This window comes from Mesoplodon densirostris, chromosome 5 (assembly GCF_025265405.1).
Source record: "Mesoplodon densirostris isolate mMesDen1 chromosome 5, mMesDen1 primary haplotype, whole genome shotgun sequence".
Lineage (NCBI taxonomy): Eukaryota > Metazoa > Chordata > Mammalia > Artiodactyla > Ziphiidae > Mesoplodon > Mesoplodon densirostris.
Window position 1 is genome coordinate 109783427 of NC_082665.1, and position 144179 is coordinate 109927605.

Sequence of the window (144179 nt, forward strand, 5' to 3'; positions counted from 1 at the left end):
TATTTATCTCCTCAGGCAGTTTAGGAAGTAGCTCCCCTTTCACTGGTGTGTTCTTTTATTTCTTATAGAAAACAGGGCAAAGTAAGACCCTAGCAGCTGGTGGTAAGTTGCAATGTTTGATATGTAAACATAAATAAGTAGAAATAATAGCATTCCGAAAAATGTATTCATTAGTCATAAATTTAAAAACTGTTGCTTGTACTAAAACATCTTTATATTAAAAGACTATCTATGAAATATAAAGTCCGATTTTTTTTTTTTTTTTTTTTTTGCTGTAGAATTAGGTCCAGCATCTGGTTATAAATTCCTTGCATAAATAAAAAATTTTCTTTAATATATATGTCTTAAAAATATACATTTGGGGCTTCCCTGGTGGCACAGTGGTTGAGAGTCTGCCTGCCGATGCAGGGGACACAGGTTCGTGACCCGGTCAGGGAAGATCCCACATGCCGCAGAGCGACTGGGTCCGTGAGCCATGGCCGCTGAGCCTGTGCGCCCGGAGCCTGTGCTCTGCAACGGGAGAGGCCACAACAGTGGGAGGCCTGCGTACCGCAAAAAAAAAAAAAAATAAAAAAAAAAATATATATATATATATATATATGTATTTGATGTTTTAAATAGAAAAGAAATACAGGGATTAAATTTGCATTTGCCTTAATAAAGAAATATCTACTTTCTAGGTTAGAGTAACATTTAAATACCAAAAAATAGATCATGGATTCTGATAGATACAGTGGTCTGGTAAAGTAAAAGAAAATATAACTGTGTTACTTTGGCAGAATTATTTTATGCTCCTCTTAAAGTCTTGGGTTAAAGTCCACAAACATGGAACATCACAGTCCTCTTGGAGTTCTGCTGCAGAGGACAACTGTATAGCAGGTTAAAAAAGCCAGCCCAGGCCAACAAGAGTACTGTCTTCTTAGGAATGAAGTAGTTATAAGGTGCAAGATGTATGATTTATACTCCTATTTCATATCCAAGTGAAAGGTAAGCATCCTCTCTTCCTTCTAAAATTCACTAGGGATTCTTCAGTTCAAATATACAAACAATTAGAATCAATGATAGAAGTAAGATAAAAATAGCTAACCTTAAGTGAGTGCTTCTTATAAGCCAGAGCATTGTTCTATGCCCTCTTCAGGTATTAGCTTTTTGGTCTTCACAACAACTCAGTGAAAAAGGAGTTGTGATTATCTACTTTCCTAAATGCCCTCATTTGCAGAGCTGCTACATGAGGGAGTCTTTGTTCAGAGTGAGGCAGTGACTGCAAGAGCCTGGGATCTCCCACCACAGTGCTGCCACGCCTCCAGCCCTGGCCAGTGAATGGGTCCTCCACTCCTCAGCCACTAGCCCAAGCAGCAAGGGTGAAGTCGACTTTAGTAAGTATTTGTTCAGGATCTTCGTGGTTGCAGCCGCCTGGATGCCACCATCTTCCTTACCAGACAGAGCTTCCTATCTTTTTTTTTTTTTGCGGTTCGCGGGCCTCTCCCGTTGCAGAGCACAGGCTCTGGACGCGCAGGCTCAGCAGCCGTGGCTCACTGCCCAGCCGCTCCGTGGCATGTCGGATCTTCCTGGACCGGGGCACGAACCCGTGTCCCCTGCATCGGCAGGCGGACTCTCAACCACTGCGCCACCAGGGAAGCCCAAGCTTCCTATTTTGATGGGCGAGTCGTCAGTCACTCTTCATGATCTTCAGCTGTATTTCCTCTTTAAGGAGAGGCTCTTGCTCCTTCAGCACTAGGCTTACCTCACTTTTCATCTCTTGAATGTTTTGTTGATCATTCCCTGAGCTTGAGTTATCTTTACTCTGCCAATGTCTGCTCTTATTCAGACTTGAAAAACTCCAGTCAATTTTCATCTTACCAAAACGTTAGCACCCACAGACCAGGACTCATTCTTTATTCCATATCATCTTCACAGTATATAGCAGCCTAAATGCTGAAAGAATAAATAGTGGTGAGTAAATGTTGAAAGAGTGTGCGAATGACTCCCCTTTGAGAACTTTCTAGACTCAGCAGTTCCCTGACATCTGCTCTAGTACTGATTCTTTCATTCATTAACTCTGCAAATATTCCTTGAGTGACCACTACTTGAAGAGAACTTGAAGTCCTGTACATAAAATGGGAGTATTCATGCTTGAAGACTCACACTTTCTTCATTCATCCGTTTTTTTGTTCACTCAATTAATAAGCATTTACTGAGTACTTCCTACGCTAAGAACATGCACTGAGTGGAGGCATGGGTGTTAAGAACCATGGATTTATACTGGAAATTCCTGGTTTCCAACTTGACTTCATCACTTAGTGGCTGTGTACTTGGGCAACTTTCTTAACCATTCTGGGCCCCTGTTTCCTTATTTGCAAAATGAGGAAAATACCAGTATCAACATCCTCAGTTAGCTGTGAGGATTAAAAGAGATCACACACATTAAGTGCTCAGTAAATCTTAGCCATTAGCTATTATCATTTCCCTGGTAAGTGAAACGAAGAGGAATCAGACATAATCCTTCTCAAGGAACCGACAAATTCATGGGAATATAAATTTTTAGAATATGAGGTACAAATAAAAATGCTAGGGATGCTCAGATTAAGTAGAGATGATTTACAAACAGGGAAAATCAGAGACAACATCATTCCTGGAGAAGGCTGCATTTGGGCAGGTTTGGATATGCAGACGCGTAGGGGAAGGGCGTTCCAGGAGGTGGAAATAGCCCAACAAGTAAATGGAGGTATTAAAGAACAAGCCCATATTCTGGGCTCCTGAGTCACTGGGCAATTAATTTGATCAATTACAAGAGACATAAGGGGGTAGAGAAAGAGGCAATGGTAGTAAAAAGGATCTTGAGAACCAGTGAGTGAGTTTGGGTTCCATTCTATGTCAACTGGGTGTGTATCCATGGTTTTACGTGCATCATTCACTAGTTTCATTTTCTTTTTCGAATGTGGATGGGTATGCCAACTGTATTCAAAACTTTTTAGATTTTAAGTTATTTATGCCTTCCTGTTTGGGAAATTTGATCACCTCCCAATGTGCTTTAAGGTCCTGCATGTCACCTGAGTGACTCAGTAGCGCTGTGAAGTCAACCCCATGGGGAGATGAGGAAATTCACATGGAAAGGTAAGATAACCTGTCTGTGGCTAGTACTTGGATGGACTGGGATATGAATATCATGGCTGCTAATTCCAAGACTTTCTGTTTTCTGAGGTGGGGAAGTGCAAATATACTGCAAGATGGAAGCCAAGGCCATGTTGCCTGAGTGACAGAGAAGAGACATTTTGGTGACAGGGCCTTCCAGCTGGGGATTGTCTCTGCTGCCACTGGCTCCTTTCTTTAGCTGTGATTTGCAGCAGTAAATGCTATGCAGAATGAAATCAGCTATAGATATTTCCCTTCTCTCCCGGCTTGGCCTGGTGGGTATGTCCCCTCTGGCCTCATCCCAAGTTTCTTAAAGGGCCTCAAAAGAAATAGATATTGACTGAACTCTGGGGTTATTTATAATGGAAATCCAGTCCCTCATTCCTCCTGTCCTCCACAGAAGAGTTGGGCTGTTAATCTGAACCTTGGGGAATCAGAGGCCCAGTTTGCTTTGTTTAGCTTTCAGGACATTGGATTTTTTTTTTCTTTCTTTTGCAAAGACCTCAAAGTTCCACTGAAGATAAAAGTATCCTATGTCCCAACGTCTTGACCAATTTAAATAACTCACCCTCTTCTCCAAATCCTATCCTCATATTTCACAAAGTTGGACACTCTCCCTTATGTCTTTTCTTAAGCAGTTGCATAAAAGGGCAGTTTGGGTAAGAACCAACTTATGAGCCTACCCCAGAGGCAATTTACTTAAGTAGTACATATACATACACAAAATAATTTCAGTGCATTTATCTAACAATTTATCCAGGAGTTTGTGAGGTCCAAGGAGGAGGCTCTGTGACTAAGTGTTCTCTGTTCCCTAGACTTGAACACTTGTCCTTGCACATAATAAGTGCTCAGTCATTTGTTGATTAGTGAATCAGTTAGTAAGCATTCAAGTGTCTCTCCACATGAAGAAGTGCAGAAGGACAACTTGTGGTCAACCCCAGTGATTTTCTTTAGCTAGAATTTTCTTATGCTTTTTGGCCTGTTTCCCATCCCTTCTGACACACACACACACACGTACACACAAGTTCACTAGTTATGTTTTAACATTTTGCCTGTGTTCTATTTTGCCAGAGACCTTGATTGCGAGTCACTCAAGACATTTGAAAAGTTTTATTTTGACGGATGTAGTATAAAGTAATATCAAGTACACTGTGTATATGTCTAAAAAGTTGTCTCTTTTACTTAAGAGTTGCATGACCTTAGTCAAATTACTTAGATGCTTTGGGCTTCAGTTTCCTCATCTATAAGATGCAGATAATAATGGTACCTACCTTTTGATAATTAAATGAGGTTATAGAGAATAGAGTATTTAGCCCAGTCTCTGGCACCTAGCATGTGCTCAATAAATGTCTGTTAGGATGGCAACAGTGATTTTTTGTCTAGATAAACGTCTTTGCACAGTGATATATATGCATTTATAAGCAATAAGCCAACTTCCTCTTTTTTGGTAAGATGTCAGATAAAAATCCAATAAAAGATTTTAATTATTCATGTATTTATTAGCTATAGACTACCCATTTAATCAACATATTTGAGAAGGCTTACAGTAAAATAGTGTAAACAATATCATCATTAACATTTGGATTAGGAAAAGCATGAATCATTTATTGAAACAAAATAGTTATACAGTCCTTTATTGACTTCCTAATGCTTTTTCAAACATTATCTGTTCTAATCCTTAATTTTCACAACTCTTATTAGGGAGGCATTATTACTTAATCTATGTGATGGGGAGTAATGTGACTTGCTCTAGTCCTCACTGTTTAGTATCTGGTTTAGGGATTCAGAAATGTCCAAGAGTCCAAGATCACAGAACCACCCTCCCCAGTAGAAGAGCTAGGAGGCCTTAGTTTGAACTTAAACCCCTGATCAGGGCTGTGCTCAGAAGATGTGTTGTTGGATGAATGAACAGATCCCCAAGTATAACTCCTAAAGTCAAATGCCATAAAACTGGCATAAAACCCTACCCTGGTTTCACTCTCTTGGTGACAGATAGGACTCAGGTGAAACTGTTTACCTAGACACGCCCACTCATCTTTTCAAGAATCAGCCTAAGGAGCACAGGTAATGGCATTTAGTCATTTATTGAGTGGCTTGCATGGAGTCCTATTTACTTTGAGGAATGCTCACACTCTTTATTTCATGCCATGAGGTGGTAAAGCAGGAATTGTTTGTGACTCATATTTTGCAGAAGAGAAGACTGTGGTCTGGGGAAGTTGAGCAGCTTGCTTGAGCTCACCCAGGGTGGAGTGACTGAGCCCAGATTTGAAATCACCCACTGAGGGTCTGGGCCCTTTTCCTAGGGCTCTTTCCCTGTGTGTATCTCTCCCACCTCCCACAGTCTCAGCCACACAGGAATACTGCCTGCCTGAGCCCCAGCCATCGATAATGTTAACACTGGTAGAATCAAGATAATATGATGGCCTTACAATCTACAGGCAGATCTCCACGTCAGTACAGCTACTGTCAGGTGACATAGCAAGATAGCACCTCTGTCTGTAAAATTAAGTTCCCCAGGAGGGAAGGAAAACACTGGTCACTTGTATATACGCTACAACTTGGTAGAATTGGCCTCATGATGGGTGATAGAGTCAAACTTCTGCATTTTCAAGTCTCCGGAACTTTATCTAGTTGACCACTAGCTCAGCCCTTTTATAGTGCCCTGAAATTTGCCATGCTTGGCAATGATCTCAGAGGGACTTTTGATGGTTTTTGTGGTCATTGTTTTTATATCTGAGAAAAAATAAAGTTTTCCTGATTTGAATTATTCTGTACACATTGCCCAATAAAATAAAGTCAATATACAAAATACATACAAAATATGTAAAAAACTACTCACTCTGAATATTCCTTTAATAAATATTTATTGAATGCTGACTATATGCCACACTCACTTCTAAGCCCTAAAGATACAAGAGTGAATGAACATAACAGACAAAATCTCTGAACTCACAGAGCTTATAGTCTAGTGGGAAGGAACAGGCAAGAAAGACACGGAAAGGAAATATAACAGGGATGCTACATGCTGTGCAGAACACATTAGGGGATGGGAGATACAGGGCATGGATGTACTATTTAGTGGAGGTGAGATTTGAGCCAAGGCCTGAAGGAAGGAGTGTACCCTGTTGCCATCTAGGGCAAGAGTGTTCCCGAAGGAGGAAACATCATCTGAACGGGTCTTACGGCAGGAGGCTGCTTGGGTGTCCTGGGAACAGCAAGGACGCCAGGGTAGCTGGAACAAAGTCCCTAAGGGGAAAGGGGTAGGAATTGAGGTCTGACAGGCAGCAGGCGAGCCTGTTGGGTCTGGCAGGCCCTGAATGGGACCATGGCTCTGACTCTGAGTGAGACAAGAAGTCACTGGAGCATTCTGAGCAGAGGTGTCACACGATCTGACTTGGGTTTCAAATGGATGACCCTGGATGCTATGTGGAAAGTAGACTTGGGAGGTGGGTACGGTGAGAAGAGAGGTGGATGGATAGCCTATTCCAAGAGTTTAAGCCTAAAATGATTGTGGCTTGGACCACAATAGTCCATACTGTTGGCCCCAAATAAAGGAAATCTCTGGGCCAAATTTAAGGATAATTTATCTTTAAAGGCTTGAACTATGGGAGAGAGTTCAGGAAAATTTAAACAGAAATTAAAGTTATGTGACTGCTTCTACCTCTCTAGGGTAATACAAATAAGTATTATCTTTGGTTAGTAAATATATAGGCAACTTCCCCTTCCAACTTTGGAAAATAAAGTAACATTCCATATTACTTCTCATGGTTCTTCTATGACTTGAATCATTAAATGGGTTGTGAGCTAAATAATTTAGCCAGTTGTTAAGTGATAAAAGAAGCAAAAGAAAATAATTGTCAGGACTCTACAGAAGTTAATGGTACAGTATGTTGCAATCAGAAAAGTTGAAGTTCTCTCAGAAATGTAAATACTGTTATCTGAACATGTGATAGAGGCACAAGTCACCAGATGTGGAGGAGATCCCACTTTGTCCATGAAGAAACTGAGACTCAGGAGGGAGATAAACTGTCCAAGTTACACAAAAGTTAGTAAGTTTGGACCAGAACTTGATTCTCACTCCAGCATGATGCCTAATCCATAAAAAGTTTTCCTTATGAATATACTTTGTTGCTAATGCGTTAGAGGGGTTGAAGTATCATTCATGGCTCCTCCTATTAAGAACCCCAGTCTTCTCCGTTTCTTGCACACCTGACAAGAACCGGCTCCATCCGCATCATCCTGACCATATCATCTTGGTTCCTTCATCTCCTCTCTCCCTGTCTCACACTCCATCCTCACATAACCCCATGGGGATTAGCTGTCTTCTGCTCTGTTTTACTTGAGGAATCTGCCTGCCTGGCTTGTACACTCTCACTCCACAGAGAGGGAGAAGCTAAGCAGATAATACCTGGATGTCCTGATGGGTCGGGAGAACTCCCCAATTTTAATGCTTTTGTTCCTTCACAAAAAGGAGTCACATTTTCAAGCCCTGGAATTTCAGTATGTGGCTTTGCTCCCACTACTTTATATGTACTCATGCATTAATTTTCTCAGGAAGGAACACAGTGTGAATTTGAATGTCAAAAAATGCATAGGATTCTTTTTATTATGTCTATGGTAACACAAATTTGGAAAAAAAAAAAAACTTGAAAACAAGGATCAGTCAGCTCAGAAAAGCACTAGAAAGCAAGACCCAGCTCTAGGACTCAGTGGCTTTGTCACCTTCACTGAGGCCATTTTCCTTCAGGAACTCTACCATCTGACCTATGAAATGAAGGGAAGAGGAGATTGGAGTTTGCCGCCAGCATCTGCTGGGGCATCTCAAAGCCTCATTCCTAAGACTTTACCATGCACGTGCCAGACTTTTCTTTACATCCCCAGGCCGTTTATGCAGTCCCTTCCTCACCTTACAATCTCAACATCCTCCTTCATAATCTCAAATTCTGTGACTCACACTCAGATGAATACATATTTACTGAGAGCTTCTCTTGTGCTCACCGTTGTACTGGGCACTGCAAAGTAATGAAAAAGGAACATAAGGCATCATTTCTTCCCTTAAGGAAAATTAATTGAAAGAGAGGCCTTTTGGCATTAGTGAAAATTTTGCATTATAGATTTTTTTAAGGAATGAAGTTTTAGTGTCTCTATGCACCTTTCACAGTTCAAAATAATCCCAGAAGATCTGCTTAGGAAAGCACTTAGAAGAATGCTTTAATTAATCCACCAAAATGCTTCAAAATGAACAAATCAAGGGCTTTTTGTAAATGGGGGGATCAGAGAGTCAGAAAACAATTGATTCTCTTAACTATCTGAAACATTTTTGTCATAGTTTTACAATATTAATTTGTTCTATTACAGAAGAAAAAATAACAATCTAGATATTTTCTGAGGGATCATATTTTCAGAATGATTGGAATCTAAACTCTGAATGAAAAGTACAATGTCTTTGCCTGAAATGCTTTGTTGCTCCGTTCTACTTGTCAAAATTACAACCATCTTTGAAGGTTGAGTTCAAATATTGCCTCATTCATCACCATCACCATTAACATCATCATCATCATTCCCTCTTTTAAATCTGCATGGTTGACCATCTGCGCTGCCTTACAGGACTCATGACCTCTACCTTCCCTCATAGTGATTTGAGTACCTGACATCTTCTGTTCTGGGCTGGGCTCTCTGGAGCAGGGAGCATGTCTAATTGATCTGCTCACACTGTGCCTTGTAAGTAGCAGGATTCTGCGTGATGTTAGAGCAATGGTCTGGTTGCCATTCTGTAATGGATGACTGTATCAGTTGGGGTACAATTTCACCTGTTCTGCAAGAGACCAAAAATAGTAATGGCTGAAACAAGTTAGAAATTTCTTTCTTTTTTACATTAAAAAAAAAAACTACTCACAAGGAAATTAGGGCTAGTAAGTTAGTTCTAAAATTTGGAAGCCAGGCTCTTCCTATCTTTTTGCTCTGCCATCTCCAGAATATTGCCCTCATCTTCATGGTATAAAATGGGTTCTCTACCATGTCTATATTCCAGACCATTGAAAGGAGGAAAGCGGGAGATGGAGGTCCCCCACTTCCACTTAATGCACATCTGGGCAGTTGTACACATTGCTTCCACTCACATCCCATTGAGAACTACATCTTCTGGTCCATTTAGTCAATGGTGTGCTGGAGCCCAGTCCCAGGGCATGTGAAAGCCCACTGTGTGCATTTCCTCTCGACTCCACGTTCAGTGAGTCATATTGGCAGCTTGAAATCAGTCACAGGAGAATTAACACCACAGAAATTGACATATGCTATGAATCAAGGCTTTTGTTTCCTTCCATGAGAGCTGATTATTAAAATTTACTTGTAATCTGCTACACCTAGCTGCAAGAGAAGCTGGAAAATGTAGTCTTTTTTACAACTCCTTGCTCCCAGATATGGAATTGTTAGCTGGGCAGCAGGTGTCTAGCTAACAATTCTGTATATGGGAGGAAGGAGTTGTATTTCTATAGAAAAAGCTAAGGAAGAATATTTGTAAACAATTAGAAGTCTCTTTAAACATGACACCATCTGGGAATAGAGGAAAAGAAAATTGGAAAACCTGTTTTTAACTGAGAGACTAGATCTATCTATAAGTGTATGTACTAGCAGCCTTTCTGCTGCCAACTTCCAGCTGTGAAAGACCATGCTAGAGAGAAGTTAAGCTTCTTTGTGTGAGCTCAAGGTATAGGTCTCTGGGCAGAGGTTACATGAGCCAAATTCTGCTCATTTTTGACTATTTGTACTGTCCAAAAATGCAACACTGGTTTCCATCACTGCCAGTGTCCAGGCAGGAGCTGGATGATCATGCACAGGGTTTCCATAGAGGAGATTTCACTGTGACTGGAGGTTCCCCTCACCATCTCCAAGTCTCTGTTCATGCTTCAGATACTCTTCCTGACCCCTCAGATTCTTAGGGCTCCCAGTACTTTCCTTTGTTACACTTACCACAGTTGTAATTATTACTATACTAATTCAGTTGATGTCAGTCTCCTCAACCAGACTGCAAGAGAAGCAACTGAGTTGTTTTACTCGCCGTTGTGTCTGCTACATGGAGCAAAGTGCGTGGCCACTAAGGGCACTCATTAAATGCGTGCCAAATGGAGGCTGAATGCTGTGACATATCATGTGTGAAAGTGCCTTGTAAACTGCTCACAAGAATTATTCTTTAGAAATAAGATACTGAGATACAAAACAGAACAGAAAGCAGGTGAAGGAAGTGGCAGTAAATACTACCAGACATCTAGAAGGAACTGAATTTGATTGTAAGCTTCCTGGAACTAAGTACAAAAAGAGAACACACTGGGTTACTGAATTTTCTTTTTCTAATGAGATATGACTTGTGAAGTCATCGGTAGAGGCCAAGTTTCCCTAGTGATTTATTAAAATGAGACCATTGTTTCCTCCCAGTTAGTGTTTAAGCACGATCAAATTTCTCCTAACTTTAAGAAAAAAAGAAGAAAAGACAAAGAACAGAAAAGAAACGTGCCTTGTCAGCTGTCCGACCCATCCAGATTCCTTTGTATATGGTGTGTGCTGTCTCCACTTCCTCACCTCCCGGTCATGTTTCAGCTCACTGGAGTCTTGCTTCTGCTCTGACCATCCTACCTGAGCTGCCGTGCTGAAGGACCATAGTAAATGTGTCCTGGCTCTATCTTGGCTTCAATCTTTTTTTTTTTTAAGATAGATTTTATTCATTTAAAAAATTTTTTGTTTATTTATTTTTGGCTGTGTTGGGTTTTTGTTGCTGCATGCAGGCTTTCTCTAGTTGCGGTGAGCAGGGGCTACTCTTCGTTGCGGTGCACGGGCTTCTCTTGTTGCGGAGCATGGGCTCTAGGCACGCAGGTTTCAGTAGTTGTGGCACGTGGGCTCAGTAGTTGTGGCTCGTGGGCTTTAGAGCGCAGGCTCAGGAGTTGTGGCACATGGGCTTAGTTGCTCCACGGCATGTGGGATCTTCCTGGACCAGGGATCGAACCCGGGTTCCCTGCATTGGCAGAAGGATTCTTAACCCCTGCACCACCAGGGAAGCCCTCTGCTTCAATCTTTATTGCAGTAGACATTTCTTAATTATTTGAAACTCTTGCCTCTGCTAGATCATGTCCCTTGGTTCTGTGACACAAAACTGTACTGGTTTCCTTCCTGGATCCTCTTTCTCAGGCTCTTTAAAGGACTGCTTGAGCTCTGTTCTACCAGTAAGTGTTGGCATTCCTCGGGGTCTTGAAATTTTTTCTTTGATCCTTTCCTCTTCTCACTCTACATAGCCTCCTGAGGAAATGTTATGGATGCTAATGGCCTTAATTACTTTCTAGATCTTAATGACTCCTGAGTTTTGATCTTTAAAATGGATGACCCACCCAAGTTTCAAACCCACATATTTAACTACCCTGTGGATATCACCTTGAATTCAGCATGCCCCAAATACAGCCCATATTTTTCCTTCTCCTTAACCTTTTCTTCCTCACGTGTGCCCCATCTCAGTGAAGTGTCCTCCCTTCCACCCAGCTTCTCAAGATAGAAATCTTGTCATCCTCTTTAACTCATCTCTCTAACTCCTCATCCCCCCAACACTCAACCAGCAAGTCCTATTAACTCTCCTTCCTAAATATCTCTCAAATCAGTCCACTGATCCCCATCACCAATGTCACTACCTTAATGCAGGCCCCTGGATTTCTGTCACAGCTCTTAACCAGCTATGTGCTGGTCTTCCCCTGCTTCTAACTGATTTTCCACAAAGCAGACAAAGTGGTCTTTCTGAAGCAACACTCTGAACTTGTTCCTGCCCTGCTTACAACTTATCAATGGCTCTCTGTGGCCTTCAGAATAAAGACCTAACTCCGTAATGAGGCTTAAGCGGCCCTGCCTGTTCTGACTCCTGCTTACCTTCCATCCTTGTCTCCTTCTGACTTCTAAACCCCGCTCCTAAACTCCACACTCCTACCAGCTGAGCTGCCTCTGCTCTCCACAGTACCTGGCTCTCTCTTGCCTCAGCGTCCTGGCCCGTGTTGTGCTCCTTCCCTGCTCATCCCTCCACACTCTTCCTAAATTACTCCAATCATCCTCTGACTCTCACCTTAGAAGTAACCTCATTCATTCATTCATTTCATAAATATTTGCTGAGCAAACTACTATGGGCCAGGCACCACACAGGCACTTGTAATACCACAGCAAGCAAGACATATGTGACCTCTGCCCCATGGTCCCAGTCCAAGTGGCCTTCCTTGACTTTCCAAGTCTGTGTTAGGTCTCTCATGGAACCCTGTCCTCACTCTACATGGCACTGTCTCTGGTGTATTTTAAGGATTTTTAAACCAGGGTACAAACCAAGTCAACAGACTTTTCCTGTACAGGGACAGATTACAGATAAGAAATATTTTTGTCTTTGTAGGGCATATGGCCTCGGTCAGAGTTACTCAGCTCTGCAGTTGGAAAGGGAAAGTGGCCACAGACACTACACAAACTAGTGGCGTGGCTCTCTTCCAATAAGACTTTATTGACAGATACAGATGGTGAACCAGACTTGGCCCACTGGGCATAGTTTGCTGACCCCTGGTCTAAAAAGCTAAGCTAGTATATTCTTATCCACCTTTGTATCCACACTGCAGACACAGTACTTGACATACAGGCTCCTCTATGAAACTTTGTTGGAAGAATGAGTGAATGGAAGATGAACAAATAAGGATGGACCTTTTTCCTCTTTTTCCTCTGTGGCCATATCTCCTTGGTCACAATATTCTCCGTGTACATTTTATGGAGTCAGTGAACCCCCATGAGGGGATTTTCATCTGGCGTGCTCATCTACACATTTGTGTTGAGCAAATACCGTCTCAGAAGTTTTGGTTCCTTTGGTGGTAGTGGTCAAGTTTTAAATCTTTTGTCACTACTTCCCAACCATCCCCCACAGCACAGTGTTTTGTTTTTTCCTAGGTATGATAGTTAAATGTTGGATTCTCCAGATGCCCTTCATATCATCATTATAGACTTTAGTCATTTTATTTGTGTGTGTATAGATGTAGTCATTCCTTTGTTCCATACTTATTTAAACCTATCTTAAAACCTTTTTTGAGCAGGTAAAATATTAGAGAAAAAAAATAAACTCAGTTAAATCAATGAACAAAGCACTGATTAAGCAGAGGGCACGAGGTGAAGTTTCAGTGTGCAGTCAGTGGGGACAAAGATAACTCAGATAAGGTATTGTCTCTGAAGGGTTTATAATGCAGAAGGGAGATAAGAAGGTGGGCAAATAATTTCAATACAATGTAGAAAGTGCTATGTCCTTTGAGGAAGGGATCAGCAAAGTACTCTGGGACTTTGATAGGAAGTGAAACTTGTCTTTAGCCAAAGACATCAAAGAAGGCTCTGAGAAAGAAGCATTCAAGCTGGACATGGAAAGGTAGGTATTTGGGACACTGATAGGTCACTAAAGGGTCTTCAAGACAGAGGAAAGAATAGGCACACCCACAAGTTACTAGAAAGCAAGTTTTAATGAAGCTACGTCCAGGGACCGGCTGATAAAAGTGCAGCCAAATCCCTTCAAGGAGGTGCCAAGTCCATTCTGGTCTGGAATGCATTGATAATTGGGACATTATGCTCAGAGACTGCAAATTGACATTCTGTCGTCATCCCTCTTGGAATAGAAACCCTGATCCTTTCAAGTAATTAGCACCAATTTGGAGCTTGTGTGCAAAAATAAATCACAAGTGTCCAAAAACAGATACATTAAGTTCAATGGTTAGGAAGCAAACGTTCTTATTAGCTCCGCCTACATCAACAAAATCAGAAGCAATTAGCATTTAAAAATAGAAGAGACAAGGAGAGTTCACAGTTCCCACTGGAAAATTGTTATTTATAAAATTTGTCCACAATGATGACCTCCATGCACCCTTCCTGACCTCAGTCATGTTATTTCAATGGCTAAAGGATCAGTTTTCTTTTGTGAGGGTTAGGGAGGAGAACCATGATTCTGTGTGTATTGTCCTGGTTGAAACTGAGAGGTGTGCGGCCTCTAGCACTCAAACAGGTAGGGCTCCATCTCCTCTTCACTGGGCCTCACCTCATCCTCTGCACGGATGAGAAGAGGATCTGCTGTGTCTCGAAATGCTCAGCAGATCTGCCCCCAGAAGCCCACTTGCATGCAGTAGTGTTGACCTTCAGCCATGGGACACCTGCCTGCTAGAGAAAGCCTCAGTGGTCCACCCTGAGGAAGAGTGGCAGCTCCCAGGAACCCAGAAGTGCACACTTTGTGGTGGCCCTTGACGCACTCTCTAGGACATGGAATGTCTCAGTCAAGGAGGGAGTCTCACCATTGGCATTCGGTGTCAGACTGCAGAGGCAAACTGAGCACGGAGCACCTGAGGGACTGAGGTGTGATAAAGAGCACTGGCCGCTGGCTCGACAGGACTCTTAAGTCCAGGCTGTGTCACTAACTTGCTCTGTAAACTTGGTCAAACCATTAGCTCTTTCTGGGCCTCATTTTCCTCATCCTTAACATTAGGGGCTGAACTGTTTTTTTTTTTTTTTTTTTTTTTTTGCGGTACGCGGGCCTCTCACTGTTGTGGCCTCTCCCGTTGCGGAGCACAGGCTCCGGACGCGCAGGCTCAGCGGCCATGGCTCATGGGCCCAGCCGCTCCACAGCATATGGGATCCTCCCAGACCGGGGCACGAACCTGTGTCCCCTGCATCGGCAGGTGGACTCTCAACCACTGCGCCACCAGGGAGGCCCTGGGTTATTTTTTTGCTTTATTCCATATGGTTTTTTTTACCCTTTGAAAACTCAAGTCTTTTTCTGCCTCTTTTTATCCCCCTGCTTGGAAACATGTAGTGAATGGCAGGCTGGAAGGTAAGGTGTAGGACTCAAATATTTTTCTATTCCTCAAAAATGTGTGAAAATATACCCCATACTCCCTTCCCCCAAAAGATTGTGGCTATAGGAACACAGGACTGGCAAGGAAGACACAGAAGGTCCACTTGGTAGGGCCGGGGCAGAACCCAGCAGATCGCCGTCAGCCTGAGAAACAAACATCACATTTAAAGTTGATGGGGGGGACTGTCCTAGGGGCGCAGTGGTTAAGAATCCGCCTGCCAATGCAAGGGACATGGGTTTGAGCCCAGGTCCGGGAAGATCTCACATGCCGCGGAGCAACTAAGCCCGTGCGCCACAACTACTGTGCCTGCACTCTAGAGCCCGAGAGCCACAACTACTGAAGCCCCCGCACCTAGAGCCCATGCTCTGCAACAAGGGAAGCCACCGTGATGAGAAGCCCGCGCAACGCAATTAGAGAAAGCCCGCACACAGCAACGAAGACCCAAAGCAGCCATAAATAAATAAATAAATAAATAAATAAATAAATAAATAAATAAATAAAGTTGATGTGACTTTGGAATCATTATGGGCTGAAGGAGGGGAGATTGGCTCAAAGTGGCAAGTTAAAGACAACTGTGATTCAACTTATTGGCTCCCAATCCTCTTTCTACCATGTCTTTCTTCCTCTGGCTTTGGTATTTCTAACCCGTATTCAGAGCCTAGGGACTGATGACATGTGTCCACTTTAAATAAAAATATGTTTTTTGTAGGGGTGGGGAGTGGACTAAATCTTTGACCATTAGTTTTTGTTAGGGGGTCACTCATTTCTTCATACTTTCCCTCCTAATTTTTCATTTTTCTCCCTTGTAATTAATACCAGTTTCCCCAACCACCTTGCACACACACAAATGTTTTTCCTTTTTTGCAAAAATTAAGAGTTGAGCTAGCTCCTTCTTGTGTATCTTCCCATCTGCCAGTCAGCCTATATTCCAACGCCTCGTCCATACTTTCCTCGAGGTTTCTAATTTCCCTGTGTACAGATCCATCTCCTCTGGTAAGTCATAAGCTCTTTAGAACTGGGAACATCTTTGGATTTCTGTTTCCAAGACCAGGATTGCTGCTCAGTTGCTGATTGAATACATTCATGGAAGAAAGAGGCACGTCATCTGTATCCAGATTGTGGCCTTGAAGGCCCTCAGAGTGATGATAAGCTTAGCAGTAGCCTCCATTTCATCGGAAAAGGTCAGAGAATGGGCAGATCTGGCTTGGCTTCATTGGATTTCCTACCTTATGTCTCTATGGCTGTCAACTCCTCATAGAGCACTCCTGGGTGGCCAGAGTACACAGAGGGACCCTGCCCAGGCTTAGGAGATGGGGAACAAGAGCAAGAAGCCAACTCCTAAACTTTGGGTTGTCAGTCTCAGCATGAGGGCATCCCAGAGCCAACCCCCCACTGACTTTGGCCAGGGACCTAGGTCTGTTCACTGTGCATAAGCATTTGTCAACCTGGCCATTGCGAGGGGATCCTGGCAACAGACAGGCACCAAGGGTGGTACCTGAAACAGTGCTGGATCGAGTGACCTTTTTACTCAGAAGCTTGGAGGAGGAGAAGGAGGGGAAGATAATATAAAAAGCCATGTGACTTCTGTCCAATGGTACAGGCAAGAGAGAAAGGAGAGGCTTCTTAAATGGTAGTGAAAGATGAGATGGCACAGGGATGAGGGAGTGAGAGAAAGTCCTTGTGGACAGGAGATAGAGGAAGAGTCTGAACTGAGGCTGGAGGAATGAGAGACAGATAAGAAAGACTGAGAGCAAATACATATGGGAAGGAAGGAAATGAGGGAAGGAAGGAGGGAGGGAGAAAGGAAGGAAGGAGGGAAGGAGAGAGGGAACGAATGAAAGGACATTAAAATGCTAAAAAGAGACAGGCACAGACATCAGGAGAAAAAATCAGAACTAGGTTGGGAATGAAAGAAAACTGTGAGGAGAGAGAAGAGAGATGCAATGAAGGAGTGTGTGTACACACACAAGGCAGGAACAACTTAACGCCAACCTGACCTGCTCAGCTCAGAAAAATTTCGTTTGTGAGCCTGGCACAGGAAAGATCTGGACAGAGAGGGAAATGGGTTGACTCCTGCCCAGGGCCTGTCGGAGGAAACAGATCAATTAACCTGGGTGGGGATCTCCTGTGCCAGGCCTGGCACTGCCAGCTCTCAGTGCCCAGCTAGGCCAGGCCAAGGACTCTCATGTGATCCTTGAGCTATTAAAAGGCCATCAGCTGCAGGTCAGAATCAGCCTTTTACGCTGAGAAAAACCCTCTTCCCATGCGGACATCACTTCCGATGGCCCAGCATCCACCTCTCAGCCAGGCCTAGCCCTGGACCCAGTAAACCCGCACCCCTTGGCCTGGGGAAACTGACCATTGGGAATCTGAGCAGGTTTCGAGGACCCTCTGGGGGCCAGCATAGCCTGGAACATCCAATTGATAAAGTGATCTTAGGGCATATTTGTGGGTGGGGCAGGAGGTGTCTGGGGCAGAATGTTCCCTTAGATCTTGGATCACTGGGTGCACGTTATAGGGAGAAAGATTTCAGCACCAGGAAGGACTTTGAAATCTAAGCTAGACAAAGCTGGATTCATTAATTTGTACATTTGTTATTTTTCCAACAATTTTTGAGCATCTACAATGGGTGGGGCATTGTGCTAGAGGCTGAAGAGTCAAGTTAACACATCCACTGGCCTCAGGGAGAGAACAATGACGACTTTGCTTTCTCTACCCAATTTAACAGTAGGAAGGTGAGCGTGGAGTGTGTTGGGAGCACGAAGGTGACTGATCCTGTTTCCAGGACAAGCAAGTTTCCCAGGAAAAGCAAGTTTTCCAGGAACTGCACATTGGAGTACAGCCATAAAGGTTGAGTAGAATCCACGAGACAGAGAAAGTGGGGGAATCCTAGACCAAGAGAATCACAGGAAGAAGCTGGAAAGAGTGAAAGGGCAGGTGGCTTACCTGGGGGATGAACCGGAGGAAACGCCTTAGTAGACGAGCCGGCCTCTCTGGAGATAAAGGTGGGGTGGAGGTGGGTCCAGATAAGGATAGACACATATAAAGGCACAGAGACACCCCAAATTTTAGTCAGAAGGTAGCTTAGAGATGATGGAAGTCATCTTTGTCCTTGTTACACAAGTTTTTAATTTTAATGTGAGCGTTTGTGTGTGAAATATACTTCATTGAAGAGTATCCAGGGTTGGACACAGAAGAAGGAGGCATGATAGCAACTCAAACAATTTAAAACTGGGGACTTCCCTGGTGGTCCAGTGGTTAGGACTCTGTGCTTCCACTGCAGGGGGCACGGGTTTGGATCTCTGGTTGGGGAACTAGGATCCCGCAAGCCACATGGCGCAGCCAAAAATTAAAATAAAATAAAACGTTCAAATAATTTCAAACTGAATATGTGATTCCTCTTCTCTGAAGAGACCTGCTAGGCTGTCTTTACTGACTGCTTTACCTCGAGTGGTGGCCCCCAGCCTCCTGCCTTCTCAGGGTTTTTTCTCTGCCTTCTTTCCCGTCTCAAGTCTTCACCCAGCCCTCCAGACTGCCCGCCCCAGGCACAGAAAATTCTCTCTGTTGGGTCTCCTTTAGGTAACAGTAAGTAATTGGAGAACAAAAAAGCCTCCTGTTTGCCCAGATCCTCCTTCCTTAGAGGGCAGATGTTAGTTTGTATTTGAAAAGTTCTAAATGCCCCAAAAAGTAAAAATTACCCTTATGCAGTTCTTTTTAAAAATTACATAACGAACTTAAAGTTTCCTCCTTCAGTCTGTTAGCATTTATCAGTCAAGATATCTTCCCAAGTTAAAGCAAATATATCTCCCTCTACATATAGATATACATGTACACTCACACACGTATTTATAGAAAAGAAATTATGCCTTACATATTGATCTGTTTTTTAATTTAAAAATATGTTGCGAGAAAACTTCCAACCCCATCCTTCATATGCAGTCTAGTCCATAGACTAGATAGACCACAAGTTTTCAACTATTTTCCTGTTGATAGACATTGATGACGCTTTAACCTGTTTGCTGGTAAATAATGCTGCCGCAAACCTCCTTGCGTGTGAATCCTGACGTGCCCTCGTTATGATCTCTATAGGATTGATTCCTGGAGTTAGGTTGTTAAATCAAAGGCTATGCACATGTAAAATCTTACCAGGAATTACCTCATTCCCTTTGAAGAGTGTTGCACTAGTTTACACTCCTACAGACAGTGGGATGGGACGGCCTCTTTCACACTCGCCCTCCAGCACTGCAACTGCTTCGTCATTTGCCAGACGAGGAAATGGCTTAGAGAAATGAACAGTGCTAATAACACACCTAGGTATTGGCAATGCTGGCACCAAGATTTCAGATCTGCTGTCACTATAAAATGAGATAATGCGTGCAGAATGTTAGGAAGCATGCCTGGTACAATGTAAGTGTTCAATAAATGTTGGTCATCGCTATGATTAAAGCACACTGCCACAATAGGGACCCATCAGAAGCTTTAACAGCCGGCTCAGCCTGGAAGATGAATTGGAGAGGAGAGAGGACAGAGGCTCAGGTGGCTCCTCCCAGGCTGTTCTCCTAGCGCTCTGTGACTACCTCTTCATGACGTTCCATTTAATTAGTTGATTCATCTTTCCCCGTAATACTGTCCCTGAAGGACAAGCAAGTGAGAAGGTGTGTTCTCTGAGCTCAGAGACTGATGACCTATGAGCTAGGATGCTGTCATCCTCCTCAAATACCCCAAAGAAGTTTAAAGTGATAAACTTCTGAGTTTGAGATTCTCTTGCTCTGTTATATGTTTAAGGCCTGAAAGTTACCAAAGCGCTTTTACATCATAAATTATAGTGTGGCTTTTTTTGCTTGTGACTCTCCTCTCCTCAATCGGGATGCAAACTTTTTAAAGTAGGAATTATATCTTGAACTTATTTTCTCTTCCACCGTGAAAACTAGTGTGTTGAGGGGTACACAGGAGACACTCAGTACATACAATGTGGGGGACAATAACAAGCCTGGTTTTGGGTTTTGGAGGAGGGGTAGGAAACTGGTTAAGGAAACCAGTCCCTTTGCTTTAGAGTCGTGTCTCATAGATGTTGATTGACTAAATCAGCAAGTGGCTATTTATCTAAAAGTCAATTTCATCTTTGCAAAGTAATGAATATACCCTTGGAACTACCCTCAGAAGGATGCTAGCCTCTCTCCCGCACATTCACCAAGGCATGCCCCACATTCTTCAGCTGCAAGTTTTGCATCTAGGTGGGCCAGAGAGGAATGTCTGGGGAAATGGGATTGTAGAAGGTAACAGTCACTGGAAGAATTTGGCCCCAAAGCCAAGGACTCCTCATTCAATATGCATGATTTTCAGAATTCCTATTTTAATCAGCAAAACGGAAATGAAATTCCAATGTAGCTTTTAGTTAAAAAAAAAACAAATTACAAGTGGTATATGATATTCATGCATACCATTTCCTCTGAAATTCTTTTTAAGAATTGAAGAAAATAACCATATAACATACTGGAAAGAACACTAGCCTAGGCGTCCAGAGATTTAATTTCATGCCCTAAATTTATCACCTAGTAGCTGTGTGATCAAAAGCAGTCAGTTCCCCCATCTTACCTTATTTCACTCATATATAGAATGAGTGAGTTGAGGACAGGTAAGCTCCCCTTCAGCCTCAATAATAAACGAGTCCATAATTCCCTGCTTAGTGTTGAAGATCCATCCAACCATCCATCCTTTCCACAAATATTTGTTGAATTCCTACTTGTGTTATGTCTATATGATTTGAGCCCTTCTGATTTGCATTGATAGGTTGACAGCATCTCACCCTTCCAAGAACCAAGATTCAACATCTTGAGTAAATTCTGACCCCTCCTCCTCTCTCACCCTCTTCACCTTCCACCAGTTCCCGATGTTTGTTCTTTCTCTGGCCCATCCTATCTCTTCTTCCTGCCCTTCATCCTATCCCTTCATCCTATCACTCTTCTTCCTGACTACTAGCTCTCACCTGAGCTGTTGCAAAAACTTCCTAAGTGGTCTCCCAGTCTCAATAATCTTCCTTCTCAATCCACTTGCATGCTCTGCCCAGAGTTATCTCCAATCTTTGATTTTAATCAATATTTTTTGAATGTTTGCTGTGCATAGTCACTCTCCCTGGACCCTTCAGGAGTTCACAATCCAGAGAGGAAGGCAGACAAAATTAAAGAATAAGTACAATCCGATATGGAACTGCAAGAGTGGAGGATCTAACACTGCTCAGTGTTGGATTTCTTCCTCTCCTCTCACAGAACTTTCTTCCTTAGTTGTTCCCTCTTCCATGTACCTCACAGCACTTTTTCTCATGCCTCTAGCGTCTCACTTATCACATCCTTTTACCGTGCATTCTCCACTTGTCTCTCTCCTTGACTAGACTGTGAACTCCTTGATGATAGGGATCTAATCAACTTAAGCCAGCCTTCCAAGTCAGAAACCTTCAGTGGCTCCTTTTTGCCCTTGGGTGGAAGTCCAAACCTTCATACTGAGCATTCAAAACCCTTAAGAGTTTAGGTTTAACTGTGTTTCCAACTAACTCTGCTCATCAGCCCATATCCAATCCCACTTCTATCCCAAACCCTCTTCTATTCTTTCCAAGAACTTTTGCAGAGAATCAGATCCACTTGTTCAGAATTAATTTTCACCTGTTCCCAAATATTTCTTATAGTGAATGTCCTAACACATCTATGTCTATCTTCTGCAGAGATTTTCTGAACTTTCTGTCTACTTCCTATATGATGAGCTCTTGGGGGCAAGTGCCCACGTCCCTTGGGTTCTTGGATCCTTCATAGCACAGGGCCTACCTAGCACCTGGCACTTGGTCTGACTCTGTCCTGAGTAGTTGCCACCTGCCAGGCACTGCACAAGCTCTGTGACATTTTATCCTCACAGCAGACCTGGAAACTGGGCTCCAAAAGAGACTAAGTAACCTGCTCAAGGCACCAGCAGGTACGTGATACAATTTAGATTTAAACACAGGTGCCTCTTAACAACCAGGCTAAACTGCTTCCCTATGGGGAGCCCCAGTAAATGTGAAATGGTTTTGCAGCCACTTGGAGAAGAGGTTGAAGATATACTCAACAAGCATCTCCTAGTCAGCTAGGGAGATTTCTATTGGTTTTTTGAATGAATGAGTTGGCCCTTGAAGACTGAAGAGGAATCCGACAAAGAAAAAAGGTAAGAGTATTCTAGTAAGAGAATAAAAAGTGAGCTAAGTCCCTGATACAGTGAATAAAGGGTGTTTCGGGGGAGAAGAGGGGAGCTATTTAACTGATTCACTTCCCCAGCCAGATGGTAAGCAATTGAGGAAAGGAAACGTCTTGGTCTGGCTCAGGGCTGTATGTCTATTGCCCACGGCAGACTCTAATACAGCACACATGTCGAATAAATATTTTGTATGAATGAATCTACTCAACAAATACTGTCTAAGCAATTTTTTGTGTGTTTATGCAATTTTAAACTCACTCTCGGCCTAGAAGAATTTATTGCCTTTATCAAGTCTTTAAAAGCCCAAACCCAAACTTTCAGCCCCTGAAAGTGAAACCTTCAGTCCCTAGAAAGTTACTGACTAGCTGAGTAAAAAACATTAAACCAACAGAACAAGCTATGAAAAATCAAATAAGAAAAAAAAAATCTTTCAGTTCCAAGAAACTTAGGTATTTTCAGTAATGTGCCTCCTGCAAGCAAGTCTGAGGGCTTAGATGGTGTCAGTTTCATTTCCAGTAGAGAGCTTTGACCTTCTGTCTCCTAAGGAGAAAGGAAAAGGCTCCCACCTCCACCCTGCCCAGCAGCTGTGCCAGGGTCCTGGGTCTGAAGACCCAAAGGGCACTGAGGCAGAATCAAAGAGGTTCTTCTCACATTGTATTAGGTTGTTTCCCATCTCCTTGTTCTGTGTTAGAATAAGCTATAAGCATGTCTGTGTCAGTGAGCATATTCAGATCACAACATTTGTTGAGTCAGTGAGTCAGAAAATGTCTCAAAGCAGAGCTGGTAAGCGGGAAATTTAGCATGATGAAGTAGAAAATGCATTCAACTCGGGACAGGAGGACAGGCCTGTTCCTTCTCCACCACATATGATCTGGTGACCCTGGGCAGTCACCTCTTTACTCTGGGCCTCAGTTTCCCCTTTCATTTCTGACCTATTTAGTAGATCCTCATTATGGTAGGAGGGGAAAAAAATCCATGAAAACATCTCTCGATGTTTTTTAAAAGGAGACATTCATGGAAAGCTCCTTATGTACATGGGAATCTGGGAATTGGAGGGTTTTCCTTTTACTCTAACCTGGGGCTTCCCAACCTTGGCTCAGTTAATACTTGAGGCCAGACAATTGTTTGTTATAGAGGGCTGTACTTTCCATTGTAGGACATCTTGCAACATCTCTGATCTCTACCCACTGGATGCCAGTAGCAGCCACTTCCCTCTCCCCAGTTGTGACCACCCAAAATGTCTCCAGAAATTGCCAATTATTCCCTGGGGGCAAAATTACCCACAGTTGAGAACCATAGGCCCTGAGTTGCATTCCCAACTGGGAATGACAGATTCCTTAGAATAATGTAGCTGAGGATGGACTTGGGAGGGTGTGGAAACCAGGCACAGTGTCTCCCTTCACTTGTAAGGGCCTGGGGATGGGGCATCTCACAGAGCTCAGGAAAGTTAGAAGCGCATGGGGTCTGGAGGCAGGAAATTGGCATTTGAGTCCCTACATTATTGCTGACTGGCTTTTTGACGTTCATCATACTGCTAGCATTTCTGAGCCTGAGTCCCTATGAATCTGAAAGAATTGGTACCTCTCCTCCACGCATCTTCCTCCCATTCTCTCAGCCTCCACACACACCCCCAAAACATTGTTAAGAGGACCAAAAGTTATGTATATGAAAGACACTGTGAGCTAAAAAGTCAAACATGTGTTATTGCTCTAAAGGTTTGTTTTTCCTAAGAGAGCACAGAAAAGGAAATTTATTCCTGGATAATTTTTCTGTCAAGAGCAGTAATGGTACCATTGCAGGTACCACCACAGCAATAATGAGAACAAATAACAGAGAATACTTACGGAATTACTGCCACATTGTCAGCTCCAAGACTGGATTTCCATTGCGCCATGAATTCGTTAGCAGTTTTCACGTAAAAATGAAAAGTCTCCTCAAAGAATGTGTCGTGGTATTTATTAGGCAAAGGTGAGGATGAGCCTTTAGCTGTTCACGTACCTGGAAGTAACTTGGCCCTGGGCTGACTCTTTCTTCAACAAGGCTATCAACCTGGAAGATGCCTCAAGGACTCCTATCTTTGACAACAGAGAACTTCAGAACGAAGTGAGGCTTCTGAAGCCTGGTGGTTCCTCAGCGTGGGAGTCAAGGGGCTCCAGTCATGGTCCAACACCTCAGGCCAAAAGCCAAATGGGGGGGGGGGTCCAGGGTGACTCTCCAGGAAGCTCAGTTATCTCAGAAACAATCTAGAATTTCAGAAACCTCTCAGGTCGAAGGGACAGGTTCAAGTTAGAAGGAATGATGTAACACACACTTGCACATATTTTAGCGTATGGACCACTTTTTCATCCTTTGGGGGAAGTATAGAATAGTGGCTAAGGGTGCTCACTTCTGAGCCCCGAGTGTGTATCTTGGCTCTGTTCCTAGTTAGTTGTGTGTCCGTGGGCACCCAATGGGTGCTTTGTAAATGTTAGCTGTACTGTTTGATGTGCTACTTGATGCGCACAGCAACCTCTGAGGTCAGTGGTGTGTTCATCTTCACGCTGCAGATGTGGACACTGAAGTTCAGACAAGTGTACCCCCACAGAGCACCCCCCGCCTCTTTGCCTTCCTCTTCGTCTTAACTCACTCTTTCCTCCATCTCTGCTATCTAAATGCCATCTGTCCCTCGAGCCTGTTCACTTGCTAGCTCCTCTACAAGTTCTGCCTTCAGAGTTACTCTCAGTTTCCTCCAAGCTCCACAGCATTTTACTGGTATCTCTGTTACACCAAGACACTCACTTGGGCCATGGTAGGCAAGAGAAAGGACCAAGATAAAGCCATGACACATGGCAGACTGTGACAAAGACTAGAGAGAAAAGCTCAGATGAAGAGTTCAGGAGGGTCAAAGGAAAAAAGGTTTCCTCCCTGAAGCATGCCTTTCCTGCTTCTCCCACCTGCCAGTCATAATATGGCATGGTACCTTTTAAAGGTTTCATCACTTTCTGGTTCCAATGGAAGTTAACTCCATATATGCTCTCTCCCTTCTACTATGGAGCATCTTAGGGGGCAGAACAGATTCACTTCCACATCCCCCATAGCACATGGCTAAAGGTTGCAAGCACTTAAAAACACACAGCTCTGAACTGAAAAAAGCTTGCTGACAGTGGGTGATGGTGCTGGATGACGGAGGTTAACTGAACCGAAACCCAGCCATCGCGAAGGGTGATGTACGCACGACGTTTCGCTATGACTGAGGGAACAACAGGAGATCCATGAATCAGACCTAGAAACATAGCCCACTCACTGGCAAACTGAGAAGAAACTGGAAAATGGAAAAGGCATTTGGGTGGGGACTATCTTATCAGCTTGGGCCTGATCTACAGATTAATGTAGCAGTGGCCTATGGAAATATTTCTTCTGACTGTTTAAAAAATGTAACTTTCACAGTCATTGAAACAATGCTATTTATTATGATTGTTCATTGAGGAAGATATATAAAAATATCCAAAGGTACAGGATAAGAGAAACAACCTCATCATAGCAAGTGGGGTACTATTAAATTTCACTGTAGTTCTCTTGTTCTACCTGTTTGATTTTATGAAGTTGAGACCATACTGACTGTTTATTACAAAACATTTTAAATTTATTTTTAGAATAAATAGCACATACATAAGGTACACAAATTAAAAGTCACCAAACGGCGGGCAGGGAAAAGTCAGTCTCTCTCTTGCTTTTGCTTCTCACCACCCAACTTTCTCCCAAGTCTCCCCGATCTCCTTCAAGAGGAGCCCAATGCTTATCCCCTGTCCATTTTTTTGAGTGAGTTAATAGCCCTTAGTCCTTCGAGGTTCTCAGGAACCAAAAATTGTCTGTAAGAACAAAACATGTCCCTGATGTAATGTATCTGTGTTGATAAAAGATACAGTTATACCACCTGGATGCCAGTTACATAATCAGAATTATATCCTGCAAATCTTCCTAAAGAGCATTCTTTTTTTTTTTTTTTTTTTTTTTTTTTTTTTTTTTTTTTTGCGGTACGTGGGCCTCTCACCGTTGTGGCCTCTCCCGTTGCAGAGCACAGGCTCCGGACGCACAGGCTCAGCGGCCATGGCTCACGGGCCCAGCCGCTCCACGGCATGTGGGATCTTCCCACACCGGGACATGAACCCGTGTCCCCTGCATCAGCAGGCGGACTCTCAACCACTGCGCCACCAGGGAAGCCCCGCTAAAGAGCATTCTTAACTGACAAAGGCAGTTGCAAGTTCTCAACAGTGACACACTCCCTCAATAGATCTCTGTCCCAAAGATTTCCCTGAATCTTCACAAAGCTCAGAGCTTGAAATCAGAGTCTGTGTGTCTGGATTGCAGTGACTAAGACACATCAACCCCAGGCGCACGTCCTTAAAGGCAGGTCCCTCTTTCTCCCAAGCTCAGACCTGGCAAGGCCATCCTCATCTTGTTCTGCCCTCGGGAGACTGGGGGGCTGGGACGTGTAGGAAGAGTGGGTGGGGGAATCCCAGTTCCAATGAACAGTTTTTTTAAAACTCATTTCCTTAAATTCTAGCTCAAAATAGAGAAAGCCACTCTATACTTACCAAACTCTGTCTTCGTCAAACTCACCACCCTGCCCTACACTCAAAGAAGTGGAGGAGTGGCCCAGGGTTTTTTCCTGGAGATCTGGTGACACATGCTGCTCCAGGGGCTTACAGGGTCACAAATCCTCCCACTCTGAGTGTGTGCTGGCCACCACCTCACTGTGGATTTTCTCCCCTGTAGGCAGTTGCAAGAGTTTTTCAGGAATCGGCTACGATTTGCAAGTTGATTTGCCAGGGCAGTGAATTTCCTTCTTTTCTCTCCCTCCTCGCCTGCCTCCCAGGATCCATCTGATAAAGTTACAGCAGCATCTTGGATTCACAACAACCCCGCCAGCTCCTCACTGAACAACACGTCATCTGGCAACAGGAGGCGCTTGATTACATTTGGCTGGAGCGCCGGCATCAACTCCAGTTGTCCCTGAATTGGAATTGATGGGCCTCACGCGCTGCAGCCAACAGTTTGCCTTCACCCACTCCCCTCTCTCAAATGAACCTTCTTCTGGGAAAACAAGAAACCTACGTGCCATCCTGGGTGAGAGACGAATGGGAGCTGCATCCCAGCATTGAATCCCTGGAGTGACAGGGAAGGGCAGACTCGGAGGGGTTCCCGACAGCGAGCCATGCTTCAAGCATTTCTAGAGAGACCCCCTGAACCACAGGACACAAATGCTCTCTCTGGAGGACTGGACCCTCTGTGTTCCTTTCAGCTCACGGACATCGATTCTCCTTGTGTGCAGGGTAGGGCATCAAGCGACTGTCCCCTTTAGGCAAGCCTCCATGACCTCCCTCCCCCTATTCTGACTTATTTGCTCAGTGAGTCACTTGCGCAGGCAGAATAAATGCCCCCGAAGATGTCCACATCCTAATCCCCAGAACCCGTGAATATGTTATATTAAATGGCAAGGGCTAATTAAGGTTGTGGATGGAATTAAGCTTGCTCATCAGCCTACCTTAAAAAATAGGGATAGTATCCAGGATGAATCATGTGGCCACAATGTATTCACAAAGGTCCTTAAATAAGGAAGAGGGAGGCAGAGTCAGAAGCAGACTGGTGGCATCGTGAAAAAGACCTGACCTGCTGAGGTTACCTTTGAAGATGTAGGAAGGGGCCACGGACAACAGGAGGCAGTTGTGGGCAGAATGTGGGCAGTCTCTACAACCTGAAAAAGACAAGAAAATAGATTTTCCTCTAGAGCTTCCTTGATTTTAACCCAGTGAGCCCTATTCAGAGTTCTGACTTCGAGATCTGTAATATTTGTGCTGTTAACAGCAGCCATAGGAAACCAGGACTGTCACCATGGACTCTCCATGTACCCGGCCTGGTACTGGTGCTGAGGGAACATTCCCCAAGCATGTGATTTCTACCTTGTATCAGCCATCAGGGTCTAACCAGGGAAACTGAGGCCACTCTAAGTGTCTAAACACAGGAAATCAAATGCAGGTCATTGGCTATATAGACGATAGAAGAAGTTCAAAAGCCAGTCCAGCCATTAGCCATAACAGTGGTTGCTACTAGGATGCTAGTAGGCTGAGCTAGAGGAACAAAGAGAGGAGATCATATACCGGAGTCCAGAGGCCAGGATCACCTGGTAGAAGCTGGAGCATCGTGGGCCTGTCTAGCAGGAGCTGGAGCTATGGAGGGAACAGAGCCCTGCTGTAGAAGCTGCCTGAGACAGAAAGGGAAAGAGATATACACCCTGGTTTCTCCCTTTCTCCTACCCTCCAATCTCCCACCAACACCTCCCATTGGCTGTTACTAGCTGGAAGGCAGCTAACGTGGGAGCCTGGGGTACACAGGAGGAAGCCCTCCTGCAGGACAGAGCAGAGCTGGGAAACAGCAGTGAATGGATTAATGGATTTGTAGATGAATAGGCCCCAGACTGGTACATACCTCCTTTCTGCTTTGATCACCATGAATCTTGAAACATAATTTATTGTTTACAATCCAAATTCTTGACCATGACTTCTAAGACCTGACATAACCTAGCCCTCCTCTAATTTCTCTGCCCTCATCCTATAAAGTTCTCCCCTCATTCACAGCACCCCAACCCTGCTGGCCTTTGTTCTGTCCTCCATATGCCAGGCAAATCCCACCTTGGGACCTTGCACTTGTTTGTTGTAGCCTCTGCTGGACTTTCCTCCTCTTGTCTCTCCCCTACTGATCACTTTTTATCATTTGAGTTTCAGCTTATGTAACACCCTCCTCCATCTGAAATAGATACCCTCACCAAAAGTCACCAGCGTATTCCCGTTTTTTTTTTCTTCAGAGCAGCTATTATTATCTGAAATTATCTTGGTTATATGTGTATCTATTTATCATAACCTTTCCCAAGCTGTGTGCTCCTTGAGGGTAGGGATCTGTCTTGCTGCTTGCGATGTCCTTGTATCAGCATTGGCTAGATGTTCACCAAAATCTATCTCTTCTTCTTGGAAATAGAGTAAGGCTCATGTCATATTCCTTTGTGGTTAGGTGTGATGAAGTTCTAGCTAATGGAACAGGAGTGGAAACATTCAGTGCTGCTTCCCAGGCTTGGCCCATGAAAACCTCTCATACACACTCCTACATGTTTTCCCCTTTCTGCCAGATGTTGACAAGGCCCTACGGGATGGTGGAGGCACAAGATGAAAGGAACCTGGGCCGTTGAATGACTAAGTGAAGAAGGGTTGCCCCAGCAACCTGCATACCCATCCGGGACTATTATGTGAACAAGAAACAAATGTGTTTTGTGTTGAGTCATTACATTAGCTTGTCCTAACCAAAACAATTCCCACTGCCAAGAATTCCCAAAGCCTTGTCCATAATTGGCTCTCAGTAGCTATTGAATGATTGACTGTTAAATACTCAGTAGTTACATGTTCAGGGAAGGAATGTCTTCCTGGACTCTTCCTGGACTCTCGATGGCTTTCATGGAGCCTCAGCCTTTGTAGGTGTTTGATAGTCGTGTGTTACATTGAGTTTCTAGGCAGCATGAGGGAGACAGTGACCAGGCATGGTCTGCAAGCGTGAGTTTAAGCAGGTATTCTGCATCGCTGTAACTACCAATGTTTGTGAGGTTCTTTAGAGTTAACAGAGGGTTCACTCACTTGATCCTTATAACAACTCCAAAAGGAAATGGCTATTATGACCCCCATTTTACAGTTGATGAGTCTGAGTTCAGAGGTTAATTATCTCATTCAAATCTTACTTTTTCAAGGGATGAAGCTGGTGTTAATTCATTGTTCAAAAACATTTATGGAGTACGTACAATATGCTAGCCCCTGTCTAAAGCTTCTGTAGCTAGTAGGGGTCTCAGGAAACATGGAAACCCAAAGTTCTGAAGAAACCTCCCAGAAAATAAAAGGGAGGCCCCAGTTCAAGCCCAGGACTGAGAGCTTTGCCTGTGTCTTGCAGCTTATGTTGTTAACTATGATGCTGTGTGCCTTGGGGCAAGCTTCTGGGTGGTCTCCCAGACCTGCCTGGAGACAACAACATGGCTGGGACCTCTCAGCAACTCTCTCACTTGCCCAGGCTAATGGCCCTGGCATTCTAAGTCTGCCCTTTTGCATACATTCTTTCCTCCTTCCATGCCAAGATTGCAGTAGACGATTTAGAATGGGTTCCAGGCCATTTAGCTCAGTCAGAGATTTGGGTGAAAGTTTCCTCCCACCCATCCCAGACCTCAGATAACCCATCAGAGGGTGACACCCCACACAAAGGAGGGGGAAGAAACACTGTGGAGACTTTCAGGCACGGGATTGGAGCAAAAGTTTTGGCAGCTACTGCATTTCTCCACCCTCTTCTGGCTGTACAAAGTGTGTCAGTAGTGGGTCAGTTGGAAAGCTTAGGACAGAAAGCCCAAGAGGATGTAACTTGTCTAAACGGAGATGGCCAAGGCCCCTGGATGGTCACCCGCAGGTTGGATTATTTGCCGACGCAGAGGAGGAAAGTGCTGGCATCTGAGGGGCCTGTGGAAGAGGAAGAGGAAAGTTTAGATGGCCCGTCTCTGCCAGAGCTCAGCCTTTCCCAGCCGGACGACACTCCTCTCGTGCTTGGGTGCTTCTCTCTATAAATAAATCCTGGCTGCTCTTACAGTGCAGGATGTCCCACATACCGTACATCTGAGGCGGGGTGAAATACAAATATGCCTTTTCATAATAGCTTTACACCTGGAGCAGCAGAGGACCGGTTTATTGCCTTGGTAAACAGAAGTTTGAATTCAAGCAAAGTACAAACTTTGCCCAAGGCACTTCTGGCAGTGTACCTTGTGTTTGCGAAGTGAACTCGGTATATATGCACGATGTGAAGCAATGGAAGGCTGGCCTTTCTCTCTCATCTGATTTCCAAGGTTTAAAAGTTCAGGTGTGTGTTCGGGGGTGGGGTGGGGTGGGAGTGCAGAGAGGGAATTTGCTTTGGCTCTGGTTTTTTTTGAGCATTTTGAAATCATGCTACTTGGTGTGAAAAAAAATCTGTGAGCCAATTTATATTGTTTTCTAGGGACAGTGTACTTCTTGCTGCTCTCAGGGTGACAGTTAGGATTTGTGGGTGGGAGACAGGGTAAACCAGTTTGGGAAACACATAAAAGAATCAGGATTTGCCTTGAACTTAAATGAAACATTAAAAAGTAACAAATATTTATTCAGTGACTATTATGTGCCAGGCACAAAACCATGAACTTTTATAAACATTATTTTATCTTCACAACCACATGAAGTAGGAGTTGTTGATGAAAATAGCCATTTTACAGGTGAGGAAACTAAGGCTACTGTTGCTGAAGAGATTCAAGCCACAGCTTTCTAATTCCAAATTCAGAGTTTTCTGTACTATCCTCCAACCTCTTTAAGGGTCACAGACTCTGTCCTGTCCTGTCACTTTGTTTGCCCTCTCTGTATCCACTATTTTTCTTTCTCATTTTCTGCCTGCACTTGGGGAAACGACTCTTCTCCGTTCTTTGACACATTTCTGCTTAAGAGTTCCCCTACTATTTAGCCGTCACCTGGCCATCTGGGCTGCTTTCTCACCAACCAGCACCCCCATGCATTCAACTGCAAAGGAATCAAAACGTGGATTAGATTTCCCCTGAAAACACTCATAAGCTTAAAGGCAAAGGCAGGGACAGTGGAGCACATCTTAGGTTAGGTTGGCTCCACAAATGCCTCTGCATTCCCCCATTCCTAGCTTGAAAAAATCAGATAAGCTTCAGCAAAAGCATCTGAACTTTTTGTGTTCTTTTCCAGAACAAGTCTTTGAACTTGAAGAACTTTGCCCATCTCTGTCTGCCTGTTCACTCCTCAAACGTTCAGCTGGGGCTTGCCTGATGCAGAGCTCAAGCCAGTGAAATTTTAACTCTTTCATCCACAGATTAATTCCTAAGCCTCTAAAATGAGAGTGAACTCATTAGGCTTACTTTTTTTTTTTTTTTTTTTTTTTTTTTGTGGTACGCGGGCCTCTCACCGTTGTGGCCTCTCCTGTTGTGGAGCACAGGCTCCAGATGCGCAGGCTCAGCGGCCATGGCTCATGGGCCCAGCCGCTCCGCGGCATGCAGGATCTTCCCGGACCAGGGCACGAACCTGTGTCCCCTGCATCAGCAGGCGGACTCTCAACCACTGTGCCACCAGGGAAGCCCTAGGCTTACTTTTAAAAGAAGTCCCTATGAATGTGTCAACTTGTGCCTGTCTTCACAGATGAAGGATTCCTTGTGGGAACATATTGAACTGAGGCTAGAGTGAGGTGATGTCATTAAGGCATTGTCAACTCAGCAGAGTTGTGGCTGCTTGTGCTTTTCCCTTTTCAGAGGAAAGCCGAGTCCCCCTCCTCCAGCTCTGAAATTTTTCTCTCCTCCTATCTTTACCCCCTACCATTAATGCATCTTTAATTGCAGCTCCTTGAGGAATGCCTTTGGCTTAGTTATTACAAGCTTTTAAGAAATTATCGGAACATAAATACTCATTGCAAGGAAACAGATATGAGTTGCAAATCGATTAAACATAATCCTTGTGCTGGAGCCCTTGAGGGAAAATAGATGGGGATCTCTGGGCTGTGAGACAAATCTTGGTCAAGGATGCTTGCTTTGGGGACTCTGCTCTAAAATCCCGGGTAAGCAAAATGGTGGAATGTTAGCTCTTAAATGAACTTTAAAGAACATATAACCTAACTAAACTAACCCCTTTCCCTTACAGAGGAGGAAACCAGGCTCAGAGTGGAACAAGCAAGGCCAAGGCTAACACAGCCAGCCAGTGACAGGCCTCCCCGATTTCCTGGCCAGGGCTCATAGCTCTCCCCAGTGCTGTCTTTCATCCTGGGAGAAAGTGAAATTAAATAAAGAAAAAAACCTGGTCCTAAATCTTGGCCTGGACCCACTTAGCTTTTCATCACTGCTTTTCTTTCTTTCTTTTTTTAAAAAATTAATTAATTAATTAATTAATTTATTTATTTATTTTTGGCTGCACTGGGTCTTCGTTGCTGTGCGCGGGCTTTCTCTAGTTGCGGGGAGCAAGGGCTACTCTTCGTTGTGGTGCTCGGGCTTCTCATTGCGGTCGCTTCTCTTGTTGCAGAGCATGGGCTATAGGCGCACGAGCTTCAGTAGTTGTGGCACGTGGGCTCAGTAGTTGTGGCGCACGGGCTTAGTTGCTCCAAGGCATGTGGGATCTTCCCAGACCAGCGCTCAAACCCGTGTCCCCTGTATTGGCAGGCGGATTCTTAACCACTGTGCCACCAGGGAAGTCCCCATCACTGCTTTTCAATACAGGTCCACAGATTGAGTCCATGGAAAGATTTTTTTTTTTGCGGTATGCGGGCCTCTCACTGTTGTGGCCTCTCCCGCTGCGGAGCACAGGCTCCGGACGCGCAGGCCCAGCGGCCATGGCTCACGGGCCCAGCCGCTCCACGGCACATGGGATCCTCCCGGACCGGGGCACGAACCCGTATCCCCTGCATCGGCAGGCGGATTCTCAACCACCGCGCCACCAGGGAGGCCCCATGGAAAGATATTTACCCTGAGAAAGAAGAGAGATGAGAACCCTGGAATACTTCCACACAGTGATTGGAAATCTTCTTCAAGGTTAAGAGAACTTAGTGTTTTCTTACGTGGTTATGATTGTAGAACAGATAAGCAATGCTTTAAAATCTATATAGTATTCCTTTCCTATGTTCAATTTCATTCTTATTCATTAGCTTTAGTGATTTTCTAGCTAGTGATTCTACTTTGGTCAGGGTCCCTATCACTGTCAAATATAGTTAGTCAGCCCATGACTGGTTCCTAAATTGAAGAAGCTGACAGAATGTTAGACTATTAGGGCTAGAAGGAAGCTTAGAGATTCTCTGGACCATATTCCTCTGTTTACAGATGAGTATAATGGAACTGAGGTAAGGCAAGTAGGTTACTCAGTACATTCATGGACCACACCATTGATTCTCCCCACCATGTGGAAGGAGGGTCCTTCCACCTGAAAATTACAAAGCAGCTCCCTTTGTAATACTCAGGTGTCTTTTATGAATAATTAATGGCTGTGCCCAACTCCAGGGGGCTGAATGCCTATTGCTACCTGGGTGTGACTAATCCACAAGCACTTCCATAAGGTATGGATCTTGAGCTGTCCTTGCCATCTTTTGCTTCATGGAAAGATCAATGGAGAGAAAACAAGGACATTTTCCAAGATTTCATGATGAATCAGCAAAGGCTCTGAGGCAACATCCTGTTACTGGATGAGGAATCAGAAGACATAAATTCCAATCCTTACATTATCTCTAACCATGTGAGAGAACTAGGGCAACTCACTTCCCTTTCTGAGTCTCAGTTTTCCCCCATCATGGGAGGGTTTTTCTGGGTGACCTCTAAGAACCTTTCAGCTCTGATGGCCTGTGGGTCTAGAAGACAAGGCTCAGAGCTATGTCATGCCTAAAACGTGATCGTTTGAAGCCAGAAATTGACTGCTACCATGACGTACCTCAAGGCTCCTCAACCTGTAAGGGATAAACGGGTTCTGCATCCAACACAGAGTAATAGTGTCTTTCAGCGATTTGCATGCAAAAAATATATAAGTTCAGTTTTATTTTTTTCCATTGCTTTTTTTCTCAAGCTCTTAATGCCTGTTTTCACTTGTCTGCTTGCAAGGGCAAGCATATAACACAACAAATAAATGAATAGCAGACAAATAACACATAAAAACTCAGAAATACAATATCTTTATCATTTTTCCTTTTGAAGTATAGTAAGGAATATAATATTTATTGAATATTTCCCAGAGTTTATATACAGCATCTTATTTAAGATCTTTAAACAGTCAGTGTTATCATGCCTTTTTTTGCAGAAGAAAGCACTAAGACTCAGAGATAAAATCATTTGCCTAAATATCATATATTACCACATATATGTGGAACCTAGAAAAATGGTACAGATGAACTGGTTTGCAGGGCAGAAATAGAGACACAGATGTATAGAACAAACGTATGGACACCAAGGGGGGAAGGTGGTGGGGGTGGTGGTGGGATGAATTGGGAGATTGGGATTGACATGTATACACTAATATGTATAAAATAGATAACTAATAAGAACCTGCTGTATAAAAAAATAAATAAAATTAAATTTTAAAAAAGTTAAAGATTTTGAAAAAAATAAAATAATTTGCCAATTTACACACAAGCAGTAAAGCCCAGATTTGAAGCCAGTTTTTCTGACTCCAAAGCCTACATGAATTTCCACAATCAAAGATTTGCATGCAGAAAACACAGACATACTGTTTTTGAGCAAAACTGACTTTCTGTAAGAGAGGGAAATTAAATATATCAGCATTTTAGTGAGTTCCACAAAGAACAACACCTTGGTTTCCCTGGGTTCCGACACTGGAACATCTTTGAAAACAGACAGATAATGTGAGGCTTTAGTCTGACTTTCCCCAAGAATTTTAAAGAGAGGGGATATCTATGTCTAGAAATATTTCAATCAAAATATTTATTAATATATCCATAGGATTAAAGGTGAGGTGACTCTTTCTTTATTTAGAATTCATGTTACTTTAAAAATGCACCATGCACCAGGCTTTTGTCCTGACCCCCTCCCTAGGCATTCAATCCTGTAGTCCTCCCTGGGATATAGGACAAGATTAGAGTGGGCTGGAATGAACTGTTTCTGATTCAGAGACTCCCCTAAGATGGGAGTCTATATAGTGCCTTCTCAAAGTGGCCCATACATCAGTCTCTAAATCTGTGGAGCAAATGGGACCAGATCATAAGTTCTTTCATCCAACATTCTTTGACAGCCCTGGATGCTTCCAGCACAGGGCAAGACTAGCACTACCAAAACAAATACAATTTAGTCTTGATGTGACCTTGGACACCTAAACTATGTCAGGCCTAGACCCCAGGAACAACTGTGGGAGGCTGCATTGTCCTGTGCCTGCCTCCATGCTCTAGAGATAAAAGTCAAGTGATATGGCAAAGGGCACTGCATTTTCTGTTCTGGCTTTCACCAAAATGAAATATCTGTGCCCACTTTGTCTCCCAGTAATTGCCAGAAAAATCAGAGAATATCAAAGTTTGAAATAACTCTGGAGAGATGGCTATCACTTCATCTCAAATCTCTCCTTTTAGAGATGAGGTTACTGAGGTTCAGAGGGTGGAGGGTTGTCTAAGGTCAACCATAGAGTGGGGGGCAAAGCTGGACCTAAAACCCAGGTCTCCTGGCTCTACGCTCAATGCTCCTTTCACTGCTGTCATCTAATTGCCTTGGTTACGGGCAAGACATTAGCTTAGAAGGAAAAGAAGTCACTCTTTGTTTAATGAAAAATTATAACTGAATGGATAGATAGATCTGTACTTCCTCAAACTGCAGTGGCTCATGGTTATGTTGGACTGATTCTGTGACCTAGTAACAAAAACACCTTATGCTGCCCCATTATGAACATCCTGAACACACCAGAACTTTTCATGTTCTGCAACTTATACTCCCTGGGTCTGGAATATGCTTCCCCTTTCTCCTTGTGGCAAACACTCTTTCAGACCCAATTCCATCACTTCCTCTATGGAACTGTGGAGGATTTGTTCTGGGGCACCTTAGGTAAGCTGGAACTATGTTCCCAGACTACCCTTACATAGTAGCGTTGGCTACAAGAGACATTTTTCACAATATTTGGAATATAGAAGTGAAGCTACTATGTTATAATATTTAGAAGGTTGTTGCAGGGCACCACGTGTCTCAGTGTCTCATTCATATTGTGCCTGATCTGCTGGTTTACCTGTTGGGGTAGAGCAGTAGCTGAGCCCTCAGGTCCTCCAATTCCCATCAGAGCTCCTCTTGTAGCGCCTCTGAATCCTGGACCAGCATGTAAGGCTCCATGGGGAAGGCCAGGTTCTCCTACAGGTCACCAAGGTCATCACCTAGAGAGAGTAAGAGGCGGAAATGGACTCCAGTTGGTCCTTGCAGGTTGCAGTCCATCACTGCTCCTCCCACTTCATGCCCATTTCTCTTTCCTAACTGCATGCCATGCTGACTCCAAGTCCAGAACCAAACTCTGAAACAACAGCCTCACCTCAGCTGAATGGGCAGTTCCTATAATTGTGAGAAATGAGCCCTGATAATGAATCTCTAGTTCTACACCACATGAAGTGGTTTTGCTTCTCTGATGGAAACCTAAGTGATCAGGAGTCTTCTGTGAAGCCCCCAGAGTCAGTCATTTCCAGGCTGTGCCCTTCTACTAAAGCACACAACACACTGTGCTGTACTCTCATGATGGACAAGTCTCTCTCTCATTAGCAGGGATAGCTGACATGTACTGCGTGCTGACTTTGTGCCAGGCACTATTTTGAGCACAGAGTTAATTCTTACAACTGAATGAGGTAAATGTTATTATTATTCCCATTTTATAGACAAGGCAACCAGGGACCAGAAAAGCTAAGTGATTTACCCAGGCTTTCACAACTAGGAAGAGGAAGACCCAGGATTCAAAACCAGGCAGCCTGGTCCAGAGCCAGCACCCTGACCCTCTCTGTGCGAGCTCCTCAAGGAACAAGTCTCATTCGTTACCCAACTCTGGCACTAGAATGAAAGAACGATCCATCTACTTCATCTGAAGATAAAATGACTTTTCTACAAAGTTGATGGAGCGTGGATGACAATGAAAGCTTTGGAGCCTAGGGTCCTACCATACCTTGAATGCTATCCCTCCCAGACTGGAAGGAGAGATTATAAACAGTCCATAGTCAAGGTCTTGTTAGTAGACAAGAGAACTGCTTACACACGAAGTGTGCATCAAGGTAATCAGCATGCTTTCTGGGAGCAGCAAACCGACAATGCAGCACACCACCAGATGAACCTGTTTTTCTCCCCAGCTCAGGCCGACACCCCACCCTGGGTGGAGCCCTCTCTACCCTGTGAGTCTCCCGGACTGGAGGGCTGAGCCCAGCTGGAGGGCAGAATTCTCACCCAAGTGCTAGGTATACAATTCCTGTTTAATACTTCACTTCTATGTAACCTCAAAACTGCTTTTTGTATGCAGTAAACATGGACTAGGACTCACATTTAGTTCTTAATGTGCTTGCCAGTTTCTAGATATCAAATTTGAGTGAAGACTCAAGTTTGGACTTCACATCAGTGTATCTTGGGCCGTAAAGTCTGTTGTTCAATATGAAATTGGGTGTTCCCTATTCACCTATCCAGAAGAGACATGAGGAAATTAATGGCCTCTATCTTACGTGCAACATACCCAAAGTTTTTTTTTAAAAAAGAAGAAAGAGAGAAATGGAGAAAAAATTAAAATGTGTAGGAAAAATGGTAAGAAACAAAAATCAATTGCTACATCAGTGAGGTACAATGCCTGTACTGCTGTTCTAGGGCACAGAAGAGAGGCAGGTAAAGGTCTAGAAGCTTCATGCAAGTTGAAGTGTTCCACTATTCACATAAGAGGAGAAAACCCTTGTGATATTTAGTGCGCCATTAATGGCCAGTGTCGACATTATGTACATGTTCTATATCAGCCAACCAGAAGGGCTTGTAGTATTCAAATTCAGGGCTTTTATTCAGGGTAAGACTTGAAGAGGACCTAGTCCAACCTTTCATTCACAGATGAGGAAACTGAGGCTCTGAGGAGGTAGATCCTCCGATTCTAGACTCATACTAGCCAACCTGGGAAGAGGCCCAGAGCAAAGGTGTCCCAGCTGAGACCCAGGGCTCTGGCTCCAGCGTGGCAGCCAGCCTCCTCGCAGGGCTCCACCTGCTACCTGGAGCCCCACAGCAACCCCACGCCTCCCATGCAGGATGCTAAAGCAAGGGACTCAGAGTGGGCTGTCCTGAAGTCCTGCTGGCAGTAAAATACTGTTGCCCAAACTGCGTGGAGCATGTTTAAACCTTCCTGGGACTTTAGCCCAAACTCATAAACTCTTTTCATTCCTCCCACACCTTCTGAGAGCTAGCTTTCCAAAACAGCCCCTGATGCACCCCAAACCCCCAGACAGGAGCCTCTCAAGAGCTCCTTCTTCACTTCAAATCCAACAGAGAAAAGGGACCCAGAGGTTGGGGACAGCACCGCTAAGGAGATTTACTTCCCTTACAAATATTCCCATCCAGGAACATTTCCCCTGGAATGAAATAGCACCAATGCAGAGAGCCTTTAGAGACATTCCACTTCAAGTCACTCATTTGTTGGATGAAACTGGGACCCAGAGAAGGCACATGTTTTGCCTAAGTGCCCTCAAGGAGTCAGGTGGGCTAGGGCTGCAGGAGGGTCTCTGGTCTCTGGGCACCACTCCTGCCAGGTGCATCCAATCGAGTGAGTGAGTGTGTGTGTGTGTGTGTGTGTGTGTTTGTGTGTGTACAGGCCTGTGTGAGCATGCATTTTGTGCTAGGAACCCGGGTTGCACTGAGAAGTTTTCTTGTACATCGTGGACGGGTGGAGGAGAGAAGGGGTTTGCTTGCAGGTAGGGTAGAAACGACTTGCATATGGCAGATGATATTTTTATCTTCAGCTGAACCAGAAATCAAGAGTCCAACTCAAAATTTTACCTGCTACTATTTTGAACAATCATTAACTGGAAAGTAACATATATTTATTATAGAAAATTTGGAAGTTAGAAGAAATGTGAAAGAATTAAAACTACCCATAATTCCACCACCTAGAAACCACCTTTGTCAATGTTTTGGTTTACATTCTTCAGTCTTTGAAAAAAAGTGCAATTAACTGGCATGTTCTGTTTGGTAATCTAATATTTGCATGTTCTAGTGAAACTTTGTTTTCATAATGCTAAATACTCCTCCATGGGATGTTTTCAGTGGCGCCTAGTTATTCATGCTGTTGGTTTATCCATTCAACCTATTTCTTACTGACGGACACTTTGGTAACTCCTCTTTTCTCTCATCAAAAATAATAGTGAGATAAATGTCTCTGGATCTCTGGTTATTCTTGGATGAGATTCTTAAGATAGAGCTAGTGTAATGAAGAGAATGACACTTCAAAATTTTGACATATTATGTTTCCAAGTCATGCTTCATGGCTCTACATTTTTACATCTTTAGCAACAGTGTAATATATTAGCATTAGTTTCTCTATACATTTTGCTTATAATTTTATGAAATTCCAAGGAACTTCAGAAAATATTTTCATTATTGCTATGTAGACATTCACTATTTTTCACTTGATTTTTATAAAAATTATAAAACTAACCAATACAACAAAATACCTCATTCCATTTCACATTGTTTGAAGTTTGATCTTTCTTAATAAACTTGAGTTTTCACAGAATTATAAATAAGTATATACAGGCCACTTAGCATTCTTTATATAAATATTTCTATAAAATGCTATAATGTGCATACTTGATGTTTTAAAACTACAAAATACTTTCAAAGCACTATAGTGGTTCAGAGTGTAGTATCCTGTCATTTGGTGAGCCAGCTCTTTATTTTTGAGTATTTGAGTTGTTTGCAATTTGGTTGGAATTAACAGGTAGAGAGTATGAAGCCTTTCTTAGTTCCCGCTGGCTGTTGGTAGCTCACATTGAACTGTGCTCTGTGCATCACTGGGAACAAAAACAACCTCCATTATTGCTTCTGGATGCCAATTTTTGCAAACATTTTGATCTTTATATGAATTAACATTGTATTTTTTTCTCAAACCCCTAGATCTCTATTTTGCAGTTTACTGTGATCACCCAAAAGGAAATGAAAAACTGAAGGGGGTATTGAAGACATAGTTATATATTTATCTGTACACTTTCAACTTTTTATTGTACAATGAATATATGTTATATGTAGAAAGTTATAGAATAGAAATAAAAGGAAGAAAATTAAAGTAGCTTGTAATCACATCATGCAAAGATAATGCTGTTACTATTAACAGTGTTAATATCTTTCCAGTCTTCTCCCTAGAGGAATATATACATATCGTCCATAGTGCTTTTATCACCCACGATGATATATTGTGAATGTATCATCATTCCACTATGCCAATAAGTACACTAGGCTCCCTTATCCCCAAGACACCCAGTGGGTGCCTGAAACCACAGATAGCACTGAATCCTATATATACTAGGCTTTTTCCTACACTAGTGGACAGGTAGCATATACAGCTACTTGGACAGAGGGATGATTCATGACCCAGGTGGGATGGAGTGGGACAGCATGAGATTGCAGCATGCTACTTGAAACAGCTCGAAACTTAAAACTTATGAATTGTTTATTTCTGGAATTTTCCATTAATATTTTCAGACCAAAGTTGACTACAGGTAAGTGAAACCATGGAAAGTGAAACCACGGATAAGGGAAGACTACTGTACCTACTTTTAATCAACTGCCTAGTATGTGCCAGGCACAGTGAGATAGTTATGAGCAAAACAAGACCCAGTCCTCAGGCCAAATTGGGGAGAGCAGGAAAGAACAGGCTCCCTGAGCTCTGGTCCAGCGCCCTTTCTCCTGGTTTACTCTCATTACTAGGTAAAGTTTGACTCCTTAGCGGCTTTTTTTTTTTTTTTTTTTCGTTACGCGGGCCTCTCACTGTTGTGGCCTCTCCCGTTGCGGAGCACAGGCTCCTGACGCGCAGGCTCAGCGGCCATGGCTCACGGGCCCAGCCGCTCCGCGGCATGTGGGATCTTCCCGGACCGGGGCACGAACCCGTGTCCCCTGCATCGGCAGGAGGACTCTCAACCACTGCGACACCAGGGAAGCCCGCGATTTTTATTTTTATTTATTTATTTTTACAAGCCCAGCAATTTTAGATCACAGTTTTCTTAAATTTGTCTTTAGGTCACAGTGTCCTACTTATTTCCTTCATATTTATTTATTTATTTATTTATTTATTAATAGCTCTTTATTGGAGTATAATTGCTTCACAATACTGTGTTAGTTTCTGTTGCACAACAAGGCGAATCAGCCATATGCATACACATGTCCCCATATCCCCTCCCTCTTGAGCCTCCCTCCCACCCTCCCTATCCCACCCGTCTAGGTCATCGCAAAGCACTGAGCTGATCTCCTGTGCTATGCTGCTGCTTCCCACTAGCTAACTATTTTATATTTGGTAGTGTATAATGTCGATGCTACTCTTACCTTTGATCCATAAAGAATTGAGAGTCTGGGAGTTCCCTTGTATGTTATATGTTGCTTTTCCCTTGTTGCTTTCAATATTGTTTCTTTGTCTTTAATTTTTGTCAATTTGATTACTATGTGTCTCAGCTTATTCCTCCTTGTGTTTATCCTGTGGGGACTCTGCTCAATATTCTGTAATAACTTAAATGGGAAAAGAATTTGAAAAAGAATAGATGCATGTATATGTATAACTGAATCACTTTGCTATACACCTGAAACTAACACAACATTGTTACTCAACTATACTACTCCAATGTAAAAAAAAAAAACAAAAAGAAGTGAGAGTCTTAGTTAGATTGCCCCTGTATGGCCTGACAGAGCACAGTTCCCAGAAGTCGTGGAAGCAAAGCTTTTCCCATAGCAGGTGCACCTGCTAGTGGTACTACAAGTAGAAATAAATCCTGGCTTTTGGAAATACAGTTCTTCCTTGAACTGAAGGGTCCTTCCCTGATGCAGAAGGACCCTCTCATTTCCACAGAGGGCTTTCTGCTCCCTAATGCCTGCCGGGACCCACGCAGACTTCTGTGAGGAGGGGCAAGAAAGGGGGCAACGTGGCTGAGATCCAGCCTAGTAGAGACAGAGCAGAGCCAGGATGGAGCCCAGGCCTGGTGATGCCAGCGCAGCGCTCTTTCTGACCTCCCCCACCTCCACTGAAGGCATGGTTGACTTGGCTGAAGAACCTGAATGGGTCAAAAAGAGGCCACAACTGTCTGCTCTTCTTATACGTGCACACACACACACACACACACACACACACACACACCCCTGAAACACACACATGAGCGCACTCACATGAAAACAGGCAATCTTAACCAAAATGCTCCCAGGCATTCCATAAGTGCTCCCACCCTGGGAGGATCTGCCTCATCTGTGGTCCTTGCACCATTGCTGGAGCCTGATTCATGCTTAACAATCGTTTGCACCAGATCCCAGCAGCAAGAGACCATCTCCAGACAAGCCAGGATCCCTTCCACTGGGAGTTTCCAGGCCTGCATCACACATACCCCAGGGACATGATCTCCGCTAGTAGGTGGAGTCAAGAGGCTCAGTGCAGTGAGTCCCAGGCAGCAGACACCGAGTGAGCACCTCTGAAGAGCAAGATGCAGGGTTGGGCTGTGAAGCGGACCCTGGGATGATCTAGTGCTCTAGAAAGCACTCCATATACATTAGAATCATATCATCTCACTATACGTGTATTGAGCTTCATGATTCACAGGCATTGTCTCGCCTGCCTGAGCCCCGCATGAAGGATGTATCATTAATTTATTTAACAGATGAAGACACTAGGTTCAGAGAAGCTTAATGGCTGGGCCTAAATTAGACAGTGAGTAGCACAGCTTGGATCTAAACCCCAGATCTTCTGACTCTAAAACCAATGTCCTCCACCCTTTCAAATGTTGACCTCAACTTGTTATGTGAGTCTCAGTTCTCACTGTGACCCAGGAGGTGAGGCTGGTAAAGCTCACTATTCTCATTTAACAGGTGGGGGAACAGGTTCCAAGAGGAGAAGACAGCCACGTTCACCAGGGGCCTTCTGGCTCTACATCCAGTGCTCCTTCCTCCTCACCTGGTCCCTGCTATGGAATAGCTCCCCAGAGAGGAGGGAATTGTGAACAGAGCAAGAATAACAAAGATTCAGAGCAGATTGGGAGCTCCCTAAGAATGCTGCAGACAGATGTTTTGGGTACTTCTGCTGAGAACCTCCCTGGGGGAGTCCCAACGCCTGCCCAGCATGAGGGTGTAATGTATGTTTTGAGGTCATGTCCACTTCCTCTTAGATGTTGTCGCCTGTGATCTTCTTTCTGGTCTAGGTCAGGATATCACTTTCTACTGACCAGGCATAGGGTCCTACTTTAGAACATCCAACTGTTGTTCAGAAGTGTGGTTTCTTTGAAGAAAAATGTGGATAGAGATAGGTGGGGAGGAAGTTGGCAGGCATTGCCTACTGCCTGTTCTTGGAAAGGGTTGTACAGCATCTTACACTGGCCCTGTTCCTTCCACTATGTATAGAGCAGAGTCAAACATTACACTCTTCATTTCATAGAGATGCTGATGGGAGGTAACAGCAGGGAGACCAGTTAGGAGAAACCCAAATGGGATGCAACAGGGACTTAAAAGTGGCATTAGGGTCAGGAACTGGACACAGTCTAAAGAAAGACTTCAGAAGGAGAATCAACCAGTCTTAGGGAATGGATGATGGAGAGAAGAAAAGTGAGTGAGAAGAGCCTAGGCTGACTTCTGGGTTACTAACTTAGACAACTTGGTGGCTGAGCAGGCCAGGAACTGGGCTAAGGACCACAGAGGAAGGAGAAAGTTTGGGGAGAGCATGATGAGCTTAACCTTTTATATGCTGAGGTTACACACCCGGGGAATATTCTCATGAAGCTGATAAGAGAGCAAGATGCTCAGAAGAGAGGTTCTCTGACTTCACCCTAAGAATTCACAGACATTGCTACAGCCACCACTGCCACTGCAGACATAATAAGGAGGGATATAGGAAGGGGGATTAGGAAAGAGGGGGCTGAGTTGGTAGAATTCATAGTGAATAAAGGAAGGATCCTGAGTAGTAGCAAGTAGGCTTCCCTGATTCCCTTACAGCCCATTATTTTCATGGATTGTTTGGTAGACAAGTACAAATGTCACACTGGCAATGTCATAATGGAATGACTTGAACATCTTGAGTTAAAAGGTCTGGGTTTAGTGTTATAAATTACTAGCTACATGATCTAGGGCTAAACACTTATCTTGCCTGATCTTCTCTCTTTATAAAATGGTTGTCTTGTGAAAATGCTGTGTAAATTATAACAGGTTGTTCTCGGGTAAATTATCAGTTTAATATGTCATACCAATAAGCAACTAATTTTGTAACTGAAATTAAATGCTTACCAATTTGAGAAGCTAAAGCTTTAAGGAGGAAGTACCAACAGATTGGAAAAACCCAGTGAATTTTTTTAGAGCAAATTATAGGAAACCCTCAAAGCTCCAGCATCCTGTAGTGACGTCTTTAGGGAAAAGAAGATGCAAGAATGGAAGTCAGGGGTTGTCCCACCAGCCTCCTTACCCCACTCCCCTCACCGCAGTGGTGATGCTTGCATGTGGAATAAATCTCTATGCTCTTGTGGATGCTGTGTTTGCTGCTCTGACACAGCTATCTGTCAGTTTCTTAATCTTGGGTCTCACATAGGTTTTTAGTTTGTCACCTTCTTGGGCACCAGCTGCTTATTGTCTCTCAACAAGTCATCACTTCAGCATCAACTCTTGAGGCAATAAAAGGGATAGAGGGCATGGACTTCAATTTAATGAAAAACCAACTGTTTTTTGAGCTCCTTGATGTGTCAGGCACTATGCTAAGCAATGGAGATAGAATGCTGAGCCCAACAGTCAAAGTTACTGCAAAATGAGAACAATGATAAAAATAAGAACTACCTTCCTTACAGTGTGCTGGGAAGAAAAAAATGAGGATGTGTGTTATCATTGGCAAAGTCCTGGACAAATAGACATTTTGTTTTATTTAAAAAAAAGAGAGAGAAAGAAGGAAGGAAGGAAAGAAGGAAGGAAGAAGGGAAAGGGGAAGGGAGGACTATCTTCAGTCCTAGTGTGAATATCTTTAAAAAAAAACTAATTGCCTAACAAATCCTTTTGTGATTTTTCTGCCCCCTCTTGTCTCTATTCACACTAGTATTCTGTTACCAGACTATGAATCATTCAAGATGGTAATATTAATTTGTACAATATAAGCCAAAATTACTTTGAAAAAAGAGGGGACTTATTTCCTGGTGGCACACATACTTTATGAAGAAACTCCAGGAAAAATAAAAACACAGATGCATTGGAGGTTTGTGCTCTCATTCTTGGTTTTATTAACAGAGCCCTCAGTGGGTTCCCTGCAGTCTGATGCTTCATGAAGCTTCTGCAGTCCAGGGTCCAGTTGAGCTAAGAATCCTGGTGTGAAAAAGCCTAGAATGGTCAAAGAGGGAAAGTTGGGTGGAGATCATGAGAGATTACAGAACAAACAATATCATTCATGTTCACTCAAATCTGAAGTCAGAATGTAGTACATTCCTGTGTGGACAAGGAAGAGTGGTTGTTTCATACTAAAAAAATTCAAGGGCTTCCCTGGTAGCACAGTGGTTGAGAGTCCGCCTGCCAGTGCAGGGGACACGGGTTTGAGCCCCGGTCCGAGAAAATCCCACATGCCGCAGAGCGGCCGGGTCCGTGAGCCATGGCTGCTGGGCCTGCGCGTCCAGAGCCTGTGCTCCGCAACGGGAGAGGCCACAGCAGTGAGAGGCCCGTGTACCGCAAAAAATAAAATAAAATCAAAAACAAATGTATATATATATTTTTTCAAAAATGTTCTTCCATGTATCTGAAAACTGAAATATGGGTTTTTCCAATAAAAAACTGTGCCTTGATTAGAATATCATAAATCAGATCATGGACTTCAGTCATTTTAAAGCCTTATTACTGAAATATTTTTTTTTCACCTTAAGCTTACATCTCTGGTCTTGGGTTTGAGAAGATAAAATCTATAGGTATGTTGTTAAAAGAAAAGGACAAGTGGCATTTCATGAGCACCTAGTATGTGCCATGAACTATGTGGTAACATTTTCCATGTACATTGTCTCATTATCTCATTAATCCTCACCACTCAGCTCCCTCTAGTCTAGGTTTTTGGACAAGGGAACACTTCGGTCCAGCACATTGTTGTTGTTTTTTTTGAATCCCTCAGCTGCCTGAACCACACTAGCCCCTACTCACACCACTGGTCACCTGGATAACTTTTTCCCTTCAAGATTCAGCCTGGCCCAAGTTTGCCAAGGTTTTCCCATCCCCTTTTCCTTCAGTCAGCAGTTCTTCCTCTATCATGCTTTGCCACAGAGTATAACATTAGACACCAATCTGTTTTCCTTATTAAAGTGTAAGCTTCGTGAGGACAGAGGCCATGTCTCTTTTCACTACAAGCCTAGTCCATAGCGCGGTTCTTAGCACATTGAACGCCCCCAAGATGTTGGTTGAAGGAACACATGAATGAGTTATTGAGTGAGCTAAATATTTTTAGTTCCCAATTTTCGGATAAGAAAAACAAGGCTCAGAGAGGGTTAGTAAGTGATTGCCCTATAGCCGATGTTTGTTCTAGTAGGTCTAGGATTTGAACCAAATTGTCTGACTCTTCTTGCTCTTACTGTCAACAAGAGTGGGAGGATCCTGAAGGCCCACTGCCTGTCCTCTCTGACCTCACTTTGTTGTTCTGTAGTAAGAAAGCATTAATGAAAAACAGAGGCCTCAAAGTATCTAAGGCCAACCGATGGTGCAGGAGCCAGCAATTAACCTCGAGCTCCAAAGCAGCCAGAGCCTCTGCTAAGGACAGAGAATTGAGGTTGATAAAACTCAACATGGGTTTTCTGAGTGTCTGCTGTGTGTTTCACCCATGCTATAAGCTGTGGGGAGTTTGGAAAGGGGCACCAGATATACCTCTACCCTCAGGCTGCTTACAGGCTCTCCAAGGGTGTCAAGATGACACACAGGGTGAAATAGCCTCAGGTCAGAGGAGGTAATAAGAGGATAAGAAAGGCCCTTGGCTGGAGGCCTGCCTCTGCCTTTTTCCACCTGTGACCTTTAGACAGCCACTTGCATCCCTCAGTGCTTTAGTTTCCATACCTGCCAAATTTAGACAATGGACTATAACCGGAACAGTCAGCAGTTCAGATCTGACCTTCAAATTTGTTTTTGTCCTGCCCATATATTATGTATTGAATTGTGTTTCCCCCCAAATTCATATGTTGCAGTCCTAATTCTTAGCATCTCAGAATGTGACCTTCTTTGGAGATGGGGGTCTTCACAGAAAGAATCGAGTTAAAATGGGATCGAATATGACTGGTGTCCTTATTTATTTATTTTTTTTGCGGTACGCGGGCCTCTCACTGTTGTGGCCTCTCCCGTTGCGGAGCACAGGCTCCGGATGCGCAGGCTCAGCGGCCATGGCTCACGGGCCCAGCCGCTCCGCGGCATGTGGGATCTTCCTGGACCGGGGCACGAACCCGCGTCCCCTGCATCGGCAGGCGGACTCTCAACCACTGCACCACCAGGGAAGCCCAGGATGTGCATTGGATTCTGTCACTCCTCTGCTGAAAACCCTGCCTTGGTGTCCCATTTCTTTCAGAGAGAAATCCCAGGGCCTCCAAATAGCCTTCAAGGCCCCACGGGACGTGGCTGCACAGTGCCCCTCTGACCTAATCTCCTATGACCCTCCATGGCCACAGCCTGACCACGCTGCCCCAGCCATGCTGGCCTCCTGGCTGCTTGCCCCTGACAGGCTCTTCCCAGATATCTGCTTGGTTAATCCCTTCATCTCCCTCCCTCCTGGAGTCTGCTCAGTCAGGTCCACCTTGACTATTGATACATCAGCCTGCAAGTCCCTCCCCACCACCTCAAACCTAGGACATCTGCTCCCTCTTCTGTTATCCATCCTACTTTTACCCCTCGTAAGACTTAACACCTTCTAACAGGACACTTTTTGTATTTCTTGTGCTGATTACTATTTGTCTCTGCCTGCTGGGATGTCAGCTCTACGAGGCAGTGATCTTCCTGACATTTGCCTGCCTCCTAGTGAACTTGGCAGAATGAAAGAGAATGTAATTACAGAGAATGTAACAGTTTTCAAAACATTTTATTTTGAAGTAATTTTAAGTTTACAGAAGAGTTGCAAAAATAGCACAAAGGGTTCAAATACACCCCTCGCAGAGAGATGTTAACATTTTACCACCATGTTTACTTTGAGAATGTTTAATGCTGCTAATATTAGCATTCACAATGATAATAGTACCAAAATTCATACGTTGAAATCCTAACCCCCGGGGGGGATTTTAGGAAGTAGGGCCTTTGGGAAGTGATTAGGTCATAAAGAAGAAGCTCTCAGGAATGGGATTAGTGCCTTATGAAAGAGGCTCCAGAGAGCTCTCTTGTGCCTTCCTCCATCTGAGGACAAGGTGATAAGGTGCCAGCTGTGAACCAGGAAGGGGGGCATCACCAGAACGCCACCATGCTGGCGGCACCTTGACCTTGGACTTCCCACCCTCCAGAACTGTGAGAAATAAGTTTCTGTTCTTTATAAGCCACTCAGTCTGTGGTATTTCATTGTAGCAGCCTGAACAGACTAAAACACGTGTGTAAACCCCTCTAGATTTGCAAAAGGCTTTATTATTATTTTTTCTTCCGTGCATTAGCCTAGTGGTCACTCTCCAATGTACCCATGAACACGTGAGAGGAGTCAGGCTCATCCAGTTCAGGTGACGTCATACCCAAGCTCACACCGCTGGAAAGAGCAAGAGCAGAGCTGGGTGCGGAGCTGAGGTTTTCCACCTCCCTGGTGGGCACTAGCTCTTCTGCCCAGTGCTGCCCGTTTACAGCCCAGCTCCCTCCCCTCTGCTCCTACCATGGTGGCTGCCTAGGCCAAGAGTGACTGACAAAGTGAGGATGGCAGCTGCCTCACCCGGGCCGGGATGCACTCGGAACAGCTGTGAGCAGCTCTACACAGGACGTGAGTCACCACATTCCCGCCCTGTCTATCCCACGTGCTCCCTTCACTCACTGCCTCTGCCCCGTGCCCACAGTGGCGATGTGGGGATGGGCTGCCAGCCTGAGGCTGACCACAGGGTCCTCGGGCGCCGTCCTTCCTGGTGACTGAGATGCCATCTGGCATCCACCGCAGCTGCAGGGCCTCCAGCCTAGCCCCAGGAAGCAGGAGGACAGGAGAAAAAGGAAAGTGGTGGGGGGGGAGATTTCCCACCTCTGGTCAGAGGGAACAAGTTACTGATCCCCTCCAGACCTCAGCTTCCTCACCTGTAAGATGAAGAGAATAAATAATTCTGAAACTGATCATGACTTCTTGATCCTGAGTCGTCTCAGCCCATGATTCGTCTTCAAGGAAGAAGTCTCAAGTCCTGATCCCCTAATAAGAAAACCGCCGGGTGTGTAGATAAAGGAGGGTCAAGAAATATGAGATGGGCAGAGATCAGATGTACAAGCTGCTCTTAGGATTAAATGAGTTAATAGAGGTAAAGCCTGTGGTCAGCAGTCAAAAAATATTTGTAATAACAGTGGTAGGAAGAGCATCTGCTTTTGAGTCTCCCTCCACTTCTGCCACCCTCCCCAAGCCAGGTCTCATTTTCTTCACTTCTGAGATTCTGCAGTAGACTCTGGTCACCAGTTATCTCCCTCCTCCAACCCAATCTGCCCGCTGCTATCAGAGCAATTTTCCTAAACACAGTTTTGCTGTGTACCCCGCTCCGGCTCAAAATCCTTCAGTGGCCTCACAGCCTCCTGAGTTGCATTCAAATTCCCCTCCCTGGCAGTCAAGCCCCTCAATAAACAAAGCCCCAGCTTACCTCTCCCACTGCATTCCATCTACTCCCCACACCTGTCCAGTGCTTCAGGAAACCTACTCCTTGCTTCCCTCCAGACAGGAACAAGCTGTCTCTTTCCCTTGCTGAGAGTGGTGAGATGGTACAGTAGTTAAGAGATCAGGTTCTGGGGTCAGACAACCTGAGTTTGAGTAGCTGTGTGGCCTTGGGGAAGTTGCATAACCTCTCCGAGCTTCAGGTTCCTCATCTGTAAATGAGGATTTAATAATGGCATCTCCTGTAGGGATGGTGGTGAGGATAAAAGAAGTATGGAAAGCGATCGATGTACAGCGAGCGAATACTCAATAAATACTTCTCATTGTTTAATCCTGACACTGAATATGTCTTCCCTACCCCATGCCCATCTCTCTTGTCTGTTAACATCATCCTGCCCGCCTGATGAAACCCTCCCCACTCCTCTCCTTCATTCACCTTTCAACACACTCCCTTCTTTCCCCTTCACAATGTACTAACTTGATTGGACTTATTTTTCCACTCTGACTGCAAAGTCCTTGAGAGCAGGGAGGAATCCATCTCTCAGGTTCAGAAGTCTCTGTATCTCAGGATCTAGGACAGCACCCAGCACCTAGAAGGTCTCAATCAGGATGTGTTGAGTGAAAGAAACAAAGGAATGAGATCATGGAAAGCTCAATAATGAATGAAGGCCTGAATAAGTGAAGTGTGAAGAAGCATCCTGATGACCTGGAGATATGATGCAACTTCCCCGAATGGGGGACACAGGCCCTCTGAGCATGGGCTCTGGGTTAGGAATGCTCCCCTTTGATCATTGTCCCAGGGATAAAGCAGCCCAAGAGCCCAAGTCAGACTAGCCTTCTGTGTCCAGGGCCCTGTCATGCTGGAGCAGGTGCAGGGTGTGATGCATAAGGCCTGGACAAGGCAGGGGGGGCCTGTGGGAGGGTGGGGTCTATTCTAGCTCATCTCTAACTTGCTAGGGAAGTTTGGAGGAATCACCTATCCTGGCTCTAAAGGGAAAATTTGGGCTAGATCCATGGTTCTTCAAGTTTGTCCCCAGAAGAGCAACACTGGAGTCCCCTAGGAGCTTGTTAGAAATACAGACTATCAGCCTCACCCTGAAATGCTGAATCAGCAACTTTGGGCAGGGGCCCAGCCATCTGTTTTATCTAGCCCTCCAGGAGAGCTGAGGCATGTTCAAGTTTGAGGAACACTGGGCTAGATTGATGGGGCTTTTAAGGTTGTTTGCTTTTTTTTGGTTTGTAATTGCAGTGGACTCTCTTTTCGTTCTTTTTTCCCCCCAGTGAAATCTCAGGCAGATGCCCATATGTAAAGCGGATTACAGCAGAGCCCCTCTTGTTGATGGAGAGGCTGAGTCCCACCCACTCTGTCTCTTCCCCATCAAGCACACTCTGCCTGGTATGATCCCCCGTCTAGCAGGCCTCCAGCCAGCCGACAGGCGTAGAATTCGGGGCTTGCCAAACCCCGGGCTGATGGTGGGCTCCCAAGAAGGCACCCCTTGTTGGCTCCCTGCTCAGTGTCCCCAGGGGGCCTGATATGGAGTGGGCCTCAGGCATCAGGGAGGGTGGCGTTGAGGCCTGGGGGAACCCTGGGCCAGGATGGTAGCTGAGGCTCAGTGATGCTGACCGCCACGGCAGCATCTGTCCTGAGGCTGCGCAGCCAGCCGCTGCGCCACATTTGAGCCCATGAAGCAGGAGCTGCCCTACATTTTGGGGAGACAGCAGTCACACTTCATTTTCACTCTAGCTGCTCTTGGGGACAATATAGCATCGCCCAGATTTTTCTATCTTCCCTCTTGTGAAGCTCAGCAGACCACGGGAAGCAGGCAAGAGGCCTGCAGACATCCTTATCTGGACCCACAGATTCACTCTCTCTGCTTCTCCCCCTCCTGCCGCGTGGACTGATGAGTCACTCGAATTTCTTTTTTATTTCATTTTCTGAAATGAAGATGATGGTGAGGGGGGAGCCTGCTGGTGGGGGGATGTTGGGGAAACCCCTGGTTAGAGAACTTCACAGAAGAGGCCACGTTGGTGGAGAAGCAGAAGAGAGAAGGCTTTGGGGACTGTTAGAAAGTGTAGATGATGGTGGGACCTTCGTTGAGGCAGAGAACCAGACAGAGGCCAAATATTACTTCCTGATCTGAGGTAGCGCTAGAGGGTGCAGACTTTGGCCAATAGCAGAGACCATCCCAACAGCAGGGGGTGGGGGAAGGTGGACAGTGGGAGTATGTGGAGAAGAGAGGTAGGCGCCAGGGCTCCCGAGTTGACGTGAAAGTGGCCATCTACCTGATTCCCTGCCAGGATACGTGTGTCTCACGCAGCTGAACAGAAGCAAATCTCCCCAATCTGGAGCATTGCCCCAGACAGGTATGGATCCCTGTCAGTCTCAGAAGGAGAGGAAGTACCAGGCCATGAGGAGGCACTAGAGCCCTCCCAATGTAGGGAGACCCCTTCTCTTGGTCCTGACGCTAAGGAACGGGACCCACGTCCCTTCGTATCTCTGTGCCCTGATTTCCACATCTGGAAATGGAGAATAATAAAAAAAACAACTTGCTTTAGAAAAGCACACGAAGCAGGCATGATCATATTAGCACCACCTCCCATTTGTCTAATGTTAAAGTGCTTCACATTCCTCACCTCATCGATCCTCTAATCAAGCTTGGGTGCAAATTGCCATCCTCGTGAGGAAACCGAGGCTCCAAGAGGTTAAGTGTTCTCCCGAGATCACACAGTAAGTCAGTGGTGGCCCAGGTTTTCTGATTCTCCGTTCATTGCTTTCTCTGAGATCCTGCTGCTTCTCTATCTGTGAAATGCAAAGAACTTTCCAGAGAAAGAGGGCCCCTTGGCGTGTCATTATTGTCTCTTGTGGCTCCAAATGCTTGCAACCTTAACAAACTTTATTACATTTGCCCCACTCCTGGAACTCAGCCTTTTCCCACCACAAAGACGGGCTCAGTGCTTCCTTGGGACAAGCTGACAGGAGACTAGGCTGTGACTTTTGCCCTATTTATCCCTGAGCCCAGACAGAATTTCTTAGGATTCCCTGGGGCTCATTCCATTTTCTAGTTCTCAACTAGAGTCAGCGGGAATCATTACTTTCCTGTGGATTCCAGAGAGCTTGACTCCATGACTTCAAAGACTATTCAAATACTGAGATTGTGTGACTTTATAACCTAGAAGGGGAAAACTCAAAGGCGTTCCCAGGGGTGTTGGGGTCATTGCTCAGGGTTGGAAATCACTGAGTTCAGATCCAGTTGAGAAGAGTGTTGGCTCAGGCCCTGGGCAGCTCTGGAGCTGGGGGCCTCTTGGCACCTGCTCACGTGGTGGCAGGTCCCTCACCTGTCTCTGAATCCCCTTTTCACCGCATTTCTGAAATAAGCGTGGTAACAGCTGCCTATGAAATGCTTCGTGACCAGGCAGCAGGCTTGTACTGTGGCCAAGTATTATGGAACAGATGCACTTTGTCTGAACCCATCTCCCAAAGCATTCAAGTGGGCCGTACTTGGAGGCACAAAAAGTGCCGTTGCTGGAAGGGGTATTTTAGCAGTTATCTAGCCAGACCATCTACTCCCTAAATATATGCTTATACACCACTCTCAGGGAGGCATGGTCCGGCCTCTGCTTGAACGCTTACAGTGATAGCAAGCTCACTGTTCCAGAAGACGACTCATTTCTCCGTTGTACGTCTCTGGCAGGAAGCTCTGCCTTATGAGGCTGGTTGCCTTTAATTTTCATCCCTTTTCTCTAGTTCTGCCCTCTAGGGACTCCCCAAAGTAAATCTAGCATCGACCCCCACTTCTATCCTTTATATACAGGATGTACTTGAAGGGGGCTTTAATGGCTTTTCTTTCAAGGGAGCCCACGGGTGCCATATGATCTGGTGTGGATGCCATGCTCAGAGAAGGTGGGAAAAGTGGCACTGAGGCATTGGGTCCTGCCTTTGTCTCTTCCAGCCCTCGAGGACTAAGAACGAAGCCCTCCCTTTGCCCCCTGACTTCAGTAGATGCAAGCAGCCTGTCCATTTTACCGTGCAGTTTATTGTCAGAGCGCTGCGTATTGTACCTCTGCATAAGGGCATAGTCAAACATTAGTAAGAAAATATAGAAAGGAAGGAACGATTAATTGACTTAGTAGAGGATGAAATGCTTCTATGATGGATTCAGCACTGAGGCAGACAAAAAGATGCTAGCTCTGTCGTGTGCACCTGTGACCCTTGGAAGGGATATTTATCACAGATGGACTAAGCTTCTGTTTAGTCATGTAGGGATTAGAAGCCCCTGGTCCCTCCCTGCCATGAACAATCCTCAAGACCTCAGGCTTATAGGGAAGAGCATTTCAAAGACACCCAGATGGAGGCTATATATTCTATGCCCAGGGTAAAGAGTTTCTGATGGCTCAGATGCCTGACATTCTAGGATTCATTTTGTGTTTGAGAAGCAGAGTGGGGAAAGATTAAGGGATTTGAGTCCAAAAGCCTAGGTTTGGCTATAGGCTCTGTTGCTTCTTGGCTATGTGATTATTGGGCAGGTCACTTCACCTCTATAAGCCTGTTTCTGAATCAGTAAAATGGAGGAAAAAATTCCTGAACTGTGGGGTATATGGTTGTGTGTGTGTGTGTATGTGTACAAGTGTGCGAGCTCATTGTTTTCAGGATTAAAGGTGTGGAAGTTTCTTCCGTAAACTGCGTTAACCACTGTCAACTTTAGAATGGTCTGCCCAGACGTCCTTCTCCAGTCATCCAATATAGCAAGTGCTAGTTTGTAAGGTGACAGCTTTTTACTGCATTCAGTTTTTTTGAAAGTTAGATTACATAAATAGGTTTGAGTCTTTATCAACCAGTAAGTATACATTAAAGAGTATAACACAGCTCTTAAGTGCTTTTATAAGTCTTGGGAAAAGGAACTTTTGTCTTCCATTTTAGTTTGAAATCTTTGTAATATGTTACAGACCCACACACGTGTATCTTTGTAGTTTGCACCTCAGGCCACCAGGAAAATATCAAGTTACATTCTAAAAAATCACACCCACCTAGAACCTTTGGTGTTGTTGCTTTTTCCATCCATCCATTTATTCTTTCATCCACCCATCAATTCATCCACTCAATGGACACATTTACTACATCTCTGCTATGTGCTGTGAAGTATTCAAAGTGGTTCCTGTCTAAAGAGGTTACAGTATAGTTGGGGATTTGAGAGATAAGCACACATAACAGCAACATATGGCAAAGTGAAGTAAGTACTGCACGATATTTACAAACATCCTGCTTTGGAAACTTGAGGAGAGAACAATTCCTACTCCCCACTAGCAGGAAGAGGGGGAGGGCTTAGTGTAGACTTTACCTGCTCAAACAAATAAAATCAAATTAAAACACACATACAGTGCTAGAGTGTGGGAATTTTGAGTCCCCCTGTGTTTTGTTCCTGGTTTCCCCATTTCTTAGCTGTGTGGCTTTGGGCAATTCTCTATTCCTCAGCTTTCTCATAATAGTACCTATCACCTGGAATTGTTGTAAAGGTTAAATGAGATAATGCAGTATCCAACATGTAGTAAGAAGTCAATAAATGTCAGTTGATATTGTTATTATTTCCCACAGAAGGTGGAGGCTGAGGTGAGCCTCTAGGGCTGAGTAAAATTTCAAAAGCTAGCAAGGGAAAGCAGAGGGAACATTCTGAGCAAAGGCTCAGGGGAAGAAAGTTTTCAGAAAAAGATGTCCAGCCCTGTGTGTTTGTACAGTGCAGTGTGTGGGTGATCATGGGAATGGGTGGAGTTAGCAAGGGTTGGAGGTATGGCTTAAGAAGTAGGTCACCAATCTCAGAAGGCTGAGGGCTCTGATTTTGGTACAAGGGTTTCCAAAGAGGAGTGCATGCTCCCAGGAGGGTGTGCAAATCATATTGGAATCTTCTTTTATATTTACTTTTATTTACATAAAAGAAGTTAAAATTCATATTATTTCCTTTATAGATTGACTAGGGGACCCATGTCAGATCCATAAGTCAAAAGATTCCATGTCACATCTCCAACTACGGTTATTCTGAGGGAGGGGTAGGGATTCTATGCCCTAGACTGTCCATGAGGTACCCACACTGCTGTTCTCATTTAGCTAATTTTTTGGATTTATGGAATCTTTACCTGGATCTAACTTAAGAAATCTTCGCAAAATGGACAAGTGGTTTTGAAAGATTCCTGCAAAGAACTCATGGATTGAGAATGACTCTTGTAACAAATACAAGCAAACAACAAGAAAATGGCAAAGCTGATTTTTCTCTTATTCTTGGCTTGTCACTGGCCACATTTCAGGGGTTAAAGCCAATGATGATCTAATCACATATAACAAGCACTAGGCAAATCAATCCATCAATCAATAAAATACCCTTAAAATTCTCAGGAAGAATGCTTGAAATATGGGTTTACATTCCTGTGATTAATGATGAACCCCACCTACAGTGTTGATTATGGCTTGGGATGGTAGAAAAGATAGTATGATGTTATGAAGATTAACACATATTTTAAAGCATTCTTTAATTCTTATGTATCTCTCCTTTTATCATTTCTATTTTTGCTTTATTTTTATAATGTGCTTAGTATATTGGCATGGTTTGACGCACATGCATACACACATATTATAAATCAATATGGGCACACAAATTATAAATCTTTTTAACTGGTGAGGCTCCATGCTCAGATGAGTTTGGAGACTGCTGACTGGGGCCAAGAGAAATCATTCTTGGAGGTCCTTCAACAGTGGGAGGCATGATGAGAGCTGTGTTTGTGGTGATAAACGAGATCACATATTCTCAAGGGAAAAAAAAAAGTGTTGCACAAGGAATCAGAGAGGTGGAGTCTGAAAGAGAGTCATTAAACTTGGCTCTTCCTCTTTCAGAGATGTTGTTCTCTCTTCCTTACGAAGGTAAACGACGGGCCTCCTCCATCTGGCAGCAGGAGCTCTGTAGGACATGTTCCCAGAGCCAGGCTTTCTCTGGCTGCCTGCACAGGATGAAGGTTGCGTAGAACATCCTTCAGCTAATTTCCTCTTTTCTGCAGTTCTAGCTTTATGAGAAACCAATCCTGAAACAGTCCTCAGCTTTGACTTACAGCAGAGGTGACCGAGATTATCGTTGTGACATGGGAGCTCCAGGCTTTCCTGCCTGGAAGAGGCAGAATTTCAGAACGGTCAGAGGCATGGGCTCTGCAGTTAGACGATCTACATCCAGTTCTACCAGGTATTCCTGGACTCACCTTAGCCAATTCCTTACTTTCTTTATGCCATGGTTTCCTCATCTGTAAGTTGAGGTTAACCATCATACCTGTGTGGAAGTCGTGAGGAGTAAATAAGACAATGGGTGTGAAAGACAGAGTGTGATTTTCAGCATAGAATAAATTCCCAAGGAATGTGAGTTCTTCTCATTACAAAGGAATGAACTGGAGCATGGTCTGAAGGGCCCTGGGGAAGAAATGAGGAAGGAGGCTTCCAGGAATACAGATCCTTTAATCTCCTTAAAGCAACATCCAAACAAAAGTATAGATCTCTGTGGAAGCCAGCACACTCAAGGCTGCCAGTTGGGGGTGGCGGGCAGGGCCAAGATGGTTGCCTCTGAGTCACCCTCTCTCCTTGACTCATCTGTCACCTCTGTCATCTCTGGCTATTGCCACGGTTTCTTGTGAGAAATTATGAAATAAATGGCCTGTGCAGTAATGCCTGGGTGACTAGGTGAATCCTGGGCATGTGGCCAATGCTCCATGCACTTTCAATATCCTTAGGTTTAGTGAACTCCACATGATTTAATTTCCTTAAAGAAAAAAAAAGTGCTGATAATCATGCTCAGAAGGACTTACATATGCAAAGTTAACATTCTGAGGCCTTCCAGGGTGAGATTTACACAAAGCAAAAAGATGTGGTGGGTGACAGGAGTGAACCACACTCATTCATAGCCAGTCTCTCTGTTTCCAGACGTAAGCCAATGCCTGGAGGACAAGAGCAGGTAATCATGGTGGTAATTAAGTCATCACACCAATAGCTTTGCTCATGTGTACTGGGATAGAGAATTTCCAAAGTACTTTCGTATGTGATGATGATGATAATAATTAATAATAAATTCTTTCACTTGGCCCTTTATCTCCTCCTTTCTCTTTCAATCACCCAGCAGTTCATGTGGAAGTATCATGATCCCCATTTTACTTGTGACAAAACTGAGGCCAAGAGAGACTTTGAGGAACCTGATCCCAATCACACAGCTGGAAAGGAGGAGAGTCAGGTGAAAACCCAGGTCTTCTGGCTAAAAGCAGAGTCTTCTTTCCACTCTATTTTGTTCATGTGATCTTCATAAAACACTCCAGATCCCTTTGGTCTGGAGGGAAGTTTCCCTTTCTGTTACTCCTTTTGTCTTTCCCTGACAGATCTGACCATTGCATGACCATTGATTTGTCAATTTCTCTGTGATAGCGTGCATTACACCATATGCTGATGACCATCTTATGAGTATCTCTCCCATGGGATTATGATCTCCTGAAGAACTGGGATACTATCTAATTCATCTGTGTATGCCCAGCACCTAACACAGAGCCTGCTATGTGGTCCATGCTTATTGATTGAATGATGAATAAATTAATGCCTCCAGACTAAATGTCCTTTGTACTCCTTTCTGCCTCTTCTATTTTTATCTGTCCTTCTAGCCCCAGCTCAGAGCCCATGATGTTGTCCATCTCTTCTGAACCTCTGTAGAACCATAGGCTCTCAGCCATATCCTTAGAGCGTATATATCTTATCTCTTCAAAGGGTTCTTGAGGGGAGAGATTAAATCTGAGTGTCCAAAGGGTCCCTCATGAGATCTAGGCCAATTCTAGGTAGAGTGGGTACATGGTGAGTACTCATGCCCATGTTCACATGGTTGCCTGCACTTTGGCAAGAGCTGGTGGAACAGGTTGGTGACAGAACCCAAGCAGAGACTTAATTGGTAAGAGGCAGAAAAGCAGATGGCCAAGAGCCCAGCCTTTACCTGGTTTATCAGCATACCCTTTCACAATCACTGAAACTGTGTCTCATGGACACTTTTACAGAGGGGTTATTCCTTGAAGCCAGACAGTAGATCTGTGAAGAGATAAAGCTTTAGGGGGAAAAATTATCACTGTAACTTATTTGTGTAAAAATATGTGAACCAGAGATTCATTGTCAGAAAGGAACAAATATGAGGGACTCTGTGAACCAGTTGGATGTGAAAAGGAACAGACCAGGAAACTGGGACACTGAGCTAGTTAATTAATGACTTGGTGAACTAGTAAGGTAGTTTGCTTAAATGAGGGGGGAAGACTATGATTAAAAATAAATACATTAAAGGAGATAACAACCAACAATTTTATCAAGTTCTCATCTCTTTTGGCCCAATAGTTCCACTACTGGAGATTTATTCTAAGAAAATAATCCAAGCCTAGGAAAAGGGACGGCAGGAAAGTGCCCAAAGAGGTATTATTGATAACAGAAGTGAATTGGAGATAGCATCAATGTCCCAGGATAATTTTGAAATGCTGTTATAAATGACAATATATTCACTAAAGTTATATTTTGAAGCCATTCAAATGGGTCATTATAAAGACCACATTGGAATTGCTCATTGTGTGGTGCCTATGACAAAGATTAGAATGCAAAATTATATTTGTGCTGCATGTCCAACACTGTGAGAAAATATGATTTTTTGGAAAAGACAGGAAAGAATGGAAATAGATGATTTATAAAGATAGAAACCCTGTGGGTGGCTTTTTATTTCCATAATCATGGTATTATATATTTGTATAATATAAAAAAAAGTATGTTCACCAGATACTTAAAAGAAAAAGAAAAACACCTTAACATGAGGTATATTGCACCCAGTAGCCATTTCGGAGAGGTTAAACATGAGACATGATCTTTTCCGAACCCTCATCTTCAAACACAGGTCCAGCTTAGATTTCTTTCACTGGTGACAAGTTTGCAATCGTGTACTTGAAAGTCAGAAAGACTTTGGACCCATAGCTATGGATATGGATATGGATATGGATACAAATATGGATGCACACATGGGTATGGATATAATTCCCCTGGAAAGATAGACCTCATGAGTCCTCTCATGTATCAAAAGCCTCATGCAAACTGATACCTGTATATGAAGAGTGGAAAGATTATGAATGTGTGGATTTCAATGCCCTTCAAAATGCATGAGAGCTTAAAAATTAAGGGAGACCATGTTTAAGGGATCCAAGTGAGGCTCATCTTCCAGTAACAAATTTAAACCCTGAACCATATACAGCACAGAGAGTGCTTTGGTTTTGGGGTAGAATCCCAGTTTATAAGCTTTTTTCCTTATCATCCATGTTAGTGTCATTATAGACTTGCCTTTGGCAATCATTTTTATTTTGAACCACTTTATTGAGATATTATTGACTTACAAAAAGTTACACATATTTAATGTATACCATTTAATGAGTTTGGAGATAAGTATCCACCCATGAAAACATCACTACACTCCATGTCAAAAACATATCCATTCCCTCCAAAAGTTTCTTTTCCCATTCTTATTTATTATTATTATTGTTATTATTATTATATGTGTGATAAGAACACTTGACATAATATCTACCCTCTTTGCAAAATTTTAAAAATACAATACAGTATTTTTAACTATAGCCACTATGCTGTACAGTAGATGTCTAGGACTTATTCATCTTGTATAACTGAAACTTTGCACCCTTTGACTAATACCCCTCCCTTTCTCCTGCTCCTCAACCCCTGGCAACCACCATTCTACTCTCTGCTTCTATGAGTTTCACTATTTTATATTCCTCATGTAAGTGGTATTATGTCAAAATGGATTAAAAACTTAAACATAAAATCTGAAACCATAAAACTCCTAGAAGAAAATATAGGAAGAAAGCTTCCTGACATTGGCTTTAGCAGTGATTTCTTGGATATGACATCAAAGGAGCAGGCAACAAAAGCAAAAGAGACAAGTGGGATTACATCAAACTAAAAAGCTTCTGCACAGTGAAGGAAACAATCAACAAAATGAAAAGGCAACCAACAGAATGGGAGAAATTGTTGCAAACCATGTATCTGATAAAGGGCTATTATCCAAAATACATAAGAAACTCCTACAACTCAATAGCAGACAACAATTAATCTAATTTGAAAATGGGCAAAGGAACAGAATAGACATTTCATCAAAGGAGACATACAAAAGGCAATTGTTTAAATAAATGCCAAAAGCTGAAAATTCCTTTTTATTTTTTTACTTAAATCAAAACCTGAACTTTAGAACAAGGGATGTAAAACCAAGAAAATTAATTTTGATTTCTTTATTTTCCTATCTATCTGGCATAGTTCAATGACATATATAATAATTGTTAGTTGTTCATGACTTTTGCCCCTGAAGCAATCTAGTTGTACTGGATGATATTTACTTTATAAAATTTTACTTTTTTATTTTTTGCACTTTACTACCCATTTAATTAATAGTCTCATTTTGAAATTGCCATCCCAAATAATGAAAATTCCCCTTGTTACTATTTAATCTGTCTTCTATGTTTGAAACATCCCAGTTCCTCATTCCAAAAAATTTTTACTAGATCCACAAATTTTCCTGGAAAGATTGATCCATTTGTACAGTGAAAAGCACCATCATGTTTGGCTAAGTATTGGCTAAATAATATTAATCTAAAAACTTTATACTAATTTTCAAAGCAAATGTTAGCTTTGCTTTGTCTCTGTTGCATTTTATCAACTGCTGTTTTTTTCCTACTTTTTAACTTTTCAGTCCACCACCTACTCTTAAGTAGGCTTTTCTGTGTACAAGTCAATTTGTTCACTTTCATTGCTTCTATTTTAAAGAATTAGGCAGACCACCTCTTTATTTCTTTTTCTCTTCAAACTTTCATCTTTTCTTAGGTCCTCCTGTGCTTTTTCTATTTCTATTATCTAGACAGGTTCTCATTTTTAATGATCTAAAAATGTGCGGTTCAATATAATTGCCACTAGCCACATGTGGATATTTAAAATTTAAATTAGTTAAAATTGAATAGAAATTAAAATTAAAGTAAAAGTTCCTCATTTCCAGTAGCCACATGTCACATGCTCAGTAGGCACGTGTGTCTAGTGACTACCATTTTGGCAGCACAGATGTAGACCATTTTCATCATAGCAGGAAGTTCTACTGGACAACACTGATCTAAAGGATTACAAAACAAATTGTTAATTGTATTCAAAGTGTATAACATTTGAAAATAATTTCATGAAAAATGTACATGAAAGTAAATGTAATACATTTAAAAATTAAAATTACTTTCCATATACATTTTCAAAGACATCTTAAATATCAAAAATTATTAATTCCAGTTAAAAAGGAAACTACAAATAAGTTATAATTAATAGATATTAACATTGTAAATAAAAATTATTTAAGTAAAGTTAACTTTAAAGTTTAATTTTTTAATTTAATCAAATTGTATTTATTTCTGTAAAAAATTAAACTATTGAAAATACCAGCTTTTAATGCCCTCTTAGTTGCAAATGTTATGAATCTATATCACACTTGTCAGAGAGATTACGTTTCAACCTACATAGATACAAATTTAAGAGTAATATGAATTGTTTATTTTGCAAAATATTCCTCAACTGCCATGTAAAACTGCTGGAAATTCATGCTAATTCAGAAACTACCAGAGTCATGAATTAGAGCATAAAGAGAAACAAGAAAACGGACACTCAGCACTACTTTCCTATTAAGGGTCTATTATATTTATGCCATCTGCGAGGAAGGATGTGAAAAGTTAATTAATTGTTTAATTTCCCTTACCTAAGTGCTTTAACCATTCAAATCCTCCCTGTTCTCCAAAGCAGTATAGGGCAAAAGATCTGAAGATCTGGAGACCTGACTGACGTTTGTCACAAGAACTAATGTTTTTGGTTATGGTTCTTGCTGTGCCAGCTCTGAGTACCAGTTTCTGAATGACAGAAGAGCCCATGCCATCTTTTTCAGATTTATTTTTTTTCATGTTTGTGATATGCCATGGTATCTTTCCTCAAAGGTGAACCTGGGGCCTTCTTGCCTGGATCTCAGGGCAGTAAGAGGCACATGGATGTGATAAGTAACATGGCTAAGGGACTGATAGCCGGGTTGGACAGACCTACAGCAGATACAGTTGATGGAGCACTTCCATGTGCTACAAATCAGGCCCTCTTCAAGGGAACCCAACAAGGAAGGCATCACTGTCCATCAAGCCCATCTCATAAAGGGCAAACTGAGTCTTTAGAAGAGGGAAACAACTTGCTCAAGACAACAGAGTTGATGAGAGGCAGAGCCACGTTTTAAAACCAGGGCTGGGCTTCCCTGGTGGCGCAGTGGTTGAGAGTCCGCCTGCCGATGCAGGGGACACGGGTTCGTGCCCCGGTCTGGGAGGATCCCACATGCCGCGGAGCGGCTTGGCCCATGGGCCATGGCCATTGAACCTGCGTGTCCGGAGCCTGTGCTCCGCAACGGGAGAGGCCACAACAGTGAGAGGCCCACATACCGCAAAAAAATAAAAAAATAAAAAAATAAAACCAGGGCTGTCTGAAGCCAAGGCTCTTAGCCTAACCACTCCACATCCTACCCCAGACTGATGGCTGCATCTCCAGCTCCCTGGAGTCAGTCATCTGAAGGGAGGCTCTTTCTGGGAAGGGGCTGGTGCTGAAAACTGCCTTTTGGCTGGCTGAGGACAGTAGAGTTGAATACAGATGAGATGAACCCTGAGAGTGTGGATCCCCAGCAGGAAGACGACTGGGAAAGAGAGGTGCTGCCACTGCCACATGGATCTACTCGCGTCTCTCCCTTGCGCCAAAACCTCTTTTGGTGCCTTGGTGCCTTCAGGACAGGCCACACTCCTCAGCAAGATGTTAAAAAAAAAAACCCAATCTTACACCAACCAACTTATTCAGTGACATCTCCCCCATTCCCACCTCCCCCCAGCACAGCCGCGATTTTAATCTCCATGAACCCCATATTCTCAGAAAACAATCTGCTCTCTCAGCTTTCCCACCTGTGAATGCGCTGCCCCTTTGGCTAGAACACCCTGTTTCCTCCCACCTGTCTGGAGAAACCTTACTCATCCTTCAGGTTATAATTCAAGTGTCACCTCCTGGGTCATTGGCTCCTAGACACCTAGAGGGGGTTGGTCACATACTCCCCTGAGGCTTCTAGAACTTTATTCAGACCTAAGTTAGAGTCCCATTATCACAGCAGCCTGTGATGCTTGCCTATATGTCCAGACTTCTCACTAGACGGTGAGATCCTGCAGAACAGAAGCCATTTTCCATTCATCTCTGAGTCCTCCCCGCCCCATCCCCTTGCTCCAAGCACAATCCCTAGAATATAGCAGGCTCTTACCAAGTGTTGAGTGTAGAATGAATGCACCTTCAAGGGAAGGTGACCTCAGGGGCTTGGTTTCCTGGGCGGAGAACTTGCCCGCTACACCCACAGGCCCCTTTGAACAATGTCTCATCCAAAGCACTGAGCCACTACTGGGGCCGTTGCAGCAGCAGGAGCCTAGGGTGCAGCTGATGGGAAAATAAACAGAGAAGGCAAAAACAGGGGTGTGTTGAAATCTTGACAAAGTTCTATTCCTTGGTGTTCAAACTTGCCACACCTTCTAAGTCAGGTGGGTTCTTAGTCCAGTGCTCTGAGAGGATCCCCTGTAGGTACAAAGACTATGGGATCATGGCCCAGGAGCAGAGAAGAGACCAGGGAATGTGACATTGTCTTCCTTGTTTAGATTTTCTCTTAGTGTGCGTGTTTGTCTTTCTAGACAGAAGAAACCCTTCCCCTGCTTTAATTACCTAATGGCTTTGACACCTTGAGCTGTTGCATCACCACAACTGTTTTGTCAAGGATACTGCACTGGGGTGGATCTAGGCCTAGGGAGAGGCAACTGACAGGAAACAAGTTCTGACAGCCAGGGAAATGTTGGGCAGAGGAAGAGATCTGGGGGCGGGGGGAGGGTGGTGAAAAGAAGAAAAAGGAAATGGTTGGGATGGTGGTAAGAGGAGATCTTGGGAAAGGTGGCAGCTAGGTTAACAAAGCTGGATGGCTCTGTCTGGAAGATTTCCCAGATGAGGCTTCAGGAAGGTTGTGCACAAACAGGCAAACCTGTCTGCTACAGGTCCCCAAAAGGAACACAATTAGAGAGCTCAGGTTGCCATCTTGGGCTTACATCTGGCTAAGATGTTTTCTTCACTCTGGATCTCAATTTCTCTCCTCAGAAACAAGGCCAGAATTGGAATCTTTCCCGCAAGCCCCCAGATGCTCCTTTCTGAAATACTCTTTTTTTTTTTAACATCTTTATTGGAGTATAATTGCTTTACAATGCTGTGTTAGTTTCTGCTGTATAACAAAGTGAATCAGCTATACATATACATATATCCCCATATCCCCTCCCTCTTGCGTCTCCCTCCCACCCTCCCTATCCCACCCCTCTAGGTGGTCACAAAACACCCAGCTGATCTCCCTGTGCTATGCAGTTGCTTCCCACTAGCTATCTATTTTACATTTGGTAGTGTATATTTGTCCATGACACTCTCTCACTTCGTCTCAGCTTACCCTTCCCCCTCCCCATGTCCTCAAGTCCATTCTCTACATCTGTGTCTTTATTCCTGTCCTGCCCCTAGGTTTGTCAGAACCTTTTTTTTTTTTAGATTCCGTATATATGTGTTAGCATATGGTATTTGTTTTTCTCTTTCTGACTTACTCCACTCTGTATGGCAGACTCTAGGTCCATCCACTTCACTACAAATAACTCAATTTAGTTTCTTTCTATGGCTGAGTAATATTCCATTGTATATATGTGCCACATCTTCTTTATCCATTCATCTGTCGATGGACACTTAGGTTGCTTCCATGTCCTGGCTATTGTAAATAGTGCTGCAGTGAACATGGTGGTACATGTCTCTTTTTGAATTATGGTTTTCTCAGGCTATATGCCCAGTAGTGGGATTGCTGGGTTGTATGGTAGTTCTATTTTTAGTTTTTTAAGGAACCTCCATACTCTTCTCCATGGTGGCTGTATCAATCTACATTCCCACCAACAGTGTGTGAAGGTTCCCTTTTCTCCACACCCTCTCCAGCATTTATTGTTTGTAGATTTTTTGATGTTGGCCATTCTGATTGGTGAGAGGTGATATCTCATTGTAGTTTTGATTTGCATTTCTCTAGTGATTAGTGATGTTGAGCATCCTTTCATGTGTTTGTTGGCAATCTGTATATCTTCTTTGGAGAAATGTCTATTTAGGTCTTCTGCCCATTTTTGGATTGGGTTGTTTGTTTTTTTTGATATTGAGCTGCATGAGCTGCTTGTATATTTTTGAGATTAATCCTTTGTCAGTTTCTTCATTCGCAAATATTTTCTCCCATTCTGAGGGTTGTCTTTTCGTCTTGTTTATGGTGTCCTTGCTGTGCAAAAGCTTTTAAGTTTGATTAGGTCCCATTTGTTTATTTTTGTTCTTATTTCCACTTCTCTAGGTGCTGTGATTTATATCATAGAGTGTTCTGCCTATGTTTTCCTTTAAGAGTTTTATAGTGTCTGGCCTTATATTTAGGTCTTTAATCTATTTTGAGTTTATTTTTTTATACTGAGTTAGGGAGTGTTCTAATATCATTCTTTTCTATGTAGCTGTCCAGTTTTCTCAGCACCACTTATTGAAGAGGCTGTCTTTTCTCCATTGTATACTCTTGCCTCCTTTATCAAAGATAAGGTAACCATATGTGCATGGGTTTATCTCTGGGCTTTATATCCTGTTCCATTGATCTATATTTCTGTTTTTGTGCCAGTACCATACTGTCTTGATTAATGTAGCTTTGTAGTACAGTCTGAAGTCAGGGAGCCAGATTCCTCCAGTTCCGTTTTTCTTTCTCAAGATTGTTTTGGCTATTCAGGTCTTTTGTGTTTCCCTAGAAATTGCAAAATTCTTTGTTCTAGTTCTGTGAAAAATGTCATTGGTACTTTGACAGGGATTACCTTGAATCTGTAGATCGCTTTGGGTAGTATAGTCATTTTCACAATGTTGATTCTTCCAATCCAAGGTCATGGTATATCTCTCCATCTATTGGAATCATCTTTAATTTCTTTCATCAGTGTCTTACAGTTTTCTGCATACAGGTCTTTTGTCTCCTTAGGTAGGTTTATTCCTAGGTATTTTATTCTTTTTGTTGCAGTGGTAAATGGGAGTGTTTCCTCAAGTTCTCTTCCAGATTTTTCATCATTAGTGTATAGGAATGCAAGAGATTTCTGTGCATTAATTTTGTATCCTGCTACTTTACCAAATTCATTGATTAGCTCTAGTAGTTTTCTGGTAGCATCTTTAGGATTCTCTGTGTATAGTAAGTATCATGTCATCTGCACACAGTGACAGTTTTACTTCTTCTTTCCTGATTTGTATTCCTTTTATTTCTTTTTCTTCTCTGATTGCTATGGCTAAAGCTTCCAAAAGTATGTTGAATAATAGCAGTGAGACTGGGCAATCTTGTCTTGGTCCTGATCTTAGAGGAAATGGTTTCAGTTTTTCAGCACTGTGAACAATGCTGGCTGTGGGTTTGTCATATATGGCCTTTATTATGTTAAGGTAGGCACTCTCTATGCTTACTTTCAGGACAGTTTTTATCATAAATCAGTGTTGAATTTTGTCGAAAGCTTTTTCTGCATCTATTGAGATTATCATGTTTTTTTATCCTTCAGTTTGTTTATAGGATGTATCACAGTGATTGATTGGCATATACTGAAGAATCCTTGCATTCCTGGGATAAACCCCACTTGATCATGGTGTATGATCCTTTTAATGTACTGTCTTACTGAAATACTCTTGAGACAAAAATGGAAGAAATCATCAAAACCATCATAAAGCCCTTCATAAATATTCAAACAGTTAGTACGGGAGATTCTGGAAACAAACATGGTCAAACAAAGTGTTTGTCACAACTGTGAAACACAGCCCCAGCCAATTTAATCTGGCCTCTAGGTACTGTATGGAGGAAACAAAGAAGTAGATGTAGGGAAACCAAAAGCTTGAAGATCTTGAAACGTGACGATGAAGAATTGAACATTTAGTTGTATGAGGCTGGGGTGGGGTTCAGGAGACCTGGGTTTTAGACCAGCTCGGCTTATCGCTTTACAGTTGTGAACTTATATTTCTCAACTGTACGATAAAAGGATGAATCTCTGTGGGGTTCGTGTTCCTTGGGGTGGGTGCGTGGGGCTATGCAGTCAGATGCTGGAGGCCACTGTCAAGTACAATTCATCTTCCTGGAACATCAATTTTACCTGATGGCAAACATTTTATTTTATTATTTTTTTTAAGTTTTATTGGAGTATAGTTGTTTTACAATGTTGTGTTAGTTTCTACTCTAAAACAAAGTGAATCAGCTATACATATACATATATCCCCTCTTTTTTAGATTTCCTTCCCATTTAGGTCACCACAGAACACTGAGTAGGGTTCCCTGTGCTATACAGTATGTTCTCATTAGTTATCTATTTTATACATAGTATCAATAATGTATATTTGTTAATCCCAATCTTCCAATTCATCCCACCCCCTGTTTCGCCCTTGGTATCCATACCTTGTTCTCTATGTCTCTATTTCTGCTTTGCAAATAAAATCACCTGTCTCATTTCTCTAGATTCCACATATATGCATTAATGTATGATATTTATTTTTCTCTTTCTGACTTACTTCACTCCATATGACAGTCTCTAGGTCAATCCACTGATGGCAAACATTATTTTTTACTCAAAAATTAATTCACTCGATCAACAAATGCTTATCAAGTTTTGGCTACATGCCAGGTACTGTTTTAAACACTGTTTTATTATCACAGTAAACATGGATATATTATGGAATAATGTGCATAATTTACATGATCTAAGGTGAACAACGGTTCCCAAAATTATTTTTCACATACAGGGGCACTTCTGGCTGTGTCCATTAGCTCTCAACTCCAACCAAATAATGCATATTTGTTCTCCTTTGCACCTGGGCACACGCCAGTGGATAGGCAGGCCAGTAGTCTTAGGCCCCTTTCCAATAGATACAGCCTATACTGTCATGACTACCAGAAATTAAGCAAATCCTTGTTGTTGACAACAGGTTTGATATGCATATCTACCAGGTGAAAGTAAGATAAGGGAACTAACTTTCAATAAGCACCGTTACCTACCTAACAGGTGATAAGTGTATCAGCCTTCTTAAAACAATTTCACTTGATCTCCACAACCATCCACCTGCAAAATCCGTGTCATTGCCCCAGTTTGAAAATTCAGGAGAGGAAGCCGAGGCTCAGAGAGGTTGAGTGATTTGTTCAAAGTCTCAGTGCTAAGAAATGGAAGAGTCAAGATTTCATCCTGCCTTGGTCTGGCTCCAAGCCATTCCCCTTCTCCCTTTCTGACCCCACCCTCCGAAGGTGATAGCAATCATGTCACTTTTCCTTTGAAGTCTCTCTCTGTCTCACAGCTTGGCAGTATAACCTTAAACTCGGGTGCTAAGGACATAGCATTAGAGAGGAAATGCACATGACCCACTCCACAGAACAACAGAATGTCAGAATGGGACCAGATTGCAGAGGTTGTCCAATACTCTTGTTTCCAGAGAGGAAACCTGAGGCCTAGGCTATAACATGAACATTTGTGGAAAGAAGCTCTGATGTTAGTAAGACACATCCAAGTTCAGCACTGCCGTGTTCCCCTGGGACCCTGCAGTCCCTTAAGCTTCCCGAGACTGATTTTCCTTCTCTATAAAATGAGATGGAATGGGGAAATTATGCCACTTGCAGAGGGTTGTTGTAAAGATGATATAAAATCATGTACGTGCAAGATTTTAAACCATAAAGTGCCATGTACAGATGTCTGTGACTCACCTAAGTTCTCCCAGCACAGACCCAATACTCAGATATTAAGTATTCTTCCACTGCCCCACAGTGCTGGAGACCCTCCCTGAAGCTGCAGTCACCCCACTCACTTTCAGAACACAGTTAGAATCCTTTGCAAAAGAGTGGACTGGTGTACACTTTTATAACTTGAGAAAATGGAGCGAGTAACCACAGTCTCTCCTCATGCTAAGATGCTCCTTGCGGGAGGAAAACACACACCCTAGACGCGTGGTTAGTGTCCAGAATGAGCTGAGCTCTGTACCCAGAGCAGCCTTGAGTCAAGGTCCCTGCCCTGTAGGAGCAAGTTCGGGTGAAGGGAGTTTCCCCAAAAGAAGTGACTCACTCAGGGAGGGTCTCTTTGTTATGGCATGTGCCAGGCCAAATCTGTTTGACCGCTACAACTTCGAGCCTGTGGGAATATGGAGTCTCCCCCACTCCCACTCCACCCCACTCCATCCCCCAGTCTCTCCCCAGGCCCTCCCTGAATTAACAAGGTGAGCTCATGGGCAGGACACTCCACAGAGCCGTGTGGAACATACAACAATGCTCCAGCTCCTCTGGGGCACCCTTTCCAAAATTCCCCAGGTACAATCCTGCCACCACTGCACCAGCCCTGAGAGGAGAAATATGGAAAACATTAACTCCCTCATGGTATCGTTGGAGAAACTGAAGCCCAGGAAAAATGCAACGTCTGCCTGCGAATCAGCATTAGAAACACCAGCACCCAGGACTCAATTCCTGCTCCTGCTTCTCACACTCAGCCACCAGGACCTTCCCACTCCAGGCTCTGTGAACTCCCAGGGAGCAGAGGCCTGGTGTTCACAGGCTGTGGTAGCTCCTGGCACCTCCTATCACCAGGCATAGCAGCTAATAAGCACTTCACATAATGTTGACCAGCGACTGAGATGCCTACTTATTTCTCTCTGACTTCCTGTTTTCTCATCTGCAAAATGCCAGGGTTAAATTAGATGATCTCTGAGACATTTTCCATTTCTAACTGGTATTTTTAGGTCAGCTGAGTACCTTAGCTTGGCAAATGGGAACTGTGGAAATCAGATTAGGAAAGTAGGTTGGGGTCCCAGGGATAGATAGAGGACCTAGCACAGGGCAGGCAGGGGTTAAAAATGAGGGAGAGATGTGAGAGATGTGCCCTCACAGAGCCCTCAGCCTGGGGCAAAATAAAATCCTCAATAAGAATGGAGATGGGCAAGCAAAGCTGCTCCGAAGAAGGAAACTCCGTAAGCTTGGAAGTCAGGAGATCAGGGTGCCTATGCAGAGCCTGACTTTGCCTTGCTGGGAAGGTTACTTCCTTTTTCTGGACCTCATTTATGGTTTAAAGTCATCAAAGTCCACTCTTCTACAAGGTCTTGAATGGAAGATCTTCCCTCCTTTTCCTTGACAGAGTGGAGCAGGAAGAGTCCCTCTTCCATTGCCTGGAACTCTTTCTTCAAAACACAGGTCATGTGGCTAACACTGCTCATTTTTACATGGGGATTCCTTGGAGCAGGGCATGGCCTTAACCCTGACTGCGTGGACAGAAATTTGCAGAAACCTGAGTATGTTATAGACCTTGATCTCCTCTAATTCTTTCAAACGTGTCCACTTTCTCTTCCTTTTTTTTTTTTTTTAATATTTTAGCTCAGACCCCCTGCACAGAAGAAATTACAGACTCTCTCGGCTGGAAGAGACCTGAGGGTCTTTACATCTTGATCTTCTTCCATCTCAGCATCTACCCATCCAGGCTCTGTCTGAACATCCCCAAGAGCAAGGATCTCAGTGTCTCCCATGGCAGCTAATTCCATCTGGGGCAGTTTTATTTACTAGCAGTTTTTCAAAGGAAAGCTGACAGCTCCCTTAATTAAAACAAGCCTGAATACCATCAGCGGTCAGCTTACCAGCTATTTCCTTGGGATCTGTCTCCAGCAAGACAGCTGGGTTGTAGATGTCTTTCCTCAGCAGGTATTCCCACCTCCAATCCTAAATCTTTGCCTTTAGACTTTAGGTCCATCTTGATCATTCACAAGTCCCATAGTAACTTGCTGCTTGTTAAATAATGTTTAATTTTGAGATTTTTTCCCCTACTTCATTTTTTTAAGGGAGTGTAACTCAATGGTTAATTCTGTGAGTTAATTCCATACCACGGATCAGGTTGGAGTCTCGACATGATCTGGGTCTCAGTTCTGGCTCATTCAGTCGTGGTGTGCCCTTAGTCAAATGACTTATTCTCTCCGAGTCTCAGTTTCTAAGTCTGTAAAAATTAATGACACTTACCTCTTGGGTTGTTGAAAGAATTAAATTAAATAGTTCAGTTGAGGTGTTTGTCCTAGTAAGAAGGAGTGTTAATGAGTCCTGTTTTTTTTTTCATACAGTCCATCTTCATGTAGAGTCCAAATCCATCTCTCTGTAGCAATTACCATCTTCTTGGTCCCAGTTTTATCCTCTGGGACCTTGCAGAATAGGCTAAATCCCTCTTCCATGTGGCAACACTTCAAATATTTCCATTTGACCACAACCCCTTTACATGGTAAAGGGCCTCACCCGAGAAACTGAGGTGGGATAAAGTGTATCCAAAGCCTCACCACAATCTGGAAGGAGAACCAAGAATTGCTACTTCCCTGGCCTGGAGTGACCACCTCAACATCGGCCTCCAAGAAGAGTGGGGAGAGCCAGGGCTCTTGGAAAACTCAACTCTGGCAACACATGACACTGAAGTGTTGAAACATGCCACTTTGATGTGGCATTAGCTCATGATATTCATTATTTTCTTAATTTAGAAGAAAAGCACAGCTGCTAGAATTTCTAATATAATAATAAGTATGGTGGTACACCAAAGGTTTTCAGGAATTTTTCCACAAGAGCACTGCACCCAATTGTGTAACTATAAAAAAAATATTCTTGCAAATCCATTTTTTTCTATTATGAAAAGACCATCTTTTAAATTGTTTTCTAACCTTTCAACTTCTAAACTATTAAATCCTCGATGGCCAATGTATTCTGTCTAGTTGAAACAGCTTCTAGAGCAAGACAGGGTTTAATTAAATAAACAAATACTTAGACGGAAGTACTCTTTGTTGAATGGAGAGCCTAAGAAATCTATTTGCTACCTTTCTACCTGTTTGGGACATGAGCATTATTTGATCCCCTGTTTTGAACTTGCTGAAATGAGACTGCTAGAAAAATGCAAAATATTATTCTCATCAGCCAGTCCCATAATATCTTCTATAGTTAAATTTCTTGTCTCCGGATGATTTTCAAGCTTGGACTGTTAGTGCCAGTGATTTATTAGGGAAACTGCAGAACAGACACTTTCGTTGGGAAGAAGAATAGACTAGAATCTCACTTAAAGATAACTTCAAAACATGAGGTTCTACTTTTCTAATCAATTGTTGAGACAATCCGTGTTGGGAGACAAAAAGAGTACTATTGAAGGCTTGCTCTCTAGAAGATAACTCAAAAAGAAACGTATCTGATCACACAGATGGTCAAAATTTCGGGGTTCAATTATGTTACTTTCTGTGTAATACTGGAAATTTCTTTATCCCATGGTAGAATGCCTGGTAAAAGTCAGACCAATTAAGGACCATAATAATTCTTCCTTTTTCTTTACCAATCTCTGTGCCCAATTCACTGATTATTTCTTATGCAGAATAAATCCAGTAACTGTTTTTATTAATCATCTTTATCTACCTGTAGAATTTTCCATGTGGTGTTTGCCCGATGGGTTCCAAGAGTGCCCAGAGATTGATACTTTCAGCCTTCTGCACCATCAGCAGGACCTGGAACAGCCAAGGTTCTGAGCCACTTACCTCCAGTAGCATCTGGTCTGTTTATTCCAGTATAACAAAGAAGTAGTATCAGTTTCTTCGTGTATCATGTCTTGGAAGGGGCTGGGAAGCACTGAGCTTCACTGTAACTTTTAGGCCTTTGAAAATACATAATATAATTTTAATATTGTGGAGGTAATTGAAACTGGCCAATTTTAGTGTTCTTCATGTTTGTTTTTAAAATTAAACTTAGGTGGAAACCTGTCCCTTTTGTGTGACCTGCTGGCCATGGATTGGTCATCCCTGCCTGACTCCATTTGCCTACATGAAGAAGAGTAGCTATCCCTTAGAAGACTTAAAGAATGAATATATGTATATGTATAACTGAATCACTTTGCCATACACCTGAAACTAACACAATGCTGTAAATCAACTATATGCCAATAAAATTAAATATTAAAAAAAAAATCTCAGGAGCTCCCTCATGTAAAATGGGCAAAATATTCTCACCAACACACTTCCCCCACCGCCCTGAAATATGTCCCTACCTCAGATCCTTTTCATTCGACTCAGATGCAATTTCCTCCAAGAAGCCTTCTCTGACTCTTCACATCCCATCACTAAAGTTAGAAATAATCTCCCCATTCTTTGAATCCCCGTAACTCTCGTTCTGTTCTTTTCTTAAAACATTTAACAATTTTTGAATCCTGGTCAGCCATATGGTAATAACTGTACTGGAATGTAAACTTTGGGGAGGTAATCCATGTCTTATTTTTAATATCCTTTAAAACACTCCTAACAGGACTTGAATTACACATGAAAGACACTTAACCAGCTAAAGGAAAGACAAATTAATTTGACACTTCTCTTTGATTCATTATATCTGATTTATTTGGAAATTTGAGTTCCTTAGGAAGTATTTTGGGGGACATTTTGGTGGGGGTTTTCAAAAATTTCTCAAAATTTATGGCAGCTTATTTTTAATTTTAATAACATGATCTAGATGAAAACAAAAACACATGAAAAATATTAAACTTTGCTGTTAAGCAGGGAAGTACAGATGAAAACAAATTTGAAGCACTGTTGTTTTTATTTTAGTTTTCTTTGTTTTTTTTTTTTTTTGTGGGCCTTTCACTGTTGTGGCCTCTCCTGTTGTGGAGCACAGGCTCTGGACATGCAGGCTCAGTGGCCATGGCTCATGGGGCAAGCCGCTCCGTGGCACGTAGGATCCTCCTGGACCGGGGCACGAACCCACGTCCCCTGCATCAGCAGGCGGACTCCCAACCACTGCGCCAACAGGGAAGCCTGAGACACTGTTTTTAATACAGTAAAGTAGGAAAAAGCTTTAAGCAAAAATTAAATACAAAGAAAAAATATTAAAAGCAGCAAGGGAAAAGCAACAAATAACATACAAGGTAATCCACATAAGGGTAACAACTGATCTTTCAGCAGAAACAATGAAAGCCAGAAGGGAGTGGCAGGACATATTTTAAGTGATGAAAGGGAAAAACCTACAACCAAGATTACCTTAACCAGCAAGGATCTCATTCAGATTCGATGGAGAAATTAAAACCTTTACAGACAAGCAAAAGCTAAGAGAATTCAGCACCACCAAACCAGCTTCACAACAATTGCTAAAGGAACTTCTTTAGGCAGGAAACACAAGAGAAGGGAAACACCTACAATAACAAACCCAAAATAATTAAGAAAATGGTAATAGGAACATACATATCAATAACTACCTTAAATGTAAATGGATTAAATGCTCCAACCAAAACACATAGACTGGGGCTGAATGGATACAAAAACAAGACCTGTATATATGCTGTCTTCAAGACACCCACTTCAGTCCTAGGGACACATACAAACTGAAAGTGAGGGGACAGAAAAAAATATTCCATGCAAATGGAAATCAAAAGAAAGCTGGAGTAGCAATTCTCCTATCAGACAAAACAGACTTTAAAATAAAGACTATTACAAGAGACAATGAAGGACACTACATAATGATCAAGGGATCAATCCAAGAAGATATAACAATTGCAAATATTTATGCACCCAACACAGGAGCACCTCAATACATAAGGCAAATGCTAACAGCCATAAAAGGGGAAATCAGCATTAGCACAATAAGAGTAGGGGCCTTTAACACCCCACTTTCACCAATGGACACATCATCCAAAATGAAAATAAATAAGGAAACACAAGCTTTAAATGATACATTCAACAAGATGGACTTAACTGATATTCATAGGACACTCCATCCAAGACCAACAGAATACATTTTCTTCTCAACTGCTCATGGAACATTCTTCAGGATAGATCATATCTTGGGTCACAAATCAAGCCTTCATAAATTTGAGAAAACTGAAATCATATCAAGTATCTTTTCTGACCACAATGCTATGAGACTAGATATCAGTTACAGGAAAAAACTGTATAAAATAAAAACACACGGGGGCTTCCCTGGTGGCGCAGTGGTTGGGAGTCCGCCTGCCGATGCAGGGGACACAGGTTCGTGCCCCGGTCTGGGAAGATCCCACATGCTGCGGAGCGGCTGGGCCCGTGAGCCATGGCCACTGAGCCTGCATGTCCAGAGCCTGTGCTCCGCAACGGGAGAGGCCACAACAGTGAGAGGCCCACGTACCGCCAAAAAAAAAAAAAAAAAAAAGCACGGAGGCTAAACAATACGCTACTAAATAACCAAGAGATCACTGAAGAAATCAAAGAGGAAATCAAAAATACCTAGAAACAAATGACAATGAAAACAAAACTATCTAAAACCTATGGCATGCAACAAAAGCAGTTCTAAGAGGGAAGTTATAGCAATACAATCCTACCTCAAGAAACAAGAAAAATCTCAAATAAACAACCTAACTTTACACCTAGAGCAATTAGAGAAAGAAAAACAAAAAACCCGAAAGTTAGCAGAAGGAAAGAAATCATAAAGATCAGATCAGAAATACATGCAAAAGAAATGAAGAAAATGATAGCAAAGATCAATAAAACTAAAAGCTGGTTCTTTGAGAAGATAAACAAAATTGATAAACCATTAATTAGCCAGACTCATCAAGAAAAAAAGGGAGAAGACTCAAATCAATAGAATTAGAAATGAAAAAGGAGAAGTAAAAACAGACACTGCAGAAATGCAAAGGATCATGAGAGATTACTACAAGCACCTATATGCCAATAAAATGGACAATGTGGAAGAAATGGACAAATTCTGAGAAAAGCACAACCTTCCGAGACTGAACCAGAGATTAATAGAAAATATAAACAGGCCAATCACAAGCACTGAAATTGAATCTGTGATAAAAAAAAAACTCTTCCAACAAACAAAAGCCCAGGGCCAGAAGGCTTCACAGGTGAGTTCTATACAACATTTAGAGAAGAGCTAACACCTATCCTTCTCAAACTCTTCCAAAATATAGCAGAGGGAGGAACACTCCCAAACTCATTCTACGAGGCCACCATCACCCTGATACCAAAACCAGACAAAGATGTCAAAAAGAAAGAAAACTAGAGGCCAATATCACTGATGAACATAGATGCAAAAATCCTCAACAAAATACTAGCAAACAGAATCCAACAGCACATTAAAAGGATCATACACCATGATCAAGTGGGATTTATCCCAGGAATGCAAGGATTCTTCAATATACACAAATCAATCAATGTGATACACCATATTAACAAATTGAAGGAGAAAAACCATACGATAATCTCAATAGATGCAGAAAAAGGTTTTGACAAAATTCAACACTGATTTATGATAAAAAATCTCCTGAAAGCAGGCATAGAGGGAACCTACCTCAACATAATAAAGGCCGTATATGACAAACCCACAGCCAACATCATTCTCAATGGTGCAAAACTGAAACCATTTCCTCTAAGATCAAGAAAAAGACAAGGTTGCCCACTCTCACTGCTATTATTCAACATAGTTTTGGAAATTTTAGCCATGGAAATCAGAGAAGAAAAAGAAATAAAAGGAATCCAAAACAGAAAAGAAGTAAAACTGTCACTGTGTGCAGATGACATGATGCTATAAATATAGAATCCTAAAGATGCTACTAGAAAACTACTAGAGCTAATCAATGAATTTGGTAAAGTAGCAAGATACAAAATTAATGTACAGAAATCTCTTGCATTCCTATATACTAATGATGAAAACTCTGGAACAGAAATAAGGAAACACTCCCATTTACCATTGCAACAAAAAGAATAAAATACCTAGGAATAAACCTACCAAGGGAGACAAAAGATCTGTATGCAGAAAACTATAAGACACTGATGAAAGAAATTAAAGATGATACAAACAGATGGAGAGATATAGCATGTTCTTGGATTGGAAGAATCAACATTGTGAAAATGACTATACTACCCAAAGCAATCTACAGATTCAATGCAATCCCTGTCAAAGTACCAATGGCATTTTTCACAGAACTAGAGCAAAAAATTTCACAATTTGTATGGAAACACAAAAGACCCTGAAGAGCAAAGTAATCGTGAGAAAGAAAAATGGAGCTGGAGGAATCTGGCTCCCTGACTTCAGATTATACTACAATGCTACAGTAATCAAGACAGTATGGTACTGGCACAAAAACAGAAATATAGATCAATGGAACAGGATAGAAAGCCCAGAGATAAACCCACGCACATATGGTCACCTTGTCTTTGATAAAGGAGACAAGAATATACAATGGAGAAAAGACAGCCTCTTCAATAAGTGGTGCTGGGAAAACTAGACAACTATATGTAAAAGAATGAAATTAGAACACTCCCTAACACCATACACAAAAATAAACTCAAAATGGATTAAAGACCTAAATGTAAGGCCAGACACTATAAGACTCTTAGAGGAAAACATAGGCAGAACACTCCATGACATAAATCACAGCAAGATCCTTTAGACCCACCTCCTAGAGAAATGGAAATAAAAACAAAAATAAACAAATGGGACCTAATGAAACTTCAAAGCTTTTGCACAGCAAAGGAAACCATAAACAAGACCAAAAGACAACCCTCAGAATGGGAGAGAACATTTGCAAATGAAGCAACTGACAAAGGATTAATCTCCAAAATATACAAGCAGCTCTTGTAGCTCAATATCAAAAAACAAAGAATCCAATCTAAAAATGGGCAAAAGATCTCAATAGACATTTCTCCAAAGAAGATATACAGATTGCCAACAAACACATGAAAGGATGCTCAACATCACTAGCCATTAGAGAAATGCAAATCAAAACTACAATGAGGTATTACCTCACACCGGTCAGAATGGTCATCAACAAAAAATTGACAAATAATATATGTTGGAGAGGGTGTGGAGAAAAGGGAACCCTCCTACACTGTTGGTGGGAAGGTAAATTGATACAGTCACTATGGAGAACAGTATGGAGGTTCCTTAAAAAACTAAGAATAAAACTACCATATGACCCAGCAATCCCACTACTGGGCATATACCCTGAGAAAACCATAATTCAAAGTCATGTAGCACAATGTTCATTGTAGCACTATTTACAATAGCTAGGACATGGGAGCAAGCGAAGTGTCCATCAACAGATGAATGGATAAAGAAGATGTGGCACATATATACAATGGAATATTACTCAGCCATAAAAGGAAATGAAATTGAGTTATTTGTAGTGAGGTGGATGGATCTGTCATACAGAGTGAAGCAAGTCAAAAAGAGAAAAACAAATACCGTATGCTAACACATATATATGGCATCTAAAAAAATATATGGTTCTGTAGAATCTAGGGGCAGGACAGGAATAAAGACACAGACGTAGAGAGTGGACTTAAGGACATGGGGAGGGGGAAGGGTAAGCTGGGATGAAATGAGAGAGTGACATTGACATATATACACTACAAAATGTAAAATAGACAGCTAGTGGGAAGCAGCCCCATAGCACAGGGAGATCAGCTCAGTGCTTTGTGACCACCTAGAGAGTTGGGTTAGGGAGGGTGGGAGGGAGACGCAAGAGGGAGGGGATATGGGGATATAAGTATACGTATAGTTGATTCACTTTGTTATACAGCAGAAACTAACACAACAATGTAAAGCAATTATACTCCAATAAAGATGTTAAAAAGAAAAAAAAATGAAGACAACTCAAATGAGCCCAAATAGGGAAATGGCTTTACTAATTATAAAACAGTATGAAAAATTAGTATATAGTTATTAATATACAAGTTTTAAAAGAATAATTCTTATTATACAATTTTTTAAAAATCAGGCCACAAAATGAAGTGTGCATTATGCATGAATGATGATGACAACGAGAAATAGGCAAAAATGCTCAAAAATACAAATAGTTGAATATGTTGTAGAATTCTGGCTTGTGTTCTGTTTTAAAGTCATTACATCATCTTTTCAATGACAGACTACATTTTAAGTAATTGAAAACAAAGTCTCATTAGCTTTGTCCTTGTATAAATTCCCAGAGAGAACACATTATTCTTATTCATTTCTACCTCTACTTGTCTTTGATTTGGATGTACTCCATCCTGTTCTCCCACTTCTCACTCCTCTAACTAGACTGGAAAAAGACCCTTCCCAAACAACAAAGCTAAAGGCACCAAGTTCAGAAGCCGTGTATCCAAATCTGCAAACATCAGATAGGATCTGATGCCTCGCCCCCAGTGTAGCCAAGGCAGACCCAGATTCTTCAATGACCGCAAGTGGCCTTGGTTTAACAAGCCTTGCCAACAAGGCACAATGTTCCCGTCCTCAGAAATAGTCCCCAGCAGAGCTTCCAGGGGCCCATAAAAATCTGTACTCTTGGAAGAATGTGACAACTCTGGCATCACACACAGATTCGACATTTTCTATAATAAGAGAATGTTCCGTTGCATCAGGCTTTTTTAGCAGGGCCAGCATTTAGTAAAATTTTGAGGTTGTGCAAGTGAACTTTCGCCCAGCCCTAGACACCTTTCCCTGACTCCAGATAACCTGTAAAATCAGTTTACAAAGCCCCTTTTGCATCCAATTTCTCACTTTAATCTTGTGTCAGCCCAGTGAGGTCGGTGTTATTTTAACTTCATGTTTCAGAGGAGGACACTGAGGCTCAGGGAAGTGAAATGATTTGCGTTAAGTCCACACAACACGTCTATGACTGAAAAGAACATAAGCCCATCCCCGATTTCTCCTGTATGCTGCCTCTTCTTCCAGTCCAAGGGGACACACTGACCCAGTGCACCCACTCACACCAGTATTCAGTGTACTGCCATCCCAGGGACATCTCTGTGTTAAAGAAAGGCAGAATGGGAAGAAGAGTGTATAGCCTTGAAGAAGTCAAGGGAGGTTGCTAAGAAGATGCTGAACTAGCGTGACCTACTGGCTCCTTCCCTCGAGATCCACTTTGAGGAACTACAGAGGAAAAATATTAAGTTGCAGGGAAAGCTGTAAGAACTCCCTGGAGAGGCAGAAGCTGTTTTTATTTGGCATGTACATGTGCCTGAAATGGTCCTTACCTAAGGCAGAGGGTATCCAAGGCTGCTGTTTCAGAATAAAACAAGAAAGGAGCCATTTCTTTTTAGGGTCTTCATCTCCCCTCTCTCCCCACCCTTACTGCCTTGGGACAGACAAGGGCTGGAGCTTAGACTTCTTGAGCAAGTGTGACTTGGGTGTAAAGCAGGGCAGTGCAGAAGCCTTATGCCAAGTGGAAGTGACAAAAACACATGCAGATTGATTGGTCTCAGGTGGTCACTGCCCCACCCTCTCCTTCTAAACCCCCAGGGCTGGTGGATTATAATCTCTTCTAGATACTAATTCTTCCTAAAGTGAAGAATACATCTAAGATGCTATTTGGTAGGGCCAGGAGTGATTAGCTCTGGTTTTCTGATGCCTGGAATCCTCCACTTCTGGGTTTATCTTCCATCCTCAACCGCCACTTTGAACACATTGGTGTCGACATAGATGGAGGTCTGGCCTTCATCACTTTCACCATCAGTACTGCTGGACCAAGTAGCCCATAACCCCAGAGGAATGGAAGCTCATGGGAGAAAAGAGAAGCACTAATATTTCCAAAGTAAAACAACGAACTGAGTTACAGATTCCATACGAACCAGAGGTATTAGAACTGACAGATCAAGAATTTACATATATTTTTAAGAATTTAATTTTTTATATTTACAAAATAAGGAATGATATTAGCAATATATAAAGAAAAAATAAAACCATAAAAATAATCAAGTAGAAATGTTGAGTATGAATATATAATCGCTGAGATAATGAGCACAACGGATGGTGATTAGTAGAATAGATTCACTTGAGGAATGAATTAGTAAACTGGGAGATCATATTGAGGAATTCTCCTCAGCAGAAAATTATTTTAAAAATGGAAACTATTCAAGGTATAAAAGGCAAAAGTAGTCCCAGGAAGAAAAAAAGGAAAAGGAAAAAATAGATCCAAATTGAGAGGAGGAAATATTTAAAGGAATAATGGAGATAATTCCCCCAGAATTAATGAATGATGAAAAGCCTCAGATTGATAGGAATCATAGCAAAAGAGGAGCAATAAGGAATATCACACTCTTAGACATAAATTATGTTAAAATTCAAGAATATCAATATTGAATCAAATATCAATTCAAGATATCAAATATCAACATAAATTATGTTAAAAATTCAAGAATATCAAAATTTACTTTATCAAAGATAAGGTAAAATTGTAAAAAACAAAACAAAAAAACACCAAAAAACATAAACAAAAACAAAAATTTCCAGAGAGAAAGAAAGAAAGAAAGAAGATCCCTTACAAAGGAATAAGAATAATCTTGATATCAGGGTTTTCAACCACATGCAAGGATGCAAGTACAGAATTTCATACCCAGCTAAACTTTCATTCAAATGTGAGGCATGATAAAAATACTCTAAGACATACACAGTCTCAGAGTATTTGTCACACAAAGATCCACACATGAAACATCTTTTAATGATATTACATAGAAGCCAATATAAGGGATGATGGAAGAAATATGTGAAGCAAAGGTGATAAAAGATCTTTTTAAACTTTGTGGTTGCCTTAAAAAATAACTGAGACCAAAGAAAAGAGAAAACAAAAGCATGTCCATAAAAATGAAGAATTAAAAGTCTAGATGAACTCAGTATGATAGAGTAGGGGAAGACCAAGGGACATCAGAGTATATTAATGTCCTTATCTAATATGAGAGGAAACACAGACAACTTTAAAACAATAAACAAAAAATACAAAACATGGGGAAAATTGTGACAAATTGGAATAATAAACTAATAAAGTAGAAGAAAGTCCTAATATATGGTAACTACTAGAGATGAAAATGAACTAACTTGCCAAATTTTTTTTAAAATCCAGTTATTTGCTATTCACTAGACACATTCTTAAGCAACATATATGCAAAAAATAAAAATGAAAGGATAAAAAATGATTAATCAGGCAAGTAGAACAAAATAAAGCTGGCGTTGATGTAATACTATCAGATACTATGAGGATCACAATCTTTATACCAAAACTAGCAAAGAGCTGTAAGGATAACTACATAACTATGCCACTTACTGCTATAAATGTGAAAATCCTAAAAAACGTTTTAGTAAATCAAATTCAATAGGGCATCAAAATGATCATATACCACACTGGACTTTTCTCAGGTGCATGAGGATAGGCTTAACATTAGAAAATCTGTAAGCGTAATTTACCATATCAGCTAAATATTGCTAATACAATAAGAAAAAGAAATTCCAGGCTTAATAATTGAAAAGGAGGAAATAAAATTACCATTATTTTCAGATGATGTGATTTTGTGACCAACTTTCACCTTTTTTTTGGTGAGAAAATTAGTCACGGCCAGAACTAGAAATTTGTAAAACCATTTAGAAAAACAGCTTGGTATTATCTCATAAAATTGAACTTTATGACTCTATAACCCCAAAATTCTGCTCCTATGACTATGCTTAAAGGAAATTTTGCATATGTTTACTAGAAAATGTGGACAAGAATGTTCATTGCACTACTCTACAAATTAACAAACAAATTCCCATCAATAGGGAATGATGAATAAGTTGTAGCATATTCAATTAAATGACTACAACAACAAGCAACAATATGGACTAGTCTTCAAAATATAATATTAATTAAAAAGTAAAAATATCAAAACTATTTGTGCGTGATGTCCTTTTTGTAATATTAAGAACAATATTAATAAAATACACTTTTTTTTATGGTATGCGGGCTTCTCACTGTTGTGGCCTCTCCCATTGCGGAGCACAGACTCCGGACGCACAGGCTCAGCGGCCATGGCTCACAGCCAGCCACTCCACGGCATGTGGGATCCTTCCGGACCGGGGCACGAACCCGCGTCCCCTGCATCGGCAGGCGGACTCTCAACCACTGCGCCACCAGGGAAACCCATAAAATACACTTTTTAAAGGAATACCTATAGATGAGACAAAACTATTTAAAAAGGAAAGCAAGGGAATGATGAATACAAGATGCATGATGGTGGTTACCCTGGGGCAAGGGGTGCCGGTGATTGAGTAAGGGAAGACCATAGGGGAAGATGCAGTCAAGCTACTGTCAAAGTCCTAGTTTTCACATGTGAAGGGTCATTTACAAATGCTTAATACATTAGATTAACTAAATAAGTAAATATAATAGTGTCATACATGAAAGAAGGATTATGATTAATCCAGTTCTAAATCCCTGAGAGCTAAAAGAAATATTTCAAATGGGAGACTTCAGGCACTGAGGCCCTAGAGGTGGAGATTTCTTTGAGCAGAGCTGAGTCATGTATTTAGTGGCCATTTGCTCCATTAGCCCCGTAGACCTGCCTAATTCCATAAATTTTGGTACCAAACCTGTTGTAAAGATCATGTGCAAGGACTAAATTTCCATACTCAGACACCCTGACATTAACCAGAGGTTGGGAATTGCTTCTGCTGCCGCAGTAGTATCCTAACCAGTCTCCTGACCTAAGCCCCACCCTCCCTTGCAGTTCTTCTCCGTACTGCCTCCAGAGTGTTACTGCTAAATTGCAAAACTTTTCTTACATCACTATCTCTAGATCAAGTCTTTGGCAGGGTATTATAGGACCTCAGTGATCTTTCCCCAGCAAAATAGCGCTGTATTATTCACCAATCCCTGAGTACTTCCTGCAATTCCACACCAGCCTGCCTTTGCACATGCGGTTCTGTCTGAAATACCCTTATCCTTACCTGCTGACATTTCACTCATTTTCAAATCTCAGCTCCCCTTTCTCCTAATCTATGAAGACCTGGAGGGAGAAGGCAATGGGCAGGAAGGGTGGGACTATCCAGGGGTTCAAAAATAACTGCATCTTTAACATGGACAAAGTCTAGACACACAGAGTTAAACCAGTGACAGAGCCTGCATATCACATCCAGGTTGCAACTGAGGCCTGATTCTGGTGACCTGCACCTGCGTCGGTAGTGCCAGCCTAGGTGGGCTTGAAACTCTGATTTCTTTCCCTATCTCCCAGAGGTGGTTTCTAGGCAGCAGTGTAGAAAGAGCTTGGGCTTTGGAGTCAGACTGACTTGAGTCAATTCTGGATCTACCCTTTAAAATGCACCACTTCTATGGGAATTCAAATATTAGCACTCAGAAAAATGAGAGGACAATTTAAATAGTGCAAATGATTTTGCCTATCATTTCATTAAGTTAGCACTGTACCTCAGCAAGCATGAGAAGACACACTTATGCAATCTGTTGTTTATGCAAAACCACATACACTGTACTTTACTGGCAAATTAAAGGGTTTCCAAGATAATTTTGACTATCAGCAATGTTTACCTTATTCACCGATTTTGAAATCCTACTGGGTGAAATGCTACTCTGGTGTATGAGCTATGACTTTGAACAGGTCTCTCAATCTCCCTGAGCTATGATTTCCTTATTCTTCAACTCTTTTCGGAGGGAGTCAGGTTGTATTTTCCAAAAATGATCACAGCAACATCTGCCATCCCATCTGAGCTCTCTTTCCACAAAGAGTGGGAACTATGTCTTTTCCCCTGCAATGCAAGTGGATTAGTGACTTGCTTATAACCAGTAAAGTAAAGCAAAAGGAATATAATCTGACTTCAGAGCTAGGTCATAAAAGGCAACCCAGCTTCCACCTTTTTTCTCCTGGAACACTGGCTTTTAGAGCACTGAGCCTCCATGACGAAGAAATTATTATAGAATTAGAAAGAAATTCAATTACCCTGAAGTCACCATGCTGCGTAGAAACCCAGGCCACAGAGAGTGGCTACATGTAGGTGCTCCCATCCCAGTGGAAAGAGTAGCATCTTCCAGACATGCGATTCATGACACCTCCAGATGATTCCAATCCACAGCTGTTGAGCCCCTCAGCCTTTGTATCTCCCAGCTGAGGTCTCAGACATCATAGAGCAGAAACAAGCTATTCTTTTTGTGACCCGTCTGAGCTCCTGAACTCCAGAACCAATGCTCGTTATAAAATTGTTCTTTTATGCCACCAAGTTTTGGGGCCTTTTTTTAAAACAAATTTTATTTATTTATTTATTTATTTATTTATTTGGCTGTGTCACTTGTCTTGACCACATGACATGGCCTGACCCTGTCACTTGGGCTTTGGAGTCAGACTGACTTGAGTCAATTCTGAGTCAACCACCCTTTAAAATGCATCAAATCTATGGGAATTTAAATATTAGCACTCAGAAAAACGAGAGGACAATTTAAATAGTGCAAATGATTTTGAACTTGACTTGGTCAAGTTCCCTGACCAGGGGTTGAACTCGGGCCATGACAGTGAAAGCATCCAATCCCAACCACTAGACAACCAGGGAACTCCCTGGGGTTGTTTTTAAAGCAGCAATAGAAACCAAATCAAAGAGTTTTCTGAGGGGACTTCCCTGGTGGTGTAGTGGTTAAGAATCTGCCTGCCAAGCAGGGAACATGGGTTCAAGTCCTGGTCCAGGAAGATGCCACATGCCACAGAGCAGCTAAGCCCATGCGCCACAACTACTGAGCCCGCGTGCCACAAGTACTGAAGCCCACGCACCTAGAGCCCATGTTCTGCAACAAGAGAAGCCACCACAATGAGAAGCCCGTGCACCACAACGAAGCGCAGCCCCCGCTCGCCGCAACTAGAGGAAGCCTGCGCGCAGCAATGAAGACCCAACGCAGCCAAAAATTAATTAATTAATTAATTAATTAAAAAAAAGATTTTTCTGAGGACTGAACAAAATAATTTACATAAAGTACCTGGTAAAAACCACATGTGCAGAAAATGGTGGCTGGTACCAGTATTGTGTTCTATGGCTGGTCTAGCAGCCCCTTTATTTTTCTGGGGCTAAGGCTTCTCTTTAGGAATACTGACTGAATAACTCAAAAGGTTTGTTGTGAGGGTCAAATAGGATGACGGATGTGAAAGCACTTTGGAAACTGTGATGCTCTGTACAAATCAAAGGAATTCTTACATTTATATTATATCCATCCACTAACGGCTCAGGATAGGAGGGCACTCATAATCCTTCAGTGGCAGTCAGTGTCTGAAATTCTGAGATCAAAGGGCCTTGGCCTGAGGCCACACATTTGCTCGCTGTTGGAGATCATTAATTTCAACCTTTCATTTAATAAGCTTTTATTAAATGCCTACTGCAAGCAGAAAACTGTTCAATGTTGTGAGTTTTCTGGAGGAATTAGGGTACTCGATTCAGTCCCCTAAGAAAATTCAGGACAGTTAAGATGACAGGAAATAAATGTAATGCTGGTAGAATGGAGGCTTTCTTCTGGGCTTCCTAAAAGAGAGGGAGGAGGAAGAGGACTAATGAGGCTTGAGAACCTGCAATGTACCAGGTACTGTGCCAGGCTCTTTACACATTGTCTTACTCAATTCTCACGATGACTCTATGACATGGGTTATTTATTAGTAGACTTTACAAACAAGAAAACAGATGCTTGGAGAGATTAAGAATCTACCCCAAGTTCAAGCAGTAGTAAGTCAGCCCTGAAATCCGGGTCTGGAGATACCCCACCATACTGCTACTCTTAAATATTGTTTTCTGGGCTTCCCTGGTGGCGCAGTGGCTGAGAATCTGCCTGCTAATGCAGGGGACACGGGTTCGAGCCCTGGTCTGGGAGGATCCCACATGCCGCGGAGCAACTACGCCCATGAGCAACAACTACTGAGCCTGCGCGTCTGGAGCCTGTGCTCCGCAACAAGAGAGGCCGCGATAGTGAGAGGCCCGCGCACAGCGATGAAGAGTGGCCCCCGCTTGCCACAACTAGAGAAAGCCCTCGCACAGAAACGAAGACCCAACACAGTAAAAATTAATTAATTAATTAATAAACTCCTACCCCCAACATCTTCTTTAAAAAAAAAAAAAATTGTTTTCTGCCTCAAAGAATTGTTTCTCCAGGCAGACCACCAAAAAATTTTTCATCTGAGATTCAAATAGTTGCTTATTAGATGATAAAATTCCTGTTCAATTAATTTTCTTCTGAAATTTTATGTTAAAATAATTAATAATAATAATAGTATCCCATCAGCACAGAAGTTTAGCATTTACAAAGCATGTTCACATCTTTCACTTCCTGGGTTCTCCAAAAGCACTGTGGCTGGGACCTAATGTTATGCCGAAAGTCTCACAGATAATAAGTGAGCAAATGATTGCACTTGAGTTTGCTGCTACATTGTAAGAGGAATAAATATTCGTTAATGGTATGTATTTTGTCTTACGTATTACCTGATTTTAAGCACGGAGGAAAATTTTATAAAGGCTTGTCATCATGTTCCAGATGTCTTACAAATCATGATGCTTATCGCGTCAATGATACAATATACATCTCATGACACAATATGCACGTACATTTTGGATAGAAATATTAAATCCATTTTTAAAATATCTTAATAATTTTGATTATTTTTGGTTGACTTCCTGCCGGCTCAGGTGAGATGATTACTGCATTTTCCTTGAAATATGACTGGCAGAAAGTTTTTACAAAGAGTAGAAGGGTCGGTATTTCCATTTCCTTATTTGGTTGTGCTTGCAACATAGGTATCTTCTTTAATCCACCGCTTGTCAAACTCTTAAGGCAGAAACTATTCTAACTCATTTAAGTTCATTTCAGAAAGGTTAGTTTAGTTGAAACTGGATAATATAACCCATAGAGCTACTTGATAGGGCTCATGTAAACTTGAGAATGTCACAATACACTGAGAGCCTAAAAAGAATGAATGTGATTGCCATACCATTCAACTCCCATTCTGCCTTCAAGACATCTCAGGTATGTTACAAGAATGCAATTGTCTCATGTATGTATTAGCACCAATATGGGTAGCAGTGCCCATCCACTTATTAAACATTGGTAAAGTTTTCTTCCTTTTTTAGATTTATATTATAAAAATAGAAATTCTCAGTGGTTACATAAATCTACATATGTGAAAATTACATAGAACTACACACATACATATACACACACAAAAATAAGTGTAAGTAAAAATTGGAGAAATCTAAACAGGATCTGTGGATTGTACCAATGTAGATTTCCTTATTTTGATATTAGACTATAGTTATGCAAGATGCTACCACTAGGTGAAGGATATAATTCCATCTCCTTCAATTCTGTCTTTGCAACTTCCTGCAAATCCATAATTATTACAAAAATTACATAAATAAAAGTTCTAATATCTTTGTGGCAACCCAGTGGATTGTTGGATGCACCTCTAAACATGCCCTTTTTGAAGTCCATGGCTCTGGCTCACTGTGAGATCTGGGAAAAGTGGTTTCCTCTCTTCAGGCCATTTTCCTCATCTATAAAATGGATAGGTTGACTCAAAACTCTACTCATCTCTAAAATTCTAGGATTGTATATGCACAATTTTGGAGAGGTGTACATCTCTCTCAGGTTGTATGATCATGGAACATCTCCAGTTGGTAGCAGGAAATGTGGTCAGCTGTTTGGTATCAAGTCCTCTGTCCTTGAATTGAAGCCATTCACCCCTTCCCACAGGCTCCTTCTAAGGGTCTTCTGACTAAGCAATACTCAGAAAGTTGTAAAATATTTTCATTAAAAACCTTGAAAGGGCTTCCCTGGTGGCGCAGTGGTTGAGAGTCCGCCTGCCGATGCAGGGGACACGGGTTCGTGCCCCGATCCCGGAAGATCCCACATGCCGCGGAGCGGCTGGGCCCGCGAGCCATGGCCACTGCGCCTGCGCATCCGGAGCCTGTGCTCCGCAACGGGAGAGGCCACAGCAGTGAGAGGCCCGCGTACAGCAAAAAAAAAAAAAAAAAAAAAAAAAAAACCTTGAAAAAAGCATCACAGAGACAGGAAAAAAGAAAAACCTAACATTACTGGCTGAAGGTGATGTCTTCAGTGCCAGACCTTCAGAATCCATTTAGAGCTATACCCTGTTTTCATGACTTGTTCAGGCTGTCCAGAATGCTAGCTGCAAAGGAAAACACCCTTTCAGCAGCTAGCTTGGAAGAGATGTAAAGGGATTTGTAAGTCAGACTCAGACCCTGCAGGAATTTGCAAATGTCACCCTAACCCTGAAGGGGGAAAGTTGATTGTTTTCCAGTGCATAGCAGTTAAGAAGTTCATCCTTGGAGAAAACCAAGAGGTGGGCCTATATCTTTTTCATATCTATAGACAATCGCTTAACCTTGGTAACTTCTCAGTTGGGAAGATATATTTACTTTGAATATGGGAACCAGAAAGAACAGTACTTGTCATGGTTCTCATGTTGGTCACATCTTAGAGTGTTTTCAGCTATGGAGCTTCCTTTGGCCACGCTACTTCTTACTTCCCTTCTTTTGTTTTTTTTTTTAAGAAGATTTTTTTGAGCAGTTTTAGATTCACAGCAAAATTGAGTGGAAGGTAGAGAGATTTCCCATAAATACCCTGCTCTTATACATGCGTAGCCTCCCCCATTAACAACATCCTGCACCAGAGTTGTATATTCATTATGATTGAACTGACACATCATTATCACCCAGAGTCCACAGTTTACATTAGGTTTCCTCCTTCGGTGTTGTACATTCCATGGGTTTGGAAAAAAGTATAATGACATGTATCTGCCACTGTAGCATCAAAGAGAATCGTTTCATTGCTTTAAAAATCTTCTGTTTTCTGCCTATTGAGCCTTCCTTGCCCCCTAGCTCCTGACAATCACTTATCTTTTTTCTGTCTCTCTAATTTTGCCTTTTCCAGAATGTCATATAGTTGGAATTATATGGTATGTAGTCTTGTCAGATTGTCTTCTTTCACTTAGTAATATGCATTTATGTTTCCTCATGTCTTTTCATGGCTTGGTAGCTCATATTTTTTAGTGCTGAAAACATTCCATTGTCTGGATATATCACAGTTTATTTATCTATTCACCTACTGAAAGATATCTTGGTTGTTTCTAAGTTTTAGCGATTACAGATAAAGCTGCTATAAACATCCATGTGCAAATTTTTGTGAGGACATAAGTTTTCAGTTTACTTGGGTAAATACCAAAGAGTGTAACCGTTGGGTTGTACAATAAGAGTATGTTTAGTTTTGTAAGAAACTGCCAAGCTTTCTTCCAACATGGCTCTATCTTTTTGCAATCCCAACAGTGAATGAGAGCTCCTGTTGCTCTACATCCTGGCCAGCATTTGGTGGTGTTATTGTTATGGATTTTGGCATTCTAATAGGTGTGTAGTTGTGTCTTATTGTTGATTTAATTTTCAATTCCCTAATGACACATGATGTGAAGCATCTTTTCATATGCTTACTTGTCCTCTATATATCTTCTTTGGCAAGGTGTCTGTTCAGGTCTTTTGCCCATTTTAAAAAATCTATTAGTTCATTTTCTTAGTTTTGAGTTTTAAGTGTTCTTTGTATATTTTGGATAACAATCCTTTATTAAATATGTTTTTTGCAAATATGTTCTTCCAGTCTATAACTTGTCTTCTCATTCTCTTGACACTGTCTTTCACAGAGCAGAAGTTTATACTTTTAATGGAGTCCAGCTTTTCAATTATTTCTTCCATTGATCATGGTTTTTCTAAAAATTTATTGCCAAACTCATTTAGATTTTCTCCTATGCTATCTTCCATGACTTTTAGAGGGCTGCATCTCATATTTAGGTCTACAATCCATTTTGAGTTAATTTTTGTGAAAGGTTGAAGGTTTGTGTCTAGATTTTTTTTATATGTGTATATTCATTTGTCCCAGTACAATTGTTGAAAAGACTATCTTTGCTCCATTGTATTGCCTTTGCTCCTTTGTCAAAGATCAGTTGACTGTATTTAAGAGAATCTATTTCTTGGCTCTCTACTTTGTTCCATTGATTTTTTTTTTTTTTTTGGCCAATACCACACTGTCTTGAATATTGCAGCTTTAGAGTAAATCTCAAAGTTGGTTACTATTAGTCCTCTGTCTTTGGTCTTCTCCTTCAATATGAGTTGACGATTCTGTGTCTTTTTGCCTCTCCACATAAACTTTAGAATTAATTCATCAATGCTTACCAAAACAAACAAACAAAAAAAAAAAACTTGCTGAAATTCTTACTGGGATTGTATTGAATCTATAGATAAAGTTGGCAAGAGCTGGCATCTTGACAATATTGAGTCTTTCTACCATAAACATGGAATATTTCTACATTTATTTAGTCCTTCTTTGATATTTTTTATCAGAGTTTTGTGGTTTTCTTCATATAGATCTTATATTTTTTGTTAGGTTTATACCTAAGTATTTTATTTTTTTTTGGAGTGCTAATGTAAATGTAGTGTTTTTAATTTCAAATTCTACTTGTTCATTTCTGGTCTATAGGGAAGTAATTGACTTTTGTATATTAATCTTGTATCCTGCAACTTTGTTATAATCACTTACTAATTCCAAGAGCTTTTTTGGTTGATTCTTTCAGATTTGCTATGTAGACAGTCATGTTAACTAAGAACAAAGACAGTTTCATTTCTTCCTTCCCAATCTGTATGCCTTTTATCTATTTTTCATGCTTTATTGCATCAGTAAGGACTTCCAGTACGATGTTGAAAAGCAGCCTTATTCTTTTTTCTTTTTTTTTTTTTTTTTTGTGGTACGCAGGCCTCTCACTGCTGTGGCCTCTCCCGTTGTGGAGCACAGGCTCCAGATGCGCAGGCTCAGCGGCCATGGCTCACGGGCCCAGCCGCTCCGTGGCATGTGGGATCTTCCCGGACCGGGGCACAAACCCGGGTGCCCTGAATCGGCAGGAGGACTCTCAACCACTGCGCCACCAGGGAAGCCCAACAGCAGCCTTATTCTTGATCTTAGAGGGAAAACTGAGTTTCACTATGTATGATGTTAGTTGTAGGTGATTTTTAGATGTTCTTTATCAAGTTGAAGAAGTTCTCCTCTATTCCTAGACTGCTGAGAGTTTTTATCATGAAAAAGTGTTGAATTTTGTCCAATGCTTTTTCTGCAACTGTTGATATGATCATGTGATTTTTCTTTTTTATCCTGTTGATATAATGGATTACGTTAATTGACTTTTGAATGTTGAACAGTTCTTGCATTCCTGAAATAAATCTCACTTCATCATGGTATATAATTATTTTTATACATTGTTAAATTCAATTTGCTAACATTTTGTTGAAGATCTTTGTATCTATGTTCATGAGAGGTACTGGTCTGTAGATTTCTTCATCTTTGACTGGTTTTGGTATTAGTGTAATGCTGGTCTCATAAAGGGAGTTAGGAAGTATTCCCTCTGCTTCTATTTTCTGGAAGAGATTGTAGAGAATTAATACAATTTGAAGTTTTGTAGAATTCACTATTGAATCTACCTAGGCCCCAATTTTTTTAATAAAAAATTTACTGAGACATTTATAGATTCACACTCAAGAGTAAGAAATAATACAGAGAGATCCCACGTGCCCTTTACCCAGTTCCCCACAATGATACATCTTGCAATACTATAGTGCAATATCACAACCAAGATATTACCATTGATACAGTCCACCTCTCTTATTTGTATTTCCCATTTGTGTGAGAATTTAGCATTTAGTATACACATGTATACATATTTATCACATGTGTAATCTTATTACTGAGTACCATAGTCAAGATACAGAAAAGTCCAGATTTCTTTTCATCCTTTCTGCAGCAGTTTGGACACTACACTGCTAAGTGATGGAAACTCACTGGAACACGTATCAGTGTATTACCTTAGTTTCATTTGTTACAACTCATGGGTGTTTCTAGGGTCTCCTTTGTTCTATTATCCCTAGAACTGGCCTCACAGGCCATTGCAAGGGACAATGGTTGATGGGCTTATTTCTGCAACCAAGTTGCTGAATTCAGCCTCTTGTACTTGTCCAATACACATCACATTTTAACTGTTAGAAGCTGATGAAAATGACACAACCTCCTTCCCCAGATGAAATCACCTACCTACATTTATAGGACTGAGGGATGGCACTTCAGATCCGTGACAGTCAACACAACAAGTGTCATTTTCAACTTAACTTCTGAGATTCTAAGATATAGTTAGGTCTACACAGTGCATTGATGGTTTAGAGGAAAATGTACCAGGTAATATAATTTATCTATTCATTAAACAAGTTTTAAGAGATGATTATGTGTCATCTTTGATAGGGCTACAAAGATAAATTGAACTAAGATTTTTGCCCTAAAATAATGTGTATGCTAACTATGGAAATATAACACATAAAGTTAAGTAGTCTTTTTCCCACTACTTCATTTCACAGCTTTGTGCTCTAGCCAAACAAACTACCCATTTACTAGTTACCAAATTTCACATGGTTTCCCTGCCTCTGCCTTTGTTCACAGTATTTCTTCTGATTGGCCTCCTCTTGCTTCTCATGACCATTTATTTCCCTAAACCAAAATCAAATGCAAAATTCTCCATGAAGACTTTTTTGATACCCCTAAAGAGCAAGTGATCTCTCTCCCCTCTAAGGTCCTTTATATTGTCTTTAAAATGCCGTACTTTGTATTTGAGTTACTTATCTCTATGTCTGGGATCCCTGATAGATATAAGCTCTGAAGGCAGAATTTATGTCCAGGATGCTAAGGATCCATGGCCCACCAGATGCTATCATATTTTGATATAGCATGGCTAATTTCCATAGCAATTGTTACTCCTATTTCCCCTTCTTCCTCTCTGCATATGAAAATTAAAATGTGGTTATGCTGCAAATATTTGACATGGACCTTAGAAAACATGAGCCCAAAGCACAGGACAACATAATATTCTTATGTTTTTTCCTAATGTTTGTTTTATGATCCTGAAAGCATTCTCAGACTTCCTGTGGCAAAGATCATTCTCCTAGTTTCTAAGCAAGATCCCCTAAGGAATTAAAAGATTGGGCAATATTCTGCTAGGGAATAGCAGAGCTGGAAGGTACCTTAGGGATTATCTAGTTCAATCAACTTGTTTTAAATACGGGGAAATTGAGGCTTGGAAGGAAAATGAGGCCTGTTGTGATTTACGGGCCAAGCTGGACATAGAACATGGGTCTCTTAGAGGTTACTGCAATTCTTTGTCTATATACAATGCCAAGTTGCCAAGCTGACCCTGCTCTTACCCAACATCCTGTCTGAAGTTTCTGTCTGAAATGAGCCTAGGCCATTACAAGCACACAGAGTGCTGTGGGAGAGGGGTCTGAGCAGCCTTTGCCCTGGAAGTGGAGCAAGGATCAAATCGGCTTTTTCTTCCAAAGCAAAACCAACTCTTTAACTTACAGGTCAGAGAGGCTGGAGGAGAATGCCCCTCAGCCTCAGCTTATGCAGAGCCCCAGCATCAGGGAGTATGAAGGCCCTTCTCCTGGGGGCAGGTGGATCTCCTGCTTCAGTCTCTGCAGAATGAAACCAGATGATGGGTGAGACCAGAGCAAGGCACGAGACCCAGGAGAAGCAACACTCTGTCAAGGTGCAGACAGACTCCATCCAGCATGGCTCAGAGACGTACTTCCTGAGTGACTGAGTCACTTCACATCCCATCAGAAATGGGGAAGGAGGTATGCAGAAGGAAAAGGAATTATGCTTTAAACCTAGTATTACCTTTGAGCCTTACAACTGCTCTTGGGGCCAGATACAGAGAGCATTTTCCTCACCTATTGCCTTTGTAATACAGTAGAAAAGCTATTTTTAAAGAAGGAATTGAAGTGGGCCAGCCCTGAATATCAGACATCGTTATTAGTAAATCTGATAGGTTTCATATCTTAAAGGTCCATATAACCTTGGTCTTCCATTTCTTCTTCAAGAGGAAGCCATGTGGCTTCACAAACCCTCCAGCCAGGGGAACACTTTTTGATAATCCTGCTTTGGATGTGACTTGCCCAGAGTCATGAGAAAGGCAGCAGCAGAAGCAAAAATTACAGACAGATTGCCTGACTCCTAGTTCCCATTCCCTGTTGTTGGAAGAACATAAAGAAAGTAAGAAAGGAAATGGGTCTCCAGAGAGATAGAATGGCTATTCCTAAGTCTTTTTTAAAATAAGCTTCAGATAATCACAAGTTCGAGGTCAGAGGATAACTTAAGGCCATCAGAAGTTGGCCAGATAGGACTCAGGTTCTCTAGAGAGTTCTGGCCTTTTGGCAGCCAGATACAGTACTGAACGCCAAGCCAGCCTGTGTTTGGGCGCAGGTCCAGTCTCGAGCCCCCTGAGCCCAGGCTCCTTGTGCATCTCAGAGCCCGGCAGCAAGCAGCGTCCATTCCTGAACATACGCTTTTAATCAGAGACACTGGGACTGGGAGGGGACCTCAGGCATGATTTAATTCCTCTCACTTTGCAGATGTAGAAATTGAAGGCCAGATTGGGGGACGGGATGTAGAATGCTTGCACAAGGTCACTTGGCAATTTAGGAAACAACACGGTAGGGTGGAAAGGGGTGACTCGGGGGCGGTAACCTGTTTCGAAATCCCAGCTCTGCCAGTTATCAGCCAGGAGACCCCAGGTAAGTCACTTAACCTCTCTGAACATCAATATCCTAATCTGTAAAACTGGGGGGCCGGGGGCATAATTACATTGCCTAAATGACAAGATTTTTGATATTAAATGACATGAAAAATATCAGTAATTTGTAAATAGGAAGTTATTATTCATACTTTAATGTTAGGATTGAATTATAATAAAAACACACAGCCTAATAACAAAAGTGCACTTTTCTGAGTGCCATCCACATGCCAAGTGCTTCACATACACCATTTTTTTAATGCCTGCTGAGATCCAAGGAGGACTCTCACCAGTAACCATACGCTTGGAGCAAGGTTTAAACCAGGTCATATACACAGCAGGATTTCAACACAGTCTCTTACACAGTCCAGAAACCTGGACCTGGGCTTCCATTCCCAGGCCACACTTGACTCCCTGTTCTCTCACCTCCTTTCTAGTGAAGGGGAAGCTCTTGGCTGTTGAGGGCAGGACACTCTCCTCATGTCTGTTTGTCCCAGGAGATATCACAGTGCTCTCTCTGCACAAGGTGAAATATCAGTTGAAAATAAATAAGTTAATTAATTAATTAATTAAATTTAAATTAGTTTAATTAAATAAATAGTGACCTGATAGATAAATTAATATTTCTTTTTCAAAAATAATTTTATTGAGGAATAATTGGGTGGGAAGGTGTCTTTGATTTCTATCCAGAATCCATCAACTTTCAGCTAAGCCAAAAGGAAGGTAGGGATGTTCCAAGATAATTAAGCCACGTAGAAAACCTGAGCTTGCCAAGGGTTTCAAACAAGAAGTTGAGTCTGCATAAACATAAAGAACAGACTTGTGGTTGCCAAGGGGGAGGAGGCTGGGGGAGGGATGGACTGGGAGTTTGGAGTTGGTAGATGCAAACTATGACATTCAGAATGGATATACAGCAAGGTCCTACTATATAGTACAGGGAACTATATTCAACACCCAGTGATAAACCATAATGGAAAAGGATATAAAAAAAAGAATGTCTAGATGTGTATAACTGAGTCACTTGGCTGTACAGCAGAGATGGGCACAACATTGTAAATCAACTATACTTCAATTTAAAAAAAAAAGAAAAAAAAAAAGTTGAGTCTGTAAGTTATGATCTGACCATTTGTAAAGAGCTCTTCCTGTTTGCTTCCATAAACATCTTCTCTGTTAGCTTCTCAACAAACTGACTGATATGCCCAGATATAATTTCAGGACCTTCTCTAATAATGCCCCCATCCCATTTCTAGTTTAACACACTCCTTTGTTACATGATAGGACATTGCTGGTATTTTTTCAGTCTCTCTTCATGAAAGGACTTATCTGTCAATGTGACTGTGCTTTATAGTCAACATCCTTGGTGCAGAAGTAACTGCTCTTTCTCCCAGGATTCAAGGCCCTTAATCTTCATTCCAACAATGTTGCTTTCCTTCCTTGGCAGACTGCATGTTTTTGAAGATGACTGCAACAATCTCTCCCATACCACGTGCTCTTCTAGAAACTTGCCCCTCCTCCCATTAGAAGGTGGGGTCTAAGTCTTCTTTTGAATCTGAGCGGGGTTATGACTGGGTGGTAATGATTTCAATACAGTGTAAGAGACGATGTATGGTTTCTGAAGCTACGTCGCTCAAGGCAATGATGCTCTTTCCTCCTTGTTCACATGGAGCCCTGAGTTGCCAAAGAAGCAGTCCAACTGCCCTGAATCTGCCACGCTGTGTGGTCCCCACACAGAGGGACCACATGGAGGGCTCCTGAGAGATGCCTGGCCTGCCCCTAGCTGCTCCAGTACCCCCTCCCCAACTCTTCCAGCTCTAGCCCCTGTCTGAAACAACACAAGAGCCCCTGAGCCAGAACTATACAGCCCAGCTGCTACTAAACTCCTTACTCACAGTTTAAATCACTAAATGCAGCCATAGCGACTGGCACATACCCCTTTCTCCATCCTGTGCTGCATCTGGTTACTATCAGTGCATCTCCAGTATCCAGGAAAACACTCAGCCATGTCCTTTTCTTCTGCTATTTGTTAGTAGCAACACCCTGGTTCCTTCACCTACCACATGAATGCTCTTAGTAAGATTACATCTCAGACCTGGTTTCCCCTGAACAGAAAAAGGGGAATAAGAATTGTTTCCCAATAGCACCATCTGAGAGGGCTCTACAGACAATGCTTTTTATTATATTGTACAACGCTCACTCCACATTCTTCTGAGAAAGTTCACTTACACCATCTCGTTTTAATCTTTACAACAACTTTATGAGGCAGCTGGGAAGATGTCATTATCCCTCTTGTCAGTGGAGGAAAATGATATCCAAAGAGCTTGAATGACTTAGGTAGGTCCAAGGAGCACTGGGTCCAGTCAGAACCAGAGTCCAGATCTTCTGCTTTCTGGAACCTGGCCCTGGTCTGCACCATCCCATGGAATACCAGGGTTTCTAACCTGCTCTAGTTTCCTCTCCACTTATATCCTATCTCTCTCCCCTAAGAGCCTGCTCCATTTTTTCTGCTACTTCTAACCAACCCTCTCTCCATCTTCAGCTCTACCAACTTGGTACAGACTCAGCTGATCACAGCCTTATAGTTTCCCCTTGGATCATGACTCTCAAAGAAACATGAGAAGGGGTGCTGGATTGTTTTGAATTCTCCATGAATGAACAAGAGTTTATATTTCAGAGAGCCAAAGCCAGAATCCATTTAGAGCTTCCCTCACTAACCTCATATATTTGGGATTTCAACCAACCCAATCAAATTAATCTCCTAGAAGTGAGAAATCCCCACCTGGGAGGTTATCTAACCCACTCCTGGCTGACCCACGATGGCAAAGTGAGATAATAGCCAACCTGGGTCTTGACCTCCAGTACTGTGGCTTCAAAGCCAAGATGTGTTTTACCCCTGGCATTGGGCACAGAGAAAAAAAATTGCAAAACTTCTGCTCAGTGCTTCCAGTGAGTGCTGGTCATCACAAAGAACCTGGCAAACAGTCAAGGAAGGTACTTCAGACTCTTATGGGAAAGCCATGGGCCTCAACACACTCAGAACCCAAGGTAATACACCATCAAGTACCAAATTTGGGGTCCAAGGAAGATGGTTCTGGAGTGTTATTTAGTTCTCTTGGGTTTGCAGGGACTTAGAGAGCTTTGAGGAAGTTTTGAAGGGGAGAGTCAAAACCTATTTAGTGAACCTAAATTTTGGAAGTCGTAAGGGCACTAAGTAAATATATGATTTCAGGGTAGTCAGTCCTCTCCTGTTCCTTCTTTTGTAAAGGGATGAACTAGAAGTGGTCTGAAAAGCCAGCTCTACCGTGTTCTACTGTGATGTTCTGGAAAGTTACGTAATCTTTCTGAGCCCCAGCTTCTACATCTGTAAACTGAGAATAATAGCTACATAAAGAGATTGCAGTGAGAATTAAATTAGATACTATGTGTAGAAAAGCATAGTCTTGCATCTTGAACTAAGTGGTTGGTAAATGTTTTTTCCCTTCCACCAACTCCTTCCCCTTGCATTCTAATATTCTCTGCTCTCTGACCAAATTTACCAGACGATTGCTTGCTTTTTTCTGATCCTGATGAAGACAGAGAAGGTTAGTGAGGTCAGAATGGTGCATAAACCATTCTGAGGGTCGAGGGTGAGTTTTAGGTAAATTGTGGTTTTAATGTTTAAGAAAGAGCCCATAACTAGCGGGGGTTTCCATTTTTTGGTGGCAAGATGCACAAGCACAGGTCTGCAGTAACACACAGCTTCTTGGCTCTCAGCAGTCTTGTGGCTGAAAGATGTTTTAAAAGCTCCTGTTTTCAGAAGACCCTGTTACTGATTAACAAAATGTCGTTTCTATTTTTAGTTCCACAAAGAGAAAGGTAAGTGAAATTTACCCCATCTCACCGTCTCCAAATGGGCAATATTACTGAGCAATATTTAATGTCCTCACAACATCTGTTTGTTTTTTTTTTATATATATAGTTTTAGGTCCTTATTGAAAGCGCAAGCTCATGGGTAATCCAGATGTCCAAAATTGAATGCCCAACTGGACATTCCCCTTCCAAAAACTTTTCCCCTCCTCTTTAGAATCAGAGAGTTTGTCACGTGCCACGACATATATATTGAGTGAAGAAGAGATTAAGCTGGAAAATTCTATGTTTCCAAATTACTGGTGATTATAGTGATAGGAGTGCACACTGCACAGCATTTTATAGATGGCAAAGCGCTTTCATTGCTAGCATTTCTGTTAAGTTTCCCAAATACCCTGTGAGGTAGGGGTGGAAGGAAATTTTATCCCCAAATGATAGATGAGAAAATAGACAGTTTGGGGGTTTAAGTGACTTACCCACAGTCAAGGTGTGTTTCCTGAGACACGGTGCCCCAGGAAGATCTCTGGCCAATTAGAGGTACAGAGCCAAGGAGTTTCCAATCCCAGTAATACGTGAGCTACATGCTGGTCCGCCCAAACTGGGAAGCGGCTAGAGGGACGCTTGGGCACTGCCCACTAGCCTACTCAGATGCTAGGTACAGGCTGGAAGGAAGAAAACAGGAGCCCCAGTACTCAGGGACTGGGGAGCTCAGAGTAAAAGTGGTGTATGTTTCCTATTGCAGCTGTAACAAATTACACCATAGAGGGCTTAAAACAACACAAAGCTATTCCCTTACAGTTCTGCAAGCCAGAAGTCCAAAATTGGTTTTTCTGACTTTAAAGTCAAAGGTGTTAGTAGAGAGGGTTCCTTCTGGAGGCTCTATACAGAATGTGTTTCCTTGTCTTTTTCAGCTTCTAGAGGCTACTTGTACTCTTTGATTTCATCTTCCACCATCTTCAAGACCATCACCCCAATTTCTGCTCCCATTGTCACACAGCCATCTCTCTGACTCTGACTCTCCCACATCCCTCTTACAAAGACCTCTGTGATCACATTGGACCCATCTGGATAATCCAGGAAAATCTTCCCATCTCAAAATCCTTAACGTAGTCACATCTACAAAGTCCATTTACCATGGAAGGTAACATAATCACAGGTTCCTGGGATTAGAACATGGGCACCTTTGGGGTCATTACTCAACCTACTACAGGTGACAAGGTGGCAGGTGGATGGTGGCAGCCGTTTTTTTGCTGGTAAATGTATCACTCGCATGGCTGTGTTTGTCTGTCTGAAAGCCACACTCTTCGCTGCCACCTGACATGTAGAGGCCAGAATAGAACCCATGTCTTCTGATTCCAAGTAAAGTGCTCTTTCAGGCACATCATACTGGCCATCTCAAGGCTATATTTACGTTCATTTTTTTGCAAATACCGCACCCTGGTATAGATGGTAATTAATATTTGCATAATGCTTTAGAGGCTATAATGTCCTTTTATATTTACATGAAGTCATTTAAATCCCTACAATAGCCCTTTGAGATGGTTATTATTAACACATTTTACATACGAAGAAGCTAAGGGCTAGGAGGTGTGAAGTGATTTGTCCAAGGTCACCCAGCTGGTAAGGGCAAGACCACAATGCAAATCTGAAAAGTTCCACCATGTGCAGCTCTAAATAATGAATCCACATTTAAGTTCACTTTGCTAGAGGTGGTAGTTTATCTTTTGGGGATACTATGAAAGCAGCTGGGATCTCCAGTATGTTTTTGAGAGAAAATTAGTCAATAAATGTGAAAGTGCTTTGTAGCAGTATGACTCACGACTACAGAAAGTTATTGATGGCATTATTCTCATCTTCATTCTTATCATCATCATCATCATCATCAAGTGCCCCGCAGACCAAGAGAATTCAAACAGGTCAACATCTCTAATTGCTGTGTTTAAAACATAGACCCCAACTGTCTTGTAGTCCCTGGGGATGGTGGCTCAGTGTTCTGTGGTTTCTTGGCCACCGTGCAGGTGTGGTTGGTGGGAGCAGAGTTCTGAATGGAGAAGCCAAGGTCCTGTGCACTTGCAGGTAAACAGGGTGACCCCTCTCACGATGAAGTAGGCGTTCCCCCAAAAATCCACTTTGTGTCAAAGGACCCTAAGACCCTTTCAGGAGCATGGTGATAGTTTATAGCTTTTACTGTTGTTGTGGGGGTTTTTTCATCTTTCTCTTTTTTTCGATGAGACCATTTGCTCTGCATTTCAAGTGTGTCTAATTTGGTGGGGAGGAGGGGGGCTGGGAGGTTCAATGGTGGGTCCACGGGAGTGAGATGCAGAGCGCCACTGCCGAGGCCTGGCAGCCATCTGGCAGGTGGAACTCCGTTCACCCCCCCCTCCGCCACCCCCGCTTCCTTCCCTCACCTTTTTTAAAGAGAAGCAGTGAGCTTCTGAAATGTGCAACTTCAAAACCAGACCAGAAGTCTACTGAGAAGGAATAACCAAGACATCCTCCAACTGCGGCTGAGCAGTCAGCCGGCCCCCACTTCATTTGAGTGAGACCGCCAAGAGCCCTCACGTGGCGCTTGGGCCACAGGACCACAATTAGGAAACACTCCCTGCCCCTCACAACGGCCACCCTTGCTAGGCAGTGGGGACGGAAGAGAGGCAGGTGCATTCAAATCATCCTGGTTTGACCAAGGGAAATGAAGCACTAAAACAGCTTCATCCCACAATGAGTCAGGATGGGGGAAGGGAGTGTGAGGCCGGAGCCCTCTGACCCTTCTTGGGAACTAGTCTTGCTTCTGGTCACTCAGCCTTGTGAACACAGTGTCTGGCGTGAGTCTCAGTTCTCGTGCTCCGTTGCTGTGGGACAGGAGGCACTACACGGCCGGGGGCCTCTCTTAACAGTTGGTCCCACCTGTATGCATAGTTGCTTATAAGACAATGTGTCCCTGTCCCCAACAACTGTCACCTCTGCCTGCTCCAACTCTACCCCACCTCAGGCCTGTATCCCACCTCTTCTAAGAGGCTTTCCCTCATGCCTCTGATAAATCTAGGAATCTCCTCTTCCTCAGAACCATCTTTATCCCTTCTCTCAGATACTTATGGATAACATTTTTTTAATGAAAATAATTTCTAACCTATTAAGTCAGGCGCCCTGCTAAGCACTTTCACACTTGCTGTTTAATTTGCTGTATAGCACCCTGTAATATTAGACAGAAACTCCTTGAAGACAGAGATTGTGTCTGATTCATCACTCCATGCCCTGCCAGCCACGATGTTCTCAATAAATAGTTATTAGGTTAATAATTTTAGAAAATTATTTGAAAAAATTGTAAATGAGTAGAGACTTTGCCATCAGCATGGAATGATCTCTTGGTCCACATCCTACTCAAGGAAGCCAGGGTGACTTCAGTGAGAACCTGACCTATGGGAATCCCTGCCTGCTTAAGGGACTCTTAAGAGGGAACATAGAATACACTCATGGTCTACCTTGGGGCTTCATCTATTCCAGCCCTGAAGATCTTCCTGGGGACACTCACTTGGCTCTAGAGTATTAAGTACCATCGATATCCTGAGGTCTCCTGAATCTCTATCTCCATCTCCTCCATTTCTCCAAACCACAGCATTTGTCTTCCAAATGCACCCCTCATCTCCAGTGGCGTGTTTGTGTAAAAGCTTAAAACAGCAGGCTCAATAGACAATGCCCTTTCCCCCACCTCTCACCCAAGCTTCACTAAACCTGCTCCACATCCTTTGTGTTCAGTCCTGGTTACGAGTATTGCATTCACTCCACCTCTAGAGCTAGAAATCATGGGGTCATCTTCAGACATGTCATTCCCTCTCCCTCCACAAGCCAGTCTTCACACCCTGGGAGCTTGACTCCAGAAACTAATAGCTCTCATCCATCCTGCCTCTCCATCCACAATGCCTTGGGCTCAGGCCCTCATTAGTTTTCAACCGGACCACTGCAACTTCTGCTCCCTGTCTGCCATGTCTCCTTGCGTTATCTTCTCAAAAAGCAAATCTAACCAAGACGTATTCTTGCTTAGGAATCCCTGTTGATGAACTGATGCCTATAGAATTGAGACAAAACTCCTTGATGGGAGCACATAACACCCTTCACAACTTGATCCCATGCTTTATCGCCTGCCTCCTCACCTCATGTAGTTGCCCTGAACTTCTTACCCCAACATATCGATGTCTTTCACAGTGTGGGGCTTTTGCACGTGCTGTTCCCTTTTTCTGGAATGTATCTCTTTCCTTCTCTGATTGGAAAACTCAGTCATATGTCATGACCCAACTCCCATTTCACCATCTCTGTGAGGTCACCCCTCATTCCTTCCAGGCAGAACTTTTATTCTGTCCTGATCTCCCACAGCACTTGTTTATATCTCCATAATAACACTTACCACACTGCACTGTAATTTTCCCATTCAAGGGTCAGTCACTCCATTATTTAAGATCCAGGAGGTTAAGAACCTGCACTTATTAATTTTTGATATCCCCAGGGTCTAGCCCAAGATCTGCTCATAGTGAACCCTCAGAAAAATATGAACCAAATAAATCACTGAATATACTCAAAGGTTCTCTATGCAAAAGAAAGTATTTCCAAGGTGAACCTGACTCTGGATGCCAGTCCCAGCTCTGCTGTTAATGGTTAAAAGGAAGGCGGACTTTCCAGTCAGTTGTACTGGTGTTCAAATCTCTCCTTTACAACTTACTAGCTGTGTGATCTCAGGCAAACAGCTCCCAACTCTATGCCTTAGTTTTCTCATCTCCAAATGGGGATAATAACTACCTCAGAGCATTGTCATGGATTGTATAAGAAGTTGAATATGTCAAGTGTGTAGCACAGGATCTGGTACCTAACAAGTAGCTATGATTATGACCATGTATTAACTGTATGACCCTGGGCCAGCCCCTTCCTCTCCCTGGGCCTCCCTGAAAACTTCCTATACAAAATGAAGGTACAGACTGTTGTCGCTGAGGTTCCCTTAAGCTCCATCATTGCAAGACTTTACTGCCGTCCAGACTTGTGGCATCACTTCATTCAGCCCTGAAACTTAGCCTGCCTTGTAAGATGAATTCTAATTGTTTCTTGAGTATAAGCTTTGCTCACTGTAACCAAGTCAAATTCATCAACCATACTGGACTTCTTAAGGGCACAAACTAGTGCCTTTGCTCTGCTGAAGAATCTGGCTCAGGATTGGGCGCAGAGATGGTACTGCAATCTACTTGGTAGAAGCAGTAGCAAGAAGGAAGCCTATCTCTGTGGGGTCAGCACTGATAACAGGGACAGGACAGTGCAGAGTCCCAATCACATAATGTGCTTCTCACTTACATGACTTTATGAACTTATTTTGCAGTCCTGTGTTTATCCCCCAGCTCATTCTTATTAATGTCTTATTAACATCTTAATTTGAACCATGGCCACTGCATTTCACACAAAGAACACACGTGAGTCTATTTAAATTCCTTTGGATTCTCCCAGACAGGAGGTGTCTCTCTCCCACATTTGCACATTTAAAATTAATTTTCGACATCTTAATATGATTATTTTTGTTCTTGTAAAGTAATGGAGTAAAAAAGAAAAATAGCTGGTTGAGCTTCTTTCCCCAACATTAAATACAGGGAAAATAGCCAATTCTTTGGAAGCCAGTTGTTTGGAGTAAGATTTGAGGTCTTGCTGAGTGAAATAATTAGGCACTTCTAAAGAATAAAGCAGCAAAGCACTGTGGGAAACAGCACACTTGGGCCATTCAGCAGAGCTCGGGCAGCTTTCCCGCTTCAGGGCAGTAAATATCTCCAGAGAGTCACCCAGGGTAGGGGAAGGAACATGAGGGTTGGGACCAGTCAAACCTGGATTTAACCTCATCCCTCCCGCTTGCCAGTTATAAGATTCAGGCAATTTCTTAAATTCTATGAGACTCAGTTTCCCCATGTAAAATGAAGATAATAGTACATACCTCATGGTGATGTTGAGGGAATTAAAACAAAATAATGTATATAAACATGTAATTGATAACAATAAATATAAGTTCTCTTCTCTCCTCTGAGAACATGGTACAAGTGCAATAAAGCTACTTATCTTTTTATCCTACCTTGTTCCAGAAAGGAATTAAGACAATTTGTGCTGATGTTTCTAATATACAAAAGTGAAATTAATGCAAAAAAAAAAAAAAAAAAAGAAAATGAGACAAAGCAAAGTAATGGTGCTAGAGTACCAAGCTGGACTCAAGAAATCTGGTTGATTTGCGAAATGCATACAGAATCCTTTGGTCATGTTGTAGGGATGTGACAAGCTTCAGTGGTTGTAAGCTAACCTGTCATTCCAGAAAAGACCAGCTCTTCCTGATTGAAAAACCAAAAAGATTGTTGGTAAATTTGGTAAGTGAGCACCAGGAGACAAAACACTTAATTTTCCTCCTCTCCCCAGCAGTTATTTCACTGTGTGACCCTGTACAAATCACATTACCTACCCTGGGCCCCCATCTCCTCATCTGTACACTTTGAATGTTGGATGAGAGGAACTCCAAAGGCCTTTCTAACCCCTATATTTTATAACTTGATTCTTCTCCGAGAAATGTCTACAGCTTTCTCTTCCATGCGTTTGCAATTTACGTGACATTCTCCTTGGAATTCATCAATCTGCTCTAGCAAAACAAGTTCTTCACTTGCAGTTGTAGGTTTACTTCCTTTTAGCCCAGTCATGGGCCACATGACAGAACCTAAGGAACCAACATTCACAGCATAATAACCACTTGTTACTTAAATAAACCTTACAATGGAACCATGAAAAGCAATTAGTGCTAACTTGGGCATATCTGGATTTATTCCGAGTAGAAGTATTTTATTCTCAACCTTCTCTTTTTCAGTCTCAATTTCTAATTCTGTCCATGTTTTGTTATATATTCTACATAATTTTTTTATCATTTCCTTTGTTCTCAATGGGAATGCCAAAGGATCTAAGTAACAGAGAGACAGGAAGCAGCTGATGAAGAAGCTACATATATACTCTGCTCATCAGAATCAGTTGCTCAAACATGACTCTGGTCTGAGTCTTTAGCCATAGATTTTTGTTCTGGTTCATAACAGGGAGTCAACAGAACTGGCTTTGATTTGGGTGGGTGGGTTGGATGGAGAGGAGAGATGTTTGGACTTTAGGAAAAGTTCCTCCTCTATAACATCTGTATCATCTACCACTTCCTTTGTGTCTCCTCTGAGCCTACCCTCCTGCAAATCCCCCCCTTTTCTCAGCAGGAAATGTCTCCCACCTGCCACCTTACCTCCTACTACTTCCTTCACGACCCCTACACTCCTTCAGATTCTGTGTGCTCTTGCCCATGGCTGTCCCTCAGAAAGGGTAAGTAACTCACCCAGGAACACACAGCCACTAAGAGAGAGCTGATGTTCAAATTCTAGTTTGCATCACCTCAAAGCCAGCAACTTAATCCTCACTATTAAGTTGAATATCCAACAGAATTTTATACTAAACTCTTCTGTGAAGACTTTCTCAATTTCTCTACTGAAATGTCTTGTGTGTGTGTGTGTGTGTGTGTGTGTGTCTCAGTCCTTCAAATATACCAGTGGTCCCCACAGTGGTTTGCACATTAGAATCACCTGAGAATATTTTAAAACTTCCAAAGCCCAAGACATACACCCAAAAGAGTTAAATCAGAACTTCTCTGGGGCTGGGATACAGTCCTCAGTAGTTTATAAGCTCCCCAGGAGATCCAATGTGCAGACAAGTTTGTAGTACTGCTGTAAGTCGGTACAGCTCAGCCTTGTATTATAATTACTGTACTATGATTATAAACTGTAAGCTACTGGAGAGCAGAAATCTTATTTTATTTAAATATGTATCCCTCACAGCACCAAGATAAAAGTAGTAGCTTGGTGGATATTATTAAATGATTGCATCTGTCTAATTTAGATTCTAACAATTTAAACATGGACAAATTAACAAAAGTCCAAATGACAGGATTGGAAATGCCTGACGTTTTGGAGTGTTTCCTGAAGTGGAAAAGACCAACAAACTGTGATTACTTAGGGTGAAAATAGAGGACTCTGATAAGGTTTTTAGTAATTTTTTCCAATCACAAGAAAAAGTAAAATGAGAATGGTGTCTCTATTTTTTTAAATAAATTTATTTATTATTTATTTTTGGCTGCATTGGGTCTTTGTTGTTGTGCGGCTTTCTCTAGTTGCATCAAGTGGGGGCTACTCTTCGTTGTGCAGCTTGGGCTTTAGGTGCACGGGCTTCAGTACTTGTGGCTCGTGGGCTCTAGAGCACAGGCTCAGTAATTGTGGCTCATGGGCTTAGTTGCCGCGGCATGTGGGATCCTCCCGGACCAAGGCTCGAACCCGTGTCTCCTGCATTGGCAGGTGGATTCTTAACCACTGTGCCACCAGGGAAGCCCGTGAGTCTCTACTTTTAATCTCTGCTAAGGAAGTGGGTTTGGTTGCCACAGAAGTTGAATGGATTAGACCTTAGGAACCAACTCCTGATAATCCTGAGTGAAAAATTCTAGAATGCTGATCAAAGAAGTCCACAGAATCGTCTTCTCAGGAGAGGTTTAAGAAAGGATGAGACCACATGTTGCTTTCAGTTGTTAACTGAAGAGGTTGGATAAAACTTCCACTATGAACTACAGAGAATTTTATTTTTTCAGGCTGGCAATGTGGTGAGTTCCTGATTCTTTCTGGGGATTACAAAACAATCCACTGTATGGGGTCCAGGCTATAAATTCAGGCTTGCAGATTGCTCAAAAGACAGTTCAAGAAAGCAAAAGGCAGACTGTCCAATCTGGCTGCTCTGTGTGCCAGGAGTTATTAATTATGTCTGTTCTAATAACAAGAGCTGGGAAGCAGCAAACTCAAAGCATGCAGGGAAAACAAAACAAAATAAGATGGTGCCTTGCCTTAATGAGAGGAAGTAAAAGGCAGCAGTTACAGCACCAGGCTCAGTAAATGGAGTATAAACCCTGCCAGCAACAGATTTTAGCTGCAACTGGGCATGGTCACCATAGTAGCTACAGAGGCCATGGAATCCCAATGGACTCTCCCAACATCCGTCCAGTGACCAAGGAGGTCATCTTCTTTCCTGTGCTTTTCTGGAATGGATGAGGGAGCATGCGAGGAGTCGTTGAAGGGATTTGACAAGTTAGGATTTGCTGTTCTGTGGATCATAAATTATCAGAGTTCGAAGGGACATCTACAGATCAAATAAATAGTCCAACCCTACCCATTACTACACATGAAGAAACTGACTTCCAGAGAGGTTAAGTGACATAACTCAGGTCACCCAACAATGGCAGACCAGGATTAGAGTTTTCTCCATTCATCTCCTTGCTGGTTAATAGTGGATTCCCTTTCTTCCTCCCTAAGAAACTGGCTTTTCTTAGACTTGTACCAGCTCCCTGAATAGGCAGCAGCCTCAATAATGTATCTGCCTAGGTGTTTTAGCCTCCATGATCGATGTGGCCCAGGATCAGCTCTGTCTGGTGGGTGGTTATCCCCTACTCTTCCTAGAACTCTTCTCATGGCTGGAACCTCAGAAATTCAGGCTCTGGGATGCCTTTCTAAGAGTTTCAATGCTGCCTAAGAGTCCTCTAAGACCAGAACCTTGGACACCTGGGCTCCACTCTGACCCACTGGACTCTGTGCATATTGAGGCCAGGAACTAGGGCTTATTCATCTTCATATCTTGCTTGTCTCTCAGAAGATGCTCCGTAAATTTGATAAATGAAAAGACCCAACACTTAAAGGGAGAACTTTACAAACCAGAACTCAGAGGAGAGCAACCAAGACTGTGAAAATCTGAATAGGATAAGGGATAGATTTAAAATGAGATATCCAGCTTGGAGAAGAAAATACGCACTGGAGAAATAATTTCCCATCTTCCAATAGTCAGTGGGCTATCTTGAGGAAGATGAGGAATGGGAGAAGATATGGAGAATTACTTCAAATTAATAGAAGCAGCATTTGGCGGGGGAAAGCAGTCAGCATCCCATCTCTAGTGAGGACCATCCCCTGACAGAAAATTGAAGGGAGGAGAGAATCGGCGAGGGGTGGAACTTGACCCATGATTTCTAAGTCTAAGGAACCTTGGCCACCTTAGAATAGAGGGCACTTGGTGGCACTTTGATTGGAGGAAACATTGAAAGTAAGGGGTATGTTTCTGCAGTGAGCTGAACTGGAGACCATGTTAGAAAAAAAATTGATTCGAGGGTAGGACAAGCATGCTTGGCTCTCCTAAGATCTCTCTTTCTATAATAATAACAATACTGGTTATTGAGTGCTTCTATTTGCCAAGCACTGTATTATAACTTTAGCCTGACTGATGATAGCTCCAATACAGCAACAATCAGGAAGCCCCATTTCATACAAGTTCAACTTAAAAAAAATTGATTTTTAAAAACATGCTGGCAAGGTTTCTGTGAAATTGGCACACTCCCGCATGGAACACAAATTGAATACAAATTGAAACAATCCTTTTGGAAAGCCATTTGGCAATACTTTTCAAGAGCCATAAAACACATCTAATAATCCCACTCTGAGGGATTTACCCTAAGGAAAATAACTCTAAGAAAGAAAAAAACCTGTATGTTCAAAGCCCTTTACAATATCAAAACCTGGAGAGAACCCAAATTCCCAGCAGTTTGGGAATGGTTAAATAATTTATGATATGTTATCTCTGTGGAAAATTATGTAGCCATTAAAATGATACATAGAAGGACTGTGACAACATGAAATGCACATAACAAATAACATTCAAGGATAAGAGTGGAACGCAAAATTGTACATGCTCTCTGATTACAACTCTGTGAAAATACTTATGGCTAGAAATTGAAAGGGACAACAGAGAAATATAAAAGAAGTATTTGTTTTATGAGATTTTGTAGATAATCGTTGTTTATATACTTAAAAAAATGAAAACAGAGAACTCTTGCCTTAGCTAAGGAAACTTGAGAACCATTGCATGTAAGTTAACAAGCATCTTATAGGTCCTGGGCTAGCACTCTCATTTTACAGTTAAAGAAACTGAAGTGCTGAGAAAAGTATCTTGTCTACCCCACAAGGTTAGTGGCTGAGCCGGGTCTAGAACAGAAGCCCAAGGAGAGGGTCCTTGGATGGTTATATTCCAGAGACTGATAATTTTTGGGAACACTTGGAGTGAAGAGAGCAAGAGGAAAGATAGGGTTGCCTGTCATAAAGATTCTCAGATGTGGGTAGTAACATCAGTCAGTTAAGGGCATAACCTTATTCTCTGTCTGCTGAAGACCATCTACCATTCACTCATTAAGTACATAATGAGTCTGCAAAGGGAGGATCTGTTTTTCTGCCTTTAAGGCCATCTCCTCTCCATCCTCATGACCATTTCCTGAGGTCAAGGTCTTGTCAATCATTCTGTAAACACTTTGTGGGCACCTGTTATGTCCCAGGAGTTGTACTAAGCCTAGAGACACAGTAGTGAGTAAGACACACATAGCTCTGATCTGATGGTGCTCTCGTTTTAAGATTGGAGACAGACCATTCACATGCAAACAAATACACAAGATGATTTAATACAGTAGTAAGTACTATGGAGGAAAAAAACACAAACAACAGGTGATTGTGATGAAGAGTACAGTTAGCGGACAAGTACGGAGGATAGTAAGCAAGGAGGTGATGTGATCTGATTTATATGTTTGAAAGCTCACTGTCTGCTTTTATTATTCTAAGACAATTACACCAGCCCTTAGCAAAGGCTGGCCAAAGAGGTCTTAGTAAAATGTAAATTTTATTTGAAAGTTTTGAAACTTTCAGAAACTCACTGTCACCCCCAAGATCAAGCTCAGACGGTAGGCACAGCTACTGAGATCTCCACCTGAGGCTCTGCATCAGTTTTGCTGCAGCCCCAGGACATGTCCCACCTCCCACCCGACACAGCCTCTTCCAGAGCCCCTGAGGATGCTCACTGCCCTACTAGCATGCTGCCCACTCTTCTGAGGCTGGGCATTGACACAGGCTGCCCTCACTCTATGATACCCTCCTCCCTCCTTTATAAAACCCTTTCCCTTCCTTTAAGGTTCTGTTTCCCTTCCTTTAAGGTTATGCCTCCCCTTCTTAAAAGTCTTTTCCCACTCTTCCATGCAGAGCAAATTAGTCACTGCCTTCTATGTGCTCATAACACATTTTGTTCATACTTGCATTATAACATACTACATAGGATTGTAATTATTTGTGTGTGTGTGTGTGTGTGTGTGTGTGTATGCATGGCAAGCAGAGAACATGCCTTAGTTGTGCTTTCTATCCAGAGTCTAGCAGGGCTGGTCACCTACTGTTAGTGGCTACTTAGCAACTGGGTTGATTGATAGACCATTGGATAGAAGGATGGGTAGGTGGATGAAGGAATTACTAAATGGATAAATACAGTCTATCCTCCTCATTTTAAAAGCAAGACAATTCTAATCTGGTGAAATGAAGTATCAGACTAGGTGATTCTGAAGGTTACCTCCAGCTCTGATGTTCCATGTTCTGAGAGTCCATAAATCACGAGTGGTTATTGCCATTGGAATCAGAAAGCCTTCTTGGCTTGACAGCTTGAGAGAACTCAAAGGGCTCCCAGGTTCATGATTAAGGATCAAAAAGCCCCTGGAGCCCTGCTGCACTGGGATAAATAAAGCCTGGGCATGGGCTGGGTGCCCTCCTGTCCCAGCTGGCAACACTCATAGCCTGACATAACTGCTGAGGGAAGAAGCCTCAAGCAGAACAGGTTTCGAGCTGGCTCAGCAATAGCACAGCTATACATGCCTGTAAATTTCCGGGGCCGAGGGAGGGCCTGGAGAGGCAAGCATGAGCCACTATGTTACACAGCTCCAGTGGCTATTTTTGCTTAGCCATCGTCTGTGGGTGCGGTTGTCAGGACAGACTTGTGTAGATTTAGGTCAGAGGTGAGGACAGAAATAATTCCTAACTCAGCTTTTCATGGAGGAGAAAAGAGTGAGGACACATCATTCCCTCCTTATAGGGCTAGAGGAGAAGGTGACCAGAGATTCAGTTCAAGCCAGAGAGCCTGTCTGCATGGCAGCCACATGCTTGGCCCTCTATCAGGGGCTGTGCAGAAGGCAGAGAGAGATGAAATGGGTCCCAACTATCCTCAAGGAGTTTATACTTGAGTGAGGGAGGTCAGTGGTGTACTTAAGAGACGTAAGTTCTTTGGGGAGCACAGAAGAAAGGAAGTCCATGTGGATGAAAGTTGGGGAAGGAAGGAAGGAATACTTCACAAAAAAGGAGGTGTATGCAACAGACAGAAACGGCATTGACCGTGTCGGTCAGGAAGAGTGCTCAAACAAGGGCATGGAGGGATCGGAGTCAGAGCAGTGGAGGAAGGTGGGCAGTGTGTTTGGCTACAGCAGAGGTTCATAGGAGAAGGAAGGGGAGGGGGAGGTTTCACCATGCTGGAAGAGGTGGAGCAGAAGGGGTCAGCCAGGTGTTAGACACCTGCCTCGTTATTTATTCACACAATCTTTATCCGGTGCCAATTTTTGCCAGGCCCTGTTCCTACCTTTGCGTGTCAGTATCCAAGGTTTAGAATGCATCCTGTGAGCAATGGGACCCACTGGAGGATCCTGAATGGGGATGAGTTTGACAGTGTGGAGAACTTTGCTCTTCCCAATATGACCTCTGTAATCCCTTCCTAGGAGGTTACGTGATCAATTACTATTTATAATCAACACAAGTCTTTTACAGGAAATATCAGGATACACACACACACACACACACACACACACACACACAGAGTTCTGAGAATAAGTCTCCTGGAGTTAAAAAGATGTGATATAGAACACCAGATACCAAACGTACCTTTCTGACAATAGTAACAGCAAGAGTCGGGGCCCTCAGACGCTAGGATGGGCCTCCTGTGAGATTTCCTCTGGAAGGCAGTAGAGATCTTAGCCCTCTGGTCGCTCATGTGCAAACAGCAGAATTCCAGGCCCAGGATTAAAGGCAGGAGAGAGCTTGCAGAGACTGGTAAGAGGAAAAGAGACAAGTCAGAATTTGAAACCATGGAAAAGAAAACACTTCTAAACCCAAAGAGCAGCTCATTTTAAAGGGATTGAAGCCTGCCTTTCAAAACTATAATCAGCATTAAAATCATTCATTTCCTTCTTCTCCTTCCTACACAGGGAGTGGCTTTACCGTAAATTAATTTGGAAGTTAAGTGAGTACAAACTTACTTTTCAAAGTATCCAAGAGGCAGAAATAGGAATGAATCAAGCTGCAAAACATGCCACACAAAGAAAGATGCTAGGAATTTAAACTCTTCTGGTGGCTTTTTATAAGTTTACTCTTGCTGATGTGGGGAGTTGTATGGGTCTTGGCTATTTTTTTTTTAACATCTTTATTGGAGTATAATTGCTTCGCAATGTGTGTCTTGGCAATTTTTGAAAAGTTTTCATTTTGACTGGATGCTGGGGATGTCATTGGTCCTTTACCCTGTGAACTGTCTGAGAGCCACGGCCAGGCTTTTATGCAGAGAGGACTTTGAGAACCTTCCAACGGTATTGATAATGGTGGATTCCCAGAGTCCATTCAAAAAGGGGACATTTCTCCTCCATCTTGACTTCCCGCTGTGCAGAAACTCTGCCTAGTGGTAGGAGTCAGACGGCTAGGCAGAGCAGTGGCCTTAGCCTAGGACATATGGGTTCTGCACAAAGTCCAACCCTTAAGAGCCACGAGACTGGCAGAGTTACACTCTCTTTCTGGGCCTTAGTTTTCTTTTATAAGAATCCTGGGAATTCGGCATGTTATTTTTGTGGCCCCTGCCAGAACTAATGAAATGAACTGTGTATTGAATTTGTTCAGACGCTTTAGCCAATTCAATGAATCAGATTCTTTTTTTTCCTGATGTCCATGAGGGGAAAAAAAATGGTAAAACAATAACTTACCATTTACCAGACACTAGGCTAATATGTTTACATTTATTATTTCACCAACCAACATAGTGATATCCAGGACGAAATGATTCAACTAAACCACAACAACAATTCCGATGGCCTGGTGGGGAGTTAGTACAGAAGCAGACCAATTTTCCACACCTTCTGCATTTGCACCCAAGATCCCAGAAAATGAGGTTATGATCTTAATGCTAATATTGAATGTGAATAGATGTTGACGTATCTTATGAATTATCAAAGAAAGGTTAAATCATACCAGCGTATGATTTCAGTGTTTAGCAAAGTGTGTTGTAATTTACTATTTGGAAGCCAAGCATCAGTAAATGATATAGATAGTAAACAGACAAACCAGAATTTTCCGTTGTCCAGAATACCCCATTCCTTAGCCATCTTAGGTAAATGGGAATTTACCATGGCATCAAAAGAGTAGTAGCTTCTACAAAAAATATACAAATCAATTTTCACTGCAAAGTAAAGGAGCTGTTACAGTGGAGGATTACTGGACTGAATGTCAATATTACGACATAGTATGAGTGTGTTTCGTGTTTGGTAATTGCAATCTTTGTTGCTTTTGTTGTGGTCATCCATTTACAATGCTTGGTGTCAGTTTATTTATCTCTTGTAAAAATAAAATACAGTGTATGTGTGAAAAAATTAAAAAAATATATAGTAGCCTCTAAAGACTAGATTCTGGGAGTCTCAGGCTTGCCAACTGTCCAGCAACGGGTCAACTGCAGACTCACTGTCCACTCCAGCTAGGCATTACTGGGACCCAATCAGTCTCCACTTCAGAAATCATGAGCGGTGTTTCCATGGAACTCTGCCCAAAAAGAGGTGATCTAAATCTTGCATGAGAGATGTACATCAATAGGGAGCTTTGCCTAGAACACTGTGACCTAAAAAATAATATTAAGGAACTCAGAATGCAGAGTCAGTTTCAGAGACACCAAGTGACCTTGTGCAAGGCACCTTGTAGACTGCCTTGTTGACCGTACTCCCCTAATGAATGGTGACTGCCTCCATGAGTACCCGGGCCAGTGAGTATGTGCCCTAGCCAGGGACAAACATTCTGATATTCACTGCCCTATTTTTTAAGGCAGCCTACTTCTTCTATTAATCTTCTTGCTGTTTATTAGTTCTGGGAAGGCAAGCACTGCTTCACAGAGGGAAATATTGCCTAGTGGTTAGATTGGAACAGTATCTTTGCTGCATCTCCTTTTGAAGATCCTGCCCTTTTTATTTTTTCAAATCCCTTAAATAAAGATATCCGTGATACATTTCTTGTGGCGTTTAGGGCCAGGAAGGATTTGGACCCCTTTCATAATCCATACATAGTCATTCTTCCTTTACTGAATGAAAAGGACTGCATAATACATGCGTTTCCCTTTTTGTCTAAGCTGCTGGGAAGCTCAAAATCACACTATATGCTTCAGTAAAGTTATTCTAATTCTGAGTTTTCTTCCTCCTCACTGTCCTCTTCTTTCCTGGCCAGGTCTTAATCTTTTATCTGTGTTTTGATGAGGCTGTGTCTCTATGTCTTATGAGTTACTTTGGATACTTTTTGGAAGTGCCATGCAAATAAATCAATAATGTGGGTTAATATGTTTCATGAGTGCTTTCCAGGTGAGAAAGTTTGGAAGATGAATGCTTATTCTATGATGAAGTCTGAAATTTCATTTCTAACACAAATTAATCATTTATATTTAAAAGCTTATATGTAATAACAACTATGGACCTTTGCATAGTCCTTACCACTTAATAAGGCAATGCCTTCATATATATGCCGTCATTTGTAATTAGTGTTCTCCCTTTATAGATGAGAAAAGTGAGGTTTAGAGGGATTAAGTGGCTTGCCAGAAGTCACAGAGTTAGTAAACTCAGATCTTCTGACCCAGAGCCATGTCTTTTGTTGGTCCCCACTCCCCATATCACCTTGTCTCTCACTGGCTTCCATTTAAACTAGCATTCGTCTCATTATCCTCAAACAAGTTGTTTGGGGTTTTTTAATGTGTCGATCAGATTGAAACAAAAGGTCATCTCAGTGGTTGTTTCTCTTGCTGGGATGGTCTGCAGGCAGTCTGGAAACCACTGATTCAAGGTCTTAAGGGTTGAGCTTGAAATGGTTCTTCTAGAAAAAGTGAGTTCCCCTCTGTCCTCCTGGGGTTCCATGCTTCAGTTTAACTGACACAACATGTGCAACTCTGTTTGAGGTGTAAAGGGAAAATGGGGAAATGTGATCTCTAACATGCCTTTCTCTTCTAAAGAAGTTATTTAATATACCTCTCCTAGGCCTCCCCTGTCCCTGAGTGGAGCACAGAATACCAAATCCACAGATTGTTGGGACAGTTGTGGAGAATGACTCATTGCTTCTGAGGGCTGGACGGTGTGGAAAAACATATGATATCGTTTACACTCAGAACTTCAGGGTCAAGTTGGTCCCCCAAGTGGGTCAGCCAGCCAACCTGCTTTAACGTGACTTTGAAAATGAGGTAAGTGCTGCATTTGAATTTTTCTTTCCTCCCACTTCAGTCCACCCACCCACCACCAACTGTAAGTTGAAAAGCTTTGGGGATAGTTTGTCCAGAAGGTCCACTGCCTGTAGAACCTTCTGGGAGGCCAAGCACCTTAAAAGAGGTGTGCATACGACACCCTTCTTTGTGATCTCCTTCTCCAGGCTTGGCCAAATCCAATTCTGGTTTCCCATTAGGCCTCAGATCCTGCCCACAGTCTGGGGGCTGGAGAGACTAATCTCAAAGGGCTAGAAATGAGTCAGTTTCCACACTCAACTTCAGGCGTGTGGCTTCCTGAAGCCCAGACGAGGAAGCTCTGAATTTCAAAGAGCAATTTTTTTTTTCTTTGCATACCATATCCGGAACTGAAACCACCAATTCATTTCACTTAAGATCTCACACTACACTCAGATCATCAATAACATTCCAGAGATAAGATACCCAGGCTTCCTCAGCCGAGTCATTCCGTCTCTGTCACTCTTTTCTCTTGGTGCTAATGTTGTTGGTTTTTTCTTTTTCTTTTGTTCAGTCCTGACAACACAGAATTTGGAGGCCTTTGTGTTCTTCACAGGTGTTTATGAGAAGTAGGAGCCAAATATCTAAAACTGCTGAGGGTTTGGCCCTGCGCATAGCTTTCTGCTTTCTCTTGCGAGTCAGCTTGGCTGTGTGTGAGTTAAGGTCCTAGATTCCATGTCTCTTTCCAGGGGGCAACTGACTTTGCTGAGAGCTTCCACACGAAGGTAACAACAGGTCACCTCACTAGCCCAGGAAAGTGGTTAAGAGATGGAGCATGTGGAGAGGTGTATGCAAAAATCAAGAAACAGGAAAGTGATGGAAATGTAACCATCCTCCCAATGCCAGCTGACACATCAACCTATTAGGGGGGAGAAGGATCTCTACCATTTATATAGTACCTTACAATTTATAAACTACTTTCTCATCCTTTATCTCTGTTCATTCTCACCAGAACTTGTGAAATTATCCAGCATTATCCTCCCCAGTTTAGACAGGAGAGAGTACCCAGTGCTAGTAAAAGTGATGGGCCAAAGCCGTGAGAGTGGAAAAGCCATAGACCTCAGATTAGAAGCCGGTTCTATTCATTCCAACCCCAGTATTCTTGTAACTCCCTTTTAACCTTATATATAATATAATATTACATCATAATCCATGACCTAATGTTATGTAGTCATTTGTCGACATTTTTAAGTTTTAGGTTCTTATAGGTCAGGGTTAATGGCTGTTGGTCATTACTTTTTGTACAGCCCTTCTTGGTCTCTGCTTTCTTTATTTTAAATGTAGAGGAAGGCATTAAATCCTGTGTTGCTTTCAGATCTAACGTTCTGTGGGTCCCTGTGTCAATGACTACTGAATCCATGGGATTACCCAAAAATATTACCCAAAGGATTCACCCTGGAACATCAGTGCCCAGGATGACTGTAGTATAAAGTAAAAATGGTTACCATGGTCAAATAAGTTAGAAAAAAATCAAGATTATTCAAAATGAAACAGGTTGCTTTGCTCTGGCCCTTCTCAGAGCCTTTACATGCAAATCTACATGGGGAGGGAGACTATGGATGTGAAACATTCCTCTAAGTTAGCCCTAGAACATGGATCTCATGGAATTAATATTCTATGGAGCCCATTTTGATAAACTGATAAATAGCGGGAAATTCTCTGATGATCCCATTGGTCTTTTAAAGCAGCATCACAGATTCCAAGAGAAATATTACAACCACTCCAGCACCACCACCACCTCCCACTGCACCCCACTCCAGTGTTGTACTTGCTAGGGCATGGAGGGTGGTCCTCCACGCTGGGTACCACCTAGCATGGAGCAATCCACCTACATGATCTGGATTGCATCACTTCAGCCACAGAAGACTCTGTGCTGAAAAAAAGCCACCACAATCCATCAGAAAGAAAGCACTTGCACATGTGGCCTGAATATAGAAATAGAGGCAGCTCCTTTGATTGCTTTGGAAAGTTACTGCCCTTTCATTTCCCTGAGAGCAGGATCCCATCATCTTCTTTTCGCAAGAGAAGAAAGGTGAGACCACTGAAGGATTTTCCACTCTATCTATTGTCATTCTGACTCCTGTGGCTCTTCCAGCATCCTTCCTCTTTGGAAAAAGGAATTCTAGACTCTTGGAGAGACTCTTGGGGTATGGCAGAGCACAGGGGTTTTATCTGGTCTGTAGCCCTTCTCAGCTTGACTCTTCCTTTTAGCATCCCTTCCACAGCCCCTGGAGGACAGCTTCTGGGATGATGTGCCCTCCTCTCAGAGGCAGCCTGGCTCCATGTTTTAACAGTTTAGATTGTCCGAAAGTTCTAAACCACACTTTGTCTCATGAGAACTTCCTCCTGTGGTTGGCTCCGAAGAAGTCTGATCCTGCTTCCACAAGCATCCAATGTGTTGCTGCCAATCTCACAGGTGACTTGACTTGTCTTAAATCCCTATCTTAAAAGTCCCATGAGCAGCGTGTACTTCCATTCTCAAGCCCAAAGTATCGTGTGAACTAACCTTCCACCGTCTCTTCCCATCTTCCTTGCTCTAGAGGAAGTCTTTGTGATGCCAAAGACATTATTTATCTGTTTGATTGGGGATCCTCCACTCTGAGTGTAGACTTCCTGCTCTGGGTTTAGGTCTGCAAATGCCATCTTCAAGTTTAAGGTAGTGTTTCGGCTTTTGACCTCAGCCACATTTGTGCTTGGTTAGAGATCGCTAGTTATATGATAGACTGAGACAAATTATCTTTTGTTCTAAAATGACATGAAACTCCCTAGTGCTGAACTATGCAAAGGGAACTTCAGGATGAAAGAAGGCATACAGGCAAACACATTTAAAATGACCTTGGGAGTTCTGTTTTATTTGCAGGAAGAAAACAATTCTCATTTTTCCCTTGACTTAGGTAGATGTTTGGCAATTTTTATCAACCACCTAGGTAGTGCTTTAAGATTTTACATGAAAATTTCACATTCATTATCTTATTTATCCCCATAACAACCATTCAAGCCAGATATTATTATATCATGTTATTATGCTTTATGGGAGCACTGTGGTTATGGGCTACTGTTAATCTTTTGTTCTATTTTAGAATCCTGGACTGCGATTCAAAAGTTCTAGGCTCTAACCCCTCCATGACCTTCAGCAAGTCACTCTCTCTCTTTAGACCTCAATCTTTCCAAAATAGAAGAGGTGTGGGGTAAACTAGATGAGCTTCAAGGACCCTAATCATGGTCGACCTCTTGCAACTGTTTGTCTTTGTTCACAATGTGACCAGAGAGACAAAAAACACAGCTGGATCCAGAAGGGCAAACCTCTCCCCAGTATTTGCCACACTGATGGTAAGTGAGAAATATTATCCCATTAGCTTTACATCTAAAAGGACAACATGCCCATAATCATTCATTACAACTGGTACAGTGACAATCATTTTTTTAATATAGAAATCCTGCTTGGTTCAAGTAAAGAAATGTTTGAGAGAAAGTTCAAGTTTTGAAACTGCTAATACCTTCCTGCGATGGTGTGTGGGACGCAGTGGGGTGGGGAACAGTAAGCCAGACAGTTCATCTTAGGGGTAACCTCTTTGGTTTATGTAAAATATATGACTCAAAGCAAATTCATTCTTGTAGGCTGCCATGCCTGAAGGAGGACGAAGCCACGCTCAAAAGAGATTGAGCCGTTCATACAATTAATCAGATACATCTCTGTGTTGTATGTCACGAAGTCTAGTTTCCAGAGGAAAGATCATTTTCAAACCACATAAATGATGATGCTTTTGGAAAAAAAAAAAGCAACAAAAAGGAAAACCCACTTTTCAATGTAAAGATTTCGCTATGAACTCACCTATTGTTTGTATTTTACACCCACGGTCTTGACGCCTATTATCTCTGAAATCATTTCAGTTTCCAAAAATCATCTGAAACACTCCTACACCTGGGGCTTTTGATAAAGAGTCCAGCTTCTACAGAGAGAAAGAGTAATATATGTGTGTGTGTGTGTGTGTGTGTGTGTGTGTGTGTGTGTGTGGTGTGTTTGAGATTGAGAGACAGAAAGATGAGTTTGGGGGAGAAGGAGAAAGTGGGAGCACACTTGTGAATTGCACAGCCTGGACACCTGGGAAGACCTGAGTATATTTCACCATAACATATGAAAAAAGTCTATGTGTGTGGGTCTTCCCTCCACAGATCTCTCCCTTGAGACTGCAAGAAACTTTTCGGTAATTTTACTCTGATGCTAAGAATAAAAATAATGATGAATGTTTTTGAGCACTTACAATGTTCCAGGAACTTTTCTAAGAGTTTTAATATACATGAAATCACATATTACAAGTCTATGAGGTTGCTACTATTCTTATCACATTCTATAGATGAAAAAAAAAGAACCACAGAGGCATAAGCTCCCCAATCTCTGGCTTATTAACACTGAATTAAAATCTTGCCTGACCACCATGAAGACTGGAGATGCCACTTCCTCTGGGAAGAACTTCCAGTGAGATGGAATCTCTCTCCTCTGAACGCCTTCTAGCTTTCTCATGGCATTGAAGCCACAGCCTGAAACTATAGTAATCTGTGCACATGCCAAATCAACTCTGGAAGACTCTAAGTTCCTTATGATCAGGGTGGAATTAAAATTATCCTTGTTCTCCCACAGCCATAACAAAGTGCCTGGAACTGCATAGGCACTTAGGAAATATTTGTTGAATAAGTGAATGAAGAGACCCAAGTTTCAGATCTGAGTTCTGAGAGTCATGTTAGAAAAATCAATACAGCCAGCTCTCCAGGATCAAAGCTGGCTGAATCTTGAGACAACTATTTGTGACTTTTAAAATAAAACATCTCGTTTGTTTTTAGCCTTGCAGGATTTTCCTCTGAATTCATTTTCACCTCTTGGATAGTTATGGTGTGTGCCCTGTCCATCTGACCTGAAAAGTAGGTTTCAAAAGAAATACTGTCATGAGAGAAAGAAAGCTTAAGTGATGTCTAGTTCGGAAGTTTGTTGTACACCCCTCCATTGCTGATCATGAAGTTAACTTTATACAGGTTAAATAGATATAGTTCTTCTTAGCTTTCTTCATCTTTTTTGAAATAGAGCAGAGCCCCATTTAAAATGCAGGTTAAACCTCATCCCCAAAGCATATCAAGACCATATAGAAAAACTGAGATGTAACAAGATGTCTCTGATAAAAGTGTGATCTTACAAGGAGCTCCTCAAAATAGATAATTCCCCAAAGTCACCCACTTTAACCCTCTCCAAAGCAATTCAATTTACAAAATGAGGATCAGGGAACTCTTAGGTGAGACTCTTTTCCCTTTTATATTATGCTAGCCTTCATGCTGGGTTACAAGTCAGTGATTCCTGAAATGAAGCCGATTACTTTTGAGGTAAAAGTTTGATTTGGGTTTGACAAAGTCCTCAGGCTTAGGCAAGACCAGTCATAAGGGCCTGGATGACAGGGAGGTCTCTAATTTTGATCACGTACTAAACATTTGTACCTACTAAGCCATGGCAGGAAAAATTAGTTGGTTGGCATCAAAAGAGCGTGAATCAAATTAAGGAAACATTACCATTTACCACTGCAACAAAAAGAATAAAACACCTAGGAATAAACCTACCTAAGGAGACAAAAGACCTGTATGCAGAAAACTACAAGACACTGATAAAAGAAATTAAAGATGATACAAACAGATGGGGAGATATACCATGTTTTTGGATTGGAAGAATCAGCATTGTGAAAATGACTATACTACCCAAAGCAATCTACAGATTCAGTGCAATCCCTGTCAAAGTACCAATGGCAGGCCTCCCTGGTGGCGCAAGTGGTTGAGAGTCCGCCTGCCGATGCAGGGGATACGGGTTCGTGCCCCGGTCTGGGAGGATCCCGTATGCCGCGGAGCGGCTGGGCCCGTGAGCCATGGCCGCTGGGCCTGCGCGTCCGGAGCCTGTGCTCCGCAGCGGGGGAGGCCACAACAGTGAGAGGCCCGCATACCGCAAAAAAAAAAAAAAAAAAGTACCAATGGCATTTTCCACAGAACTAGAACAAAATACTTCACAATTTGTATGGAAACACAAAAGACCCTGAATAGCCAAAGCAATCTTGAGAAAGAAAAATGAAGCTAGAGGAATTAGGCTCCTGGACATCAGACTATACTACAAAGCTAAAGTAATCAAGACAGTATGGTACTGGCACAAAAACAGAAATCAATGGAACAGGATAGAAAGCCCAGAGATAAACCCACACACATATGGTCACCTTCTTTTTTTTTTATTGAAGACAGCCTCTTCAATAAGTGATGCTGGGAAAACTGGACAGCTACATGTAAAAGAACGAAATTAGAACACTCCCTAATACCATACACAAAAATAAACTCAAAATGGATTAAAGACCTAAATGTAAGGCCAGACACTATAAAACTCTTAGAGGAAAACATAGGCAGAACACTCTATGACATAAATCACAGCAAGATCCTTTTTGACCCACCTCCTAGAGAAATGGAAATAAAAACAAAAACAAACAAATGGGACCTAATGAAACTTAAAAGCTTTTGCACAGCAAAGGAAACCATAAACAAGACGAAAAGACAGCCCTCAGAATGGGAGAAAATATTTGCAAATGAAGCAACTGACAGAGGATTAATCTCCAAAATATACAAGCAGCTCATGAAGCTCAATATCAAAAAAACAAACAACCCAATACAAAAATGGGCAGAAGACCTAAATAGACATTCCTTCAAAGAAGATGTACAGATTGCCAACAAACACATGAAAGGATGCTCAACATCACTAATCATTAGAGAAATGCAAATCAAAACTACAATGCGGTATCACCTCACACCTGTCAGAATGGCCATTATAAAAAATCTACAAACAATAAATGCTGGAGCGGATGTGGAGAAAAGGGAACCCTCTTGCACTGTTGGTGGAAATGTAAACTGATACAGCCACTATGAGAGCAGTATGGAGGTTCCTTAAAAAACTAAAAATAGAACTACCATACGACCCAGCAATCCCACTACTGCACATATACCCTGAGAAAACCATAATTCAAAAAGAGTTATGTACCGAAATGTTCATTGCAGCTCTATTTACAATAGCCAGGACATGGAAGCAATCTAAGTGTCCATCGACAGATGAATGGATAAGGAAGATGTGGCACATATATACAATGGAATATTACTCAGCCATAAAAAGAAACGAAATTGAGTTATTCGTAGTGAGGTGGATGGAGCTAGAATCTGTCATACAGATTGAAGTAAGTCAGAAAGAGAAAAACAAATACCGTATGCTAACACATATATATGGAATCTAAAAAAAAATGGTTCTGAAGAACTTAGGGGCAGGACAGAAATAAAGACATAGATGTAGAGAATGGACTTGAGCACACAAGGAAGGGGAAGGGAAGCTGAGATGAAGTGAGAGAGTGGCATGGACTTATATATACTACCAGATGTAAAATAGACAGCTAGTGGGAAGCAGCCACATAGCACAGGGAGATCACCTCCATGCTTTGTTACCGCCTAGAAGGGTGGGATAGGGAAGGTGGGAGGGAAATGCAAGAGGGAGGAGATATGGGGATATAGGTATATGTATAGCTGAGTCACTTTGTTATAAAGCAGAAACTACCACACCATTGTAAAGCAATTATGCTCCAATAAAGATGTTAAAAAAAATTTTCAAAAAAGAGCATGAATCACTGTTCTCACCAGCAATAAATCCAATTGCTGGCACAGAAGAGATCAAATGCAAAATGACGGCTGAGGTTGGAAAATGTTGGCCTCCTTCATCCACCGTTCTTCTGTCCGTGTCCATGCTGGTAGAAAATGTTACTTTGCCTCACAGTGATGGTGAAGGCTTTTAGAGTAATTATGATCTTGAAATGCTGCTGGTGGCTTAAAAGCCATCAAAATTGAGCAGTGCCTGAGCAGATGGCAATGACCAGCAGGTGAAGTTTCAGCCTTGAACCTGACTCTGTACCTGACTTTGGACGTGCCACGTGCCTCTGTGGGCTGCGTTTCCCCCATATGAAAATTGAAGGGCCTCCCTGGTGGCGCAAGTGGTTGAGAGTCCGCCTGCCGATGCAGGGGATACGGGTTCGTGCCCCGGTCTGGGAGGATCCCATGTGCCGCGAAGCGGCTGGGCCCGTGGGCCATGGCCGCTGAGCCTGCGCGTCCGGAGCCTGCGCGTCCGGAGCCTGTGCTCCGCAACGGGGGAGGCCACAACAGTGAGAGGCCCGCATACCGCAAAAAAAAAAAAAAAGAAAAAAAAAAAGAAAATTGAAGAGGTCGGGCAGGGGATGTGCAGGGTCCCCTCCACTTCTAGGATTCATTGAGCCCATGAATGCGTCCATTCCTCCTATCCCTAGTATAGTTCTGTGAGTCCTCAAGTGAGCAGCAGCTCAGAAAAATGTGATTTCAGCTAACAGTCTTGACACCAAGAATTATTTTTACTCCAACTCTTGTAGCCATGGGAAGCATGCACCCATTTTGGAGCCCAAAGAACGGGCTCCATTCCAGTCTCAGCTCTACAACCTAGGTGATCTTAAAACAACTTCAGTTCCCTTTCTCAACCTCTGATTCTTCCTCTGAAAAGTCCAGGTAATAATACCTATTTCACAGAGTTGTCTTGTGGGTCAGATGAGATGTTAGATGTCAAAGTGCTTGTAACCTGAAAAGCATAAGGGGTTGTGTAGGGGAGGATGAGGATGAAGATGTAGATAAGGGGTTATGAACGCTTTTTGATTTTCCATAGGGATACAAATGAGCTGTAGGTTCACGGTCAACAAGTAAGGGCAGGGACGGAGATGTGCTAGCTGCGTGCCCTGCTCCCCCTGAGAACTACCCCGGCAGTTCCTGCAGAACCCTCACCTTCCTTTCCACCGTCACCCCCGTCTCCCCCGTGCAACAGAAAGTGTCACCCGTCTTACGTCTTGTGCCTCTCTCACCCCCACCCACCTCACTGCAGACCCAGCTGGAGTGTCAAATCAAAACCCCTGTGCAGATGTCTCACCCTCACTTCTTTAGTCTTCTAGACCATCTAAAAGAAAACAGCAGAGGTGCTCCCTCCGCCTACGCATTTCCCTTTGTTTTGAGGGCTGTGGCAGCCCGGTCCTGTGGCAGTTAGAGCTCCTGGCCAGAAAAGCAGCTCCACCTCCAAGTCCTCTCTTGGCACTCGAGTTCTGGGTGTTCAGCAGGTTACCTGGCATTTTTCCAGTGGTAAGTAAGGCATGATGGTATCCGGTAGGCATGACACATTGGGTGGAAGACAAGGCTTTTCACATGCAGCCACAAACTGATGAGCTGCAAAGGATATTAGGAGCTACCTGGGTCAACTCCCCATTGGTTACAGATGCACAAACTGAGCCCTAGAGAAGAGAAGCAACATGTAGTGTCATTTAGAAATAGAGCCAGGAGGATCTATAAGGACATCTAAGCCAAATTCCTCACTGGACAGATGAGGAAACTGAGGCCCAGCAATGCTAACACACCTCCTCTTGAGTTAAATAATTAGTACCAAAACCCATAACCTCCGGTTCAAAGTTCAGACCTCATTTCATGAGAACTACACATAAAATACATAGTGAGGAAACTGTGTACATGAAATACAGCTTCTGAGGTAATGTAGATCAAACAGTAGGTTATTATATTCACGTAAATTTGGGGAAATAAGTTTATATCCATATTTTGGAATTCCCATTTTACTCTATAAGAGATTCATCATGTGTTCCTGGGTATAGGATGTAATGCAGAGCATAATTAAATTTGTGTTAGTGGTTTAAGATAGATGGGTAGGCTAAGAATTACTTTTATTCCAACCCTGAAGCCCAAAGGAGCCAGGTAAGTGTCAATTTTCTATCATCAGGAAGCAGCTTATCTATGATGGTCCAAAGCTAGACTTTACAGGGTGAAAGTTAAGCCTGGAAACAGAGGAGTCTGTATGTGTATTGGATCCGAAGCCTATTACTTACTGAAGTATTTGTGTCACTTTGGGGCCAGATCAGTGGTGTGCTGGTAAATATTTAACAACTGGCTCTAAGTGGGAGGGGTGTGGTAGGAGGAAAGTCCCACTTGCTGTGTTTTCCAATATCCTTGGGATAGATATTCCCACCACAGCTACTTTCAAGATACTAGTGCAAAATTGCTGAGTGTGTAGTTTGGAAGAGATGTGCAGCAGTATGTAATGGTTCTAACATGCAGATAAAAGCAATATTAATAACTTCAAGAACATGTATGATAATAAAATTTCATAAAATAAATAAGAAGCGATGAGTTTTGAGTATTTTCTACCATTGTTTTTAATGTAATTTATTTGTATGTTTACATGATTTAATTTTTAACAGTAGCTGTGCTTTCAACCAGTTCACCAAATTCCTGATCAGCTCTTGTAAGCTGGAACAAGTCAGCCCCCAGCATACCACTGGGCCAGACAGATCTGAGTTTGAATCTTGGCCTATTGTTCTGTCAGCTATGTGATGTTTGGTGAGGTTTAAATCTCCTTTGAGCTTTAGTTTTTTCAGCTGTGGAAGGTGACACACTAACAGCTTCATGGGTTTATTAGTGATGTTCAAATGAGATAACGCTTAGCACAGTAGCCATACGTAAACACTCCACAAATCACCGTTATGCATTCCAAGCCAAATTCATTCACTCAATAAACATTTTGCAGGAATGTATTTTATAGATGTTACCTGTGGTACATGATCTTCAGTATTACGTGCTTTGGGATTCAGAGTGCCTCAAACATGACTCTTGCCCTGCTCGCAACGAGCTTACAGTCTAACAGAATGGAATATAATGGACACCAGGAAGCATAATCCAGAGCAAGCTATGATCAGCTCATAAAAAAACAAAAAGCTTGGGAAGGGAGAGAAGGAAGGATTCTTGGAGGCAACAGAGTTTGAGCCATAGATTTCAGAATAGACTTGTACATACAGAGATGTCCAGGAAGGGAGGTGCCAAGAAGAGAGAGGAAAGGGAGCAAAGGCAGAGATAAAGGAACACGGAGACATAGATAGGAGTATAAGATTTGGTGGAACAAGGCATATAAGAAGGGGCACTGGAAAGATTGTTGGAAAGACAAGCAACTTCCTGATCATGTTAGCCTTGAACGCAGAGGAATTTGGTTTCTGTTCACCTAGGTAATGATGAGCCTGGGGAAATGTTTTCCTCTGACACAAATCAGATTTTTGGATTACCAATCATATTATGTGAAATATTTATTCACTGAATAAATTTTTATGGTCACTGTTCTTCTTTCCTTTAACAAGAATCATTAAGAGTTAACCAGATAGTGAAATACATTCTTAAACTAAGTAAATTTCCCCTGTCGAGAAAAAGTCCTGTGTTCAGCGATAGAAGGTGGCATTATAACTCCCAGATGAAAACAAAGTCATTATTGAAAGCCTTTGTTAAATATTAGGAAGGCTCAAAACAGTGGCAGTATTTCATGAGTTTTGAATTGTCTGCTGCATCCCTCTTGCATTAGGCTTCACACACACAAAAAGTCATATGACCTACATCTTTATCTGCTCCCGTCTTCAGCTTCTATATATAGGCTTCGGTTATGAATGTTTTTTCCTATGAAAAGGTCAGACCTTGCACATGTACCATCAATGCAAAGCCCTGCTTATTAAAAAGCAGGCAGGCGAGTTTGTAAAAGTCACTGAAGTATTACTGATGTAGGGAAAAGCTTGTCAGCTTGCTGAAAAAGAAATGGCCTCCCAATTTTCTCAGAGAGAAGGTGGGGAAACCTTTGTCTCGTGATTACAGAAGCATTTTTTTCCTTCTGGCTAAAGCACCCGGTGGCAGTCTGTGGCAGCCGTTTACAGAAGTGGGCTGGGACACCCCTCAACCCCCAGCTCCCTCATGCATGCGGGTGCACAGACTCACCTCAAGTCAGAGAGACACCGAGCTCTGTTAACCCCTCCTCCACACCTCAACCCCCCGTGGAACATCTGGAGGTGAAGCTGGGGAATGTAACTCGGCCAGAGAGATGCAAACCCAATTTGGGGTTTCCGCTGAGTACAGCAGCCACCTTTGGCCAACATTGCAACACCAGAGAGAACCGGGGGAGAGTTGAACTCTTACTTTTAAGGCAAAAGTTCATAGGTTCAAATACCACTCTAATGTCAGCTGCTCCCTGGGGCTAACCTTTGAGTCTGGATGTTCTGATAAGATCGAGCTGCTTTAGGAAAAAGGCCTGCCTTCCATTCGGTTCCTTTCTCAACAAGGTCAAGCTCTTTCTTGGAATGAAATTATTTAACAACCAATGTGAACTAGATAGGATGCTCTCTTTCTTTCACGGAAAAGAAACTGAAGTTCTAAGAGGTTAAGTGACTTGCCCAAGTTTACTCAACAAGTCAGGCTTCTGCTGATTCAACATGTGGCCTGGGAACCAGTACTGGGATGGGCAGTGTTGTCATAGAAAACGGTAGATGCCATGTGCCTATCCTCAATTAGTTAATATCTACCTGCTCAGACAAGCCTCACAGGAGACCTTACAACATAAGGATCACCAGGTTACAGCGAGTAAAGTATTAAGTTGAAGGTCAGAAGAACTTCATTATAGTTTTAGATCAGATGCTGTCAGACACTTATTTGAAACAGACATAGTTCTGACCTCATGGAACTTGGACTGGTGGCTGCCTATGCATACATCACAGATTCTTTATATAATTTTTTTTGCTCACCCCTTCCTCCCCTCATCTGCCCCCTAGAGTGTGAGCCTCTCAGGACAGGAGGCATGCCTAACCCACTTGTAAATCTCACTGCCTGACACCCAGTAGGTATTGGTTGCAGGAATGATCTATGAGGTTTCCCTCACAGATAAAAGATCACAGATAAAAGAGATAGAGGCTTCTTAAGAGGAATTAGAGTTGAACTTCATTTGGAGCACTTCACCTATTTCTTGACTAACACAGTGATTCTTGAAGCCCAGCTCTTGGACTTTGGCTGCAGAGGCCCGTAAACAGTAGCTCCTTCTTTTCTTCCACCTCTAAGCTCTGTGTCTCACCTACTTGGCTGGACTTCCTCCCCTGAATTGCTAAGTCTGTCTGGGTCCTGAGCCTCCCAGATCCAGCCCCTATGGTCACCCACAAAGTTCCCTTGCTGACACCTAATGCAGGTTTTAGGCCCATGGGGGCTGCCAACTTGGTGATACTGAGATAAAGATATTCTCAGGTTTGAATAAAGCAGTGCTGAGCACTTTGTAGTTAAATAAGAAGGAAAAGTAAAGAACAAAACCTCATTTTAGCAGGAGGAGCTGGCCAAGGATAGAGCAGGCTGCTTCCTGGGGCGATGATTCCCCATCCCCTGAGGAGTCTGCCAGAGGCAAGGTCACCTCCGCAACAATGAAGTGGGAGAGTCAAGCATGGGATGGAGACATGTCACCCCTGACAGCCTTTCAACCCAATCTTCTGGGACCACATCTCCATTCTTCACCATTTTGAGTATCAATGATGTACTAAATCCCTGAAATTTCATCCCCTCTTTTCCCTGATGAGGGGTCCAACTTGAAAAATTCACTTTCATCTAACTACATCTTTACTAGTCCACAGACTATGGCAATTGTGCTGGTCCAAGATGAATGGTTTTCTTCTCTTTTGTTAGTTTAACTCTCTTAAAATTCCACTTTTGATGCATTGCTCACCTGCTCTGGAAATTTCATCATTTCCTATTAGCTCTAGGCTAAACCCCTATCATTCTAGCCTGGCACCCTAGATCTTTCACCATAAGGCTCCAACACTTCACCTTTTCAGCCTCACCTTGAACTATTCTTTATCCACCACTTTGCTCCCTAGTCTGATAAATGCAGAGCCTCTGAATCACTCTTCATCTTTTCCATCTCCGCATTTCTCTTTACGATATTCTGATACAGATCATATTGGCGGTATCTATTTCCTTATTCCTTGGAGTATTTCCTTACTTGTTTTTGCTCCTATATCTTCATTGTCATGTGCCCAGTGCTCAGTCTGGCTCTCAGGCCACATTTATGGGCTGGAGTTAACTTGAATTAGGAAACATTTTTCCATGCAGGAAGGCAGAAGGGCACATCGGTGAAGAGCACAGATTCTGCAATCAGTCTCCCTTGCTGTGAGTCCTAGCTTTGTCACTTACTGGCGGAGTGATCCATATCAAGTTGCTTAAACTCCCAGGGACTCTGTTTCCTCATCTGTAGAATGGGAAAAATAACTCCTGCCTCATGTCATGAGGTTTAAATGAGTTGGTTTGTATGAAGTGCTAACTTCAATGCCTTGCACACAGCTATCCACATAGGTGGTACCTATTCATTCTTTCAGATGCCCTTTAATTCTCCCTCCTTCATGAATATTAATTCCATTTTCCATGTATAAAGCACTTCAGAGTTTACGAAGACCTCTCATATGTGTTTTCACATTTAATCATCACAGTAATATGGGAGTAGGTGTCTCCATCCCCGGAGAGTTTTGGTGACACAGGTAAAAGCAGGGGGTGGGGTATTGCGACAGGAACTCAGAGATTCTGGTTCTCTGTCCTGAGTGTATTCAGCTTCAACATTTGGCTCCTGGTCTGGCCCAGAGGGCCGGCTGGGGCACTGTCCAGCTCGTTGCCAGATAAGCCCCACTCCTGTCCTAAGGGAAGGGTCCACTGAGACCCAGAGCCGGTGCTACTGTTCCTGCAGTGTCTGAGCACACAGACTGAATTTCTGGACCAGGCTTTGTCTTATTTCAGCGGCGAGGGGGGGGATTTACTAGATTCACGCACTCCCTGGAGGCTCTGCGGTTTCATTTCACCTCCGCTGCAGATTGTTCTGTGACCTTTGCTCCATCTCTGTATGCAAACCTTTCTCACTGCAAGACACCAGGTAATGCAACCACAGAACAGAACACCCAGGTTAGAAGGGATCTTGGAGATCATTAAGTCCACTTCCCCAAAACCATCTTACAAATGAGAACAGGGAGTTGTAGGAAGGGAAATTACTTGTCCAAAGACCCCACTGGTTTATGTGCTCCTTAAGGTAAGGTCATGTTTAGGCCCTGGAGAAATAAGCACAAGATGCTTGCTTTCAGGAAACACATAGTCTAGTAAACTATGTTGTCCTTATTGTCTCCAATGTCTAACCCAGTACTAGCTAACATATGCAGTAGGTGCTCCATAAATTCTTCCTGAATAAATGAATGTCACTGGTCAGTCCCTGGTTAAGCTGACCCTAGACCCGAGGCTCTAGATTTGCAACCTTGGGCTCCCCTCTGCTCATGCTTTCTGCCTTTCCCATTCAGATTCACATCATAGGCTTGAGAAAGAGCTCAGAAACATGACCAAAAGGTGTTGCAAATAGATCTGCCCACCATGTTTATTGATGACTCGCAGGTGGATTCCCAGTCATTTTGTAGAAGAGTTTGCACTCCTTCTTTCTCCCGAAGTGATGGAAGCTAAGCAGAGAAGCAGAGATACGGTAGAAGATCAACATCCATAGACCCAGGACCTGCCCTGTGGGAGGCCGGTGATACCTAAAATGTTCCTGGGTCTTTGCTGCACAAACAGAAAACAGCACATGATGCATATTGGTTCATGATGGATATCTTAACGTGTTTCAAATTTTTCCTGATTTCACTCATTTCATAGAATGTCCAAGCTGCTGGGTGCCTTAGAGATAACCGGGCTTAATAATCCCTTTATAGGACAGCTGGAAAAGAGTCAAGAGGGGGTCAAGAGTCAAGAGGGGGAGATTGAGTGGCTCATAGTCACACAGCATGTCAGCAGCTCAGACTAACCTGGAACCCAGGCTTCCTGGATTCCAGTTCAGAGATTCTTTCTATGTCCCATAGTGTTAGACTTGGCATCAAGCCAGCAGACTACCTGAGTGTAAGCTTCTCAAGAGTGCAGGTTCTGTATGACTTACCCATCTCTCTTGCACTGCTAGCATAGTGTTTTGACTTCACAGAAACTCTTTCTTTGCTCAGCACTGTGAAGTTCTCAAAGAGTTTTCATGTTCATTATGAGCCCCATTTTACAGATTGGGGAGCCTCAGGTGGTCCAAAGGACAAAGGGCTCATGGCTTCAGAAAAATGGTAGCAGGACTCGAACCTCAGTCTTCTGACAACTAGTCCAGGCCCTTCCTCTACACAGCATAAGCAATTCAATAACTCTTTGGTGACTAAAAGTGAATGAATGGTGATATGATGTATGAATGAATTAACAGCTGACAAACATAGGAATCAACCAATCACTCTTGGGGTTTCCAAGATTTTTTTAAAAATGACTCCAGACCTTCACTCTGCTTGGACCCATGGCAACTTACTTCAGCTCCCTCACCTTTGCTTTCCCTTCACTTGACACCTCATATGTGTGCTTAAGGGAAGAGGAAGAACAGCACCTAACCTCCCTGATCTTTAAGGGGCCAATCATTCCACAAAAGCATGGAGGCAGAAATTTAAACCTCCCCAATATCGCCATGCAGAGATTACCAGTAATTAATATCTTGTTGAACATCCATTCTTCTTTAGTCTTTTTGTCAAGCATATATATAATTTGTTTAATGGATTCATGCTGAACAAACTGCCTAGTAATCTGTTTTTGTCATTTAATAATAAATCACAAATATCTGGTTGGGTCATAGTGGGTCAAGTGGGAGAAGGAGTGTAATACTTTGACAACATTTGATCTGTTGAGTAACACACAGATGTTGAGATCCCCAAAAACTGCTTTCCATCGACTGTTTCAAGGGCCCAATGAAGGCATTTTTCTGGGTTCTGCAGAGGCTTTCCTGCCTCTAATATGGCCATGGCTAAAACATTGCTAAGATATGAGTAATTAAAATAGCTTGGAATAACAGCTTTCAATTTGCACACACACCCACTATTATATGTCAATCAGTGCACTCAGGCAGAGAGAGAGACATCATACATCTTGTATGGTCTTTGTAAAAACCCTGGAGAAGAAGCATGGCTCACGTCATTATTTTAAAGATGAAGAAATTTAGGATCAAGGCGATTACATGTACCTGCCTGGGATTTTTGTTCTGCTCATTTTTTAAAAAATAATATCTTCAGAAATACAATAAGTCAACAACTATGAGCCAATGTTCAAAGGGGAGTTTCTTACATTTGAAGATTAGCAGAGGATTTTATCCATTTGTAGTGGAGTGGAGACTTGAACTCATTTTTGATCTTTCATTCCAGACTTTTCTTTACACCATGCTACACTGCCTTCCTGCCTTAGGTTTGGAAGGTTGGACGATTTTCATGCACTTCATAGAATAGAGTATACATATATGAACGTGCCCCACCTCAACCAGCACGAGTGCTGACGATGCATTCTGTGGCCTCTACGGATGGGCTGGCTGCCTGTCACGTCTGTAAATGAGGTTTCATTTGATTAATGTGGGCCACTGGTCAGGACAACCTCCCCTGCTCAGTGAGGCGAGGGCCACGGGGCACGGCTGGCTGGAGGGCCAGAGAGAGGTTGTGATTCATTTCTGCCCCAGGCACCCACCTGGTTGGCCCGGTGCAAGGCTGTGGGACCAGGGGAAAGTGAGAGGCTGCAGGCGTCCTGCCTGTGAGCTGGGCCTCGGGAGTAATAGCGAGAAGAGGGGTGAGAGTAGCAGCTGCTGAGGTTGATATTTATATAATGACTCTCTGTGCTCGAGGCAGGAAGTGAAACCGAGGTTCTGCTGAGACACTTTCCTTCCCCCCCACCGCTGCCCACGGGCGGCTCCAAAGGGGTGACGTGGGGAGAGCCTCAGAGGCTTATGCCCAAACGTGTGCAGAGACAGTTGCACCAGGCTCGTCGCTGGGATGTCAAAGCCAAGGCTCTGCTGCCAGATCCCAGAGACCCCCACCTCCCTGGTGTTCTCAGCTTCGGCCCCCTTTTTCTCTCCACCTAGTTCCCCTTCATGATGGGGAGAGGTCTGCTGTTCTCCTCAGCTTTGCAGGAATGCTGTGAGGGTGCATGAGATAATATCTCTAAACCCAGGGCCAACCAGGCCTTGCAGCGGAATTAGCATCATGCTCTTTATTACATTTCTATGACCATTTCCAACACTGTCACCTGTGGTTTCTATGGACGGTTGTTCCCTGACTTTTCTGCCTGCCTCAAGCAAACCTACTGCCTCTCTCCTCTGCTTTCCTTTCAAGCATCAATATCTTTTCAGATTGTCTTAGGCTTCAGAGCAAAGATTCCCAACGGTGCCCACCTTCCGCCTTGCTTAAGCCCTGGTTTAGGAATTCTATTCTTATCTCTCTTAAAAAAAGGGTATTTTAATATAGATGGTGGACCATCTAGAGAGGCTTTCCTATTCTGCTTCCCACCTTAGTATGGGGGATTATTTGAATCATGGAGAGTTCACAGTTGAAAAGGGCCTTAAAAATTATCTAGTCCCCTGCTTCTCAATGAGTGAAGGACCAGCAGCAGCAGATGCATTGTGTACCTTGTTAGAACTACAGAATCAGAGGCACCTCTCCAGACTTACAGAACCAGAATCGGCAGTTTAGAAAGATCTTCAGAGGATTCATATGCACGTTGCACTTTGAGAACCACTGCCTTAGCCCAAGATGCTCATCACCTTGGGCTGGAGGAAATAAGGGCTCGAACATGGAGCTGGACCTGCGCGAGGTCACAAAGCACGAGAATGTCGTCAGGATGGAACTCAGCGAACTGTCTAGTTTAAGTCCCTTTCCTCTGTACAAGGCCCTAATGAAGATATAGTTCCAATGCCAGCACTATGAAACAAGCCAGGCAATCTCTTTCCCCTTTTAATTTTTTCTCTAATTTTCATTCATGGGTATTTTTACAATTTACTTGACTAATAGAAGATCAATACAAATGATTTTCCATCATCTCCTTTGAACTCCTGTCTGGTCTAAGTTGCCATTCTAGTTGCTGAGTTCTACAGAGTCTGATGTGCTTATTTAAGGGATATCCACCTAGAGTTTATTGGGAGGGGAGCTTCTGAGTAGCTGGCCATTAAAGAGAAATGTGTTATCAGATGTTTCAGCTACCTCAGACTTCGCCCTCCATGACCTTGCCAGGAAGAACTATGAATGACAGCATATTTTAGAATCACAGAATGACAAAACTGGAAAAGACATTAGAGATCATTTCATCCAACACTTTCAAGTCGCAGGTGGGGATGCTGAGCCATAGAGAGAAATGACTTGCTCAGTTTTTTTCCAACAAGTTAGTAGCATATTGGGGGCAAGAGTTGAAACCTCTTGCCTCTCAAGTCAGGGCTGCATGCTATGTACTTCTGCCCACCCCTCACCAAATAAATGGAATAGACAAACTAAATAAATAAGTCATCTGGGCCAGAAAGCATGTACCCCAGAATTCTGGAGTAAGTCAGGGGTAGAATTGCCATGCTAGTTGTCAAGAACCCACATCCAGTCGTTATAAATGGCCACTGAACCAGAAGGAATGTCACACTGCCAGTGGGTTTCCCATCCATCTGTAGGGCCACCTGGGAAGTATAAGCTACTAAACCTCATTGCCGTGTCTGGAATTCATAAGAACAAGTGGGATCATGGGAATGTAAAAGCACAACCTATCAGGGGAAAAAACCAGAAGGATGTTAACAAACCAATGTTCTCTAAGAAACTAGGGCTAGGGTCTAAGTAGGGGACTACTGAAACTCAAGGCTTTCAATTTTCGTAGATTCAAGATACCTGTGACTGAATTTTTACATCAGAGAGCAGCTTGATTCCAGAATTGTTTGTCATGATACTATGTCGTCTTTCACAAGGATCATGGAAATAATATGGTAATATTGTTGCAACCTCCCCAGATAGAGACTATTAACAAAGAAATCTCCAGACATCAAAAATCACCCAGAGGGCTTCCCTGGTGGCACAGTGGTTGAGAGTCCGCCTGCCGCTGCAGGGAACACAGGTTCGTGTCCCAGTCCGGGAAGATCCCACATGCCGCGGAGCGGCTGGGCCCGTGAGCCATGGCCGCTGAGCCTGGGCGTCCGGAGCCTGTGCTCTGCAACGGGAGAGGCCACAAGAGTGAGAGGTCCGTGTTTCACCATTAATATTTCATCAGATGCTCAAGGTGCACCTGTGAGCTGAGCAGACTGAGCTCTATCATCCCCCATTTGAGATGAGGAAGCCATGCTTCAGGGAGCAGAATGTGTTTCCAAACCTTACATCACTTGAATCCCATTTGGACTCCAAATCCAGTGCACTTTTCATTACACAGTACTGCTTCTGGGCAAAGAAATACCACAGCAAACAACAGCTTCTAATACCTGCACACCTCTTCAGAAGTTACAAAGCATCTAGATAGCTCCGTGACATGGGGAGGAATGCAACTGGCTGTTGAGAACCTGCTGCGTGTGACGAGGGGCTATATTAAATGCTCTATATAGTTGTCTCATTGAATTATGACCATGACTCTTTGAGGTGGGTGTCATTTTTTCTTTCTGCATATTAGGAAACTGAGCAAGGTTAGGCAACTTGTCCATGGTCACAAAGCCAGAAACTGGTGAAGCTCAGATTTGAAACCTGAGTCTATTTAGGTTCAAAGCCCTTCTAGGTCAAATATTTCTATTATCTCAATGTGACAGTTGAGGAAATGGACTTAGAAATGTTAATAAACCAAAACTGTAAAGCTAATACATCATAGAGAAAGAACTCAGACTGCAGTTTCCTGACTTTAAATCTCAGGGGCATAAAGATCTCAGGAGAATGGGAGGGGGAGGGGAGGATGTAACAACTGAGCTTCAGTTTGGGAAAATAGAAAGCAGTGCTCTAAGGTAACTTATACCCTGATCTCTCTTTATAAAATGATGGACAGTAATGTATCACAACTCAGGAAATATATTTAAGTTTATTTCATTTCACTTCTATAAATAAGTACTGAGTATAGTTGCTGTACCAGGTACTGTGCAAGCTACTTGCATGGGTCTTCTCTTTTCTGAGTCTCTTACCAATTTTTTGGAGTATAGTTTTCCTCATTTCCAAAGGAAAATTAGTGACATGTCGAAGGTCACATAGCTAATAAGTGGGAAGGCAGAAATGGAGATCAACTTGACAAATCTGAACTCCAGTAGCTTACGCTGAGGCACTTGGGTTTCACCAGAAAGAGTATGGAAGCCAACAGAAAGACATTATCCTATGATCAAATGATAGCAGTGTGTGGGCTCAGGAAAAACATGGCAGTTATAGTCATGGACCTTCAAGAAATATTCAGTGGAGCTGGGGAGGTGGGGAAAGGATGGAGGACTATTCAGATCATCAGTATGATGGAGCTTGTTGGTAAAACAGATAGACTTAACAAAATTAGATTTCCTCAATCAAAAAAGAGAAGACTGAGAGGAGATACTACAATGTTTGATAGAATGGAACTGTGTACTTAATCAGCAAATCTCAGAAAAACAGAACTATCCCAACCTCCCCTTAGCCCAAAGTTTGCAAGAGTTAGATTCAGTGAAAGTGAAAGGTAGTATACTTTACATAGTAGGTGGTAACTCAATGAGCACAGAGGTAGTAACTAGCTAGAAATGGGTTTAAGAAGGGATTATTTAAATACCATAAAGGCTCATAAATTCTACATGGGTTTATTAAAGATGAGTGAGGACTTAAAGTCGACCTGGCCTGACTTACCACCTCATGGGGTGGTGTTCTAGTGGTGTTCTGTACTTTTTATATGAAGTCCATGTCACTTACCTGTCACTAATTAGTAAATGGATCTTAAAGGGCAGGGACCTCACATTTCTGGACCACAGGTTTTCTCTCTCCTTCTCTCTCACCCTTTCTCTCTCTCTCTCTCTCTCTCTCTCTCTCTCACACACACACACACACACACACACACACACATCCCTTGCTCATTAGCCTTCAGAATCATCTTCCAAATGCCTTTTGGCTATCTTTATTCTCATATCCAGCAGGCAGTTTATTCTCCATATGTTCCACACCAAATTCTCTCCCTCCAACCCTTACTCCTTTTTGTTTCCAGCTTTATTGAGATATAACTGACATACAACACTGTGTAAGTTAGAGGTTGATTTGATACACTATATATTACAAAATTATGATCACCATAGCATAAGCTAACATCTGTATCAAGTCACATAATTACCATTTCTTTTTTGTACTGAGAACACAGATCTACTGTCTTTGCAGCTTTCAAGTATATAACACAGTATTGTTAACTATAATCACTATGCTGTACATTAGATCCTCAGAACTTAGTCATTTTATGGCTAGAAGGTTGTACTGTTTGACCAACATCTCCCCTTTCCCCTACACCCCAGCCCCTGATAACCAGCTTTCTAGTCTCTGTTTCTATGACTCTGGCTTTTTTAGAGTTCACATATAAGTGAGATCATATACTATTTGTCTTTTTCTGTCTGACTTATTTCACTCAGCATAATGCCCTCAAGGTCCATCCATGTTGTTGCAAAGGGTAGAAATTCTTTCTTTGTCTTTGCTGAAAAAATACTCCATTACACACACCACATCTTCTTTATCCATTCATCCATTGATGAACACTTAGGATGCTTCCATGTCTTGGTGATTGTCAATAATGGACCACAGTTCTCTTAACTATAAGATAAAAAGGTTGAACATGATAATGTTTATTCTCCCTTCTGTCCATGATTCTCTGGCTTCAGCTTAGTCAGCCAGTGGTAGTTGTGAAACCCCAATCCACTTCTGAAACTCTCTTCAATATACCATCAATGGAAAGGAATTTTATCAGTCCCTTAAGATGGACCAACACAATTGGATGGAAATTTCATTAACCATGATTACTGGCCACTAACTCTCTCACCCCCATTCCTTGTGAAAGCAGGTTCATCTAAGGTTAGAGCAGATTTCATCAGACTTTTGTTAGCTAAGCTGCTTATTAATAGCCAGGGAAAAGTTAAGTAGAAAGCAAGCAACAGACAGAAAAAAAGTTAAAAATTTAGTTTCAGACCTTGGAACTGATCCATGAGGCAAGGACTATTCAATGGTCATATTTAAAGCCAGTAACCCAGGGTCCCTACATGAATGAGAGTTACACAAGCAAAGGGGTTTTCTGTCTGTGAAACCCTATGAGAATGGTGAAACATAGGAGGATCCCCAATCATTTGTGCTACAGAAGGTCACACGAGCCGAGGGACAGTACTCCAAAGACTTAGGTATCCAGAGACTTCTGAGGTTTCCCAGCTGGTTACTGGCACAACTAAAACTAAACTAGCTCTCCCAGCACCCAGTGTTGTGAGAGTTCTAATTTTACAATTTATTAAGCAACTACTACACGCCCAGAGTACTGCTAAGCTCTTTAAAACAACTTATCACATCTCATCTCCATTATAAACTCAGGGAGCCAGAACTTCAGCTATCTTGTTCATGATTTTATCTCAGTCTCGTGAACATCACCTGGCACATAATAGGGACTCAATAAATATCTGTTAAATAAATTTAAATGAACATTAATAATATAAATTATTAATATTAATGAAGTATTAATATTCCCATTTTCAGATGAGGAAATTGAGGCTCAGAGAGAGAAACTGATGAAAATAAAAAAGGTTAGGAAACATCAGAGCTGGCGTTTGAACCCAGGTTTTCCGATGTCAAGGTTAATGCTCTTCTCAGTAGAGTATAACTGCCTCTCAGCTTAATTACTTTAAAAACCTACAATAAAATTGGGGTTAATCTCTTCGAAACATAAAGTAAAATTTGTGGAACAAGCATGAATGTCTTAATGCTCATCTTTCTGCCACTCAAAACCTTCAGATTTAATTGGTGACTGTAAGTTCTTTACCCATGAAAGCAACATTGACAAGATTCAAAAGGATTCTTATAAACACAAACAAACAAAAACATCTTGCAAATTTCATGGAAATTGTGAAAGTGTTTCTTACAGAAGCCATATAGCCCCCTAATTTCCTATGGCCCTGGGAGCCTCGTGGCTTGGAAGGTGAGTGGGATAAAGACAGAAGCTGACAGGCAGAGAACAGCTGGTCAGGCGGGAATGCCAGTGTGTCTTATGGGGTACCCAGGGGCTATTCACCCCGGTTATTTTCCTTTTCTGTCCCTCTCCTCCACATCAGTCTTGCACGGGGACAGGATGCAGCACTAGCCCCCAGGAGATGTGGGTTCTCACCAAGGTCCTGACAGTCACTGACTGTGGGACAAACCATGGACAAGCCCATTGCCCCTCTTAAGTTTCCCCAATAAAGGAGTTAGCCAAAATGTCCCCAGGGCCCCTTTCCTCTCTGACAGTCTCCCATTACATTTTCCCCTCTTTCCTGCCCCTCAGCTCCAAACAGGGCGTGCGCTGATAGCCCAGAGTAGCTTTGGGGACTCCCCACCACTGCCGCTGCCGGAGCATCTCTCCATGCAGCTGCACAGCCACAGCTGGCCCCTCCTGCACTGCTGACCGCTCCGATTTCCCTATGCAGATGAGGCTGTGAATAAGCAAGGGCTGCCCAAAGGGAAAAGACACATTCTTCTCAGCCTTTCACTTTTCCTAAGCCAAGAGTGGCCAAGGTGAGGCTTCCTTTCCAGCACCCTCCTCCCTGTGGGACTCAATCCTGCCTTCCACCTGTACAGATAGGACTAGGTTTGAAGAAGGAGGAATTACTTTCCATTTTTCAGTAGAGTTTTCCATTTCATAGTTTCGTTGAGCCTTCCTGCACACCACACACACACAGAGAGACACACACAAAGCAGTGTGGGCTTTTTTAGTCATTCTAAGATATAAACACTGGTCAGTCAATACCCATTGTCCTTAGAAAAGACAGGTCACTGTTGCTGCCTATCTGGGCATGACAGTCTCCTGTGCCCTGACCTACTCAGGTTTGCCCTCCTCGGATAACCTCACGACTTTAACTCATACCTTGATTACCTTCTCACAGACAATTTCTGGAGACTGGTGGAAAGCCAGCCCATTCTCGAAGCCTCTGCTTCCCAAGCATGGTGTCTATAACGTCTTCCCTCATCTTTATCCTCATCTCCCCCTTCCCCTACTTAGAGTAACTTGTTGCCTCTTCCGTAGTGCCACAGGCACATGTTTGATACATTCTTACAAACACATACATACACATACACATTTGACCATATGTTTTGTCATGATTACTTGGAACCATGTCACATTTTTCCTAGTAGACTGTGAACTCTTTGGGAACAAGAGTTGTGTCTTGCTCATGTTGCTACTCTTCACTGACTCAAGGTAAATACTAAATGTGGATGAATTCAATAACTTTTGATGCCCCTTTAATATGCCGGGCACTCTTCTTTCCTACGGCTTCTACCAGGGGGAGGATCTATGGGGCCATTCAAGGGTTAAATGGAAGACTTATGATTCCTCTGGTCCCACCCTAAGGTGCTTCTTCCAGCTTCTGTTGACTTCTCCTGTTACCAGGCATAAAACACTGTCGTCTCCCTCGTACCTGTCTTCTCGGTCCCCTGGGTTGCACTCTCATGCCAAGCTCTTTTCTTTCTGATCCGCCTTTCTCTGAATGTATTTATTTGCATTTCCCTCCACACGTGCCTCAAAATGACTTTCTCAGTTTAATTTTGGGTTTATGGTTAACTTGATTTGTAGCTTAGATGGTAGAGCTCTTCGGTTTCCTGTCCAAACAAGCACTGGTTCACTTATGTCTTTATTAATTCATCCAAT